Source organism: Podarcis vaucheri (assembly GCF_965113315.1).
Source record: "Podarcis vaucheri genome assembly, chromosome: 6".
NCBI lineage: Eukaryota > Metazoa > Chordata > Lepidosauria > Squamata > Lacertidae > Podarcis > Podarcis vaucheri.
In genome coordinates this window covers 106,265,197-106,405,115 of record NC_138764.1, presented here as the reverse complement: position 1 = coordinate 106,405,115, position 139,919 = coordinate 106,265,197, and the positions used below count along the sequence as shown (strand labels likewise).

At 49.5% G+C, this 139,919-nt stretch overlaps 6 protein-coding genes and 2 long non-coding RNA genes across 9 annotated transcripts; 6 read left to right on the top strand and 2 right to left on the bottom strand.

Annotated features, from left to right (window-relative positions):
• Positions 1–13,406: 13,406 nt before the first annotated feature.
• Positions 13,407–16,735, top strand: LOC309534819. The gene is made up of 3 exons (XR_014220869.1): positions 13,407–13,489; positions 15,709–15,855; positions 16,567–16,735. It is a non-coding gene; the product is annotated as an uncharacterized lncRNA (long non-coding RNA).
• Positions 16,736–17,404: 669 nt separating this feature from the next.
• LOC309534335 (auswaprin-a-like) lies at positions 17,405–23,313 on the bottom strand. Its single transcript, XM_082226602.1, has 4 exons — positions 23,115–23,313; positions 20,066–20,203; positions 18,879–19,019; positions 17,405–17,601 (listed from the first exon to the last, which is right to left on the bottom strand). The coding sequence occupies exons 1-3, from the start codon at positions 23,194–23,196 to the stop codon at positions 18,880–18,882; spliced, it is 360 nt and encodes a 119-aa protein (XP_082082728.1). The 5' UTR covers positions 23,197–23,313; the 3' UTR covers positions 17,405–17,601; position 18,879.
• Positions 23,314–47,746: 24,433 nt separating this feature from the next.
• LOC309534703 (ring finger protein-like) lies at positions 47,747–51,216 on the top strand (the record flags this gene model as incomplete). Its single annotated transcript, XM_082227010.1, has 2 exons — positions 47,747–47,754; positions 49,357–51,216. 2 exons carry the CDS (start codon positions 47,747–47,749, stop codon positions 50,843–50,845), a joined length of 1,497 nt encoding a protein of 498 aa, XP_082083136.1. The 3' UTR covers positions 50,846–51,216.
• A 109-nt stretch (positions 51,217–51,325) lies between these two features.
• LOC309534256 (BPTI/Kunitz domain-containing protein-like) lies at positions 51,326–66,393 on the top strand. 2 transcript variants are annotated; one of them, XM_082226455.1, is made up of 7 exons: positions 51,326–51,556; positions 60,637–60,777; positions 61,039–61,200; positions 62,797–62,934; positions 63,079–63,261; positions 65,017–65,184; positions 66,230–66,393. In XM_082226455.1, the coding sequence occupies exons 2-7, from the start codon at positions 60,762–60,764 to the stop codon at positions 66,250–66,252; spliced, it is 690 nt and encodes a 229-aa protein (XP_082082581.1). In that variant the 5' UTR covers positions 51,326–51,556; positions 60,637–60,761; the 3' UTR covers positions 66,253–66,393. The 2 variants fall into 2 exon arrangements, with proteins under 2 accessions (XP_082082581.1, XP_082082580.1); XM_082226454.1 differs by lacking the exon at positions 51,326–51,556 and adding an exon at positions 56,957–57,266.
• A 14,052-nt stretch (positions 66,394–80,445) lies between these two features.
• Positions 80,446–85,968, top strand: LOC309534258 (uncharacterized protein). The gene is made up of 7 exons (XM_082226457.1): positions 80,446–80,739; positions 82,474–82,614; positions 83,474–83,632; positions 83,952–84,089; positions 84,207–84,389; positions 85,167–85,334; positions 85,805–85,968. The coding sequence occupies exons 1-7, from the start codon at positions 80,655–80,657 to the stop codon at positions 85,825–85,827; spliced, it is 897 nt and encodes a 298-aa protein (XP_082082583.1). The 5' UTR covers positions 80,446–80,654; the 3' UTR covers positions 85,828–85,968.
• Positions 85,969–96,944: 10,976 nt separating this feature from the next.
• LOC309534318 (eppin-like) lies at positions 96,945–107,358 on the top strand. Its single transcript, XM_082226573.1, has 4 exons — positions 96,945–97,045; positions 103,663–103,800; positions 103,951–104,133; positions 107,161–107,358. Exons 1-4 carry the CDS (start codon positions 96,961–96,963, stop codon positions 107,244–107,246), a joined length of 492 nt encoding a protein of 163 aa, XP_082082699.1. The 5' UTR covers positions 96,945–96,960; the 3' UTR covers positions 107,247–107,358.
• A 5,399-nt stretch (positions 107,359–112,757) lies between these two features.
• On the bottom strand, positions 112,758–113,569 carry LOC309534635. Its single transcript, XR_014220819.1, has 2 exons — positions 113,405–113,569; positions 112,758–112,922 (listed from the first exon to the last, which is right to left on the bottom strand). It is a non-coding gene; the product is annotated as an uncharacterized lncRNA (long non-coding RNA).
• A 13,851-nt stretch (positions 113,570–127,420) lies between these two features.
• On the top strand, positions 127,421–135,931 carry LOC309534221 (actinia tenebrosa protease inhibitors-like). The gene is made up of 8 exons (XM_082226372.1): positions 127,421–127,526; positions 129,353–129,520; positions 130,723–130,875; positions 131,391–131,546; positions 133,582–133,719; positions 133,831–134,013; positions 135,402–135,578; positions 135,743–135,931. Exons 1-8 carry the CDS (start codon positions 127,439–127,441, stop codon positions 135,766–135,768), a joined length of 1,089 nt encoding a protein of 362 aa, XP_082082498.1. The 5' UTR covers positions 127,421–127,438; the 3' UTR covers positions 135,769–135,931.
• The last annotated feature ends 3,988 nt before the right edge of the window (positions 135,932–139,919 follow it).

Below are 139,919 nucleotides of genomic sequence, written 5' to 3'. Positions count from 1 at the left end.
TCCGGGTTTTCTGCTGTCCCGCGCGCCTGTACATTTGAACTTGGCGTGCGCGCCCAGCCGGCAACCTTCCTCCTGACCGTTACACTGCTCCTGTCACTGCTTCCCCCTTCGGGGAGGCTAGCTGGACTTGACCTCCCCTCCGTTCCCCCACTCTCCGATAGAGGCGTGGTCAGTCCCGACTCATCTTCTCTCCCTGCTGGAGGAGACGCTGGCCCTGACACCTGGGACTCCTCCCCCCACTACGCTCTGGTGGGGAAGCTGGCCCTGATCTCCAGCTGCTGCTTTGGGAGTCCCCGCTGGCCCCCCTTGCCCTGGCCATCGGCGCCTCCTTCTGGGAATCTTCTGATTCGCTGGAGGAGCTCATGGAATCTCTCGGGTCACTGCTATACCCCCCTACGCTGCCCTCCGATTCTTCCCCTTCGCTCTCCATCTCCTCTCTCCCCTGTGCCTCTGTCCCTGAGGCCCTGACAGGAACAATTGGATCTGATTTGTTTACAAGAAACACATATAACAAGGCTACACAGGAAACTATTGATTAATAAAAGACTTGGTCAGGAGTTTATCTCATCGGACAAGGTAAAAAAAAGAGGAGTTGTGATTTATGCAAAAGAGAGATCACAACCGAAATTTATCTTTAAAGATGACCAAGGAAGATTTGTGGCAGTTGAAATTCAAATACAGGAAGAAAAAATTTTGATAGTAGGTGTTTACGCACCAAATGAGGGGAAATCTGATTTTTTAAAAAAGTTGCATGAGATCCTGATGGACTATTTGGATTACAGTGTAATTTTGCTGGGAGACATGAATGGAGTGGTATCTACACATATGGACAAGGCACAAAGACAGGTAGTCACCAAGGATGGTAGGCTACCGAAAACTTTTTTGAGATGACAGACAACTTGGATTTAGATGATATTTGGAGAACAAAGAACCCCTTGGCTAAGGAGGGAACCTTCTTTTCTGAAGTCAAAATGACATGGACTAGAATTGACCAAATATGGATAACTAGAGCAGTGTTTCCCAACCTTTTTTGGGCAAAGGCACACTTGTTTCATGAAAAAAATCTTGAGGCACACCACCATGCCAGATGGGGAAAGGTCACTTTTTACTTATGTAAAAAAAAATAAAAAGTAGTAACAGCATAGAAGGTAATGGTTAGGCTAGCATCCCTCTTCCAAATATGCTAGGTTTTTATTTGCAGGGACTGTTCTACATGGGAAAGCATTCAGCACTGTCATTCTCCCATCTGCCATCTGAATTGGTACTATTCTGGGTCAACTTACTCTGCTGCATGTGTAGATGAAAATGGCACCAAGTGTGGGGGAGGGGGCAGAACAGGTTTCAGATACAGGATATTAAGCATACACGTACTTCAGATTGAACTGGTTGCTTGCTTTGCAAGTTTTCATTTCCCAAATGACTGCCTTGGCAAGCGCAATACCTACCAGGCTCAACGGTCTCGCGCTGCCGCTTCCCGCGCTCTCAAGGACCCGGGAGGAGGAAGGCATGAAGGGAATCCCGAAGGCGCGAAAACCTCGCGCATGCGCAGGCCTTCCGCCTGCGACAGCCCAGTAGGCCGGCCGAAGCGAGCGGCGATGGGATGTGGGAGGGAGCTCGCTCGCCGCCCCGCGTGTGCCTATGTGGGACACGTTACAGCCCCGTGACGTCAGCGCCACGCAGGCAGCCAGGCAGGCAGACGGCGAGAACCCCGCGCTGGGCGGCCTCTCCTCGCCGCCGCCGCCCCGCCTCTCGCCGCCCGACTCGCCCACCTCCCTCCCACGGCACACCAGGCAACGTCTTGCGGCACACTAGTGTGCCGCGGAACACCGGTTGGGAAACACTGAACTAGAGGAATGGCACCAAAGACTAGAAAAGTGGAAATCTGCCCAAAAACCTGCTCCGACCATAACACTGTCAAGATGGAAATGAAACTAATACCAACTGGTTCCTTCAGATGGAGGATGAATGACACCTTATTTAGAGATGAAGAAGTGTTAAAGAAGGCCCAAAAAACCTTGAGAGACTACTTTGAGATAAACATGAACACCAATGTGGAAAAAAGAGTAATCTGGGACGCTAGCAAGGCTGTTATGAGAGGGTTCTTGATACAACAGAACGTACTAAAAAAGAGAATTCAGAATGAGAAGAAAGATAAAATTTTGGAAAAAATAAAGGAAGGTGAAAAAAAAATGAGAGCAAAACCCAAGTCGCAGGAGATTTTGAGAGAAATAAAGTTATATCAAGTGCAATTTATGAAAATGATGAACCAAGAGATTGAATGGAAAATTAAACAAATGAGACAAAAGACATTTGAGTCGGCTAATAAATGTGGGAAACTGTTGGCTTGGCAAATGAAAAAAAAGACAAAAACTAAACACAATTACAAATTTAGAAGTGGAAGGAAGGAGCAAAAAGGGTTTTCTTGTGTGTGTGTGTGTTTCTTTGTGGCTGATTAGCTGTTTTCACTGTTGTCAGAGCTGCCACCAGGTCCCAGCTCACACAGGACCACGCTCGCCAACGTTCGTTTTATAAGAGTCTTTATTGAGTTACAAGTTTCATTTCCGAACTGCAGCGTGCAGCTCTACACCTTCCATCCTAGGTCGACGAAGTCTCGTCTGACTCCCCGCCCCCTGCGCACCAGCTTAATACCCTAGCCTTGCTCCACCTCCTACGCCTCTCCCTGCGTCTCTGGGTCCCACTGCTCCTCCTAGTCTCCTCCCTCCTAGACTCCTCTGACGCTGAAGACCCCCCACTTCCTTCCTCCTCCTTTCGGCGGGCTTTGGGACCCGGCTCCCTCTCCGGGCTGCTTGCTGCGCCAGCTTCCTCTGCATTTGAACTTGGCGCGCGCGCCCAACTCCCTGCCTTCCTCTTAACCGTTGCCTCGCTCTCTGAGGAGGGCGTGACCACCCCTGACTCGTGCCCTCCCTCCTGCTGACAGCCTCCGGAACCCGATGCCTGGCTACCTTCCGCCCTGCTGCTCTCAGTCTTGAGCGTGGGTCCCGACTTCCAGCTGCTGCCGCTCTCAGTTATGAGCGTGGGTCCCGACTTCCAGCTGCTACTCTCTGAGTCCCCTCTGTTCCCTTCCTCCTGGGGTGTCCCCCCGGATCCCCCCCTTGCTCTGCTCACTGGGGCTCCCTTTTGGGAGTCCTCTGACTCACTGCTTAGGCTTGGAGATCTCGGGTCGTCATCATCACTCATTTTCCCTTCGGATTCCTCCCCCTCGCTCTCTGCTTCCTCCCTTCTCTGCGTCTCTGCTCCTGAACCCCTGACAACTGTGTAAAGGTCAGAGGGGGCAGGGTTTCTGTTGAGGCAGGGGATTAGCTGTGGGAGGAGCTTATCAGAGTTTGCAGGGCAGCAGTTGAAGAAGGAGCAAAAAGGGTTTTCTTGTGTGTGTGTGTGTGTGTGTGTGTGTGTGTTTCTTTGTGGCTGATTAGCTGTTTTCCCTGTGTAAAGGTCAGAGGGGGCAGGGTTTCTGTTGAGGCAGGGGATTAGCTGTGGGAGGAGCTTATCAGAGTTTGCAGGGCAGCGGCGCGCACCTAGCGGCGTGCGCAATTACATCCATCTTTTAGATTTAGGGGAGCTAGTCTCAAACGTTTGTTGGGGGAGACCTAGGGTTCTTTTTTTTGTGGAGGAAGTTATTTGTCCTGTCTCCAAGCTTTTTACGATGGAGGACCTCTGTAGCCACCCCCAACGACACGATCTCAAGATGGAAGGGGAGGGAACAGCTGCAGTCACCTGCGATTCCTGCGCAATGTTTGCCATCTTGCCAAAGGTTGCAGGCAGCTTTACCTGCAGCAACTGGATGTTGATTGCCCTCTTAGAAGACAAAGTCCAGCAACTGGAGGAACTGGAGTAGCTACGATCCAAAGAATTAGAGAGCTGGAGCTCTTCTTGGAAGCAAGAGCACACCGTCCCCACCAAGGAGGAGACAGGGGACTCCCCTGAGAAGGAGTCTAGTTCACCAACACAGGAGCCAGATATTTGGAGAAACGTGACTCAAAGAAGTAGGAGGCCCAGGGTTCACTCTGATTGTTTAGAAATACACAATCGCTTTGAGGTCCTCTCCCCTAGCATGGAAGACGAAGAGCAGACTCCATTTGAGGATCTCTCCCTCATTACAGTCGATCAGGTAAATGAAGACGAGCAGCAAAGTCAGTCCTCAGGGAATGTGCAGGCGACCTTGGAACGGACAGTGCACGGAAGAACCCCGACCAAACCCAAGAGGAGGCGTGTAGTGGTGATAGGGGATTCCCTACTGAGGGGAACAGAAGCAGTGATCTGTGGGCCTGACAAGATGTCTCGGGAAGTGTGCTGTCTCCCCGGGGCTAAGATCCAAGATGTAACTGAACGACTGCAAGGAATCATAAAACCCACTGACAAATACCCCTTCCTCTTGGTTCATGTGGGAACCAATGACACTGCAAGCAATAGCCTCCAGAAGATCAAAAGAGACTACGAGGCTCTCGGCAGGAAATTGAAGCAACTAAATGCACAAATTGTCATGTCATCTGTCCTCCCAGTTGAACGACGTGGCCCAGGGAGAGAGGGGAAAATAATAGTGGAAGTGAACAGCTGGCTTCCCAAATGGTGTAAACAGGAACGGTTTGGATTCTTAGATCACGGACTGCAGTTTCTTGAAGATGGACTTCTGGCAAGTGATGGGCTGCACCTCACAACGGTTGGGAGAAATGTTTTTGCCAAAAATCTCAGAAACCTCATCAGGAGGGCTTTAAACTGACTAATGTGGGGGAGGGAGACAGTGCTCCTGAAGGTAGGAGTCTATCAATTAATGAAGATGATCATCCAAATGTCATAGACCAAATGGAGCAAACAGCACGCGGACCTAGTGGTGGGAGGAAAAAATCCTTAAATAAGAGACACGGGGGAATGATTAATGGACTTCAATGTCTGTACACTAATGCGCAAAGCATGGGAAATAAACAAGATGAGCTTGAGCTCTTAGTACAGCAAACTAAATATGACATAATAGGCATCACTGAAACCTGGTGGGATAAGTCCCACGATTGGAATGTAATAATGGGGGGATACAATCTATTTCAGAGAAACAGACCAGACAAGAAAGGAGGAGGAGTGGCGTTATATGTCAGGGATGTGTATACCTGTGAAGAGATCCAAGATTTAGATCCTCAAAGCCAAAGTGAGAGCATTTGGGTCAAAATTAAGGGAGAGAAGAATAACAGAGACCCAAACGGAGGACATAGATGATGCCTTCCTGGAACAGATGGCCAAGCATGCAAAAGGAAGGGAGATAGTAGTAATGGGGGACTTCAATTACCCGGATATTTGTTGGATGTCAAACTCAGCCAAGAGCATAAGGTCAAACAGATTCCTCACTGGCCTTGCAGACAACTTCATTGTCCAGAAAGTGGGAGAAGCAACAAGAGGAACAGCCATTTTAGATCTGGTCCTAACCAATGTTGATGACCTGGTTAGTGGGGTAGAAGTGGAAGGATCATTAGGTGCGAGTGATCATGCTCTTCTGAAGTTTACTATACAGCAGAAAGGAGCAGCCAAGCATACTAGGACTCAATTTCTTGACTTTAAGAAAGCCGACTTCATAAAACTTAGGGGAGTGCTGGGTGAGATCCCATGGACAGCAATACTAAAAGGAAAGGGAGTTCATGATGGCTGGGAGTTTGTTAAGAGGGAGATACTAAAAGCACAACGTCAGGCAATACCAATGAGACGGAAACATGGAAGGTGCCTAAAGAAGCCAGGGTGGCTATCTAAAGAACTTTTAACTGAATTAAGATTAAAAAAGGATGTGTACAAAAAATGGAAAAGGGGGGAAACCACCAAAGAGGAATTCAAACAAATAGCCAGCACGTGTAGACACAAAGTCAGAAAAGCTAAAGCACAGAATGAACTCAGGCTTGCTAGAGAGGTTAAAAGCAACAAAAAAGGCTTTTATGGGTATGTCCGTAGCAAAAGGAAGAACAAAGAAACAGTGGGGTCACTCAGAGGAGAAGATGGTGAAATGCAAACAGGGGACACAGAAAGGGCTGAACTCCTCAATGCCTTCTTTGCCTCAGTCTTCTCCGATAAAGAAAACAATGCCCGACCTGAAGAATTTGGAGCAAATGATTCAGCAAAGGAAACACAGCCCAGAATAACTAAGGAGATAGTACAAGAATATTTGGCTAGTTTAGATGTATTCAAGTCTTCAGGGCCAGATGAACTGCATCCAAGAGTATTAAAAGAACTGGCAGATGTGATCTCAGAACCACTGGCAGTCATCTTTGAGAATTCCTGGAGAACCGGCGAAGTCCCGGCAGACTGGAGGAGGGCAAATGTTGTCCCTATTTTCAAAAAGGGGAAAAGAGAGGACCCAAATAATTACCGCCCAGTCAGTCTGACATCAATACCAGGGAAGATTCTGGAGCAGATCATTAAGCAAACAGTCTGTGAGCACCTAGAAAGGAATGCTGTGATCACCAATAGTCAGCATGGATTTCTGAAAAATAAGTCATGTCAGACTAACCTGATCTCGTTTTTTGACAGAATTACAAGCCTGGTAGATGAAGGGAATGCAGTGGATGTAGCCTACCTTGATTTCAGCAAGGCATTTGACAAGGTGCCCCATGATATTCTTGTAAAGAAGCTGGTAAAATGCGGTCTTGACTATGCTACCACTCAGTGGATTTGTAACTGGCTGACTGACCAAACCCAAAGGGTGCTCATCAATGGTTCCTCTTCATCCTGGAGAAGAGTGACTAGTGGGGTGCCACAGGGTTCTGTCTTGGGCCCGGTCTTATTCAACATCTTTATCAACGACTTGGATGATGGACTCAAGGGCATCCTGATCAAATTTGCAAATGACACCAAACTGGGAGGGGTGGCTAACACCCCAGAGGACAGGATCACACTTCAAAACGACCTTGACAGATTAGAGAACTGGGCAAAAACAAACAAGATGAATTTTAACAGGGAGAAATGTAAAGTATTGCACTTGGGCAAAAAAAATGAGAGGCACAAATACAAGATGGGTGACACCTGGCTTGAGAGCAGTACATGTGAAAAGGATCTAGGAGTCTTGGTTGACCACAAACTTGACATGAGACAACAGTGTGACGTGGCAGCTAAAAAAGCCAATGCAATTCTGGGCTGCATCAATAGGAGTATAGCATCTAGATCAAGGGAAGTAATAGTGCCACTGTATTCTGCTCTGGTCAGACCACCCCTGGAGTACTGTGTCCAGTTCTGGGCACCACAATTCAAGAAGGACACTGACAAACTGGAACGTGTCCAGAGGAGGGCAACCAAAATGGTCAAAGGCCTGGAAACGATGCCTTATGAGGAACGGCTAAGGGAGCTGGGCATGTTTAGTCTGGAGAAGAGGAGGTTAAGGGGTGATATGATAGCCATGTTCAAATATAGAAAAGGATGTCACATAGAGGAGGGAGAAAGGTTGTTTTCTGCTGCTCCAGAGAAGCGGACACGGAGCAATGGATCCAAACTACAAGAAAGAAGATTCCACCTAAACATTAGGAAGAACTTCCTGACAGTAAGAGCTGTTCGACAGTGGAATTTGCTGCCAAGGAGTGTGGTGGAGTCTCCTACTTTGGAGGTCTTTAAGCAGAGGCTTGACAACCATATGTCAGGAGTGCTCTGATGGTGTTTCCTGCTTGGCAGGGGGTTGGACTCGATGGCCCTTGTGGTCTCTTCCAACTCTATGATTCTATGATTCTATGAACATACAGAACCCAGCTGAGATCAGAAACTGCTTCCAGAGGTACTTCAAACATACACAAGGGCCACAGAGAGAAATCGATGTAGACCGATTTTTGAAGAAAAATGGATTACAAAAAAATCTCTCAAGAAAATAAATCAATGTTGAGCTATAAAATAACTGAACAGGAGGTAGAAGGTGCCATTCAGAATATGCAATTGGGTAAATCTCCAGGACCGGATGGACTGACTTTTAGATACTACAGATCTTTAAAGGAATGGTTAGTACAACCTTTGAAAGAAGTCTGTAATGAAATAATGGAGGGGGAAAAGGCACCAGAGACGTGGAAAGAAGCATATATTACACTTGTACCGAAAATAGAGACTGAAAAGACGCAACTTAAGAACTATCGTCCCATATCACTGCTTAATGTGGATTACAAAATTTTTGCAGATATTTTGGCTAAAAGACTAAAAAGAGTGTTAGTGGAAGAGATACATAAAGACCAAGCAGGTTTTCTCCCAGGAAAACATCTATCTGACAATGTGAGAAACATAATTAATATTATAGAGAAACTACAAGTGAATATAAACACTAAGGCAGTTTTAATATTTGTGGATGCGGAGAAAGCTTTTGACAACATTTCTTGGACTTTTATGAAAAAGAACTTACAGGGTATGGGGGTAGGCCAAGGTTTTGAAAACGGTATAAGTGCAATATATTCAGAACAAAAAGCTAAATTAATTGTAAATAATGTAGTGACGGAAGAATTTAAAATAGAAAAAGGGACACGACAAGGTTGCCCAATTTCCCCATTGCTTTTTATATCGGTTCTGGAGAGATGGCACCAACTCCTATAGCTGGGTGACCGGGTGACCTTCTTACCCCAAGATAAGAGTACCGGAACAGGAACATCTGTATATGGTCAAGGAGGAACAGGAACATCTGTATATGGTCAAGGAGGAACAGGAACATCTATATATGGTCAAGGATGTTAACTTATGTGTACAAACTCATGAGGTTGGATTCCTGGGGAGGGGGCAAGGAGACCAGAAAAGGGATATAAGCTGAGTGTAACCGCTCTTTAAGTGCTCTCGCTGTGGCTGACCACGCAGTGCCTTTCTGCTGCTCCGGAGAGCAGGAATAAACTCTCTCTGAACCAACCTCAGTGTCCCTTGACTTCCTCCCTCCCTCCCGAGAGCAACGCAGACCTGACCAAGGGAAAGGTCTGAAAGGCTACAAGAGTCCAAAAAGTGGCAGCTTTATGTATCATTATGACGTTAGCCATAACATTGACGGAGAAACATCCCAGCCCCTTACTGAGTCAGAAGTGCCTGGCAGAGAGGAAGGTGAGCAAGACACTTTGAAAATGGAGTCAAACAGGGCTTCCAGGTGGAAAAATCGAAACTAGAGACAGAATTGTTAGAACCAAAGACTAAGTTATTATCAAGAATGTATAACTTGCTGCTTAAATGGAATACTCAGGATGAGACAGTTAAATCGGCCATGATAAAGTGGGCTCAAGATATTGGGTACAACATCATGTTTGAAGACTGGGAAAGGTTATGGACCACCGGTATGAAATTTACGGCATGTAATGCCCTGAAAGAAAACATTATGAAAATGATATACAGGTGGTACATGACCCCAGTCAAACTAGCAAAGATATATCATTTGACTGACAATAGATGTTGGAAGTGTAAAGAGGCCGAAGGGACATTCTTTCACCTGTGGTGGACGTGCCCTAAGGTGAAGGCCTTCTGGGAAATGATCTATAACGAGTTAAAAAAGGTGTTTAAGTACACCTTCCCTAAGAAACCAGAGGCCTTCCTATTGGGCATTGTCGGCCAAAAGGTGTTAAAGAAGGATAGAACGTTTTTTATGTATGCAACTACAGCAGCAAGGATTCTCATCGCAAAGCACTGGAAGACTCAAGATTTGCCCACACTGGAAGAGTGGCAAACGCAGCTGATGGACTATATGGAATTGGCCGAGATGACTGCCAGGATCCGAGACTTGGGGGAAGAAGCGATGGAGGAGGACTGGAAAAAATTTAAGGACTATTTGCAAAAGCTTTATAAATTATATGAACTATAAGAATTCGCACGATTTGGAAAGATTAGCACCAGCAAAGAGAGTGGAGGACATATGAAATTAAATAATAATTAATGAAAGAACCAAGGTTTAAATGTTGAAAATGATATTATATTTGTTTCTCTAGATTAAATTGAAAATAAGTAATTTAAACTAAAACGTAAGTTTTTGAAAGTATAAATGAAACGCATGAAACAAGGTTATAATTTGTTGATATCTTTATTGTTAATAATGCACTGTGAGGGAGATGTGGGGAAGTCCGATAGGAAACTGAAATAAGTTTTGAAATGATCTATATTTTCTTCTTTTCTTTTCTTTCTTTGTTGTTGATGTCTTTTTGTATAATGAACGTATATCTTTATCTGGAAAAAAGCAATAAAAATATTTTTTTTTTAAAAAAAGAAAATGGAGTCAAACAGGACACAGATTGAGCCCAAAGGCGAGGCTGCCTAGGAAGGAAGTCCTTGAGGGATACTCCATCTTTGTGAAGGACCCATCTACCAGCACATAGGTGTGCCAATGAACAAAAGTGAGCACCGCTGTAAAAGGAAAATGGCACAAGCAAACCACCTGACTGGTCTCCCCCTTGCCAGGATGGGGAAGTGAGATTATGGGCATCTGTTCAGACTAACATGATACCCTTTTGCTAATGAAAGTGCAGCTTTTAGCATAAGAATGTTCAGTCTGGAGGTCACTGCACACCACAGAAGGAATAGCACTCCAAGCAGTCTTGATAGAACTCCCGGAGTCTGCTGATTAACTGGTGTCAGTTCAGCCTTGTTTACTTTGAGGAATTAGCACATCTCACAATCAGTGGCGGTGGTAGGCAATGCATTCCTTAGAGGATGAATCTGCTCAATATTGTGTCTAATTCTAGGCACCACAATTTATGGAAGATATTGACAAGTTGGGGTGTGTGCAGAGGAGGCTGACCAAGACATTCCAGGGTCTGAAAATCAAGCCTTAAGAAGGATGATTGAGGGAGTTGGAGACGTTTACCTCGGGAAAGAGATTGACAGGAGATATGAGAGCCATCTTCAAATCTCTAAAGGGCTGTCACAAGCTTGGACAAAGTTTGTTTCCTCCTATTCTTGGGGGTAGATCTAATGGGTTCAAGTTACTTGCTCCTTCTGCTGCATGTTCAGTGCATACTGTGTGGGTCTGATGGGCCCAAATCCTGGGACTCATTCCAAAAGCTAGCCTTTAAGCCATTGTTTATCTTCTCAGAGTCCCTGTCTGCTTTCTTCTTGTCTCTTACATCCTGCTCACAGTTATAGCAACAATCTTTCTTTAATTCAGCATTAGAATTTTGAGGGAGCATTTATCATTTGCACGCCTCCAGACCCCACCTGCTAAGTGCTTGGGGGTGACTCTTTGTTGTTGTTTAGTCATTTAGTCGTGTCCGACTCTTTGTGACCCCCTGGACCAGAGCACGCCAGGCACTCCTGTCTTCCACTGCCTCCCGCAGTTTGGTCAGACTCATGTTTGTAGCTTCAAGAACACTGTCCAACCATCTCGTCCTCTGTCAACCCCTTCTCCTTGTGCCTTCCATCTTTCCCAACATCAGGGTCTTTTCCAGGGAGTCTTCCCTTCTCATGAGGTGGCCAAAGTCTTGGAGCCTCAGCTTGAGGATCTGTCCTTCCAGTGAGCACTCAGGGCTGATTTAGAATCATAGAATCATAGAATCATAGAATCATAGAGTTGGAAGAGACCACAAGGGCCATCGAGTCCAACCCCCTGCCAAGCAGGAAACGCCATCAGAGCACTCCTGACATATGGTTGTCAAGCCTCTGCTTAAAGACCTCCAAAGGAGGAGACTCCACCACACTCCTTGGCAGCAAATTCCACTGTCGAACAGCTCTTACTGTCAGGAAGTTCTTCCTAATGTTTAGGTGGAATCTTCTTTCTTGTAGTTTGGATCCATTGCTCTGTGTCCGCTTCTCCGGAGCAGCAGAAAACAACCTTTCTCCCTCCTCTATGTGACATCCTTTTCTATATTTGAACATGGCTATCATATCACCCCTTAACCTCCTCTTCTCCAGGCTAAACATGCCCAGCTCCAGAATGCTTCAGAATGGAGAGGTTGGATCTTCTTGCAGTCCGTAAGACTCTCAAGAGTCTCCTCCAGCCCCATAATTCAAAAGTATCAATTCTTCAAGCCTTCTTTATGGCCCATAAAGGTGAGTCTAAAGGGGTGACTCTATTTCTGCCTAAAAGGGGGTCTGAGGGAAGCCTTGTGGAGGCAGGAGGGAACTGGCCAGCCAGTTCCTCTTCTAGCTCAAAGCTCTGGTCTCCTCCTTGGCCAAGTGTTAGAGGAAAAGGGGAGTTGGTGCCTTGGACATATACAAAGCAAGCACAGCTGCCCTACCTCCCAAGGCCTTGTAGACACTGTGATAATTACCCTCCCTGTTCCTATTTCTTTTCATTTATCTATTGTGTATTCATTGCATTTATATCCCACCTTCTGCTCCAAGGAAATCAAGGGGGCATACAATGGTTCTCCCTTTCCTCATTTAAACCCCACAATGACCCTGTGAGATAAGTTAAATGGAGGTAGTGGACACTCATTTTCAAAAGCAGAATTGAATATATTTCCCCCCAGGTTCAGTGCTTGCAAGCATGTGAAAAAGGAGGGAAGGATGGAAGGAAAGAAGGGTTCACAGATTCATAGAAATGCAGAGTTGGCAGGCACCCCAGAGGCCATCTAGTCCAACCCACTGCAGTGCAGGAATCGCAGCTAAAGAATCCCTCGGTTCCTTATGATTAAGAGAGGAGGGGGTTCCTCCCCTGCCTCCGGGCTGGGCTAGCCTGCTGCACGTGTCACAACAATGAGAACCAGCAGGAAACATTCTCTCCTCGTGACATTATTGAGAGTGGAGAGATTAGAACAGATTATTTTCTGGATAGTACTTACAACAATGTAATCTGAAGCATGACCAATTTGTACACCATATTTCCCTGGACAAATTTACCCCTCCCGAAAAAAAAGCCTTCGTGCTCATTCTCTTAGACAATTTGGCATCGCCACTGTTTGCTTTCATAAGCTTTGTGGACACAGATGGACTTTAAAACTGATGAAAACCAAAACCAAAGCAATTTTCCCATGGGAAAGGAGAAAGCCTGTGCGGCACCTTAAACTCGCAAACCAACCAGGTACATAATTAATTTTGAGGCTGATCTTTTGAATGTCTGCTGTCAAAAAAGCCAGTAGAGAACTTTATAACTCAGCGCCTGGTGTTGGGGGTGTCACTGCCAACAGAGACATCAATCCTGGGGTGCGTGGGGTGGGTGGTCTATCCCCCAAGGTACAATGGTGGTCCCCACCTGACCACGGTTGTGACTTTTTGTGTAAACCAGTGGCTCTCAAAGTGGGTGGTAATAGTCCCTGGCAGGGTGGGATTCCCTAGGGAGGTGCAACAGAACCTGAAGTGCTCTCCTGGATCATGCCCTGCAGAGGGATCTTCCCCTTTACATTCTCCTTGCCGTTCTTTGCGCATTGCAAAGGTATTTGCCAACCCCTCCTCTTCCCATTGTTTCCATGTTTAGTCTGGGTGGGGCCCTTGGTGGGATGGGGCATTATAAAGCCACCTGGCTGGTGGCTGGAGGGCACCCCATCCGACCCGGCCATGAAGTCTGGTGGCCTCGTCTTCCTCCTTGTGGGGCTCCTTGCTTTCTGTGCCATGATGCCTCCTGCCTCCGGCAATTGTACGTGACGCCTTTTGGATCCTGACTCAAAGACGGACCCTTTTCTGCCTCTCTGGACAGGTCTATTCTCCTAGCGCTGGTGCTACTTTGTGGGCAGCTCTGAGTGGGACCCCCTTTGCCCCTCACCCCCAAGACCCTTCAGAGGAACACAGATATTTCTGTGCCACAGAAGGTTGTCAAGTGGTCTGCCTGGGAATGTTTTAGGGCGGTGGTTCCCAATTAGATAATTACTTAGGACCCTCTATTTTTCAAAAGCCAGGCCACGGACCCCCAATTCTGAGAATTTTGATGACTCTATGGTAATTACCTCTGCAAAGCATTTTTTAAAAAATGGGGAGTAGCCTCTAATAAGCAAAGGTATACTAAAAAAAAACAGACTAGGGCTAAGAAATATCTGGTTTTTAACAGCATGATATATCAACTAAGGGATGCGGGTGGTGCTGTGGGTTAAACCACAGAGCCTAGGGCTTGCTGATCAGAAGGTCAGTGGTCTGAATCCCCACGACGGGGTGAGCTCCCGTTTCTCGGTCCCTGCTCCTGCCCACCTAGCAGTTTGAAAGCACATCAAAGTGCAAGTAGATAAATAGGTACCACTCTGGCGGGAAGGTAAACGGTGTTTCTGTGCACTGCTCTGGTTCGCCAGAAGCGGCTTAGTCATGCTGGCCACATGACCCGGAAGCTGTACGCCGGCTCCCTCAGCCAATAAAGCGAGATGAGCGCCGCAACCCCAGAGTTGGACACAACTGGACTTAATGGTCAGGGGTCCCTTTATCTTTATATCAGCACCTAACCATCGCGATATATCAAAATGTCTGAAATTGGAGATTAGGTGTGGGGATGAGGGAAGGAGCAGCCATGGAGATGGGGCGGGTGGGGGAGGAAAGGAAGAGGAGTCACCCCCCACTGCATGGTTTGAGTGAGGGGAGATGGGGGTGGGGGGGTGCGTCAAGCGCTGTCAGCTGGGCAGCCAGCAGTGGCAGCCAGTGAAGAGGCACATCCACTGTGGCTGCTACTGTTTTTCTCTTGACTGAGAAAAGCTGCTCCATCTCAGTGCCAGGGGAAGGTAGTGCCAGGGTCCCTTGAAGGGAAGGCGATCAGCTCCCTTGTTCTCTCTCAGCGTGAAAGAAGACTGCTCAGGTCAGCAGTGTTTTTGGCTGAGATCATTGTGAGATATCAGCGATGCCTTGAAATTGGCTGCCCTGCTCTCCCTCATGCGAGGAGAGATATGTTGCTGTGTGTTGCCAGGTCAAAATCGCTATCGCGGTGTGATTTCAAAAGTGATTTGGGTCAATATATTGAAAAATCACAGACTTCTAAAACAGACCATAAAATTTGTGGTATTACCATGGAAAAATGACAACCAGGCAGAGGGCCTTCTTGGTAGTGGTGCCCGCCCTGTGGGGTGCCCTCCTGACAGATATCAAGGAAATAAACAACTATGTGACATTTAGAAGACATCTGAAGGCAGCCCTGTTTAGGGAAGCTTTTAATGTTTGATGCATTACTGTATTTTAAGATTTTGTTGGAAGCCGCCCAGAGTGGCGGGGGGGGCGGCCAGATGGGGGGTATATACAAATAAAAAAACAAACAAACAAATAAAATTTACTGTGGGGGGAGGCAAGGGATGGGGGACGTCCACTCCCAGGGTGTGTTCAATGGACCCCCAGAGGTCCCTGGACCCCCTAATTTGGACCCCCTAATTTGTTTTAGGGGGCTTCAAAGCGAATCCTTCACTTCTCTTGTTTGGGTTGCCATCTTCTGCAGCAAACCTGGGTGCTCAATTTGGATAGGAGGAAGGAAGAGAAGTGGGCTGATAGCTGGGGAGGGAGGGGGAGATGATGGAGACACCTCCCTAACACACACACACAACTGAAGCTGGTCCTTATAGCTTCAGCCCAAGAGCGGAGCAGGCTGAGAAAGGCCACACATCCCATAAATGAAAGAACATGGAGGGACATGAAGGGAAGAGGGTGGCAGCTGTGGGGGAAGTTGGCCAGCCCCGGCAAACACTGATCCAGCTCCAACGCAGATGTCCATCTCTCTGCCGGGATGGAGACAGGCAAAAACTAGGACCCTCTTCATCCAAGCTGTGTTCATCCTAGAAAGGCAAGCATTATTTGGGTTAGGGATATGCAAGGAGAGGCACAGCTCTGTTCTGCCCCAAAGTTGCCTTATTTTCAAAAGATGTCTCTAAGCGAGGACGTTTGTCTGTGTCACAGGGCCTTGGAGGTCGAGGGCTGGAATCTGCCCTTTCAACTTGAGAAGAGTGAAGAAACCTTGCCAGCAGAAATGTACGCTTGATCTTCACTGCCCTAGCCCCATGAAATGCTGTCCAAACATGTGCTCCATGGTCTGCGTATATCCAAGTAAGATGCTGATCCCTTTGTGGAAGAACACAGCACTATTATGTGGATGTGGATGATTTCTTCTTGTTTATTGGGTTATAATTTGAAACTGCAATATTAAAGCCAGTTAAGACAAATCAGTTTTATATAATTACAAATTATTTAATTTTATTATCTGTTTTTAGGCACCAGGCGAAAATCTTTCTCCTTAACCAGGCCTTTGGCTGATTAATATTCCACAGCCTTTTAAATGTCTCCATGGAAAGGGGTGGGGTATTGTTTTGCAGTTTTGTTTTTCATTATTTACTTATTTTTATTCTGTATTTTGTTCGGCAAACCACACTGAGTTTTTATGATGAAGGGTGGTATATAAATCTAATAAATAAATGATAGAATCAATAGCAAACAAGCAAGCAAGCAAATGTTCCTGGCTTTTACTGTATGACTATTTTTAATTACATTTTGAGAGGCCTGCTTGTATCTGAAGAGAGGTATGCAAATGTTTGCAATGGATAACTACAATTATTATCTCAAAAGATCCAAGATGCCAAAGCGTTTAGTTCTATGGAAATTCCTGAAACCCGTCGCCTGAATTTTGCTCCATTATGTGTGATAAGCAGATAATAGGATGGGAAATGCATAAAATGTTTGTCTGAGGGAAAGTGATGGTAAGTATTGTCAAAGACAAAATAATTAGGCACAAGTCTCAAGACTTCTCTCTTCTCTCATCAGGGCCATGACAGTGACCCCAAGCCTGAAATCCCAGCAGCTTCTGCAGTCTTGGTTTTGGAGATTTGAACTCAGGACCCAGCGTGCAAAGGGAACGATTGTTCCAGCTCCCTCCTGACCCTGGTGGGCTCATCCCAGCCCCCTCCCCTCCCTGCAATAAAATGACCCACATCACTGCACTCCAGAGTGTCTTGTTCTTGAGTCTCATTTGCTTTTATCGTCCGGAAATTGTTTTGGGAAGAAGGGAGAAAGAGCATGTTGCTGCCACAATAATGGCGTGTCAGTGTTGACTTTGTTCTGCTTTACTTTGTTCTGCCAGCGATGATTTAGCTGTGATTCCTGCATTGGACTAGATGAACAGCAAGAAAGGAGATTCCAACTAAACATCAGGAAGAACTTTCTAGCGGTAAGAGCTGTTTGAAAGAGGAAGGGGCTCCCTTGGAAGCTGGTGGGTTTTGAAGCAGAGGTTGGGTGGCCATCTGCCAGGGATACTTCAGCTGAGATTCCTGCATTGCAGGGGGCTGGACTAGATGACATTCAGGGTCCCTTCTAACTCTACAATTCTATGATTCTGCAATATTGTTTAATCAGGAAAAAAATGCATCCTGCTGCTGTCGGATTTGAGGCATCCACACAGAGAGAAAATTCCGAAGCCTCTGGCCTTTTTGGTAATTATTATTTTTCTGAAAAAGGTATCACCTGTGGAAGCCCAGGAAGGCTTCTTTCTGCTTCCCAACGAGGAATAATGTCATGGGAGTTCAGCAAGCAGAGTGCAGTCAGAAAAAGAGAGCCCTCTCCCTGCCAAACGCCCACCCACCAACTCAGACACATTTCTAGGATCCAGGTGCAAATATCCAGCTTTATTTATTGCAAATAGCAAAGGGGGACTTGAGTGAAATGGGCTCCAGGAGGAGGAAGAAGGAGCAGGGAGACAGCTGGCTCCAGGAGGAGGTCTTCAGTTCCCAGGGGCAGCTCAGAGACCCCTTTGGAGAAGTCAGGACTGGCTGCTGTCCTTGGTGCTAGACTTCTTTCAGGGCTCTGCTGAGGATAGAAAACAGAGTCAGACAAGAGGAGGAGGAGGAGGAGGAAGAACCCAAAGATAGGCTGAAGTTCCACTCTCAAGGACCCTCTTCAGAGCTGTAGCTCAGCGGCAGAACTCTGCCTTGCAGGCAGAAGGGCCCAAGTTCCCTGGCCTCTCTGGGTAGGACTGGGAAAGGAGACTTGCTGGAAATCCTGGGGTGCTTCTGCCAGCCAGTATAGGCATCAGCTGAGCTTGATGACCCTATGGTGCAACACAGTAAAAGGCATCTCCTTGACTTCTTCCTTCTTCCTCATAATTCTTTATCTGTATAGTATTCCTTGATTCATGTCCCCAATGCCTTGTGCAAAGCCTTCTCCCTTGCTTTAATGAGGCAAGGAAGACAAGCACCCCAGAGGGAGCCTCCACTGCTTTTTTGGGGTGATGACAGGCATCCATGCTGACACATTATCAGTAAGGCCAGTGTCGCATGCGCAAGAGTGCAGCCTGAGCACAAAGTGGTAAGAACCAGTTTAGGAGGAACTTAATACAGTGGTGCCCCACAAGACGAAATTAATTCGTTCCGCAAGTTTTGTCGTCTAGCGAATTTTTCGTCTTGCGAATCACGAAATCCCATAGGAATGCATTGAAATTCAATTAATGCGTTCCTATGGTCAAAAAAAGTCCAAACAAAGCCAAATTTGGTATAACAACAGTTTATTAACTGCTCTTTAAAGTCACACATACTGTAAAGAGCAGTTCAAAAATTGAAGGGAAAATAAATTAACTTTATAAACAAAACATGTCTTTGTTTTTAGACAAAGGAAACAAAGTCGCGAGACGTTTTCATTTTGCGAAGCAAGCCCATAGGTGAAATTCGTCTTGTGAGGCAAATCGAAAATGGAAAAACCTTTCGTCTAGCGAGTTTTTTGTCTTGCGAGGCATTCGTCTTGCAAGGTACCACTGTAATGACAATTAAAGTGAAGACCGACTCCATATAAGGTACAATGGGGGTTCTGCTGGTGAAAATGGGTTGAGTAAAGTTGCATTTTGAGGACTGTGGTTGGATGAAGCAATGGTGGGGCAGTGGGGTGGGGCAGTGGGGGTGTCATAAATTGTTGACCAGAGGATGAACAGCTAAGATGGTGTATATTTTTCCTATACAGAGGGAGTCATAATGGAAAGCTCTTGTTGACCAGCGGGGAGTTTGGTGTGACCCTCAGTAATGGAACTCCCAAGGGAAATTTATCTGACAGCTGCCTCCAGGGTAACCCAAGGATGATTTGGATTAACTCACCTTAGACGGGGTAGAAGCAGTCTGTCTTGCACCCATATTTGCAGCACTTCTTGGGCCAGGGGCATTCATAGTCATTCATACACCGTAATTCACAGGTTGTCACAGTACCTTGAGGTGGTATAGGGCATCTTCCAGACCTCTCTGCAACACAAAAGAACCCCAAGGCTCTCAGACCCTCCCCAAATGGTGGGCTGCAGCTCAAGCATATTCCCGCAGCCAGAGAACCAAAATATCCTTTGGAGGGTGGGGTGAGAATGTTTGGTGTGGAGACCTTTTATTCTAGTCCAGCATTCTGTTCTTACAGTGGCCAAACAGTTGCCAATGGGGAACAAGCAAGGATAATTCAAGCATGAGAGCAACCCTCCTCTTCTGCAGTTTCCAGCTACTGGTGTTCATAAGCACTGCTGCCTCTGACTGTGAAGGCAGAGTAGAGCCATCCTGGGTAGGAGCCCTCAATATAACCTGTTCCTTGGATTTTTCTTATCCTCTTTTAAAGCCATCCAGATTGGTGGCCCTCACTGCCTCCTGTATAAGACGTGCTTTTTTTAATTATAAAAGAATGTTAAGAATTGGGGGTCATCTTATACACAGATAGTGCAGAGGGGGGATGAGCGATTGGTTGCAGCCACAAGCAGGAGATTGCCAGAGGCGATTGGGTGGCTGATGGGTAGCTGTGGCAAGGCCTGCTGTTGATTGGCTGCTGCTGTGGCAAGTGGGCGGGTGATTGGTGGCTGCTGGCGGCAAGTGGGCAGATGGTTGTGGATTCAACGACGCCAACGCATCTTATACACAGGAGGGAGATTGCCCAGAGTTGTTGAGCTTTTTTCGGGGGGGGGGGTGCCATAAATCGCTCACCCGCCTGACTGACGCTGCCAATTGCCACAGCAGCAGCCGATCAACCAATCGGGTTCTCGCTGACTTCTCGCAGGATGGCACTGTTTGCCTCCATGGTTGGAGACAGCGATGCTTCTGAATGCCAGCTGGTGGGGAAAAACACGTCTTATACACAGAAAAGTATGGTAGTTTAACAGGCGGCAGTAAGGGCCACCACCCTAGATAGCTCTCCTCCTCCACGAATCTTCAGAGTTTAGAGATCCTGCAATTCTTCATAAGTCACAATGGCCTTGATTCACGAAGAAGAAGCGCTTCCTATCCCACCCCACCCTCCGCAGAATAAATAGTCTCACCTCTGACAGGATTAGCACAAGCTCGTGGGCAACTCCCACAGCACTTCTGAGCTCCAGAGCATGACCAGTCATCCTCACACTTCACCACGCAGGGTCCGACCATACCTGGCTGAGCCCCAGGACATTGCCCAGGCTTCTCTGCAACAGAGGAGAATTCCAAGGTTGAGAAATGTCTTTGGCCAGAGAGGCTGTCTCCATAGCTGTCAACTTTTCCCTTTTCTTGCGAGGAATCCTATTCAGAATAAGGGAATTTCCCTTTTAAAAAAGGGAAACGTTGACAGCTATGGCTCTTTCTCTTCATGTGGGATGGGGCTTCTTTGCATCCAGTAGCCAGAGGAGCCCAGGATTCCTAAGGTGGGCTCTGTTCTGCTCAGGGGTCTGAGGTGTCACACAAAACTTTGTTGTTGTTGTTGTTTAGTCATTTAGTCGTGTCTGACTCTTCATGACCCCCTGGACCAGAGCACACCAGGCACTCCTGTCTTCCACTGCCTCCCACAATTTGGTCAAACTCATGCTGGTAGCTTCAAGGACACTGTCCAACCACACACAAAACTAGACTTCCCAATAGCTCCCCACCCCTGCTGTAGGGTGGTCCCTGCACTCTCAGCAGCTCAGGAGCAGAACAAGTCCTGCCTTTTGGAGCAGCAGGAAACAAGATTGCTCCATCTTCCATGTGGTGGTCCTTCAAGTATTTGAAGATAGCTCTCCTACCTCCTCAAAGTCGTCTCTTCTCCAGGCTAAGCAGACCCAATTTCCTCTACCATTCCTCATAACGTTTTGTTTTCAGACCCTTTACCTCTTGGTCCTCCCTCCCCTGCAAGAGCCCTTTACTCTCAGGGGCTCTCAGGGGTGCCCTCCTTGGCTGACCAGCTGCCTCAGCCTTCAACATTTGCCTCCAACCCCCTTGAGGGCTGAGGATTCCTTCAGACTCACCACCCAGCAGCACCCCTACCTAAGGCAGGACCTCCTCTGCCTCAAGTAAGTCAGGAACACACGCCAAGGCTATCTCCCGTGGGAGGCCTAGTGAAGTGTCTCCATGGACACCAAATCTGTGATGTAACTAGGAGAAGGGCTCTGCCTGATCTCCCTGGGGCTCCTGTCTCACGAGGTATGAGGCACCGGGGCCAGGTCAAGTCTTATTAGGACTCCTGCACTGGATGCTCTCAGGTAGGGGGAATGCAGGTGTGTGGATGAAGGGGGAGCAGAAGAACAGCTGCCTTGAAGAAACCCACCTTTGTTGACTGGGGACTTTTTGCACTTGCCCCAGCAGGTCTTTCACTTGCCACACCCTGGTAGGGGTGTCAGATTACCTCCACAGGTGCCAGGTGCACAACATGCACATGTCCTGGTGGCTGAGTTGAAGAAGCACAGCTGCATTATTGTTTTGCAGGGGGTGGTCCCCTTGGGGAGTCTGCCTACTTGACCTCCAGCAGAGATCTGCAAAACCACCCTTTGCTGTGGTCACTGGCTCTTGCTTCCAAGGGACTTTGCAGCTTTGGGCAGAACAGACTTTGAATCCCTGCAGATATCTGCTCTGTGTACCACTGCAACAGTAATGGAATGGACAACTCTGTGTTTGTCAGTTGCTTTACCTAGATCTATCTGTTTTGGAGGTGGGTGTCAGCTCAATCCAGAGGGCAAGGAGCCCCACAAGAAGCACCAAACCACCAGACATCATGGTGGGGCAGACAAAGTGGGGAGTCCACCTCCCAGCCTGGCTTCTCTCTCTTTATATCTCCCAAAAGCATCAGGGGGATTACAGAACCTAAAGGAGTATACCTGAAGGAGCGTCTCCACCCCCATCGTTCTGCCTGGACACTGAGGTCCAGCGCCGAGGGCCTTCTGGCGGCTCCCTCACTCTGAGAAGCCAAGTTACGGGGAACCAGGCAGAGGGCCTTCTCGGTAGTGGCGCCCGCCCTGTGGAACGCCCTCTCACCAGACATCAAAGAGAAAAACAACTACCAGACTTTTAGAAGACATCTGAAGGCAGCCCTGTTTAGGGACGTTTTTAACGTGTGACATTTTAATGTGTTTTTAATCTTTGTTGGAAGCTGCCCAGAGTGGCTGGGGAAAACCAGCCAGATGGGTGGGGTACAAATAATAAATTATTATTATTACAGAACCACAACACGCCCAGGAAGGTGGTGAGCAGGACAGAATGGAACTTCTTTTCTCCCTCACCAGGTTTTGCAACAAACTGTCCCAACAGCTGAAAAGCTGTGGGCAGCCTTTCCACAGTGGTGTCAGAGTGAGGAGGGTGGTTTGAAAGAGGAGGATTTTGGGCTGATATTCTGCAAGCCCGGATGCCCTTCCATGCTATTCCCCGTTGCACTGACAGCAGAGAGGGAGGCAAGGGGATTTCTGCGTTGCAGTGGCTTGGACTGGATGACCCTCAAGGTCCCTTCTGCCTCTACAATTCTGTGATTCTAAGGTGGAGCTCCAGTGGGGGAGGTTCCTCTGCCCTCCCAAAGCCCCCTGAAGGGCTCAGCCTGGGTCCCTGAAGGCTGCCGGCACCATGGCAAAATTCAGGGGCAAACTGAAGATGTTCCTCCGCCCCAAAGGAGTGGGTGGTAGGAGCTTAGGGGTGACAGCCAAGGATCAGCTGGCTGCTCATCACTGCTATAATATTTTTAAAGCCCCAAGCAGTGTAAATGAGCATAAATAGCACAAAAAGGCATCATAAAAACATGTGGAAAGAGAACAATACAGCTTCACTGCTAAAAAGTGACCAGTAATATCTATATTTGACCAACAACTAATTTTAAATGGTTTCGCAGAACATAAAGTTCTTTTTGTAAATGATGAAAACATAACATAATTGACCCATGCCATTTTTTCCTCAAGGGGTGAGGGTGTTCCCTCTTCACCCAAGCAGGAGGGTCTGTAGTGGAGGCAGAGCTATAGAAGGGGAGATGGAGAGATGTTGGAGATGAGGACTCTTTCAGCTCATAGGCAGTTTGCTAATCTATGGCTGACCCAGAGAGTGTTTCTTCTGGGGGCTTAGCAATATGGAGGGGATGGAGAAAAGGGAATTCAATGGGTCACTCACCTGGACGTTTGTGACCAAAGACAGGTGCCAGCTCACCCCAGAAGGCAAGGAGCACGACAAGGTAGAGGTTGATGGAGTTCATGGCGAAGCAGGTTTGAGTCCCTAGCCTGCACCCAGGAGGCTTTATAGCACATCCAGAAGGAACTGACTGGACAGTTCTTGAGCTCCACCCAGATGAAACAAAAAGCAAAAATTGGCAGGGAAAGGCTGGAGGTCCTGGGTGCCTGGAAGTGAAGCATTTCCAAGACAACACCTTAGTAGGCAGAAGAGGAACCGGCTGAGTCTAGGCAGGGGTGTGCCTTTCTCGTGATCAAAATGCAAACAATTGCAGAAATGAGGAGCTGTCTTCAGGCACTTCCAGGCACCAGGAGAAGTGCAGCTGAAACCCAGAGGCTCAATGCCAGCCCTGAGTCTGGGTGGCCTCAAAAATTCTCTTGCGTATTCTCTTAAATTCTCTTCATATATCAATTTATTGGAGATACAACATTCAAAGAAAATGCCATATTAAGTGCTTGGTTGGCAGTTGCAGTTTTATTTAATCTGAATTCTCCTTCCTCACTTGTTCCTGTGCTGCACATGGCAGTATAACCCTCTGAGATGCAGTAATAATGCACACTCAGGGGGTGAAACAGCACAAAACGCAGGCTGAGAATGTGGGGTCCAGTGTGCAACCCCATGAAAATGCACCTGGACAAGTCACTTTTCAGCCTTCCATGGCACACTTGCAGTCCCCTAGCCTGAACAGCATAAAAAGCAGAGACATCGCCTTGCCAACAAAGGTCCGTATAGTTAAAGCTCTGGTTTTCCCAGTAGTGATGTATGGAAGTGAGAGCTGGACCATAAAGAAGAATGGATACTTTTGAATTATGGTGCTGGAGGAGACTCTTGAGAGTCCCATGGACTGCAAGTAGATCAAACCTCTCCATTCTGAAGGAAATCAGCCCTAAGTGCTCACTGGAAGGACAGATCGTGAAGCTGAGGCTCCAAGACTTTGGCCACCTCATGAGAAGAGAAAACTCCCTGGAAAAGACCCTGATGTTGGGAAAGATGGAGGGCACAAGGAGAAGGGGACGACAGAGGACCAGATGGTGGGACAGTGTTCTCGAAGCTACCAGCATGAGTTTGACCAAACTGCGGGAGGCAGTGGAAGACAGGAGTGCCTGGCGTGCTCTGGTCCAGCGGGTCACAAAGAGGCAGACATGACTAAATGACTAAACAGCAACAACAGCCTGAAAATCTGGAAGGTGGTAGAGCTCAGAAGGGGGCCCCACTAGGACCCCCACTCATGTGGAAAATGGATCCATCCAGTTAGCAGGGGCAGATTTAGGGCTGCGTGAGTGGTATGCATGCACTGGGTGCTGAGCTGAGGGTGCGCTGTCTCAAAGCCTGATAAGAGAGGTGCTGGACTTTTAGAAGGAGCCATGAGGCTCTGAGAGTCTTCTTGCTTCCTTCCCAAAACCTAGTTATCGCTTTCTCCCCTTGGAAAAGTGAGTGGGAAGGCTCTAGAACCCTCCCAGAGCACTCTTGTCTCCTTCCCAAATTGAGAAGGCTGGAGGGGCCCAGGGTATTTTGCTTCTCACAGGGCGCCATAGTACCCAAGTCACCCACTACATATGGTCTTGCCCATGGAGGAAAGCAATGCATTTCTGAGGCAGAAATACCTTCAGAAAGGTCACAAAAAGTGCCTTAGCTGTTTCATAATAGTTGGTTGCAAAATCACGTTAGAGAGAGAAGGATGTCCTCTCTGCCCTCATCGGGTCTGCCAGCTTCCTTAAACCTCCTGCTTCAGAAATTCCCTGTTAAACCTGTTTTCTGAGATATAAAAGAGGCACTGCCCTGGCTAAAGCTAAATTTAAACTTCTGCTGCCTTGCAGCTATACTCATTCATGAGAAAGGCTTTGGAAATAAACCCCAAGGAAAAGCCCATACCCGCTGCCTTGTGGGAGCTCTTTGGGAGAAGAAAAGACTAGGGAGTGAACCCTACACAAATCCAGAATGGAGTCCCTAAGATGTCTGGATGGCACCTTGTATTCCTCCCTCCAGCAACTCCTGCAGCCAAGCTGGTGCCAAATGCCTTCTTTTGCTTTCCTTTGAGACAAATCAGTGAGGCTGAGAGGAAGGTTTTCTTGTCTGGGAAGCCCAAGACCTCCATACTCACTGCCCAGGCATGTGTCCCAGGGAGGTCACCCAGCAAAAATGACATAGGAGACAGCAGTTGCAAGTTAGCAGTCTGCAGCCGTAGCAGGAGCTGTGATTCTCTGGCAGTTTGGCTTCTTACTCTGAGGCACACTCCACTGTCTCTCAAGACAGACAGATGCCAGCTATGCTGGGCAGTGGGCTCCTCAGCTTGTCCATTATGTGATCTAGTGGCCTTCTCCTCCTGGTGGGGCTCCTTGCTCTCTTGGCTCAGCTGTCACCTGCCTCCAGCCACCCTGCAGGCAAGCACTTTCTCCTTTGTTGGGGCAAAGAAATCTTAACTTCACATATATGCTAATGGGTTCTGCACTAGTGGTGATGGACTAAGGGTGAGACCTTGGGCTCATAGTAGAGAGCTTGATGAAAATGTTGAGTCATTGAGCTACCCACCATGACCCCAAGATCAGTCCATGCCAGTTCAGCCCATTGAGCATGCATATACACAATTAAGATGTGTGCCAATATGCATCACTTTTTTTTAGATTGAATTGCGCTTGACATTTTACTCCCTGTCCACTCAGTTTGCATATGTCCTTTTGGAACTCCTCAAAATCACAGCTTGTTTGAATGATCCTGAACAGTTTAGTGTCTTCAGCAAACTTGGCCACCTCACTGCTCAACCCTAACTCTGGATTGTGTTTGAACCAGCTAAAAAGCACAGACAGGTCCCCATAATGATCCTTGGGGGTCTCCACTTTCTTCACTGTGCCAGAAGGCAAAGATGGATGGAGCTCCCTCCCTCCCCTGCCTGATAGTGAGGAAGAAACAAGCCAGAGTGGTGAGAGAGAGCTGAGAGGAGGCTGGCAGAAGCTGGGAGAAAGCAATGCTTGGATTCTGCTAAGATTCTAGGGACATTGGCTTGTTCCAGCAAGATCTTCTTAGGTTCTTCAGCAGGCACATTTTATGTCAAAAACATGAGAAGAGACCTGCTGGTTCAGGCCTTTGGCCTGATAACCTGGGTATCATTACCTGGGTCCCAGGTGAATGTCATGACTTGAGACCCACTGGGGTCATCACAGCAGGCAGGCATTTCTGATCATACATCACTCTTATACATTGCTTACACAACACTAATATTTCTGCTTTGAGTCAGTTTCTATGGACAATAGCTTACAGTCTGCTAGCAGCAGCTCGAAGGAAACTGAAGAGAGCTTGGGCCCATTAGGAATGCAGAGAAGCTCCCAAGTTCCTTCAGGCTAGTTGGAAGAGGAACTATGCGCTGGTAGAAAGGCAGAGTATAGTATCCCTAGGCTGTGCTGCTGCTTACACAAAACATGTTTCGGATACCTGAGAGGTATAACTCAGGAGTACCATACCTGAGCGTTATGCCTGAGTGTTATACGATACCTGAGTTTTATAATTCAGAGGTGCCAAGGCTCTGCATCGATCACATCACGTACACAGCTGCCTTCAGCCTGCTAAGTGCTGTGTCTGCAGAAAAGTGTGTTCTGGCAGGTGAATTGGACATATGGATTCATTTTAATACGGTTGGAGATTTGCACCAGTGACTGGAGACTTTGAGAGGTTAATATCTGAATTTGGAAATAGGATAACAACAGGTGAAGAAGGCAGAAAAAACAATGTGTGAGAAGATTACTCCGGACATCCAGAACATGGGAAGCGCCCCCCCCCCATCTTTTTAATTTGGAATATAATTTGGAATGTAATGCATTGTGATTTCATTAATTGTGGTGTTTTTAATTGAAAATTAATTAAAATTATTTACAAAAGAGAGAGAGAGAGTGTGTGTGCATGATAAATGTTAGTGGATAACTGTCCTGAAGCCAGGTGGAAGAACCTGACTCAAGCATGCCTTGATCACGTGATTTCCTAGCCAATGGTGATGCTGGAGGTCATGTGTTGTGGGGTTTGTGCTACAGTTGTATAAAAGTTTTAGGCCTGGTACCTTTGGGTTCATCCAGACCGGGACTATGGGCTGCAGCCAGAATAAGCTTTCTTCTTACCTTTCCAACCACTGCCCCTTTGTTTTTATTGACCGGGAAGGACAACGATTTTGGACCTTTGCTCCGAGTCAACAGGCCCCTCTAGTCCAGCATCCTGTTCTCAGAGGGGTCAAACAGTTGCCTGTGGGAAACCCACAAGGAGATCCCGAGCACTAGAGCAACTCTCCCCTCCTGCAGTTTCCACCAGCTCGTATTCAGAAGTTTTGCTGCCTCTAACTGTGGAGGCAGAGCTGAATCATTGTGAGCTCTCTTCTCCATCTAGGATGGTGGCCATCACTGCCCTCTTTGGGAGTTCCATCACTTGACTATGTGCTGCATGTTCCATGGCTCATATGACTCACACCCCCTTGCATACTCACTTATTTTTGCCCCACTTATGGAGCACGAAAACAGCACGGAAAGGAGAGGTTGGGAAATGCTGGTGAGCCTGCCAGAAACCAAGTTTAGTAACTCAAGAACCCGTTGGAGTTCATAGTCTATGTGCAGCTTGGGCAAGTGAGCAATTAGTGTTTTGACTACAGGCTAGGGAGACAGAGCACGGGAGAAATTCTCCTGGAGATATGAGGACCTAGTAACAGGGTGATTGGCTGAGGTCTCTCACATAGGCAGTATGACCTATGACTTTGTTTGGCTAGTTAGGAGTATTCTGGTGTGCTTGGAGAGTGATGAAGTCCGTGTCTGTATATAGTAACTTGTATATAACTTGTGAGTTTACTGCCGTGTATAATAAACTACAAAATCAAGTTACTAGTCGTCAGCTTTGTTCCTGATCATTGCCCTGACTAAGCAGTCTTGATCATTGCCTAGGAAAAGCTGCACTGCTCTGCTAAGTTGTGCATCATCAAATAAGTTCAGAAGTGAAGAGACTGAATCCTAGTAGGATGCAAAAGGACTTCAGAAAGTGCTCACAGGCTTCGGAGTTTTAACAGAACCTGCCTCAGGAGGACAGAGGTGGTGGAGGAAGGTGTGGCCAATATGCACCACACTTCCAGATGCAGAAGAAGCAGAAGGGTCCAGGGGGTCAGGGACACACCTCTTTCCATGTGCTGGAGGAGAACAAGATTCACGGCAGGAACAAGCATCCTCCAGCCACTTCCAAGAAGCAAGGAAAAAGCCAAGGGCTTTGATACCATTGGGTTTAAAAACACACTCCGATGCATGTCTGCCCTTAAGTAGGCCCATGGACTTTATTGAGACTTGTTCCCAAGCAGGATCGCAGCTTAAATAGCCCCTGTTAAATGCCACCTAAACCTCCAAGTGCTGAGAGGCTCCAGGGGTTCCAACCAGCTTTGGTTTCCTTGAAATGGTCAGTGGAGAAACGTGGTGTCAAGCACTTCTCTGTGTTTCCAGCCTCCAGCCTGCTTCCAGTTTGGCTCACATAACTATTTCTGGCTCTTGTTCTTCTATCTAGCAGGTAGCTGAAGCCGGTGAAGGAGGTAGTTCTTGTAGCCTGGCTCATTATTTTGGGATGCTGATGAGGACACTTAGGTGGCCAGCTAAAGTCATCATCTTAGGAAGAAACTTGTATGACCAGATCAGCAACCTCCTCTATGAGATTCTATTTCAAGGGAGGGGGACCTGGAGGAGAGGCTTTTGCACCTCCAAAATCATCAGGGTCACTTAATAGGGCAGGAGGGACAGGAGTTAAGAGGGCACATGGTCAGATGTCAAGTGTCTTTGAGACAGTTTCTTTTTGGGTAAAGGGAACAATGAATGAAATAAATGAAAATAACAAGTAATGCTCTAACTTTGCCCCCCACCCATTGGGCTGGATGACTAAAGGAACAGAAGCAGCTGCCATTGGGTATATCCATCACAATATTATTTCCCAGTGATAATTTCAGGAAGTTGGACTAGATGACGCTTTGGATCCCTTCCAACTCTGCAAGTCTATGATTCTGTGAAATGAATGTGCTTTGTTTTCCCAAGGAGGAGGAAGACCATTGATGGGCAGAGAGTTCTTCTGAGAAAAGCCTCCTGCCAGGCACCTCCACTTCCCAGCTGGCAAGACCCATTTTGGGAAATGGCTCCCCAGGCAGAACAAGACAGGCAGGCCTGGGATCTGCTGACTGGTGGAATGAAGTCTGCTTCCACCAAATCCTTCTGCCACCCCGTCTGGCCTGCTCAGCTTTCCAGGACTCCCAGGGGGAGGCAACATAAGGCTGGGATGACAGGCCACTGGATCTCTCCCCATTCCCAAATGATTCCCCAAGGCAGTGCTGGGGGCTGTGTCAGGCCAAGTCTTGAAGAAACACTGACAGCTCCAAGGCAGCAGCTTCCTCCAGTGAGCCAAACTGAGCCTTCCAAAGTCTCTGCCCCCTGGCAACTTCTCCCAAGCTTTGCCCCCTAATAAAGGGCCACGCCTCTCACCTGGACCCTCCATGACATCCCACCTGCTGTACCCCCTGTGCTGTAGGACCAGTGAGGGACTGTGGGAAGCACTTGGTTCCTAAGGGGAAGGGGAAGACACCCATCCTGGCTGTGGCTTTGCCATGAGAAGTTGCTCCCTGGGATCCTGTCTGTCAGGATCTGGCTCAGTGATCTCCCAGCCTTCAGAGACCAGCTCAGAGCCCTGTGCCTCATTGAACTCCATAGCAGGATCCTCTGGAGACCCTGACTCAGATTCTGGGTCCTCACTGGGCTCTGGAATTCCTCTGCAAGGAGTTCTCTGGTGGGCCATCACTCAGCAGGATCACTTTCCCTTGCCATCAGCTGATTGGGGAAGGAGGATAATTCTGCTTAGTACTGGGCTTGGGTGTACAGAGATCTCTTGTGAATCCAGTGCTAAGCAGGATCACTCTCCCTTTGCATCAGTGCATCAGCTGATGGGAAGGGAGTGCAATTCTGCTTGGTGCTGTTCTCCACTTGGCAGTGTGTCAGTGGTTCTGGACAATGGTTGCCGGGTGATTTGGGAGCTCTCCAAAGTGGGCTCTGTATGGCCCCACCCTATTTCTCAAGGTAGCCAATATATGTATCACATCAGGTGTTGGACAGGTGGGTATGGCTTGCCCCAAATGGCATTGAGGACCAAACATGGAAGGCTGGTGGGGCAAGATTGGCAGCTGGGCTGAAGGTTCCTCAACCCTCCCCCATTGGGACAACAAAGTTGGGCACAACGCTGGAGAAGGAAGCAGGGAAAACACACACACACACACACACAGTCTAGCATGCAGATGAGTCAATGCCTTTATTGTGCAAAAGAAAAAGAGGATGTCGGATGGAGCAAACTTTGCTCAATGACCAGAAACCTGACAAGTTGGTAGAAAGCCAAGGTCTCAGATCGTGGTGCCTTGATGGTCACATTCGGAGAGGTCAGCAGGTCTTCCGATGATACAGGCTAAGCTCCGTTCCTTGTTTCTGGTCATCCGTTCCATCCAAGGTCTTATGCGGCAGAGAAACTGAAGGGAAGAAGACCAAGAGGGTCATGATGGACAGCTGCAGCTTCCACACACAAGCTCAATACTGAAGTCCTTTTGGCCATTGCAAGAGCCCTTCACTGTGTGAGATGTAACATAAGCAGTCAAGTACAACATTTCCTGTTTGCCTAGAAGGGACATGCAGGAGAATGTTGGTCCAGCCAGGAGGACTTCCTGTCACACCTGGTCTGGAGCATCCATCCTACCCCTGCTTGTGACCAGGTAGATGGGCATGACCCTGAGAGACCCCATAAAAAGGCTGGTCATGCAGCCATCTTTCTTGAAGCCATTCTTTCTCTTGATGGTCTTATCTTGATATATTTTGCTGTCTACAGGCTCTCAGCCAGCAGCACATGGGGTCATCCTCACAAAGGATGTAAGCCACACTTTTTTCTGTAACCAGACGCTAAAGCCTTCCTTCAGGGAACTCACTGTGAACTGAATGTAAGTTAACTTCTTATCGTTCCTTTTGAAAGAAGACTGTTATGTCTTTATTCTTTTTAAGAGGGATTAAAGGGGAATTTTCCAGGATCAAACCCAATCTGGACAAGCCAAATTGGATTGCTTAAGTAAAGAGATTCAAACGAATCTACCAACTAGCTTTCTGCTATATACCAGGGAATGTATTCTGCTACTGACTCAGTAGCATGATAATATTTAGTCAAGCTATCCTCTCCTACTATCCACAACATTCCCACACACTGCTAGGGTTGCCACCCATCCTGTATAATAAAGGATCCTTCCATATTTTGATGTTAAATGTTACATCATGTATTGATTCAATAGGACACAGTTTGTCCTGTATTTTTGCTTCTCTCTCTCTCTCTCTGCCAAGTTAGGGATCCTTTCCAAAGGTATGTGTTTGACAGGGTATGTGAAAGGTCATGCATTTAAGTTGTGGGTAGCAAAGTATAGACAGATTTACAAATTCAAGTCTGTGTGCATGTTTGTGTGACCAGTTCAGAAGGGTTTCCCCAGCCACTCTGGGCTGCTCCCAACAAAATATTAAAAATACAAGTCACTTCTGCATAAGATGGCAGGCAGAGGAGCCAGAGGAGCAAGGCAGCTGCTTCAGTCTGTTGCCAGGCCTCTCTGGGTTGCCCAACTGCCACATCTCAGCAACCTTCTGCAGTTTGCAACACCACCTGCCTGTGGACAAACTGCAGTGTGGCAACATTTCATCATTTTATATGCAATGGTACCTCAGGTTACAGACGCTTCAGGTTATAGACTCTGCTAACCCAGAAATATTACCTCTGGTTCAGAAATTTGCTTCAGGATGAGAACAGAAATTGCGCGGTGGCGGCACAGCAGCAGTGGGAGGCCCCATTAGCTAAAGTGGTACCTCAGGTTAAGAACAGTTTCAGGTTAAGAACGGACCTCCGGAACGAATTAAGTTCTTAACCCACTGTATTAGATGGATATTGGCAGTCATCCACAATGCAACTAAATACATACATTAAACAGAAGCATTAGTTCATTCAGTCCAGCAATTGAAGAAAGAAGGAAAGCCTAGCAGATACTTTGAGCTCTGAGGTTCCAAGATCTTCCACAAACTCCAGTCATTCTGGCTCCTGCATTAAAGAAAAACTCTGTCCCATTGCACCCCACCCTCCACCAAATTCAAAACCATCTCACCTTAGACAGGATTACGGCAATCTCGTGGGCATCCGCCGCAGCACTTCTGAATACCGGGGCAGGACCAGTCATCTCTACACTTTGCAATGCAGATTCCCACACCTCGATTCGGGGGGCATCGTCCAGGCTTCCCTGCAAAAGAGCAAAGCCCTCAGTGACTCTTGGGCTCCCTTTCCAACCTGAAAGTTCTAGTCAACTGATGGTCTAGGCAGCAGACAAAGCCTGTCCATCATGTGTTGTGGTGGCCTTCTCCTCCTTGTGGGGCTCCTTGCCTCACCTGACTCCTGCCTCCAGTCAGAATCCAGGTAGGCACTTCTGAGTATAGAGATTCTGCAATTCTTTGGTTCATGAAGAAGAAGAGCTTTCTATCCCACCCCTCCCTCCACAGAATAAATGATCTCACCTCTGACAGGATTGGCACAAGCTCGTGGGCAACTCCCGCAGCACTTCTTCGCTCCAGGGCATGACCAGTCATTCTTACACCAAACCACGCAGGGTCCAACCATACCTGGCTGACCCCCAGGACATTGCCCAGGCTTCCCTGCAAGAGAGCAGAATTCCAAGGTTGAGAGATGTCTTTGGCCAGAGAGGCTCTCTCTCTTCATGTGAGATGGGGCTGCTTTGCATCCAGTAGCCAGAGGAGCCCAGGATTCCTAAGGTGGGCTCTGTTTTGCTCAGGGGTCTGAGGTGTCACACAAAACTTGACTTCCCAGTGGCACCCCACCCCTGCCGTAGGGTGGTCCCTGCACTCTCAGCAGCTAAGGAGCAGAACAAGTCCTGCCTTTCGGAGCAGCAGGAGAGAAAATTGCTCCATCTTCCATGTGGTGGCCCTTCAAGTATTGGAAGATAGCTCTCCTACCTCCTCTCAGTTGTCCCTTCTCCAGGCTAAGCAGACCCAACTCCCTCCACCATTCCTCATAACGTTTTGTTTCCAGACCCTTTACTTCTTGGTCCTCCCTCCACTGCAAGAGCCCCTTTTAATTTTTTCTTTTTTGGGGGGGACAAGTAATAATCATAAATAAACATTGTGCCTCCAACCCCCGAGACCATTCCATTGTAACTATCCAATTTCCCAAGATTTCTTGCAGTGGTTTGACCCCTTTTCCGTTTTAACAGCACAAATTGTACAAGTACCCTCCATATCTCCTCAAAATAATTTCTCCTGCATATTCCCCATCTTACCTTAATGGCCCATGCTAATTTATCATTAATAGCTATACAGTGGTATCTCGGGTGATGAACTTAATTCATTCTGGAGGTCTGTTCTTAACCTGAAACTGTTCTTAACCTGAAGCTCCACTTTAGCTAATGGGGCCTGCTGCTGCTGCTGCGCCGCCACTGCACGATTTCTGTTCTCATCCTGAGGTAAAGTTCTTAACCCGAGGTACTATTTCTGGGTTAGTGGAGTCTGTAACCTGAAGTGTCTGTAACCCGAGGTATCACTGTATCCCACACCTCTTTATACCATTCTTCCATTTTATATTCTGTTTGCCCCTTCCACTTCCTAGCTATAATAATTTGTGCAGCTGTCAATACATTTGTGAGCAAGTCCTTCACAGCCTTATAAATTCAAGGTTTCTTATTCCCATTACAAAATTTATTCATCATGCTTTGCAACCCTTTATCTCTGTCTCTGATATCTTAACTGGTAACATTCTAAGTAACAAAATAGTCTAGACAAAATTTTCATTTTAATAATCTCTATTCTTCAAAACCATGAAAGCTTAATTTTCTTATATTCCTCTAGCTTTTCCTTAACTTCTTTCTTTAATTTGTTAAAATTCTCTTGTTCTAAATCAGGCATAGGCAAAGTCCGGCCCTCCAGATGTTTGGGACTACAATTCCCATCATCCCTAGCTAACAGGACCAGTGGTCAGGGGTGATGGGAATTGTAGTCCCAAACATCTAAAGGGCCGGAGTTTGCCTATGCCTGTTCTAAATATTTTAATTTCTTGTTATATTTATTCCCAAGTACTTGATTACATTTCTTACTTTTACATCTATTTTTATTTCCCTCAAAAAATTTCTTGTTTCATCTTCCTCATAGTTAAATGTCATCATTTCTGGTTTGGGCTAATTGGCTTCTCCAAACAATTCCTGGCCTTCTTAGTCCAGTCACCCATTCTGCTGCTTCCTTGACAAAGAACATGCCTGGCAGTTTTACCAGGGACCAGGAAGTGAGTTTTCTGCAGTCCCTCTGGCTCCACTAACCCTGTCTAGGCTCCCTCTTCACAACACATACCACCTGCCTTCACCCAATCTCTTACCTGCTGGCCTCTGACCAGAGGTGGGTGTCAGCTCAGTCCAGAGGGCAAGGAGACCCACAAGAAGCACCAAGCCACCAGACCTCATGGTGGGGCAGGCTAAGTGGGGAGTCCACTGCCCAGCCTGGCTTCTCTCTCTTTATATCTCCCAGAAGCATCAGGGGATTGCAGAACCACAACACGCCCAGGAAGGTGGTGAGCAGGACAGAGCGGATCTTCTTTCCTCCCTCACCAGGTTTTGAAACAAACGGTCCCAACGGCTGAAATGCTGTGGTCAGCCTTTCCACAGCGGTGCCAAAGTGAGGAGGGTGGTTTGAAACCACACCTGCCACCTCCCAAGGGAGAAGGGGATTTGGGGCTGATATTCTGCAAGCCAGGATGCCCTTCCATGCTATTCCGAGTTGCACTGGCAGCAGAGAGGGAGGCAAAGTGATCCCTGCATTGCAGTGGCTTGGACTAGATGACCCTCGAGGTCCCTTCCGCCTCTACCATTCTGTGATTCTGCAGTGGAGCTCTAGTGGGAGAGGTTCTTCTGCCCTCCCAAAGTCCCCTGAAGGGCTCAGCCTGGGTCCCTGAAAGCTGTCTGGACTGTTAAGTTGTGGGTGAACATATCAGACGACACAGCGATTCTTCCAAAACAGCTCTTTATTTGTAAGCTGGAACAGAACTGAACTGAAGAGCTCAGTCAGCCTGCTCCAGAACAACTTAACTGTAGCAACTTTCTAAAACTATCCAATCACTGAACGTCACTTTCGATCCTTCATTTGCATAACTATCTACAGTATCCCCCTGCTGGCCCAGGGTGAGAACTTCAGTACATAACATGCACCATGGCAAAACTCAGGGGCAAACTGAAGATGCTCCTCCACCCCAAAGCAAAAGAAGAAGCCACATATAAAATTCAAGTTATTAAACGGATAAAATTCAAAGAGGAGGATTTGGCCTTCCGAATCCCACACCTGGATTCGGGGGCATCGTCCAGGATTCTCTGCAAAAGAGCAAAGCCCTCAGTGACCCTTGGGCTCCCTTCCAACCTGACAGTTCTAGGGTTCTGTGGCTGAGAGACGCCTTTTGGCCAGAGAGACCCTCCCTGTGCAGTTGCAAAGGAGTTCTCTCGTGTCTGGAACCCAGAGGATCCCAGAAATCCTCGAGTGGGCACTGTTGTCTTCAGAAGTCTGCCTGGAACTCCCCCAAAACAAGACATCCCAATGACACAACCACCCACTTCTCCTTTGCTATTGTATTGAGAAGGAGAAGAGAAGGCATTTGTAGATGGGTAGACAATGCTGGAGATGTTGCTAGAAGCCGATGTTCATGCCAGCACCTTGGAGGAAGAACTGCCTTGGGAGGAAGAGAAGAAAGTTCTTACCTGGCTTCTGGCTGGAGGCAGGTGTCAGTTGACCCCAGAGAGCGAGGAGCCCCACAAGGAGGAGAAGGCCACCACAACGCATGATGGACAGGCTTTGTCTGCTGCCCAGACCACCAGCTGACTTCTTGATCTCTGGAAGCAAGTTATATAGGGAACTCCTGAAGCAGGAGGGACAGAGGAGGGGACTGTAAGTGGGGCAGAGTGGACATTCTTTTCTTTCCAGCAAAGAAGCTAAGGCTTTTTGTGACCTGCATGCATTACTGGACTCTGGGAAGGGCAGCAGGGGAGAAGTGAAAATTGTCCGTTGTTTAAGCACATTTTAAAATTGTTGTGACCTGCCCTTCATCATAAGGTCCCTGGCAGCATAACCACCACTGCCTCACTCACCTGTCAAAGTGACCTGCCAGGGATGGGGAGCCCAGGATCCCGCCTGTCAGCTGGGAAAGAATCCCATCCCTGATCTTTGGTATTTAATCAAGTATTAGCAGCTTTTGCCAAAATTGCAGAGAGATCCATGATCTCCTGGCTTAAAGAGAGAGTAAACAGGTAAATGAGGAAAGGGCTGCTGCTGCTGCTGCTGATGTAGTTGTTGTATTTGTAGCTGTTGTTGTTACCCTACCAGAGACCTTATTAGGCTGGTAGGATCCTAGAATGCAACAACAGATTGACCTGCACGAAAAGACCAATCAGGCTCCAGGAGGGAAGCAGAATCAGCCAATCAGTCAGGACGCATTGAGTAAATAATGTACATAAAAGCCTGAGTTTGGGGGGCAATTGAATCACTGTTTTACAAGCTGCAATAAAGAGCATGAAATCACTACAGGACTCCGAGTATATTTCAGAAAGCTAGTAATAAAATGCATAGACAGGTCTAATCTCCACGCGTACCACAAAGATTTTAAAAGGTCTGGGAGAACAGAAATGTCCTAAGACCCAAGAGTCTCAGTGATGGGTTGCTGTTGTTTTACCAGGGAGATGACAAGGGGAAATTTTCACTTCCTTCCTAGGGATCGGAAATCCCTGCAGCAAGGTCACAAGAAGTGCTATGGCTTACTCCTTGATCATTAGTTGTTAAACCTGGTTAAAAGAAAAGAATGTCCACTCTGTCCCACCTGCTGCCCTTACCTCTGTCCCTCCTTCCTTCACCTCCTGCTCAAGGAATTCCCCATAGAACCTGTTTTCTGTGATATAAGTGAGCCTGTGGTCTGCACAGCAGGCAAAGCCTGTTATTAAAATGTGCTTAAATAACAGTTCAAGGTCTCAGGATCTCGGACATACTATCTATCTAGAGCAACGGGATAACCTCTGGCGATAGGATATACGATTTACTGCCTGGCGATAGGATATACGATTTACTGCCTCATATACAATTAAAGAAAATTTTGTAAAGATGTTCTATAAGTGGTACTTAACGCTAGCTAAGTTGGCAAGGATATATAAATTGAAATGTAACCGCTGTTGAAGATGTGGTGGAGAAATAGGAACAACAATACATATGTGGTGGAGGGGTGAGGGAATTAAGAAATTTTGGGTAGTAGTACATGAAGAACTAAAGAAGATGTTGAAAATATCATTAACAAAGAAACCAGAGACATATCTCCTTGGATTGATAGATGAGGAGATACCACCGGGGGGCGGGGCGGGGATTTTTCTATATGCAAGTACAGCTGCTAGAATAGTGATTGCTGCTAGGTGGAAGTCACAAACTATACCCACAAAGGAGGAATGGATTTGTAAACTAAATGAATATTTAATTTGGCAAAATTAACTGCTATAATAAGAAATCAGTCAAGTCAAAAATTTAAAAAGGAGTGGAAATGTTTTGATGAATATATGGCAAAATATTGCTCAAAAAACAGATACGCTAATATGCCTAGATTAGAATGTGAAGTACTGGATGGAAGAAAAATTAGTAATGAAAGATAATAAGAATATATAGATGATTTGAGAGGATTGTAGAATTCAAGGATTATTATAAATTGTAAATTATTGTAAATTGTAAATTGTATAATGTAGAGGAAATCGAGTGGGGGCAGAGGGAAGTGGGAGGAAGGAGAAAAGAATAATATGACGAATTGAGGAAATATAAATGAAAATGTATGGGGGATGGGGAGGAAATGGCGTTGGCTTTGGTACATCTGTATTGTAATGTAATATGTGAAAACCAATAAATAAATAAATAAATAAAATAACAGTTCAAGAAAACTAGCACAGGAAAGCATAATACACAGCACAGAACTGAAAATGGAAAAGAAAGCTAGTAATTAAATGCATAGACAGGTATAACTGCCACCTGTAGCACAAAGGTCTTAAAAGGCCTGGGAGATCAGATATGTCCTAAGGCCAAAGAATCTCAATTATGGGGGATTTTTACCAGGGAGATGACAAAGGACAATTTGCACTTCCTGCTGCCCTTCCTAGAGTCCAATACTGGCTGCGGGTCACAAAATGGCTTTAGCTTCTTTACAACGGTTTGTTGCAAAAGCTTGTTGGAAAGAAAAGAATGTCGTCCCCCCCGTCCCACTTACAGTCCCCTCCTCTGTCCCTCCTGCTTCAGGAGTTCCCTATATAACCTGCTTCCTGAGATCAATAAGTCAGCTGGTGGTCTGGGCAGCAGACAAAGCCTGTCCATCATGCGTTGTGGTGGCCTTCTCCTCCTTGTGGGGCTCCTTGCTCTCTGGGGTCAACTGACACCTGCCTCCAGCCAGAAGCCAGGTAAGAACTTTCTTCTCTTCCTCCCAAGGCAGTTCTTCCTCCAAGGTGCTGGCATGAACATCGGCTTCTAGCAACATCTCCAGCATTGCCTACCCATCGACAAATGCCTTCCTTTCTCCTTCTCTAGATAACAGCAACGGAGAAGCGGGTGGTTGTGTCATTGGGGTGTCTTGTTTTTGGAGAGTTCCAGGCAGACCTCTGAAGATGACAGTGCCCACTCGAGGATTTCTGGGATCCTCTGGGTTCCAGACACGAGAGAACTCCTTCGCAATTGCACAGGGAAGGTCTCTCTGGCCAGAAGGCATCTCTCAGCCACAAAACCCTAGAACTGTCAGGTTGGGAGCCCAAGGGTCACCAGGAGTTTTGCTCTTTTGCAGGGAAGCCTGGACGATGCCCCCCGAATACAGGTGTGGGAATCTGCATTGTACGGTGTAAAGATGACTGGTCCTGCCCCGGTGTTCAGAAGTGCTGCGGCAGTTGCCCACGAGATTGCAGTAATCCTGTCTAAGGTGAGATGATTTTGAATTTGGTGGAGGGTGGGGTGCAGTGCCACAGACTTTTTCTTTAATGCAGGAGCCAAAATGGCTGGGGTTTGTGGAAGCTTTTGGAGTCTCAGAGCTCAAAATATCCGGTAGCCTTTCCTCTGTAAATCTGTCTATGCTTTGCTACCCAGAACTTAAATGCATGACCTTTCACATACCCTTTCAAACACATACATCTGGAGAGGATCCCCAGCCTGACTCAGAGCTCAGAATATGTGTTGGCCTTTCCTTCTTTCCCGAATTTCTTCTGTTTAATGTATATATTTGAAGGTGTTGTAGATGGCCCTCAATATCAATCTAATATATGAAATAGTGAAATGTTGCCACACTGCAGTGTGGCCACAGGAAGGTGGAGTTGCAAGCTTGATGCAGGCATGATGAGAGTTGGTGAATGAGCAGCCCACAAGGGCACACAGCAGACTGCAGCAGCTCCCCTGCTCCTCTGGCTTTTCTGCCTGCCAGGGCTGGTGCATCTGCCACCGGAATCCACACACCCTAAGTGGCTGACTCTGCTAGTGGCCACCTTAGAGAAGACGAGGGGATGATTCTCCCTGCCCACTCATCATGTGCAGTGGAGAGCACTTGCAATGGCTCAAAGGACTTTAGTACTGAGCTTGTGTGTGGAAGCTGCAGCTGTCCATTGTCTTCTTGGTCTTCTTGGTCTTCTTCCCTTCAGCCAGGGTGGTGTAGTGGTTAAGAGCGGTAGTCTTGTAATCTGGGGAACCGGGTTCGCGTCTCTGCTCCTCCACATGCAGCTGCTGGGTGACCTTGGGCCAGTCACACTTCTCTGAAGTCTCTCAGCCCCACTCACCTCACAGAGTGTTTGTTGTTGGGGAGGAAGGGAAAGGAGATGGTTAGCCGCTTTGAGACTCCTTCGAGTAGTGATAAAGCGGGGTATCACATCCAAACTCTTCTCTTCTTCTTCTGCAGCGGACCTTGCCTGGAGCGGATGCCCAGAAACATTGAGTGGAGCTTAGACTGTATTATCTGAAGACCTGCTGACCTCTCCAAATATGGCAATCAAGGCACCATGATCAGAGACCTTGGCTTTCCACCAGCTTGTCAGGTTTCTGGTGGTTGAGCAAAGTTTGCTCCATCCGGCACCCTCTTTTCTCTTTTGCACAATAAAGGCATTGACTCACTTGCATGCTAGACTCTGTGTGTCTGTGTTCCCTGCTTCCTTCTCCAGTGTTGTCCCCAACTTTATTGTCCCAATGGAGCAGGGCTGAGGAACCTTCAACCCACCTGCCAATCTTGCCCCACCAGCCTTCCATGTTTGGCCCTCAAGGTCATTTGGGGCAAGCCATACGCCCCTTTCCCTGGACGTGATGTGATACAGGTATGGGCGGCCTTGAGAAATAGGGTGCAGCTTGTGCAAAGCCCACTTTGGATGGCTCCCAAATCACCCAGCAACCAGCACAGGGGGTTGCAATGGGTCGGAGGCCATGGAGGGTCCACCTTCAGGCGAGAGGGTTGGCCCTTTCAAGGCAGCAGAGCTTAGAAGGAGTTGCCTGGGGGCGGAGACTTCAGAAGGCTCAGTTTGGCTCACTGGAACAAGCTGCTGAGTTGCAGCTGTCCGTGTTTCTACAAGACCTGACTGTAGACATGCAGAGGGCCGCAAGGCCAGCTGGCTAGCCCCAGCTTGGCTGTCTTCTTCCAGCCACCCCGCTGTGAAGACCCATCGGCCTCTGCTCCGACGTAAATCAGCAACCTGGGCTTCAGAGCCAGGGCACACTATCAGCAGAGTGAACTGCACACACAAAATAGGCATGAGGCTTGTGAAAGCATACTACAACTACGGACAAAGAAACATGTCGTCTTTCTCTTTTCGTCTTCTCAGAGAGACAGGGAAAAGCAAAAGCTATACACACAATGGAAGTTCCCAGCAGGCTGTGCTGGAATGTAAACAGACATGTGACACGCAACAGTTCCACACGTCTGCTCCTTAAGGTGGAATGGAAATCTCAACACTGACCTGAGGCAGCCCCCAGCATTGGCTTGGAGAATCATTTGGGAATGGGGAGAGATCCAGTGACCTGTCATCCCAGCCTTATGTTGCCTCCCCCTGGGAGTCCCGGAAAGATGAGAAGGCCAGACGGGATGGCGGAAGGATTTGGTGGAAGCAGACTTCATTCCACCAGTCAGCAGATCCCAGGCCTGCCTGTCTTGTTCTGCCTGGGGAGCCATTTCCCAAAATGGGTCTTGCCAGCTGGGAAGTGGAGGTGCCTGGCAGGAGGCTTTTCTCAGAAGAACTCTCTGCCCATCAATGGTCTTCCTCCTCCTTGGGAAAACAAAGCACATTCATTTCACAGAATCATAGACTTGCAGAGTTGCTAAGTTGTGTATATGTGTAAATAAATATATCATAAAGACACCATAGTTTCCACTGTCCCTGAATCCAAGGAAACCACTGCCTGGGTAAGTGACTGGTAGCCCTGGATTCTTGCACTGCTTGGAGGTTGGGGTGGCATGCAACCTGATTAATTGCCATTTTCAGTGGCAATGGGTGCTACCATGATTTTCAGAAGCCACTTTGAGGGATGTGGAAGGCTTGATCAAACCTCCGGTGTTTAGGGATGTTTTTAATGTTTGATGTTTTATCATGCTTTTAATATTTAGTTGGGAGCCACTCAGAGTAGCTGGGGATAGATGGGCGGGGTATAGATAATAAATGATGATGATGATGTTTGATGAATCATATGTGTGCACGATTGCAGCCTTAACTGCAGGATGCCAAAAGGACACCCTGACTTCATTGAGTAATTTCCTCTTGAAAGTGGCCCCCGCTCTCAGCCCCTTCCCTCTCCACTTGGGAGCAGCAATATGGCAAAAGGCAGGAGCTGGTTTCAGAAGAGAAGGGGAAAACCCTCAAGAAGGAGGCTAAGTGGGATGGGATGACTATTCTTTATTGGAATGAGAGAAGAGAAGAGCCTCTTTGATTTTGTGTTTATGGCATTGTGATTTGAAGATGTGCCTTAGCCTCTAGAGCATTAGACACCATGCAGGATGGGACAATGATCCTGGGTCTCCACCTGGGTTCTGCTGTAGATGAGAGAGAGATAGTTAAAGCTGGTGGAGAGGTTCTGCCCTTGTAGGAAAAGTCATACCTGTAATTGTTTAATCAATTCATTGAATATCTCCCCCACCCCCTCAAAACCACCTTCCAGAGTCTTCCACAAGTACAATTGGGGGATATGTTAGTGCCGGGTCTAATTAGGCAAAGTTCTGAGAAGCAGTTGAAAATTTCCTGCCCCGATAAAGCTCACAGAAGCCAACTGCTGCCACAGTTATGCAGAGTACGGGTAAGTTCAATTTGATTCTGCAGAAGGAATGCTGTGAATTTTCAGAGGCATCCACTAGATGGCTCTGTGCAATGCCTATTCCTTAGTTACGAAATGTGACGGCAAGTGCTTTCAGTGCTTAGAGTGACTGTAAGTACTTAAGCAGGGTTAAGAATATTTTTTGGGTGACTGAATCCAGTTGGAGGCTGAACAAAGTGAAGAGGAAGTGGCTTCAGTTCAGCTCTTTGTTCATGTTCATCATTCTCCCTGAAATATACTCAGAGTCGCAAAGTGATTTCATGCTCTTTATTCAGCTCATAGTGGTGAGGAGGAATGAATGGAAGTCCCCTCCCAGTATCTGCCTTATATACATTATTTACACAATGGGCTGCACATGATTGGCTAATTCCAGAATTCTACTGTAAGCCAATCAGGTTGTGGATTCACTTCAATCTGGAGCAGGATTGGGTGGTTCCTGCCAACCAATCATGCTGCTGCATTGTTCCAGGGCCAATCAGACTGCTGCATTCTGAATCCTATTGTTCTAGGACTAATCAGACTGCTGCAATTTGGATCCTATTGTTCTCAGTACATAACACCCCTCCCCTCTAAGTTCCAGTCCTGCCCGGGAGGTCGCATTCATAGTCCTCAAGGTATGCCGGTGGCCTACGTGTGCGTTGCGGCCTGTGGTGTTCCCTGGTCTGGGGTTCAGGTTCTGGCTCATGTTCCAAGGGTGCTGGCTGTGATGGGGTTGTTTGGTCTGGTGCAACCGGCTCGCTCAGTCGTGGTTCTGGTTCTGGTGTCCTTTCTGCCTCACGGGTCCTCTCTGTATTTACTGATTCTGCCTCTCCTGCTGGCCCCTCTTGCTCTATGGGCCTCACTGCCCCGCTGTTCCCTTGGGACTCCTCTGACCTGTCCTCCTCCTGGGTTTCTCCCGGGAATCGTCGCCGTATCTGGTCGCAGTGGCGGCGCCAGCATTGCCCCCCATCCGTTAGCACCTCGTACGACACTGGGCCAGTGACCCTGGTGACTGTGGCGGGTACCCATGCTGGGCCTGCCCCAAAATTCTTTGCGTACACTGGGTCCTGGGCCTCGAAGGTCCGGGGGTTCCTGCCTTCCCCCACCACTACCTCATCCTGAGCTCTATCGGGGTGAAGGCGGTCCAATCTGATTGCAAGGCGCCGACCCATTAGTAGTTCAGCGGGGCTCCGGCCAGTCGTTGAGCTGGGGGTGCTGTGCTGTGCTAGAAGGAATGTGGCAAGGCGGTACTCCCAGTCCCCTTGCGTCATGCGGCGAAGGGTGTCCTTGGTGGTCCGCACCATGCGTTCTGCTTGGCCATTGGTGGCAGGGTGGAACGGCGCTGAACGGATGTGGCGGATGGCGTTCTGTGCTGTGAAGGTTTGGAATTCTCCTGACGTAAATGCAGTCCCGTTGTCTGAGACGAGAGTGTCAGGGAGCCCGTGGGTTGCAAACAGCCTGCGTAGTACCCGGATGGCTGCGGACGTGGAAGTGGACGGTACCAGTGCGACTTCCAGCCATTTGGTGTAGGAGTCCACCACTATGAAGAATGTTTTCCCCTGAAAGGGGCCAGCGAAATCCACGTGCAGGCGTGACCATGGTGCTCGGGCGGACTCCCAGGATTGGACTGGGGCCCTTGGGGGATCTGGGCGGGATTCTTGGCAGGCCTGGCAGTGTTTGACCCAGGCCTCTATCTCTCCATCAATCCCTGGCCACCACACATAACTCCTGGCAAGGGCCTTCATTCTTACTACCCCTGGATGTGTCTCGTGTAGGGCTGTGAGGACCCTTTTGCGTAGGGGCTGGGGAACAACGACTCTGCTTCCCCATAACAGGCACCCCTTGTGGGCCGACAGTTCATGTTTGCGGGTTGTGTAGCCGGCGAATTCTGGCCCAGGGCTGCTGCTGGGCCATCCCCTCCACACCCAGTCCAGGACCCGGGAGATGACCCTATCTTTCTTGGAATGGTGTGCAACTTCTTGTGCCTGAATGGGGCGGTCGGGAAGCAGCTCCAGGCTCATGACCTCTTGTGCAGGTGCTGGGTCAGGGCCTGTTTCCGGTAGTGGTAGCCTGCTGAGGGCGTCCGCATGGCCCATCGCCTTCCCAGGTCGGTGAATCAGTGCATACTGGTAGCTGGCAAGGAAAATTGACCACCTGAGGACGCGAGGAGACAGCACTTGGGGGGTCTGCTTTTCGGGGGCAAACAAGCCAAGCAACGGCTTGTGGTCAGTCACCACGGTGAAGGGCCGCCCGTACAAGAAATCATGGAATTTTTTTACTCCCTTCACAATTGCCAGACCCTCCTTGTCAATTTGCGAGTAGTTCCGCTCGGTTGCGTTGAGTGTCTGGGAAAAGTACGCCACCGGTACCTCTCTTCCATCCGGGAGTTGGTGCCCCAGGACAGCGCCAATGCCATAGGGTGAGGCGTCGCATGCTAGCACCACCGGCAGCCTCTCGTCGAAGTGTGCCAAGACAGAGTTTGAGACAAGCAAGTCCTTGACTGCCTGGAATGCGGCCTCCTGGCGCTGGCCCCACACCCAAGGGGCCCGCTTGTCCAGGAGTCTGTGTAGGGGCTCCGCTACCGCCGCCTTGTGGGGAAGGAAGGAATGGTAAAAGTTCAATAATCCCAAGAAGGCCTGAAGTTCAGTCTTGCTCTTGGGCGCGGGGGCATCACAAATGGCCCGTACCTTGTCCCCAGTCGGGTGGACCCCTTCTGCGTCCACCATAAATCCCAGAAAGTCCACCTGAGGCACTCCTAGTAGACATTTTTCCCGCTTCACCTTGAGACCCGCCGTCTGGAAACGGTGCAGAACGGTGCGGAGGCGGTCCTCAAACTCCTCTGGTGTGGGCCCGGCAATCAACACATCATCGAAGAAGGGGGTGACACCAGGAATCCCTTTAAGGAGAGAGTCCATTAGATTCTGGAATATGCCTGGTGCCACGCTGACCCCGAATTGCAGCCGCTTTACTCTGAACGCTCCTCTGTGCGTCACAATCGTCTGTGCCTCTGCTGTGGCCTCATCTACTGGCAGCTGTTGATATGCTTGGGCCAAGTCCAGCTTGCCAAAAATTTTCGACCCAGCCAGGGTGGCAAGGACATGGCTGACCACTGGCACTGGGTATGCGTGGGCCGTGAGGGCCTTGTTTATGGTACACTTGTAGTCTGCGCAGATGCGGACCGAACCATTAGGCTTGACGGGTGTGACGATTGGAGTTTCCCAGGGGGCATTAGGCACTGGCTCCAGCACTCCTTGCTCCACGAGTCGGTCCAATTCCTCGTCTATACGGGGTTTCAAGGCGAACGGGACCCGGCGGGCCTTGAGCCTGACCGGTCGTACTGCGGGGTCAAGCTGTAGCGCAATGGGGGGGCCCGTATACTGTCCCAATTTCCCGTCGAAAACCCCTGGAAATTCCTTGCATATGGCGTCCACGTCCACTTGTAAGGTAATGTGGTTCACCCCGGTGACAGCTAGCCCCAGTGGTCCAAACCATGCCAATCCCAGTAAGCTAATGTAGGGGCCCTTGACCACAAGCAAGTCCAGTTGCCGTGTCCGCCCTCGGTATTGCACCCTGAAGGTCCCCACCCCCATTGTGGGGACCTTACGTTTCTGGAAGTCCCGTAGGGTGAATGGGGCCGGCCTGAGTTTGGGACCCCCAGTAGGACACAGTTTCCTTAAGGTCTTTGCCGAGATTATGGATAGAGTTGAACCCGTGTCAAGCTCCATGCGGCATGGGGCCCCCTCTATCTGTACCTCTACATAAATTTTCTCTACGTTGGGGTGGGGCAACTGGTATACCTGGCAGTCCGTGAGCTCCGTCGAGTTGCCTTGGTGCGTTGGGCCCCGGGACCTGGGGCTCTTGGGTTGGTCATCTGATGCCTGGTGTCGGGTGGGCCGAGCCCGACACACCCGGGCGATGTGTCCCGATTTTCTGCACTGCCTGCACTCTGCGTTGCGGAAACGGCAGGTCCTCCTCTCGTGACTCTCCCCGCAGCTTGCGCAGTTTCCTCCTTCTCGTCGAGGCAGCTGTGGTCTGTGCGCTGCTTGAGTGCGCTGCTGTACTCGGTGCACCTCCTCCCTGTCGGATCCTGAGTCGTCGGTGAGGTCTTCGTGGTGGACCCTTGGTTGGGATGGCAGGCTCGGCCGTGCCTCTTGCGTCGACCTCTCGGCAGCTTCCGTTGCCAGGGCCTCCTCCAGAGCGACCTGGAACGTTAGGTCCTTCTTAGCGTAGAGGCGTCGTTGCAGCTTCTCATCCTTCAGGCCACCGACGAGGCGGTCACGAAGCATGTTCTCCAGCTCTGAGAAGTTGCAGAACCGGGCGGCTTGGCAGAGAGAGGTCACAAACCCAGTTATGGTTTCCCCAGGGGCTTGTCGCTTTGCGTAGAAGGCATTTCGACGAGCCACCACTGAGGGCTGTGGCGAAAAGTGCCCCTTCAGCTGTTCCATTATTGTTTTGTATGGAACAGTAGCGACGTCTTCAGGCGCAAGGAGAGCCCGGGCGATTTCAAACGTCTCCTCTCCGCAGACGCTGAAGAATATTGCCCTCTTCTTGGCGTCTTCTTCGTCGGTGACCCCTTTGGCTTCCAGGAGGAAGGTGAAACGGGAGGCGTACGCTTCCCAGTCTCCAGATGCTGGGTTGAATGGCGAGAAGCTGCTGTTGGTTGCCATTCTGAGTTCCTTGTGTCTCGGAGCTGAAGCCTGGATACACGGTGCGAGGCAGCGGTGCGGCAGGTGGCGGTGCTGCGGTGCTGTGTGTGGCAGTCAGCTCAGCGGGATCCCACCTTCGTCGCCAGTGAAATATACTCAGAGTCGCAAAGTGATTTCATGCTCTTTATTCAGCTCATAGTGGTGAGGAGGAATGAATGGAAGTCCCCTCCCAGTATCTGCCTTATATACATTATTTACACAATGGGCTGCACATGATTGGCTAATTCCAGAATTCTACTGTAAGCCAATCAGGTTGTGGATTCACTTCAATCTGGAGCAGGATTGGGTGGTTCCTGCCAACCAATCATGCTGCTGCATTGTTCCAGGGCCAATCAGACTGCTGCATTCTGAATCCTATTGTTCTAGGACTAATCAGACTGCTGCAATTTGGATCCTATTGTTCTCAGTACATAACACTCCCCATGGATCTTCACAACAACCCTGTGTGGAAGGTCACATGTAGTGTTAGTAGCTGTGGAAATGTATCTCCACAGAGAGTAGGAATAAATGGACAGTTCCCGCAATGGAGGGGTGAAGAAAGTGGATTCCCCCAAGGATCACTTTTGGAACATGTGCTTCCCCCCCCTCCCCGTTCATAAGCAATCTAGCGTTCAATCCTAACTCTATACTGCTTATGAACGGTGAAGTGGCCACCCCAAATTTATCAACCATCTGTCTGTTTTCTCCTCACTACTGGTTGCAGTGAGATTCATGTGTTCTGGTTTGGTTGTTTACTCTCAGAAGATTTCCCTGCTTTGGGGCTCTACAAAACTGCCCCATGTCCTTCCTTGTTGCAATTAAAGCAAATGACTTTTCTGGGTTGAGCCTTGCCCCACCTTCTTTCAATTGGGACACATAGCTTGAGTTACAATGTCTTGAACTCCTTATTGGAGATTGCTATTCTCTCTCTACACATTATATTAAATGTCCAATAAGATCATCAAGTGTTAAGTCTGTAAAGGGATCCATCTGTGCAATAAACAATTCAAACTTACATCCTAGTGACCCCAGAATAATAGAATTGTAATTCTAAGATAGTGACAGCAGTCACAAAATTAAAGGACGCCTGCTTCTTGGAAGAAAAGCAATGACAAACCTAGACAGCATCTTAAAAAGCAGAGACATCACCTTGCCAACAAAGGTCCAGATGGTTCAAGCTAATCCCAGTAATGATGTATGGAAGTGAGAGCTGGACCATAATAAAGGCTGATTGCCGAAGAATTGGTGCTTTTGAATTCTGGTGCTGGAGGAGACTCTGGAGAGTCCCATGGACTGCAAGAAGATCAAACCAATCCATTCTGAAGGAAATCAGCCCTGAGTGCTCACTGGAAGGACAGATCCTGAAGCTGAGGCTCCAAGACTTTGGCCACCTCATGAGAAGAGAAGACTCCCTGGAAAAGACCCTGATGTTGGGAAAGATGGAGGGCACAAGGAGAAGGGGACGACAGAGGACGAGATGGTTGGATAGTGTTCTCGAAGCTACCAGCATGAGTTTGACCAAACTGCGGGAGGCAGTGGATGACAGGAGTATCTGGCGTGCTCTTGTCCAGGGGGTCACAAAGAGTCGGACACGACTAAACAACAAAACAACAAAACAATAACAACATTATTATTATTTCACCTTGCCTGAAAGTGTCACAATGCTGCTCCAGAGAAGCGGACATGAAGCAATGGATCCAAACTACAAGAAAGAAGAATCCACCTAAACATTAGGAAGAACTTCCTGACAGTAAGAGCTGTTCGACAGTGGAATTTGCTGCCAAGGAGTGTGGTGGAGTCTCCTACTTTGGAGGTCTTTAAGCAGAGGCTTGACAACCATATGTCAGGAGTGCTCTGATGGTGTTTCCTGCTTGGCAGGGGGTTGGACTCGATGGCCCTTGTGGTCTCTTCCAACTCTATGATTCTATGATTCTATGACTAAGGGTGTCTGGCTGTTAAGCAGAAGGTTGGTGGTTTGAGCCAACCGAGGAACTCCTATGGGCAGGGGGGTTGGACTAGATGACCCTTGGGAGCTCCTTCCAACTCTTCCCTTCTGTGTTTTTATCTCTCTGATTCTTGCCCCACTGGGGGTTTTGGCTAGATGACTTTCGGGGTCCCATTCTATTGTACCACTCTATGCTTTTATATCTGAAGGATCCTTTCCCACTCTCCTCTCCTCCCCTTCTACGATTTAGGACATTTCTCCTCGAACCATGAAGTGGCTTGGGGGGCAGAGAGAACCACATTTTCATCCTCGGGACTCCGTCCTCGGATCGACCTCTTCTTCCTTCCGTCAAAAACAAGCCAACAGCCCAAGGGCGCCAGGTCGTTCCGTCGAAAGATTCGTGGGTGGCTTCGGCTGAGCAGCCGCCCACCTGGAAGGCCTCTTCTGTGGAGCAGGTCGCGCCTGTCTCCAGATACGGAAACAGCCGCCTTGCGAGTCGCCAAACCGGTCCGTCGAGAATCTGTCCTCGTATTATTTGGCAGCCGAACGCGCTCACCGCTCTACGGGCAAAAAGACGCCGGCGAACTCCGAGACGCTCAGCCGCACCCACCGGTGGGGTGCGCGGACCCCCGAACCGGCCTCCGAGGATCGCCAGGGGCCGCCTGGCGCAGCTCTCTGACCTCGAACCCGGAGCCTCGACGCCGCCAAACGGAGCGAAGCCTGGCCTGGAGCGGCGGAGTCGCGGGCCCCAGGCCTGGTTCGCCCGCGGAGATTTCGAGCACCAGCCCCAGCGGTTCGGAGGGGTTCGCCGCGCCGGAGGAAGGAGAGGGCGGCCCGCGGGGCACCGGCACCCTTTGCCAGGCCCAGGAGGGAGCGCTGGGGGAAGATGAAGCCTCTGTCGCCTCGACAACAGGGCAGGGAGACCGGGTGGTGCCCGAAGACGCGGCGACGAGTGGCGACGAGGAGGATGGCGCGTCCAGAAAGTCCCCAGGGCTCCTCGGGGACGCGCTTGAGCCCGAGCGGGCGGCGTCTGTGTCTGAAGGGGAGTTCGACTGCATTCTCCCTGCGCCCGGTGGACCGGAGGATGCGAAGGGCGCGGCGGGAACGGGCGAGAACGAGCCTCCTTCGGCGCAGCCCCGCGCGTCCCCCGACGGAGAGGAGGATGCGGAGTGCCCGATTTGCACAGAGTTTTACGACGGCGACGTCCGCCGCCCGTCGCGCCTGAACTGCGGCCACGAGCTGTGCGCGCGCTGCCTGGGCGCTGTCCTGGAGGCGACGGGCGCCGCCGAAATCGGCCGCGCGCGCTGCCCGCTGTGCCGCCAGAAGACGCCGGTGATGGAGTGGGAGATCCGGAAGCTGCAGGAAGAGATGCTCTTGCTCGAGTCGCCACAAGAATCGGCGGCCGGGCGCGCGGAATACGAGCCCTTGCCCGAACGCCGGCCCGGCGCCTGGGGCCGCCTGGAGCACCGCTTCCAGATGCGCTTCCGCGCCAGCCGCCCGGAGCACGGCGCCCTGCCCTGCCTGCGCTACCCGCTCGGGATGGTGCAGGGGCTGGAGCGGCTGGAGCGGCGCAGCCGCTGGCTCTACCGGTTGGTCCTGCTGGGGCTGCTGGCCGCCGAGACGCTCAGCCTATTGGTCTTCTTCCTGCCGCTGCTGGTGGTCTTTCTGCTCTTCGCCATCCTGGAGAGGTGGCGGTGAGTTCCGTCGGAGAGGAGAGGAGTGGCTCTCCATCTTCGCGGGAGGGGCGCGCGGCGGCCTTTCTAAGGGCTGCAGGATTCGGAGGCAAGGAAGCGCTTTACACAGGGCAAGCAGGATTGGAACGTGAGAGCGGGAGGCTCTTTGCGCATTGGAAGCAGGATTCGAACTCAAGAGCAGCCTTCGGATGAGCAGGAAGCGCTTTGCAGAGCCCGAAAAGGATTCGAATTCGAGAGTGGCGCCCCTCGCCCCTCCTGCTGTCGCCGGCCAAGCAGCTGCGAAAGCGCTTGAGGGCTTGGGCAGTGGAGACGAGAGTGGCCTCATTCTGGGAGCCGAGAGTGGTGGGGAAGGGGCAAAGGGACCCGAGGGCCATCCAGCCCCAGTGGCGTAGCGTGGGGGGTGCAGGGGGGCCGGCCGCACCGGGCGCAACATCTGGGGGTTAGGGTTAGGGGGCGCAAATTACTTGCCTTGCCCCGGGTGCTGACAACCCACGCTACGCCACTGTCCAGCCCAACCGCCTGCGATACAGGTATCTCCACCTGAGCCTCCAGGACAGATGGCCACGTAACCTCTGCTTGGAAACCTCCAATGGGATATTCCAGAAACAGAGCTACAATGGCTGAGAGTCGTCCTCACCTCTTTTCTCCTCCGTTAATTTATCGACCTCTCCTTTAAAGCCGTCCAAGTTGGTGGCCAAAACTACCTCCTGCAGCTGTGAATTCCAGGGTTTAGCTATGGGCCAAGTAAAGGAGGATTTTCTTTCTCCCTTTTGCGGAATGGAGTCAGCTGCTGTAGCCCTTTGGGGTTCCTCCCTCCCCCACCCCCACCCCTGCTAGGGGGTCGGGGAGACCATCCTTTTATTGGAGATGCTTGCCTTGCTGCGGTTTGGGCTCCATGACCCGTGGCATCCCATCCTATTGTACCACCCCATGTTCTTATAACTGTGATTCTTGCCTTGTGTACACTTGAAAACGTTGGCAGCATTAAGATAAATTCAACAGTGTAAACAGGTTTTGATGGATGTAATAATGGATTACTGAATGGTTTAGTTTATGTAAAATATGAAGGAATTTATGATATGCTAAATGAACCATGGAAAGAGAGCAAGGGAAGTCATTGACATTTTCAGGTTGTTTAAATGAATATTCTAAATTGTAAAACAGAAAATTTAATAAAAATTATACACAAAAAGAAAAGAAAAGGCCCGTTCTCGTGTTGCCACCCTCTGGGCCGCTGAAGGAGGAGCACACAATGAAGGGTCTCGGAAGATGATCTAAGGTTCCGGGTAGGTTCATATGGAAATAGGCAGTCCTTGAGGTATTGCGGTCCTAAGCTGTTTAAAGCTTTATAGGTCAAAATTGGACTTTTAATTGGGCCTGAAAACTAATTGGCAGCCAGAGCAGTGGGACCAGGATCGGTGTAATAGGCTCAAACTGTCTTGCCCTGGTGAGCAACCTAGCCGCTGAATTCTGCACTCGCTGAAGTTTCCAAACTTGTCTTCAGAGGCAGCCCTACGCAGAACACATTGCAGTTATCTAACCTTGAGGTTACCAGAGCATAGACAACAGGAGTTAGACTGTCTCTGTCCAGATAGGGGCGTAGCTGGGCCACCAGCCAAAGCTGATAGAAGGCACTCCTGGCCACCGAGGCCATTTGAGCCTCGAGCGACAGCAAAGGATCCAGGAGGACCCCTAGACTATGAACCTGCTCCTTCAGGGGAAGCGTAACCCCACCAAGAGCACGCAACCTCCCAGTCATCTGTTCTAGGGAACCACTCACTAACAGGGCCTCTGTCTTATCTGGGTTGAGCTTCAGTTTGTTGGCTCCATTATTGAGGCAAGACACTGATCCAGAACTTCCACTGCCTCACCTGCAGATGCAAAGGAGAAACAGAGCTGAGTGTCATCAGCATATTGCTCACAGCAGACTCCAAACCTCCAGATAATCCCACTTAGAGGTTTCACATAGATGTTAAGCATCTGTGTTGTTGTTGTTGTTGTTGTTGTTGTCATCGTTGTCGTTATTATTATTATTATTGTTGTTGTTGTTGTTGTTGTTGTTGTTGTTATTGTTATTAATGTGGGGGGACAGGATTGAGCCCTGCGGAACCCCACATTGAAGGTTCCACTGGGCTGAAAGGCATTCCCTAAGCAACACCCTATGAACTAGATGACCCTCAGGGTCCTTTCCCTGTCAGTTATTCTAGGATTTAATAGCTATGATTCCTGCCTTGCAGAGGGATGAGCTAGATGACCTCTGGGGAGTCCCTTCCACCTTTCGCAGCTGGCACCTATAGGAATCAAACCCACCTCCTTGGCGTCACCCTTTCTCCTCCTGCCGTTTACTCAGTTTGGTTTGCTCTGCGGTCACCTTGGGAAATACCCTTCCTCCAGGGGAGTTGCTTTCCAAAGAGGACTTTGATTTTTTATCTTTTTCTGCACACACATACACTGCCGATTAGAAATCAAGGCAGCCTTGACCTTGGTGAGACCTCCAGTGCAAGAGGCAATCTATCTAGATTCCATCATCATCATGACTATTATTATTTAGAAGACATATTTATTATTATTATTATTATTATTATTATTATTATTATTATTATTAGCCTGGAAAGGTGCCTTCTGCTGTACCTGAGGAACCAAGTGCTCCCCACAGTCCCTGGTCCAAGAGCCCAGAGGAGGCAGCAGGTGGGAGGCCATGGAGGGTCCGCCTTCAGACCTTGGGCAAAGTTGCCTGAGGGCAGAGACTCAAGAAGGCTCAGTCTGGCTGCTGGAGCAAGCGGCTGCCTTGAAGCTGCTATAAGTGAGTACAGTATCCAGTAAATCACCAAGCTAGACTGGCAATGGCGGCACTCGCCCTTCTTCTGATAGGAAGTATTTTGTGAGGGGATGAGGGGTCAAGGAGGGTCAGTTGTGGTGGAGTGAGAAACGTCCCTATTTTCATCTGAGGAATGTTGGAGGGTATGAGATGGTGCATTGGCCTGATCCAGCATACTCTTCTTATGTTCTTTTTTTTTATAATAATTTTTATTAACCGACCAATCAAATCAAATCAAATCACATCACATAAATTCCAAATTACAAAGCCGAATTTTAAATTTTGTTGAGGGGACCCATATTTCAAGATCCGAAGGGGGATTCCGATCATCTTCTTGCTACTGCGTTAATGTTCAAATCAGTCCAAACATAGTTCATAATTCTATCCAGTCTTATCTTGCTGTTTCCACATCTCATCTTGTTCGTATATTTTCTCTTTTTTCTTTACAATCTCTTCTGATAATCTCCTTAAGCCGATAAACACCAATAATAATCCTGTGTGAATTTTTCCGTTCGTCCAATCCTCAAATCGAGATGGTTTCCATATATCATCGCATTCATAGATAATATCGCTCTTTCCATCATTAATCACAGAACTGTCGTTCTTAAGTCCCTCTGAGGAGTTTCACCCACAATATAAAAACAGCTCTATTTCTCTATTTCTCCTCCCAGACTTAAGTCCTCCGACAGAACTTCCCAATATGGCGACGGTATTTTTAACTGTGTCATTCCAAAGCCCTTATACATTCCAGGCTCTTCTTAAAGCATGCTTTGGTTAGAAAGTTTATCTCCACACAGACATAAATCCACAGCTTAAGTCCTTCAAACGACATTTCTGACTTGGGGGGGGGGATTCTTGTTTAATCACATAGAGGAAAGAAAGGAAAGTCCCCCCCCCTCTCCCATCCAGTCCTTTTGCCATACCGAGTCTTGGTGTATCTTCATCTGGTTAATTATTGTTCCTCCGACTCGTCTTGTTTATCAGAGATCTCTTCTGTTAGCAGTCTTTACTCCCCCTCCTTCCTTGAAATATGTGCATTCGCTTCCTCCTAATTGTTTCTTTTGAAGTTCTTGCAGCTAGTGGCGCGGATCAGAGACAGCGCCCAGGAACGCCGAGATCCCACAGGAGGGCATTCTGCCTAGTGCCCCCATCCCCACAAATTCGGGGGTGGTATAGGGCACAGCAGGCAAGGGCAGCCCCCCCCCACAATCCTGGGGGGGTAGGGAGGCTATTTACTCCCATCACAGCCTCCTAATTACCTCGTGTGGGTCGGAGAGATGTTATTGTCAGCCATCTTCTGATGCGCCCCAGTGGCCCCTCGACTCTTCTTATGTTCTTAGGGGTGTGAGGCTTGTCAGCCCCAGACACTGTTCAGCTCTGTTCCCACCTCACCTGGAAGCTCATTTTGTGTTTTTATATTGTGACTTTATCCTGTGAACTGTCCTGAGACGTGAGGTACAGGGTGGCTTGCAAAGGAGGAGGAGGAGGAGGAGGAGGAGAATTGCTATTTTTCTAGAAAAAGAGGTGTCAGAACTCACCATGAACACCTCCCTCATTCTCTCAGAATGGCAATGGCACCTACCTGAGAGGAACTCACTGAGTTCCAGCTGAAAAGAAGCCCTGATAATAATTCACCCAAACCATTTCAGAATGGTGCTATTGGTCAGACATAGATATTACGGGTCACATTGTAGCTGTGTGGTTGTATTTTTATGCTGCTTTTACATATTTTTACAATGTGTTTATTCATTCCCCCCCCCCTTTGTACACTGCTTGGGTTTTTCAAACTATATTAAAGTTGTGGTCCTGTTAAACCATGACTCCTGCATTGGACCAGATGACCCTTTGCGTCCCTTCCAACTCTTGTTGTTGTTTAGTCGTTTAGTCGTGTCCGACTCTTCGTGACCCCCTGGACCAGAGCACACCAGGCACTCCTGTCTTCCACTGCCTCCTGCAGTTTGGTCAAACGCATGCTGGTAGCTTCGAGAACACTGTCCAACCATCTCGTCCTCTGTCGTCCCCTTCTCCTTGTGCCCTCCATCTTTCCCAACTTCAGGGTCTTTTCCAGGGAGTCTTCTCTTCTCATGAGGTGGCCAAAGTATTGGCGCCTCAGCTTCAGGATCTGTCCTTCCAGTGAGCACTCAGGGCTGATTTCCTTCAGAATGGAGAGGTTTGATCTTCTTGCAGTCTACCCTCCGATAATTCTGTGATCATTAGCTAATGTTTCTGCCTGGTCTTTCCCTCTCTCCCCTTGGAATGGGACTGAAGCTCAGTGGGCAAAATACCTCCCCTGCCAGCCAGTGCCGACAATATTGGGCAAGGTGTAGCAATGATCTGACACTTCCTATATTTAAGAGCCTTGCTGTCTATGATGTGTTCACAGAAACCTTCTTGTTGCTTGACTCACTCCTCCTCCTGCTCTGCTTTCATTTTATTGCCTCTGCCAGGTCAGATAACATCTTCTGTTCCTCCCTCTCCTGGGGGGAGCCATCGCTCACTCCCTGTTCTTGGCTGAAGGAGTCCTGGCAGGCAGGCGTAGGATCTGGCCCTGGGACTTTCCTCCATGCGTGACACATCAGTCTGGATGTGCATGCTAGAGAGAGGCATCCCCACCAACCACAGGCTGACTCAACACTCAGTATCCCTCTGCTCCTGTGACACACGTGGTGGGAAGCTGAGAGAAGAAGGGAAAACCCCACATGGTGTGTCCATGCCCCTGTGGCAAGCAGAAATCGCTGTCTGCTTCCTGAGACAGGTGGACACCTACGTAGATTGGCAGTTACCTTGCTTGGTTTGTCCCTTTTTATTGAAGCTGTCCAGACCTCTGTCCCTTATTCCTTCACCACCTTCTTTGGGAATCCCCCATTGAACCTGCTTTCTGAGATATAAGTGAGTTGTGGGCTGGGCAGTAGACTTACCGTAGCTTGTTCATCCTGTGGTGGGGTGGCCTTCTCCTCCTTGTGGGGCTTCTTGCTCTCTGGGGTCAACTGACACCTGCCTCCAGCCGGTATCCAGGTAAGCACTTTGTCCTCCTTCTCCCAGTTCAGCTCTGTTCCCACCTCACCTGGAACCTCTTCTTCTCATGAAAACAGCCCAGGTGGGCAATGACATCCACTCTGGAGAGGGGAATACACCTGCCTCCTACAGCCAAGGGGCCCTTTCCCCTTTGGCACAGCTGATGCCCTCTTTCTGAATGCCCCAAACACAAGGCCACCCAGACTCAAGGTCTCCTTTGGTGCTTGGAAGCACCTGGAGGCAGCTCCTCATTTCTGCTATCTTTTGTATTTTGATAACAGAAGGGCCACGCCTAGGACAGAGTCATCGCCTGCCTACGAATGGGGTGCTGGCTTGGAAAGGTTCATCTCCGGTCACTCAGATACGCCAACCTTTCCCAACCAATCCATTCCTTTCTGCTTTCTGTTTGTTCTGGGTGGAGCTGAGAGATTTCCAAATGTGCTGTCAGTTCCTTCTGCATGGGATATAAAGCCTTCTGGGAGCAGGCAGGGGACTCAGACCTGCTTCGCCATGAAGTCCATCGGCCTCTGCCTGGTTGCGCTCCTTGCCTTCTGGGGCGAGCTGGGACCTGTGTCTGGTCAGATGCCTCTAGGTGAGTGTCTCCTTGGACTCCCCTGTCCCAATCTCCATCTTTCTAAGCCCCCGTGGGAAACACTCTCTAAGGCAACCTCCCTCTGAATTGGCCACAGTTCTCGTGAGCCTCTGCGTCTTCTGGCTGTGCTGGCTTGGGGCTCCTGTACGAAACCCTGAATGGGTAGTTGAAAAAGTCCTCATTGCCAGGAAACCACTGTCTCCTGTTCCATAGCTTCCCCTTCCCTATAGATCCTGCTGTCAGGGGCAAGACGGATCAGACTTGAGGTGGGTGAAATGATCTTATGGGCCGATGATCTTATGTTCGCAAGAGCAGGCCTTTTCTGCAGTGGCTCCCTGTTTGTGGAATGCTTTCCCCAGGGAGATTTGCCTGGTACCTTCATTATAAACCATTAGGCACCAGGCAAAAACATTCCTCACTAACCAGGCCTTTAGCCGATTGTCCTCCCAATGCCCTTTTAAAACGCCTTGGGGGTGGTTTATTGGGTTGGCGTTTATGGGGGGGCTGTTTGATTGTGTATTTTGTGTTTTTATATTGTGACTTTATCCTGTGAAGTGCCCTGAGACTTGAGGTATAGGGTGGTTTGCAAAGAAGAAGAAGAAGAATTGCTATTTTTCTAGAAAAAGAGGTGTCAGAACTCACCATGAACACCTCCCTCATTCTCTCAGAATGGCAATGGCACCTACCTGAGAGGAACTCACTGAGTTCTGGCTGAAAAGAAGCCCTGATAACAATAATTCACCCAAACCATTTCAGAATAGTGCTATTGGTCAGACATAGATATTATGGGTCACTTAGTAGCTGTGCTGCTTTTACATATGGTTATGATGTGTTTATTCATCCCCCCCCCCTGTGTACACTGTTTGGGTTTTTCAAACTGCATTAAAGTTGTGGTGTCCTGTTTAGCCATGACTCTTGCCTTGGACCAGATGACCCTCTTCATCCCTTCCAACTCTACCCTCTGATAATTCTGTGATCAGAAGCTAATAGTTTCCGCCTGGTCTTTCCCTCTCTCCCCCTTTGGGATGGGGCTGAAGCTCAGTGGGCAGAATACCTCCCCTGAAGTCTACTGCCAGCCACTGCCGACAATATTGGGCAAGGTGTAGCAATGATCTGACACTTCCTCTATTTAAGAGCCCCACTGTCTATGATGTGTTCACAGAAACCTTCTTGTTGTTTGACTCACGCCTCCTCCTGTTCTGCTTTTATTTTATTGCTGTTTTCCCGCTGCCTCTCTCCTAACGGTGAAGCTAGCATGAGCCTTCGTAGGATCATAGAAACACAGAATGGGAGAGTTGGGAGAGACCACGAGGGCCCCTTGCAATGCAGGAATATTTAGGAGTCTCACACTCTTCCACCTGAGCTACGTTGCCTCTGCCAGGTCAGATAACATCTTCTGTTCCTCCCTCTCCTGGGAGGAGCCATCGCTCACTCCCTGTTCTTGGCTGAAGGAGTCCTGGCAGGCAGGCGTAGGATCTGGCCCTGGGGCTTTCCTCCATGCGTGACACATCAGTTTGGATCTGCTTGCTAGAGAGAGGCATCCCCACCAACCACAGGCTGACTCCGCACCCAGCCTCCCTCCTGTGACACACGTGGTGGGAAGCGGAGAGAAGAAGGGAAGACCCCACACGGTGTGTCCATGCCCCTGTGGCAAGCTGGGCTCCCTTTCTGCTTCCTGGGACAGGGGGACACCTACGTAGATTGGCAGGATTTATTGATTCGGCTACCTGGCTTTGGTTGTCCCTTTTTATTGATGCCGCTGCATTTTGACCTATTTCTTTGAATCTGAATTTGTACTGCTTGTTTGTTGAATAGAACATTTCACAGTGGTTTACAGCAATATAAAGACATAAAACCAGGCAATAAAATAATTATCCTCTGAAAAAACAATCTCTCAAAGGACCTGTTGATGGCATTTTACCATTGCACTGTGGAGAGCGTACTAGCTTATGGTCTCTGTGTGTGGTTTGGGAGCTGCACGGTCAGGTGAAAAACAAGGCTGTCCAGGGTTGTAAAGGCTGTGGAGAGAAGAATTGGGCGCACTCTTCCCACCTTGGATCAAATCTATGCTTCCAGGTGCCATAAAAAAGCGGCAGAGATAGCGCAGGATAGTGCGCACCCCGGAAATGATCCCTTTCAGCTTCTGCCTTCTGGAAGAAGGGCCAGGGTTATAAAGACTAGGATTAGCTGCCTGAGAAACAGTTTCTGTCCAAATGCGATTTTCGTTTTAAACGCAGTGTAAGGTAGTCTCTGTGGGAGTATATTGTATTTTATTATGGGGTATCAGAGTTCTTAGGGGGTTAACCAGGTTGGGATAGCTGGGAAATCAGGCTTGTTGGTTTTTGAATGTCTACACATTCAATTTTGTTGATTTGTATGGGACAATGACAATAAAGATTATCGTATCGTATCAAAAAAACAAAAAAATAAAAACAAAAACCAAATTAGAAACAAACACCAGCAGACCATTGTGGGGGATATATTCTCAATTTCCTGTACAGGCCTGGAAGAATAGAAAAGTTTTCAGCAGGTGTTTAGATGTTGGCACAGAAGGTTCCTGCTGAGTCTCCAGTGGCAGGGAGTTCCACAGGAGTGGGCCAATGACAACTTGGTTGTTGTCAAAGAAGCCTCAGCAACCCAAGGAATGACCAAAGATGCTCCTGCTGATGATCTCAGTGATTGAGCTGGAATATCAGGGTTCAGGTGATCCCCGGGCTCTCCTGGACCCAAGTTGTTCAGGGCTTTGTAAATCAATGCCAGGACCTGAAACCTGACTCAGTAGCAGACGACACCTCCATGGTGTAGCTTCGGAAGGAGGTCGAAGAAGCATCTCTTTCCCCTGGCTTTCGATGCTTCAGGCGTATGCTTTGCAGAACCACCTGAATTTTAAGATTATCAATGGTTAGTAATTCATTTTAGTCCACCCATTAGTGATTTTGAATTCTGGTGCTGGAGGAGACTCTTGAGAGTCCCATGGACTGCAAGAAGATCCAACCGATCCATTCTGAAGGAAATCAGCCCTGAGTGCTCACTGGAAGGACAGAGCCTGAAGCTGAGGCTCCAAGGCTTTGGCCACCTCATGAGAAGAGAAGACTCCCTGGAAAAGACCCTGGGAAAGGTGGAGGGCACAAGGAGAAGGGGACGACAGAGGATGAGATGGTGGGACAGTGTTCTCAAAGCTACCAGCATGAGTTTGACCAAAGTGCGGGAGGCAGTGGAAGACAGGAGAGCCTGGCGTGCTCTGGTCACGAAGAGTCGGAAACGACTAAACAACAACAACAATCCATTTTAGTAATGGCTTAGTAATCCATTTCTCTCTCTCTCTCTCTCTCTCTCTCTCTCTCTCTCTCTCTCTCTCTCTCCATCACAGGGAAGCCTGGCACCTGTCCTACTCTGATCCAAAACAATAACACCCAGTGTGGCCAGTTCTGCTCCACAGATGACAGCTGTCCAGGGAGTGAGCGCTGCTGCCAGACTGCCTGTGGGCATCAGTGCATGCTCCCACTTGAGGGTAAGCAGCAGCCCCTCTTTCTGGGGGGAGAAATGAAGTCAGGAACCTCCCATCTGCCTCACCTTCTGACCCAGATGTGCTCTTGACCCCCCATCCATACACACAAGGGGGTTTGGTGTCTATTTGGGTGGAAAACTCAGGCAGGCATCCCCTTTGGGCGACCTGGATGGCCACTGCAAGAAGAGGGTGCTGGACTAGGTGGGCCATTGGCCTGATCCAGCACGCCCTTCTTAGCTTCTTACATTCCAGTTTCATCCCCAGACCAGCCCGGCTCCTGCCCCAGGCCGAGCCCCCAACCAGACCAGGCTGTGAACTGCTCCACGACTTGCAACAAGGACCAGGACTGTGGCTCAGGACTCTCCTTGCCAATCCAGAAGTGCTGCAGCAACGGGTGTGGACAGACTTGCCAGGTGGCTGAAGAAGGTATTTCTTGGGTGGGGAAAGAGATGGGGACCTGATTGTGGGGGGAGCAGTTGAGTGCTTGTGGGTGGGAGAACCAGTATTAAGTTCTGCCCAGGAAGAGATGTTGGGGCTCCAGCCCACTTGGCTGCCGCTCACGCAGTCTCCACTCCCTAATGCCAAGCTATATGGTGTTCCAGGAGTGAGTCCTGGCATACCAAACACAATTCCAGGGCTTTTCTTGGTGGCATGGGTCACCTAGCGCATTTCAGAAATATCCAGAGATATGCATATGAAGCTGTAAACACAGGAGTTCATTAGGAGAAAGGAGGTCTTCACACAGCAGCACATAGTTGAGCTATGGAACTCACTCCCACAGGAGGCGATGGCGGCCACCAACCTGGGACTCAGCTCTACAGCCGCAAATAAAACATTTTCAGTGTGTTGTAAAGTGCATTATACAAATGTAACACTAGGTGGTGATGGTGAGCTATGGCAAATTCCATATATTTTTCAAAACTGTTTTTCAAAAAGCACTTTCACAACCTTTCTTATACGTGTATAGATTCCACACTAGATGGCTTTAGAATGCAGATTCATGGAGGAGGAGAGGGTTCTCAGTGACCTTTGGCAGGATGGCTCTGTTTGCCTCCACGGTTGGAGGCAGTGATGCTTCGGAAGGCCAGCTGCTGGAAACCCCAGGAGGGCAGAGGGCTCGTGCTTGGGTCCTTCTTGTGGGCTTCCCATTGAAGCTTCCAGTTGGCCCCTGGAGAAAATGGGCCATTGGCCTGATCCAGAAGGCTCTTCTTGTGTTTTTATGGAGTGGGTGAGCAGGGAAAGTCAGAGAACCTGGACTTAAGGGGGGTGATGTTGCACAGCCCAGCATGGAGGGACTTAGTAGGGCCACCCATGGGCTTTCCTGTCCGGAGGTAAAGCTGGACACATGCCTCTGTCAAGTAGGAAGGGCTACAAAGGGTCATCTAGTTATCTCCCGCTTGGACTACTGCAACACGCTCTACGTGGGGCTACCTTTGAAGGTGACCCGGAAACTGCAACTAATCCAGAATGCGGCACCTAGACTGGTGACTGGGAGCAGCTGCCGAGACCACATAACACCAATCTTGAAAGACCTACACTGGCTCCCAGGACGTTTCCGAGTACAATTAAAGGTGTTGGTCCTGACCTTTAAAGACCTAAACGGCCTCGGTCCTCTATACCTGAAGGAGCGTCTCCACCCCCGTCATCCAGCCCGGACACTGAGGTCCAGCCCTGAGGGCCTTCTTGCGGTTCCCTCCCTGTGAGAAGCCAGGTTACAGGTAACCAGGCAGAGGGCCTTCTCGGTGGCGGCACCTGCCCTGTGGAACACCCTCCCTTCAGATGTCAAGGAAATAAGCAGTTATCTTATCTTTAAAAGACATCTGAAGGCAGCCCTGTTTAGGGAAGTTTTTAATATTTAATGCTGTATTGTTTTTAACACTCGATTGGGAGTCGCCCAGAGTGGCTGGGGAAACTCAGCCAGATGGGCGGGGTATAAATTAATTATTATTATTATTATTATTATTATTATTATTATTATTATTATTAGTCCCACCCCCAATCTCCCCATCTCTTTTTTTCCAGAGCACCCTGGCATGTGCCCAAAAGTGGAACTGGTGCGCACCTTTGCCCCCTGCAATGACACCTGCAGAGACGACCGAGACTGCCCCCTCACCCAGAAGTGCTGCTTCACCGGGTGCAGCCGGGGCTGCATGGACTCAGGTACTGGCAAAGCCCCTGACCCCTTCTCCCCCCACCCTCTCTTCTCTGGGCAACTGGTGGAGGCAGCAGCCGCAGTGCCAACTTAAGTGCCCTGGAGCCTGAGAAGCTCCCCTCATGGACCTTCATTCATTCTGCCTCCAACAGTTCGCAGTGACAGATGCCAGTTGCCGCCTGAAGATGGAATATGCAGCGCACACTTGATACGTTACTACTACAACCCGTCACAGAAGAAGTGCAACCAGTTCATCTACGGTGGCTGCTCGGGCAACCGCAACATGTTTGAGACAAAGGAGGCCTGCGAGGAAGCCTGCGGGAAAATCAGCCCAGGTACTGAGAGTGGGACCCACCAGAAATTCATTTTATTGGCTTCGTTGATTGTGTTTATCGCCCACCTTCATTTCCATGGAGCTCACGGCTGCATGCCTCGTTCTCTCCCTTCCTCCTTTAATCCCCACAACAACAACACTGTGAGGGAGGCTAAGAGAGGAAGCCACTGGCCCAAGTCACCCAATGAGCTTCGTCATGTTTTGAAATTGAGGTTTTTCGGGATTGGTGTGTTTTTGCAGACCTCGGAAGGAGAGCTTTGGGCGGGAGCTTTGGCAAAGGGTTGAGAGGCAAGAGGGCTCCAGAGATCTGAACCAGCTGCCACAAGCAGGTCCCTCAAAGTCAGTCCCTGAGCTGGACTCGCCCAAATAGCCCAAGGCACAATTCCGCTCTGCCTGGAAAGAGAAGGCTCCATGACTCCTTCCCCCTTTATGTTTTTTTTTAAAAAAAATAATTTTTATTAACAGGCCAATCACATCACATTATTCAAATCACATTAGTTCCAAATTATACAGCCAAATTTTAAATTTTGTTGAGGGTACCCATACGTCAAGCTCCACACGAGTCCAAAATTCCGGATAACTCCAGGCATCACTTATTTTACTGCTTTAATTAGACAGTTCTATCCAGTTCGATCCGGATAGTCCTTTATTACTTTCTTTCTCTTCTTGTTGTTATCATATATTCCTTTCTCTGCAATCTCTGATGATTTTCACAAGCAGGTTGAAAACTGGTGTCTCTGTGTGGGTTTTATACTCTTCAAAGACCATATCGCTCAGGGACAGCCTCTGTTCAACGCTTCCATAAACAAAATTAATCTTCGGTCTGTCCTTTATTTTTTCTCAGGCTAGCCAAATAAATCAAATAAATCAGGGGGCTCTGTCAGGTCAAACTTGCATTCCAACATTCCTGCTCTTTTGAACGATCCTGATTCTCCTTCCCCTGTTCTTCTTTCTCCGGCAAGCCTGTCTTGGCGAGACGCCATTTTTTAACTGCGTCATAAAAATTTTCCTCTTTCTCACCGTTCACCAATCTTTTCTCCAGTTGTAATCCATCCCACACAGTTCTTAAAATCCTGCTTATGATTAATAAAAACGCAATGATCTTATTTCTTTCTGGGGTGAAGGGTTATTAATATCACATCGTGCAAAGAAGAAAAGTTTTTTCCTCCACCCCCCCCCTTCGTTCCAAACATACAGTCTCCTTGTGGTGATTCATCAGAAGATTTACTTATCCATCCGTCACTTCCGGTCACAGAGATCCATTAATCAGCAGTCTTATCTGTCGAGCTTTACTTGATGTATGTGCTTAAGCTTCATTTCCAATCGTATGTTTCCAATTATAATTCCGAGCTGAAGCAACCAGCACGCGCTAATTGGAATCGGCGTCAGGAAGATCTGACTTCACCGAGGGCTCGTGCCAAGTGTTCGGCACCCCCATCTCTCGGATCAGGGGGTGCATTGTGAACACCGCTGGCAAGGCAGTGCCCCCCACCTCCTGGGGGGGTGGGAAGGCTGCATACTTCCCATAGCAGCCCCTTAATTACCTCGTATGGGTCAGAGAGATGTTATTGTCGGCCATCTTCCAACGCGCCACCTGGTGGCTGCCGACTCCTTCCCCCTTTATGGAGGGGCTTTGCATTATTCCTATGGAGGAATGCATGCAGGGAACATGAAGTTGGAATTAAAAACGCTTGACACCTTCCTGCCCTAAGAAAAACCTCTCTGCTTCCTCTTTCTCCCCCTTCTGTGGCCTCAGAGGTCTGCAAGCTGCCAAAGGACTCTGGCCCATGTGAGGCTTTTTCACAATTTTACCACTACAACTCAACCACCAGGAAGTGCGAGATATTCGTTTATGGGCTCTGCGGGGGGAATGGCAATCGGTTTCGTACCATGCTGGAGTGCATGATGGTCTGTGGAAACTTAGGTAAGATTCATTCTCTCTCTCTCTCTCTGTGGTGGGCAGGGGGCAGACTGTGGAGCTCCACAGGCGTCTATCTCAGCTGGGCTGCTGGCACCATCCTGTCCTATGCACGGACGAACTTAAGGATGGTGGATCTCCCCCTTATCACAATGGAGGAAGGGGCTTGAGGAGCTTCAAGAGGAGCCAGATCTGAAGCACATGGGATGGGGGACATCTGGCTTGACCGCAGTACATGTGAAAAGGAAACCGGGGCCCTAATAGACCACAAGCTCAACATGAGTCAAAAGAGTGATGCAACAGCAAAGAAAGCTCATGCAATCCTAGGCTGCCTCACCAGAAGTCTATTGTCCAGATCAAGGGAAGTCATAGTATTGCTCTAGGCTCACCTGGAGTTGTGTGTCGAGTTCTGGGCACCTCAGTTTCAGAAGGATAGTGACAAGCTGGGAGGTGTGCAGAGGAAGGCGGCCAAGATGATCGAGGGTCTGCAAACCAAGCCTCATGAGAAACAGTTGGGGGAGTTGGGAATGTTTAGCCTGGGAAAAAGGAGACTGAGAGGAAATATGATAGACATCTTCAAAAACCTAAAGGGTTGTCAAATGGGGGATGGAGCAAGCCTGTTTTCTCCTGCTCTTGAGGGTGGGACTCATAGCTGTCAATGTTTCCCTTTTTAAAGGGAAATTCCCTTATTCCGAATAGGATTCCTTGCAAGAAAAGGGAGAAGTTGACAGCTATGGTAGGATTCCAACCAATGTCTGCAACTTACAGGAAAGGAAATTACAGCTAAACATCAGGAAGAACCTTCTGAAAGTAAGAGTCATTCAACAGTGGAAGATGGCGAACTTTCCTTCCTTGGATGTTTATAAGCAGAGGTTGGATGACCATCTGTCATGGATGCTTTAAATGAGATTCCTTCTTGCAGGGGGTTGGACTAGATGACCCTTGCGGTCCATTTCAACTCTACAATTCTATAATTCTATCATTGCTGCTGCCTGTCCTAAGGGGCACATGCCCAATTACTTGGCTGACTCTTTTTCTTTTCTTCCCCCAGAAAACCCCACTAAGGAGGATTGAGTCCCTCAACCTGATCACCTTGTCTGAGAAGACCCCAACCCCAGAGCAGACATCAGTGTGTTCCCATGCCCCCCTCCTTCCATCTCTGGGGAGGCTGCTGTGGGATCATCTATCCCCAAATAAAACCTGAGCGTTCTGGCATGTGCTGAGTCTGGTTCTTGCATTGCATGACATGAGGCCTCAAGGGCAGCCCCACATCCGCTGCTGCCCCACTGGGGGGAAAGCATCTCTCAAAGCCTCTCAGCTGCTGGGCTGGTGAGATTTGGCCCTGGAAGGGAAGAGGATATCTCCCCAGCGTTTTGTGGCCACTGCCCCCTTGGTTCCATAAACTCATCCCCAGTGAGTTTACCCTGTGAAAAGGAGCATTCAGAGTAGTGGTTTGAACCAACCCCATAAAGAAAATAATAACACTGTGAGATTCACATTACAAAGCCAGAGCCAGGAGGGTCCTTCTACTGAACCTGGGAACCAAGTGCTTCCCACAGCCCCTCACTGGCCAAATGCCCAGAGGGGGCAGCAGGTGGGAAGGCATGGAGGGCCCACCTTCAGGTGAGAGGGTTGGACTGTTCAAGGGGGCAGAACTCGGAAGAAGCTGCTGGGGGGCAGAGACTCAAGAATGCTCAGTTTGGCTGCTGGAGCAAGTGGCTGCCTTGGAGCTGCCAGAGTTTCTACAAGACCCAACCTGAGGCAGCCCCCAGCACTGCCCAGGAGCCGCACTTGGGTTGGGGAGAAGATCCAGTGGCCAGTCATTCCAGCCCTACACTGCCTGCCCTTGTGGTCCTCCGTTCTGCACTTGGGAATCCTGGAATGCTGAGCAGGCCAGGTGGGGTGGAGGAAGGATTTGGTGGGAGCAGACGTCATTCCACCAGTCAGCAGATCCCAGGCCTGCCTGCCTTGTTCTGCCTGTGGAGCCGTTCCCCGAAATGGGTCTTGCCAGCTGGGAAGTGGAGGTGCCTTTTCTCAGAAGAACGCTGTCAGGGGTTCAGGAGCAGAGGCGAGGGCAAGGGAGGAAACAGAGAGCGAGGGGGAGGAGGCAGAAGAAAAGATGAGTGATGACGACGACCCGAGATCTCCGAGTCTTTCCAGTGAATCAGAAGATTCACAAAAAGGAGCACCAGTGGCCAGGGCAAGGGGGGAGACTAGGGGGACACCCCAGGAAGATAGAGCCAGAGGGGACTCAGAGGGGAGCAGTTGGAAATCGGGACCAGCGTCACCGCCAGAGAACAGGGATGAGGAAGGGCGCCAGGGATCAAGAGCTGGCAGCTCACAACAGGAGGGAGGGCACGAGTCAGGAGTGGCCACACCTACATCGGGGAGCGAAGAGACGGTTAGACGGAAAGTGGAAGGTTGGGCGCGCGCGCCAAGTTCAAATGCACAGGAAGGTGGCGCAGTAGGCAGCCCGGAAAGGGAGCCAGGGCCTAAAGCCCGGCGCAAGGAGACAGAAGGGTCCGGGGGGTCAGCGTCAGAAGAATCCCGGAAGGAAGAGACCCCGGGGGGCAGAGGGACCCAGAGGAGAACTGTCAGGCGGAAAAGGTGGAGCAGGGCTAGGATATTAAGTTGGTGCACAAGGGGCGGAGACTCAGACGGAGCTTCGCCGATCTAAGCATAAGACGTAGAGTTGCGCGCAGCAGCTTGAGAATGGAGACTGTAACTCAATAAAGACTTTTATTTAATGATCGCTGGCTGGCGTGATCCTCTGTGAGCTAGGATCTGGAAGCAACCCTGACAGTAAGCTCCGTCTCAACAAATTGTGGGCATCCACGGCCTCGCGGAGAGGAGAGAAAGCGGGTGCCTACTAGCGAGCTCACGAACGGCAGACAATATGACGGCCGAACAGCAAATAGCGGAACTGAGAGAAGCAGTGTCACGACTGAATGCCGAGGCGCTGGCATCCAGGAAGAGAGAGGAGGACGCAGCTGCCGCCTACAGGGATCTCCAGGTCAGGTTGGAAGTGCTTACGAAGCAAGGGCAACAGACACCCAAACCAGAGGGGATTGGGTTGGGGAGACGCACAGGCGGTCTGGTCTCTCACTTCGATGGGAATTTGCAACAGTACCCCAACTTTAGAGCAGACGTAATGTGTGCACTGCAACTACTGCACAAAGACTTTAGAGATGAACAAGAGAAAGTGGGGTTCATCATGTCCCATTTGCATGGAGACGCAAAAGCATGGCTGCGCAATTTGTAGAGAGATAAGGATCCTGCGCTCCAAAATGCGGACGCCTTTATTAAAGCGATGGATGGGTGTTTTTTATCAAGCATTGACGTGGATCTTGCCCGGAAGGAGGTGCATGGACTAAGGCAAGGGAGGGCCAGCGTAAGGCAGTACCATGCCCGCTTTTTCGCTTTGGTCAGTGCCCTGGAATGGGACAGAGATTCGGCTCCTGTCAGAGACCTTTTTTGGGAGGGCTTGCACAGCTCGGTGAAAGATGAGATTGCGAGGGGGGAGAGACCCCGGACCACGCAGGAGATCGTTCAGAGGGCGCTGGCGGTGGGGGTGCGGCTGGAAGAACGTCCGTGGAGCAGGGAAGAAGGGCGCAGCGGGCGCGAAACAGCCAGGGGCTCCTCCTTCCTTCCCAGAGAAGCAGCGCGTGCGCAATCCACGCCTCCAACAGGGGGAGGGGTGGAACCGATGGAGGTTGGGAGTGCAAGGGCTCAGTCAGCAGCCAGAGCCCTAGCACCGGCAGCAGTGAAAGCGAAGCCTCCTAGAGGGAACAGGAAGTGTTATATCTGCGAGGATCCAGGGCATATGGCGAAAGAGTGTCCCCGGAGGCTCCACAAGCACACTGCAGCTTCGGCAATGGTGACTGCAGCAACGCAGCAAGGAGAACCACAGCAGGGAAACGACGATGTCTGGCTGGAGGAAGAGGCACTGGGGCCCAGCCAGACGTGTCAGTGAAGCAGTCCCCAGGGAATTTACTGCCCATGGACCCCCTCCCGCCCAAGCCAGTAGTGAGGCTCACCGCATCGCTCCAGCTACCCAATGGAATCACCATGGACGTGCCAATCACCGTCGACTCGGGAAGCAATGCAGACTTCATAGGGCAGGACTTTGTCGACCGGCACGCTATACAGTTGCTGCCTGCCACGCTGCCCCTGCAGGTTGTCACGGTGGATGGCAGGGAGCTGCTAGGGGGGCAAGTGGTGAAGCAGACGCCACCTATGGTGCTGCGGCTTGGAAATCACAAGGAAATCATCAGCTTCAACGTCACTCAACTGTCGGACACGCCTATTGTATTGGGCATGAGTTGGCTGGACAAGCACAGCCCGACGCTGGCTTGGTACCAGAGGCAGCTGACCTTCGGCTCTTCCTTTTGCGCTGAACACTGCATCGTGCCCCAGCAGGAAGGGGAGCAAGAGGAGTCACAGCTGCTGCTAGGCACGCTGCAAGCGATTCCCCACAAGTACGCAGAATTTTTGGAGGTTTTCTGCGAGAAGGAGGCAGACAGGCTACCCCCCCACAGACCATATGACTGCAAGATTGACCTGCTGCCGGGGGTGGCGCTGCCCAAAGGGAAGCTGTATTCTATGTCTGAGGACGAACTGCAGGAACTCAAAGAGTTCATAGATCATAATTTGGAGCGCGGTTTCATCCGAGAGTCCAGGGCAGCGGGGGGCAGTCCGGTATTCTTTGTTAAGAAGCGAGACACGCCCCAAAAAAGACTCGTGGTGGACTACCGCATTTTGAACAGTGTGACCAAGCCATCGGACTTCCCCATGCCCCGAATCGACGACCTACTCGCAAAAGTACGCAAGGGCAGCGTGTTCACCAAGTTGGACCTGCGAGGGGCGTACAACCTCATTCGCATGCGGGAAGGAGATGAGTGGAAGACAGCCATGTTCACGCCCCTGGGCACCTACGAATATAGAGTTATGCCTTTTGGATTGCAAAATGGCTCCCACGTTTTTCAAGCTTTCATGCATCACGTGTTGGCGGGGCTCCTCTACAAAACGTGCGTCTGTTTCTTGGATGACATCCTGATCTTTTCGGAATCGCAGCAGGAGCATGACAGACACGTCAGGGAAGTGCTGAGCAGGCTACAGCAACATAGGCTCTACGCCAAGCTGGAGAAGTGCCAATTCGACGTAACGGAGGTGGATTTCCTGGGCTACAAGTTGTCTGACAAGGGGCTCGCCATGGACAGCGCCAAGGTTCGAGCGGTGTTGGATTGGAAAAGCCCACGCAACCGGAAGGAGGTCCAACGATTTGTCGGCTTCGCGAATTTCTATCGCAAGTTCATCAAAGGCTTCGCTATGCAGACAGCGGCCATCACGGACACGCTTAGCTCCAAGAAAAAGAAGTTCATCTGGACGGAGCAGGCGGAGCGGTCCTTTCAGGCACTCAAACGTCTCTTCGCGTCGGAAGAGCAGCTGCTGCATGTCGACCCCAGCAGGCCGATGAGGGTCGAGACAGACGCCTCGGACAGAGCCGTGGGAGCAGTCCTGCTGCAGAGAGACCCGCAGGGGGTTTGGCGGCCGGGGGCGTTTTACTCCAGGAAGCTCAGCAAGTCCGAACAGAACTACACTATCTGGGACAGGGAGTTGCTGGCCATTCATGCAGCATTCAAAGCGTGGAGGCACTTCCTGATCGGCGCCAAGCACACGGTGCAGGTCTGCACGGACCACAAGAATCTGGAGCACTGGCGCACGGCACAGTTCCTGAACCAGAGGCAGATACGTTGGGCTGAGTTCTTTGCGAACTTCGACTTCCGAATAGAGTATGTCCCGGGGGACACCAACATCATGGCGGACGCGCTCTCCCGTAAGCCACAGTATCTGGAGGACGCCACGCCAGCGGCCGCCATGCACATCTTCGCACCAACAGTGTGGGCGTGCGCTGCGGCGACAGTTGACCTGGAGGCGGTGCGACGAGCGTTGCAGAATGACTCCTTCGCGCAAGCAAAGATGGCAGAGATGCAAAGGGGCATGGCGGCGACCGATGGGTTCCAACTGAGAGATGGATTGCTCATCCGTAAAGGGGCCATCTACGTGCCGGGAGACGAACTTCGCGCCAAGGTACTGCATCAGCTGCACGACGCGCCCACTGCCGGGCACTTTGGCAAGGAGAAGACGGTGGAATTAGTCGCCAGGGATTTCTGGTGGCCCGGAATGAGAGGGGAGGTCGCGGACTACGTGGCGAGGTGCGACACCTGCCAGAGGGCCAAACCAGTGCACAGACCACCGGCCGGACTGTTGGAACCGCTGCAAACTCCGGTCGAGCCATGGGAGAGAGTCGCCCTGGACTTCGTCACGGATCTGCCCAGCTCGAGGGGCAAGACCGCCGTGCTGGTGGTGGTGGACTTGTTCTCCAAGATGGCACATTTCATCCCGTGTGCGAAGGTGGCCACGGCGGAACAAACCGCCAAACTGTTCATAGACCACGTGTTCAAGGTTCACGGTCTGCCACGGTCTATTCTGTCCGACCGCGGGCGGCAGTTCATCTCGAATTTCTGGCAGAAGCTGATGGGCTTCCTAAACGTCAAGATCAACCTGGCGTCGGCGAGACACCCGCAGACCAACGGGCAAGCGGAGCGGGTCAATGCCATCATGCAGCAGTACCTGAGATGCTATGCGAATCAACAGCCTGCGACGTGGGTGGATTACCTGCCGCTCGCCGAGTTCGCCTACAACAACACGAAGCACGTGTCCACGGGGGTCACGCCGTTCTTCGCCAACAACGGGAGGCACCCCAGAACCTTCCCGGGACTGGAAAGAATGGTGGAGGGGGAGCCGCAGACAGCAGATGCGTTCGCGTCGGAGTTGCAGGAGGTCCACGATCAGCTGCGGCGGCACCTGGAGCTGGCCAAACACGCATACAAGGTGCAGGCAGACAAACACAGAAGGGTTGGCGAAGAGATCCAGGTGGGAGACTGGGTCTGGTTAGCAGCCCACGCAGTGCCGGCCAGGTCGTTGGCCAAGAAGAAACTAGGGCATAAGCAACTGGGGCCCTACCAAGTCGAAGAGCAGGTCAACCCGGTGGCTTTCAGGCTGGCGCTTCCGGAGGGTTCCAGGATGCATCCGGTGTTCCACAGATCGGTGCTCACTCCCTACAAGGCACCGCACAGGTTTCAGGAACCAGGAACGGCGCCGAGTCCGCTCCGAGAGGGAACCGGGCAACGGGGAGTGGCACAGGAGGTGCGCATCAACGAAATCACAGAGATTTTGGACTCTAGATGGGGGGAGGAGGGGGTAGAATACCTTCTCGCCAAGGAGGGCACCCCGGCCAGTGCCAACAGCTGGGTGCCGGGCTACGCTTTAGACGAACCTCTGCTCAAGGAAGAGTTTCATGCCCTCTTCCCACATAGGCCAATGCCAGCGGACTTTTTCGACGACTGGCTTTTCACGCCCACGCTTTCAGCCAGCACGTTCCGGGGGTTCGACTCGGATGAGGAACCGACACGAGACGCCAGTTCCCCGGAGGGGTCGCCCTCGGGATCTGCTTCAGAACCCTCGTATTGGTGGGATGATCGACCAGAGGAGCAGTGGCGCAGAAAGTGGCTGGAGGGTCCAGAACGAGCAACGCCTCCAGAAGGAAGCGAGGGAGAGACGGACATGGATGTTTTCGGGGATGACCAGGGTTTCGAGCACGGCGGCACAGAGATGGAAGCAGAGGTGACCGTCGTCGACGAGAGCAGGGAGGAAGAACCGGAAGACTTCAGATGGAGGCCCGCCACGGGAAGCGAACTGTACCCGACATTCGTCCCCTTGACACTGCAGCACCCAGCTCCCGCACCGGAAGGCGGGGAGGGGGGAAGAGGGGGCTTCGAGGGGGGGATGGATGTCAGGGGTTCAGGAGCAGAGGCGAGGGCAAGGGAGGAAACAGAGAGCGAGGGGGAGGAGGCAGAAGAAAAGATGAGTGATGACGACGACCCGAGATCTCCGAGTCTTTCCAGTGAATCAGAAGATTCACAAAAAGGAGCACCAGTGGCCAGGGCAAGGGGGGAGACTAGGGGGACACCCCAGGAAGATAGAGCCAGAGGGGACTCAGAGGGGAGCAGTTGGAAATCGGGACCAGCGTCACCGCCAGAGAGCAGGGATGAGGAAGGGCGCCAGGGATCAAGAGCTGGCAGCTCACAACAGGAGGGAGGGCACGAGTCAGGAGTGGCCACACCTACATCGGGGAGCGAAGAGACGGTTAGACGGAAAGTGGAAGGTTGGGCGCGCGCGCCAAGTTCAAATGCACAGGAAGGTGGCGCAGTAGGCAGCCCGGAAAGGGAGCCAGGGCCTAAAGCCCGGCGCAAGGAGACAGAAGGGTCCGGGGGGTCAGCGTCAGAAGAATCCCGGAAGGAAGAGACCCCGGGGGGCAGAGGGACCCAGAGGAGAACTGTCAGGCGGAAAAGGTGGAGCAGGGCTAGGATATTAAGTTGGTGCACAAGGGGCGGAGACTCAGACGGAGCTTTGCCGATCTAAGCATAAGACGTAGAGTTGCGCGCAGCAGCTTGAGAATGGAGACTGTAACTCAATAAAGACTTTTATTTAATGATCGCTGGCTGGCGTGATCCTCTGTGAGCTAGGATCTGGAAGCAACCCTGACAAACGCTCTTCCCATCAATGGTCTTCCTCCTCCTTGGGAAAACAAAGCACATTCGTTTCACAGAATCATAGACTTGCTGAGTTGGAAGGGATCCAATGCGTTATCTTGTCCAACCCCTTGAAATTATTATTAATTGTGGCAGGAATGGCCCAGAGCCAGCTGCTTCTGTCCCTTTAGTCATCCACCCCCATGGATTGGGACCATGAAGTCAGAGGAATGGAGGACACAACACCATACTGTATATGGTTGGGACAATATCGGGGGGGGGGTTACCACACGCAGGAAAGAACAATGATTACAGACTGAGTACCTCACTTGAAACTTTATGTTGCTTAACATATTAACATGAATTGAAACCATAAGAATGTAGCTGTTATACGAGGGATTGCTATCTTGAAGGGATTAAGATTTTGGAACCCAGAAAATAAAATAAAAAACAAAGAGGAACCCATCAAAACTAGCATGTGAGGAGGCCAGTTTAACTAAATTGTGTGTGTATATATATATACACACACATATATACACACAATTGGTTTTAATAATTGTATTAATTGGATAAAATTGACATTGTTATAATGAGGCTGCTATTGGAACGATATTGGAAAATAAATAAAAAATATTTATTACTTCAGATGTAGCCAAAGAAACCTTTTTTATTATTTTTAACCACTGAGCCTGAGCTTATTCTGAATTTTAGCCCACCTGACCTTCAACCTACAACTGTTGGCTACTTGTGTCTACTCCTCCTTTGTGATTTCCCCTTTCTTCCATTTCTTACACATTCCCTTCTTAACTCTCAGCTCATCTGTAAGTTCCTTATGCAGCCACACCGATTTCCTTAGATGCCTCCCACTTTCCTTTCTTGTTGGTGTTGTCTGCGTTTGGGCCTTCAATATTTCTCCTTTTAGAAACTCCCATCCTTCTTGGACTCCCTTCTCACTGAGTATTTCTGACCATGGGATCACAACCAGCAGCTCCTTCAGTTTTTTGAAATTGGCCTTCTTAAAGTCCAGGGTGCAAGTCCTTCATGGAGAAGTTCCCAGAGAAGGCTGTGCTAGTGGCAGCTGCAAGCATTCTTGAATGATGCTGAATAGTTGGACCCATCCCAACCTGGGCTCAGGCCTGATGGATGACCTCTGCAGAGAGCAGGACAGGGGGAATCATAAAAAGTAGGGTTGGAAAGGACCCTGAGGGTCATCTATTCCAACCCCCTGTAATGCAGAAATGCTGCTTTGCTCCTGCTTCTAGATCTCTCTTTGGCTTTTGTTTCCATTGACCACGTGGAACAGTTCTAGGGGTCTTAATAGCTCACAAACTTAACATGAGTCAACACTGTGATGCAGGAAGGGGAAAAGGCTAATGCTGTTCTAAGCTGCATCAGCAGAAGTGCACCATCCAAAGAGTTTTGGGAAATGCTTCTTTGTTGCACAAGATAAGAATGGAAAAGCGCCAGGAGGGCTCTAACTACAGAGCTTCCTGGCACACCTGAGCACAGGTAGAGCCAGCTGATAAGAGCTGCCACGGCCTCTGTTTGAGCCAGACTTGCTGCCTCCATCCTTGAGGTGCCTTGAATCACCCTTAGGGACCATTCTTCCCTCGGGTAAGGCTGGAGGCTGAGGAAGGCGTGAAGGTGTGACCCCGTCTGGGGATCTGGGTGGGAGGGGCTCTTGCAGGCTCACAGGTGTATCATAAGGAAACCTGGGGGAGCAGAGGAGGAACTGCTCTCCAGACAGCTCTCTAGGGGGAGAGTAATAGAAAGCAGAGTTCCCCGAGAACCGGCTTTGAGACTTGTGCTTTTCAACTTTTTCACAAACAATCCAAAGATGGGATGAGGAGTGAGGTGGCCAAGATTGCCGAGGATACTAAATAGTTCAGGTTGCTTTAGCTGCTTTGTGATCATTTGTTGCAAAACCTTCTTAGAAAGAAAAGAATGTCCTCTCTGTCCCACTTACTGTCCTGACCTCTGTTTCTTCTTCCTTCTTCTCCTTCTTTGGGAATTCCCCAGAGAACCTGTTTTCTGAGATATAAGTGAGTCATGGGCTGGCCAGTAGACTTAGCTTGTTCACCATGTGGTGGAGTGGCCTTCTCCTCCTTGTGGGGCTCCTTGCTCTTTGGGGTCAACTAACACCTGCCTCCAGCCACCCTCTAGGTAAGCACTTTCTCCTCCTTCTCCCAGTTCCACAGAACCCTTTCCCTTTCACAGAAAGATTGCTGACCCATCTATGCATGCCTCCCCATTCGGAAAACTGCCCATTTATTTAGCTTCCTACAACTTAACCCTTTCAAGATCCACAAGAGGACCTCTCCTCTTACTCCTTGACTGCTCGACTTACTCAGGAATCTTTGAAGTAGAACCATAGGATCATAGAGTTGGAAGGGATCCCAACGGTCTACAGTTGTGTAATTCTATTGTTGTAGATGAGGGCCCTGACTTGGCATGTGTTACGAAGACCTGGGTAGATGATCTGGGAAGGGGATTGCTCTCACTCAGCTCTGTCCACCTGGGTGTCCAATAAAGCACCAAGTTAGGCTGGAGCACTGAAGAAGGAGAGAGTTAGGTCTATTGGTCCTGTGCTGGACCCGGGGGGGGTTACAGAGAGGCGTGGTCAGAGTCCTGTCCTGGGTCGAGGGTCTGGAGACTGTCCACCAAGGTCGAAGCGGGGTCCAAAGCAAGAAGCCGGGCATGGTCGGGAACTCCGGAAGAACAGGTCTGGGTGCTGGTAGAAACAGGTTTCCAACAACATTGCTCCCACAACCTGGGACTGGGCTGACTGGCCTTTATCTCCTCTGAGGACAGGGGCGGTCCCGGCCCACAGGTGACCCGCCTCTCCTGGCCTTAAGGCGAGCACTCCTCCTGAGAGAACCTAGTTCCCTCTGCCTCTCTGCCCTGAGCTTCTGCAGCTCAGGAGAGGCTGGAGGGTTACTGGACCCAGGGGCAGCTTCCCCTTCCCCTTCCCCTTCCCCTTTTACCCCCTTCACACCCAATCTCTGGTATGGCAGCTTTGGTGAGCTCCTCAAGGGGTGCCCAAGTTGGGGAAAGGACACTTTCCCCTCAAATTCCTTTCTCAAGCCTCTACCTTCTCCTCCACCAGTGGCTTTACAATCCCACAGCTGGGCTTGCTTTTGTAGGGAACTCTTCCACTATATTGTGCAGGGAACTCTTCCAAAATTTATCATTGAAATTGGAGGCTTTTAAGCAGAAGACATCTTTCAGGGATTCGTTAGTTCTGATTTCTGCACTGGAGGCAGTTGGACTAGATGTCCCTTGGGGGTCCCTTCCAACTCTACTGTGCTGGTCCCGTGGGTTACCCGAGAGGCAAGGTCCAAGTCCGGTCCGTGGTCAAAGGTGCAACGTGGAGGCAGTCCGTAGTAGCTGAAGCTGAGTGCAGGGCAGGGAGTCAGGTGAAGTCAGGAACAGGCTTGCAAGCAGGGAGCCAGGGTGGGTCAGGAGCTCAGAGAGGAAAGCAGGACAGGGTTCAGGCAGGAAGTAGCAACCAACAATGTTGCTCCTGCAACTTGGGACTGGGGCTGGCTGGCTTTTAACTGCCCTGAGGCATAGGGCGGCCCCGATCCTCAGGTGACTCGCCTCTCCTGGCCTGGAGGCAAGCACTCCTCCTGAGAGAACTTAGTTGCCTCCGCCTCTCTGCCCTGAGCCTCTGCAGCTCAGGAGAGGCTGGAGGGTTACTGGACCCAGGGGCAGCTTCCCCTTCCCCTGACAGGGCTGGGAGAGGCGCACCTGCAGGCAATGGGTCCTCAGTCACCTCCGGAGCCAGAGTGGATACATCTGGTGTCTGCTCCTGAGGAACCGGCACAGGTGCAGGCCCTTCAGATTCAAGCCCCTGCCCCATCTCAGCCGGCCCTGGAGGCCTTGGACTCCTGTGCAGGCTGGGACTCCTCAGGTTCAGCTTCTGAATCAGATTCCCAGGCCATCACAGGTCCACAGATTTACTATTTTGCTCTCCAGGAAGCCTTTCCAAGTTGGGATGATCTTTGAAGGCCTGACCCAGTGTTTGGCCAAAGGGACTGATGAGGGCTGGAGTTGACCAACCTGGTAAAGGCAGCCTGGCACATGGTGTTGATTGCGCAGGACTTCAATGTTCCTTTAGTGGAGGACACTCTGTGAAGTCCAGCTCCACACATTTGTTTTTGCCTGAGACTGTGAAAAAGGTGGTCTGAAAACTGGGGTTCATGTGTCATACTAGCCCCATTGTTGTGGTCTGATCATTTCCTGACGAAGTTTGGTCTCACTGTCATGACCCTGAAGGGGTGGGAGACCCATTCAGTGTTCCAGAGACTTATGAAATCCGATGGATTCCTGGATTCTCTGGGGAAGGTTCTAGTGGCTCGCCAGAAGCGGCTTGGTCCTGCTGGCCACATGACCCGGAAGCTGTACGCCAGCTCCCTCGGCCAATAAAGTGAGATGAACCCCAGAGTCGGCCAGGACTGGACCTAATGGTCAGGGGTCCCTTTACCTTTACCTTATGCTGCATTAAATGCGCCATTGGCCTGATCCAGCGGACTCTTCTTATGTTAGCCTTATCAGCCCCAGCAGTAACTCAGCTCTGTTCCCACCTCACCTGGAACCTCTTCTTCTCATGAAAGCAGCCCAGGTGGGCAATGACATCCACTCTGGAGAGGGGAATACACCTGCCTCCTGCAGCCAAGGGGCCCTTTCCCCTTTGGCACGGCTGATGCCCTCTTTCTGAATGCCCCAAGCACAAGGCCACCCAGACTCAAGGTCTCCCTTGGTGCTTGGAAGCACCTGGAGGCAGCTCCTCATTTCTGCGATCTTTTGTATTTTGATAACAGAAGGGCCACGCCCAGGACAGAGTCATCGCCTGCCTACGAATGGGGTGCTGGCTTGGAAAGGTTCATCTCCGGTCACTCAGATACGCCAGCCTTTCCCAACCAATCCATTCCTTTCTGCTTTCTGTTTGTTCTGGGTGGAGCTGAGAGATTTCCAAATGTGCTGTCAGTTCCTTCTGCATGGGATATAAAGCCTTTTGGGTGCAGGCAGGGGACTCAGACCTGCTTCACCATGAAGTCCATCGGCCTCTGCCTGGTTGCGCTCCTTGCCTTCTGGGGCGAGCTGGGTCCTGTGTCTGCTCAGATGCCTCTAGGTGAGTGTCTCCTTGGACTCCCTTGCCCCAATCTCCATCTTTCTAAGCCCCCGTGGGAAACACTCTCTAAGGCAGCCTCCCTCTGAATTGGCCACAGTTCTCATGAGCCTCTGCATCTTCTGGCTGCACTGGCTTGGGGCTGATGGGAGGTGGAGTCTGGTGGGCACCAAGTTGAGACACCCCTCATGGGTAGCTGAAAGAGTCCTGATTTCCAGCACCCACCAGCTGAGCTGGCATTGTATCCTCCTTTCACAACGTCCTCATGAGGGATCCTTCGGCCAGGTTTCTCCCACTCCTTTCTAGCTGGTCAGATAACAGCTTCTGTTCCTCCCTCTCCTGGGAGGAAACATCGCTCAATCCCTGCTCTTGGCTGAAGGAGTCCTGGCAGGCAGGCATCAGATCTGGCCCTGGGATGTCATGGTTGAAGTTTGGATCTGCTTGCTAGAGAGAGGCGTCCCCACCAACCACAGGCTGACTCAGCACCCAGCCTCCCTCTGCTCCTGTGAGACACATGGTGCGAAGCTGAGCAAGGAGGGAAGACCCCACATGGTGTGTCCATGCCCCTGTGGCAAGCTGGGCTCCCTTTCTGCTTCCTGGGACAGGTGGACACCTACGTAGATTGGCAGTTACCTGGCTTGGGTTGTCCCATTTTATTGATGCTGTTGCATTTTGATCTGTTTCTTTGGATCTGAATCTGTACAGTTTGTTTGTTTGTTTGGTTGGTTGGTTGGTTGGTTGGTTGATAGATTGATTGATAAAACATTTCACAGTGGTTTACATCAATATAAAGACATAAAACCAGGCAATATAATAATTAAAAGTTGAAAAGCAAAAAAACAAATTAGAAAAAAACACCAGCAGACCATTGTGGGGGATATATTCTCAATTTCCTGTACAGGCCTGGAAGAATAGAAAAGTTTTCAGCTGGTGTTTAGATGTTGGCACAGAAGGCTCCTGCTGAGTCTCCAGTGGCAGGGAGTTCCACAGGAGTGGGCCAATGACGACTTGGTTGTTGTCAAAGAAGCCTCAGTAACCCAAGGAATGACCAAAGATGCTCCTGCAGATGATCTCAGTGATTGAGCTGGAATATCAGGGTTCAGGTGATCTCTGAGGGATCCTGGACCCAAGCTGTTCAGGGCTTTGCCAGTAATACGAGGAACTTGAACCTGGTTCCACAGCAGATGGCATCTTCATGGCTCAGCTTCCAGAGCTGGTTGAAGAAGCAACTCTTTTACCTGGCTTTTTGAGACTTGAGATGTGTGTTTTTAGGACCCACCTTGTTTTTATAATTGCAAGTTGTTTTAGACTGTTTATAAGACTGTGCTTTAATTTTGAACCTGTAATTAATCAAGAGGTCATTAACAAACAATAACTATAATTATACCTCTTCTGTGATGGCAAAGTCAGGCTCCTCTGAGATCCAATAAATTACGTTAGAGGTGCAAGGGTGGAAAGGTTAGCTCTGTGCAAAGAACTGGAGAGAGCAAGTTTTGGGGGGGTGTAGGATCCTCGGCTTGTCATTTCTTAGCCGTCCTCCTCACTCAGGCACCTCTGTGGAAAGGTTGCCCACAACCTTTCAGCCGTTGGGACCGTTTGTTACCAAACCTGCTGGGGGAGGAATGAGTTTCCTCTCTGTGCTGCTGACCACTTCCACCATCCTCCTGAGCTTGCTGTGATTCTGCAATCCTGGGCAATATAAGGGAGCAGACCAGGTTGGGCAGTGGACTCTCTACTTAGCCTCACCGACCATGAAGTCTGGTGCTCTTGTGATCCTTGTGGGGCTCCTCGCCCTCTGGGCTGAGCTGACACCTGCCTCTGCTCAGAGGCTTCCAGGTAAGGGATCCTGTCTCCTCTCTCCTTACAGGCACATGTCTCAAAAGCATTTCTCAGGGAATTGTTGAGAGAAGTGCAGTCATGAAAATTCCTTCAGGAAGCTGGGGAAGCTCAGGGGAACAGCAATTGAGTTGCATGCAGAAGGTGTGTGGTTTCATTCCCCACTGGGAATGCTGAAATTCAGTGAGAGGGGGCCATTCTGTCACTCTGCTGTGCCATTGGACACCCCCCACCAGCCAAGGTGCCTCTGGATTCCCCCTCTTGCCAAGGTGTTCCTTATATAATTTGCTCCCTTTCCCAGCAATGAGACTTTGCCAGGGCTTCTGTGAATAAATGGGTTGAGTGTGTGTGTGTGTGTGTGTGTGTGTGTGTGTGTGTGTGTGCCAGCCAGACTGGGTCTTTGGCCCGGGTGACAGAAAGCCTAGCTTTGGCCCTTTCTTGTGGAGTGTTCCTTCAGCCTCCTCTCCTCTCCCCCCTCATTGGGAGTCCTCCGGACAGCCGCTGCCACTGCCCAGTCTCTGAGCTGCCACTCCTGCCCCAGAGAGAGGTGCCTCCCTCCCCACACTGCCCCACAACGGCCTGGGAAGAGCATATACCCAGCCTTAGTGGCCCAGCGGAGACTGGTCGAAGGTGAACGTGAGGCCAGCACCTTACCTTGGCAGGCAGCAGCAACAGCAGCAGCAGTGGGCACTCATCTCCCAGGCAGGTCTTGACCACAGCAAGCACAAGAAAGACCAAAGCAGTGATGGCCAGTCGGCCGGCCAGCCTGCCACTCGTCTGTCCATTCCCAACAGCAAGGGCTGGTGGACTGCCTAGCTGGGCTCCCTCACCCACCTGCTTACTCTGAGGCCGTCTCAGTTCCTGGCAACCAGCATCCCCCGGCCAGCCCCAGACGCGCCATTTGCCTGTGGAGCTTATAGCCAGGGCTGCTGCAATAAACAGCTGTGCAAGCCTTTGGGAGGCAGAGACACAAGAGGGAGGGAAGGAGAGACCGAGGCCAGTACTGCCCATCATTCAAGGCACCCCAGGGTGCCACAACACACTGCTTGAAATCCACTGCCCTAAGCCAACGATTCAGCTCTCCTGTTCAGATTTTCAAAGAACAGGGAATCAGAATCTCCTTATTTTTGTGGATGTAACTTGCTTCAAACTGCTTTTAATCTTTTGTTTTAAGGTTGTAATGTTTCCTGGGACCTTAGGTTGAAGAGCAGGTAACTAATGAAAAGGGATTCCCAATCCACATTAAGATGAGGCGAGGATGTCCATTAATACATTGCCTCTGAAATGCCAGTCCTTTTCTGACACCCTCCCTCCCCCCCCCCCGCTGTGGCCAAATGGAGCACCCCTTGGGAGCAGCAGACTTGAGGGGTGCAGATTTGGTGCCACCTGCTGGGCTTCTGAGGCAGGTCAGCAGGAACACTTGCCTTTGCAGCCCAGACCCACTTTCAGGTAAGCTGCAGGAGAGACTTGCACCTAGAAGCAAGCCCCACCCATCTCCCAGGAAATGATGAAGATATGAACAGGATGCTGGCATAGAGGGGACAATCGCCTGATCCTGCAAGCTGCTCTTACATTCTTTCTTTAAGCGGCAGAAGCTTTCGATTTTCACAGTGGAGTTGAAATGCCTTCGTTTCCAGCACCGATGAAGGGCTTGGTAATCTCTCTCTCTCTCTCTCTCTCTCCCTCTCTCTCTCTCTCTCTCTCTCTACCTCTTTCTCTCTTTCTCCATCACAGGGAAGCCTGGCACTTGTCCAACTCTGATCCAAAACAATGACACACAGTGTGGCCAGTTCTGCTCCTGGGACAACAGCTGCCCAGGGAGTGAGCGCTGCTGCCAGACCGGCTGTGGGCAACAGTGCATGCTCCCACGTGAGGGTAAGCAGAGGGGCAGCAGCCCCTCTTTCTGGGGGGAGAAATGAAGTCGGGAACCTCCCATCTGCCTCACCTTCTGACCCAGATGTGCTCTCAACCACCCATCCATACACACAAGGGGGTTTGGTGCATATCCTGCCTGGATCCATGTAGTTCATAGTCAGGCAAGAGGCACTGCAGTGCAGAATCCCACCCGCCACGGTGTGGCTTGCCCAAACATGGCAGCTGACCAGGCGCACTGCCAGTGGGTCCAACCAACAGGTGGGAGGCAGGCTGTGCACAGCCCCAGTCCAGAGACTCACCTGCTCTCAGGTGTGCAAGCAGGTCAGATCAGGGGGACCCCATTCATTCCAGGCAAAGAGGAACTGGCTCCTTTCCCTGCAAGTATTAATGTGGGTTTTTTAAAAAAAATGAAAACAGACCTATTCATTTATTAAATGTCTATACAGCCCTTCATCCGAAGATCACAGTGCGGTTCAGAAAGACTGACAAAGAACCAAAAACATGCATAAATTCAAAGCTGAATTACCTCAGTTGTGTAAAGATTGAAGTAAACACTTAATTCCATGATTTGCAAATTAAATAATTAGTTCGTCTTCTTACTTAATTTGTGCAGCCAGATAGTTGTGGGTCCTAGACAAGATTTCAGCTGAAGAAAATGTGCCTCATATCAGAAAATGTTGGGAATGCACTCAGTGTTGGCTTACAGCCCATACATGCTTCTGAATACCAGTCATGGCAAAGACAGAGGGGAGTAAGTGTTCTTCATCTGCCTGGCCACTGTGAGAACAGGATTCTGGACCCGGTGGGGCACTGGCCTGATCCAGCAGATGCTCTTCTTAGGTTCTCCTTTCATCCCCAGTCTACCCTGGATACTGCCCCAGGCTGAGCCCCCAGCCAGACCAGCCTGCGAACTGCTTAGCGACTTGCAACAATGACCAGGACTGTGGCTCAGTCTACTTGCCACGCAAGAAGTGCTGCAGCAATGGGTGCGGGAAGACTTGCCTAGCGGTTGAAAAAGGTATCTCTTGGGTGTGGGAGATGTGGGGACCTGGTGGGGAGGGCAGTTGTGTGTACATGAGCGTGGCTGGCAGAGGATTCTGCCAAGGAAGAGGTGCTGGGGCTCACTCAAAGAGTCTCCTCTCCCTCATGCCAAGCAGTGTGGTGGTGGCAGCTGCCAGTGGTAGGATCATAGGAGGGGAAATGAACTCTGCACATGCTCAGGAGTTTGTTTCCTCTCGATGATATCCTCACACGTTCCAGAGTGAGTCCTGGCATTCAAAACAAAATTCCATCTCACTACTGACTGCTGTCCTCTTCTCTCCATCTCCTTCTTCCAGAGCACCCTGGCGTGTGCCCCAAAAGGGAACTGGTGAATACCCTTGTCCGTTGCAATGACACCTGCAGAGACGACCGAGACTGCCCCCTCACCCAGAAGTGCTGCTTCACTATGTGCAGCCGGGGCTGCCTGGACTCAGGTACTGGCAAAGGCCCTGACCCCTTCCACCCTCCCTACATTTCTTCCCTGGGCACCTTAGTGCCCTGGGGACTGAGAACGTCTCCCCATGGACCTCCATCCGTTCTGCCTCCAACAGTTCGCAGTGACAGGTGCCAGTTGCCGCCCAAAACTGGACGATGTTTAGCAGCCTTCCGCCGTTACTACTACAACCCATCGGAGAAGAAGTGCGTCTTGTTCACCTATGGTGGCTGTGAGGGTAACAGCAACAACTTTGAGACAAAAGAGGCATGTGAGGCAGCCTGCGGGAAGATCAGCCCAGGTACCACCCAGTGAGCTTCATGGCTGAGTGGGGATTTGAACCCGCATCTCTCTCGGGTCCTAGTTCAACACTCTGACCCCCAGGCAGGGCAGTAGTTCCCCTCTGGGAAGGTGGGCAACCCCATCCAAGAAGCTGGCCAGAAGGGGCCCAAAGTTCTGGGAGGACTGGGTGCACTGCTCTGTTCTGGACTTTATGTTTCATATAATGGAGGGGATGGAGCGGTTGGGATTCCTTAGCTGGACAGAGGCTGGATATGGGTGTTGGAAGCCACAGGAAGGGAGAGGGCTGGAGCAGATGGGCGATTGGCCTGATCCAGAACCTTATGTTCTTCTTAATATTATTACTTTGTGCCATAATCTTTATATGGACATTTGTGATTGGGGCAATTTGAAATTTCAAGATAAGAGATGGTGTCTGAAATAGGACACCAAAACTTTGGATTCAAAATCCAACGGTGGGGAGCCTTGTAAGAATGAAGGAGGGGTTGGGGTTGGAGCATTTGGCAAAGGGTTGAGAGGAGAGAGGACTGCAGAGATTTGACCCAGCAGCCACAAGGAGGTCCCCAAATTCAGTCCCTGAGCTGGCCCGGCCCAAAGAGCCCAGGCGCAATTCCTCTCTGCCTGGAAGGAGAAGGGTCTGTGATTCTTTCCCTCTAGCGGGGGGGGGGGCTTCTTATGGAGGAATGCATGCAGGGAACATGAAGTTGGAACTCTTGACACCTTCCTGCCCTAAGAAAAACCTCTCTGCTTCCTCTTTCACTCCCTTCTGTGGCCTCAGAGGTTTGCAAGCTGCCAAAGGACCCTGGTCCATGTGAGGCTTTTTCACAATTTTACTACTACAACTCAGCCACCAGGAAGTGCGAGATATTCGCCTATGGGGGCTGCAAGGGGAATGGCAATCGGTTTCACACCAAACTGGAGTGCATGATGGTCTGTGGGCAAACAGGTAAGATTCTTGTCTTTCTGTGTATCTGTGCTTCTCTGTCTCTCTATCTATCTCTGTCTCTAAATATTTATAAGTGTGCATGTGGAGGGCAGGGGGCAGACTGTGGAGGTCCACAGGGTTCTCTCTCGGCTGCCCTGCTGGCCTCATCCTGCCCTGCCCATGGGTGAGTTTACCAACGGCTTCAAGTTACAAGAAAGGAGATTCCGACTTCTGGCAGTGAGAGCTTTTCGACAGCGGAACGGTCTCCCTTGGGAGGTGGTGAAATCTCCTTCTTTAGAGGTTTATAAGCAGAGTTTGGCTGTTTGTGAGGAATGTGGTTCCTTCTTTAAGGTGGTTGGGCTAGGTGACCCTTGGGCGTCCCTTTCAACTCTACAATTGTATGATTCTGTCATTGCTGCTGCCTGCCCTAAGGGCCAGTGCTCAATTACTTGGCTGCCTCCCCCTTTACTCTTTTTCTTTTCTTCCCCCAGAAAACTCCACTGAGGAGGACTGAGTCCCTCAGCCTGATCACCTTGTCTGAGAAGACCCCAACCCCAGAGCAGACATCAGTGTGTTCCCATGCCCCCCTCCTTCCATCTCTGGGGAGGCTGCTGTGGGATCATCTATCCTCAAATAAAACCTGAGCTTTCTGGCATGGGCTGAGTCTGGTTCTTGCATCGCATGACATGAGGCCTCAAGAGGAGCCCCACATCCACTGCTGCCCCAGTGGGGGGAGAGCATCTCTCAAAGCCCCTCAGCTGCTGGGCTGGGGAGATTTGGGCCTGGGGCCTGGAAGGGAAGAGGATAATCAGTGTTTCTCAAACCTTTTTGGGTCACTGTCCCCTTGGTTCCATAAATTCACCCCCAGTTCCCCCTTACCGCACCATATAAAAAACAATATTCAGAGTAGTCGTTTGAGCCAGTCCACTAAGGGAGATAATAGCACTGAAATTCAAACAGTAACCAGTGTAGCAGGGAGTTCCCAAGGCTCGAGTTGGATCATCAGAGAAAAGGCTTCGGCCAAGATATTGAAAGAAAACAGCAGCCAGGAGGCCTGATCTTTATTGTTGCACCCAAACCTCAAACTACAATGTAAAGGAAGCAGAGAGAAACCCCCCAATATGGGTGCTCCCACTTTAAGAGGTTTCTCAAAGTTACCCACAACACCTTGTTGCAAACGTCACACATATATCATAAAGATGTCATGGAACAGGAGTGATGTCTGCAGAAACCTGATGCCCTGTCACTCTAAATACCCTGCATTCTTGTTCCGAAGTAAAACAAAAGGAAGTGTAAATATCAGTCTGAAGCCGGTTTCGATTGCTTGCTCACACTTTTCACTGACACCTGCAGGACCCGCATAGCCTGTTAGGGTTAGCTATGGTGCTTCTGATTGGGCGAGTAACCAGATGGCTGAGCAAATAACAGCTCCTGATTGGTCAGCTATTTTATGAATGGGGAAAAGAATGGGAAGACAAAAGATAATAACGAAAGGAAGGGATAGTGGCAGTTTTCAGGTTGCACATGTAATTGTGCTTTTGTTCAAACTATATAGGTTAATTAAATCAGCCAAATGGATGAACCTGATCCGAGGATGCCAGCTTTTCAAGGTTTGATAGTCATTTGCACCTCCAGCGTCCCCTGCCACCCCCAGTTAATTCCCCACGAGGGTGCGCTGCCATGCACTAATAATAATAATAATAATAATAATAATAATAATAATAATAATTTATACCCTGCCCATCTGGCTGGGTTTGCCCAGCCAATCTTGGCGGCTCCAACAGAATATTCAAAACACAATAAAACATCAGACATTAAAAACTACCCTGAACAGGTCTGCCTTCAGATGTCTTTAGATAGTTGTTTATTTCCTTGACATCTGGTGGGAGGGTGTTCCACATGGCAGGTGCCACCACTGAGAAGGCCCTCTGCCTGGTTCCCTGTAGCTTTGCTTCTCGCAGGAGGCTCTCGGCACTGGACCTAAGTGTTGAGGCTGAACAATGGAGGTGGAGACGCTCCTTCAGGTATGCTTTGGGAACCACTGCTGTCGAAAGACGTATTGGCCACTTTTCTTATCCCCAAAGGAGCTCAGAATGAAAGAGTTATTTATTATTATTTCTCCAGCCCTTGTGCTCTCTTCCTCCTGCATTCCTAAATACTAAATACAAAAATCAGTCCCGAATTTGGAGCACACACAGCATGCTCCCCATCCAGCTTCATATTGTTTTTCAACAATCCACCACCAGGGGGGAACCTGCTATAGCAACCCCAAGAACATGCCCCGAGAGACATACAAATCATGTGAAAGCTCAGAATATAAGGCTAAGAATATATGCAAGGAAATTGCATTTTGCTGCTTCAGAAGATAGGACCGGATTCCAACTAAACACTGGAAAAACTTTCTACTGGTAAGAGCTGCATGAACTTTCTCCAGATTCATTTCATTCTCTCTCTCTCTCTCTCTCTCTCTCTCTCTCACACACACACACACACACACACAATACACAAACAACACACTGGGACCTTAGAGTTAAGAGAATGTAATTAATAAACAACAACAACAATTCTATCTCTTCTGATAAAGCAAAGTTTGACTTTCCTGCGATCAAATAAATCATGTTACAGATGGACCTAGGAGCCAAATATTTGAATGCCCCTACGCAGTCGATGGGCATTGGCATTCAGATGGTGTGCATGCCCCGTGCCACGGGATGGATTATGCAGGGCAGAGCTCATTCCACTTGGCACCCCTGCACATGCCAGGGTAGAAAGGCTGCCTCTGGGCAAAGCACTGGAGAGGGCCAGGTCGGGGGTGGGCAGGATCCTTGGCTCTCTTGGCCCACTTCTTTGGAATGGCCACTTCCACTGGCAAGTACAACATGCCTTGGTCCAGCCAGGTCTGAGTCTCACAAACCCCAGAGAGGGAGACCCAGAAAGGGGTTTGTGGGGGAAGGAGGGTCTCTCCAACCAGAGCGCCACCATCCCTTTCTCTCTGCTAATGGTACAGCTGGGAACCTCAGGGAAAGGCATCCTGGCTTGCAGAACCTAAGCCAAGAAGCCCCTTTTTCCTTGGGGAGGGGGCATCATTTCAAGCAACTGCCATTTGCCCTGGTCCAGCCAGTTCAGAGGGACATAGGCTGAGCACTTCAGTGAGTGAGGAAGACACCAAAAAGGGGCTTTGGAGAGGAAGTAGGGTCTCTCCCAACAGAGCTCCACCATGGGTGTAGCCATGCAAAATAACCAACTCAAGTTCTACAAACACCTAACATAAATCCTGGCTATGCCCATGGCCTCCACCATCCCTTTCTCTCTGCTGATAGTACAGCTGGGAACCCAATGGAAGGGCATCCTACTTTGCCCAATCTAAGCCAAGAAGCCCCTTCTTCCTTGGGGAGGGCGGTGTCATTTCAAGCAACCCATCTTCTGTGGAAATGTTATCTACATCTTTGCAGCTGTTGGGATGGTTTGTTACAAAACCTTGTGGGCCGCAGGGTGTGGGGAGAGGCTGCCCAGCGCTTTCGCCATCTTCCTGAGCCAGCTGTGATTCAGCAATCCTGGACTATGCAAGGCAGCAGACTGGCTGGACAGTGAACACTCCGCTTAGCCTGACCCACCATGAAGTCTGGGGCCATTGTGCTCCTTCTGGGGCCCCTCGCCCTCTGGGCTGAGCTGACACCCACCTCTGTTCGGAATCAGAAGACAAGGAAGATCTGTCCTGATTTGACTGTGGGGTGTTTGCACATACTCCCATTTCCCTTCACCCATCACACACTATTCAATGCCTTTCCCTGTTACTTCTCAAACTGTAAAAATCTGATTCTCTTTTAAAGTGGAGTCCTTGTGCTAAGATCACAGAGCCAATTAATCCAGTTTAAGCGTCCAAACCTAAAGTTCAGGTATGTGGTTGTTGTTGTTGTCATCGTCGTTATTTTATGGTTTATTCAATTTATATATCACCCTTTATCAAAAGATCCCAGGGCATTGTTCAGTATTAAAAACCCATTACAAAACATCAATGAGAAAAACATAATAAAAATGTACTAAAAAGCATACTGACAGACAATCCAATAATAAAATAATCATCAACATAACAGTCCTTTGGTGGAATCCCTCCTGCAAATTCTGACAGCCTGGAGTCACCTGGGCGGAAAAATCGTCTGGCTTAGTATTAGGCAACTTTCTATGTTTCTTTTTTTTATAATTGTTGTTAAATTTTCTGTTTTACAATTTAAAATATTCATTTTAACATACTTAAAATATCAATGACTTCCCTTCTTTTCGTTCCATGGTTCATTTTGCATATTAAAAATACCCGCATATTTTACAAAAACTAAACCATCCAGTATTCCATTATTGCATCCAATAAGATTTATCTTAATGCTGTCAATGTTTTCAGGTGCACACTATTATTTCCTATATATTGCATTATTGCATCCATTAAGATTTATCTTAATGCTGTCAATGTTTTCAGGTGCACACTATTATTTCCTATATATTCAATAAACGTTTTCCAATCTTCTTTAAATGTATGTTCTTAACATATTGAATAAGAAAATTGTTAAGTCTGTAAGTTGTGCATATTCTGTCAATTTAAGTTGCCATTCTTCTTTGTTTGGAACCTCGCTCGTTTTCCTTTTTTGGGCTAACCAAACCTGGGCTGCAGTTGTAGCATACATAAATAACCTTTTCTGACACCTGGGAATTTCAGTCTGAATTATCCCCAACAGAAAGGACTCTGGGTTTGGGGGGAAAGTACTTTTCCAGCTCGTCCTGGTTCCCCCAGGCATCCCGTTAGTCATTGTGGGCAGAGGAGCCATTGGCCTGGTCCAGGAGATGTTCTCTTTTTGCTCTTACGTTCTCTGCGAACCTCTGCCCTACACACACACACCCCGTTGTCCAGATCTGGTAAGATTTGCTGGTGCCAATCGCAAGAAGTGTGGCTCAGGCCGACAAGTCCCCATGTGAACAACAAGTTGCTGGTCCTGGTGCTTCTCTAGAACAGAGAGAGAATGTGCTTGAGCCATCCAACTAGGACTTGTCGTTGGAGAGTCAGATAGGTCTTTGTGTGTGTGCTTTTTCTATGGCATCTACTTTCACAAGTATTTTTATTTTATTTTTTATTTAATATCTTTATTGTCATTGCCCCCCTTCGGGGACAACGAAATTACTTGACTGCTCCATAAAAACACTAATTAAACAATACAGTATAATACAGCAAGGGAGATTAAATGACTTTCAAAGTCCGGGCTTCCCATTCAGGGCCGAGATCGCTCTGGAGAAGAAGCTGTTCTTAAGACGGCTCGTTCTTGTCTTCATTGTCCTGTATCTCCGTCCCGACAGCAAGAGCTCGAAGAGACAGTGACCAGGATGCGATGGATCTTTTACTATGTCCAGTGCCTTCCTATGGCACCTTGTGGCATAAATCTGCTCTAAGGTGGAGAGCGGGCAGCCAACAATGCTCTCTGCTGCCTTAACAACCCTGCCCAACCCCATCCTGTCCTGGGTAGTGCAGCTTCCGTACCACACACATAAGCCATAAGTGAGCACGCTCTCAATGGCACAGTGATAGAAGGCAAGCAGCAGTTTCTGCGGAAGATGGTTTTTCCTTAGTATTCTCAAAAAGTACAGTCTCTGCTGCGCCTTCTTCACAAGCCCCCTTGTGTTGACACTCCAGGACAGATCCTCTTGTAATTCAATGCCCAAAAATCTGAACGTTGTTACCCTCTTCACACAGACCCCATCAATCAAAAGTGGCTGGACGTTGCTCTTCTGTCTCCTGAAGTTCACCACAAGCTCCTTTGTCTTCCTTGTATTTATGAGCAAGTTGTTAGCTCTGCACCACTCTGTCAGCCGCTCCACCTCATCTCTATCAGTACTATCAGTCCCAGAGTTCTTTGTGCAGATGCAAAAAACAAACAAACATAGAACGGATGGGCAATTAGGGGTATGGATCACAATGATGCCTGTAAGATTTACAGATCAGAATATATGCAAGTAAATGGAGCCAGCTTGCTTTCTGCTGCTCCAGGGGATAATGACAAGAAGGGAGATTCTTGTCTTGTCTTAAACATTAAGATACAATTTCTGCCAGTAAGAGGCATTCAACGGTTGGGTGGTCATTGTGATTCTGGCATTCCAAGGGGTTGGGCTAGATCAGGCTTCCTCAACCTCGGTCCTCTAGATGTTTTGAGACTACAATTCCCATAATCCCTGACCACTGGTTCTGCTAGCTAGGGATCATGGGAGTTGTAGGCCAAAAACATCTGGAGGGCCAAGGTTGCAGAAGCTTGATGCTTGGGTTCCCTTCCAATGCAAGAATTCTATGATCCTGTGAGATAATATCTCATACTGTACTCAAGTATTCTACAAACTCACTAAATAGTTCCATGTGAAATACTGTATCTCAAAGAAAAACATTTTTTGGAAAACATTACAAACTTTCTCCAGAACCATTTCATTCTCTTTATCTCTTCCACACACAGGGCAGGTAATTAATAAACAACAATATTTATTCTCCCCCCCCCCCCGAGAAAGTAAAGTCTAGTTCCTCTGGGATCAAATGAACTACGACAGAGATGCAAGGATGGAAATGTTGCCTCTTTGCAAAGCACTGGAGAGGACCAGGTCCGGGGTGGGCAGGATTCTTGGCTGGCAGAATTTAAGCCAAGAAGCCCCTTCTTCTTTGGGGGTGTCATTTCAAGCAGTCCTCCTCACTAAGGCACCTCTGTGGAAATCATGTTACCCACATCTTTGCAGCTGTTGGGATGGTTTGTTACAAAACCTTGTGGGCCGCAGGGTGTGGGGAGAGGGGCCAACTCTGTCCTGCCCACCACTTTTGCCATCTTCCTGAGCCTGCTGTGATTCAGCAATCCTGGACAATGCAAGACAGCAGACTGGCTGGGCAGGGGACTCCACACAGCGTAGAATCATAGAATCATAGAATTTTAGAGTTGGATGGTACCGAAGGGTCATCTAGTCCAACCCCCTACAATGCAGAAATCATAGCTGAAGAATCCTTGACAGATGGCCATCCAAGCTCTACTTGAAACCTCCTAAGAAGGAGAGTCCTTCTTCTCTTTGGTGATCACTCGTAGCCGAGTAATAATAATATAATAATAATAATAATTTATTATTTATACCCCGCCCATCTGGCTGGGTTTCCCCAGCCACTCTGGGCGGCTTCCACAGAAACCAAAAAACACTAAAATATCATACATTAAAAGCTTCCCTGAATAGGGCCGCCTTAAGATGTCTTCTGAATGTCTGGTAGTTGTCCAACACCTTGACATCCAATGGGAGGGCATTCCACAGGGCGGGCGCCACCACCGAAAAGGCCCTCTGCCTGGTTCCCTGTAGCTTCGCTTCTCGCAATGAGGGAACCGCCAGAAGGCCCTCGGCGCTGGACCTCAGTGTCCGGGCAGAATGATGGGGGTGGAGACGCTCCTTCAGGTATACTGGGCCGAAGCCGTTTAGGGCTTTAAAGGTCAACACCAGCACTTTGAATTGTGCTCGGAAACGTACTGGGAGCCAATGTAGGTCTTTCAAGACCGGTGTTATGTGGTCTCGGCGGCCGCCCCCAGTCACCAGTCTAGCTGCCGCATTCTGGATTAGCTGTAGTTTCCGAGTCACCTTCAAAGGTAGCCCCACGTAGAGCGCATTGCAGTAGTCCAAGCGGGAGATAACTAGAGCATGCACCACTCTGGCCAGACAGTCAGCGGGCAGGTAGGGTCTCAGCCTGCGTACCAGGTGGAGTTGGTAGACAGCTGCCCTGGATACAGAATTGACCTGCGCCTCCATGGACAGCTGTGAGTCCAAAATGACTCCCAGGCTACGCACCTGGTCCTTCAGGGGCACAGTTACCCTATTCAGGACCAGGGAGTCCTCCACACCAGCCCGCCCCCTGTCCCCCAAAAACAGTACTTCTGTCTTGTCAGGATTCAACTTCAATCCATTAGCCACCATCCATCCTCCAACCGCCTCCAGGCACTCACACAGGACCTTCACCGCCTTCACTGGTTCTGATTTGAAAGAAAGGTAGAGCTGGGTATCATCTGCATATTGATGGACACCCAGTCCAAACCCCCTGATGATCTCTCCCAGCGGCTTCATATAGATGTTAAAAAGCATGGGGGAGAGGACGGAACCCTGAGGCACCCCACAAGTGAGGGGCCAAGGGTCTGAACACTCATCCCCCACCACCACTTTCTGAACACGGCCCAGGAGAAAGGAGCGAAACCACTGTATAACAGTGCCCCCAGCTCCCAACCCCTCTAGACGGTCCAGAAGGATGTTATGGTCGATTGTATCAAAGGCCGCTGAGAGATCCAGCAGAACTAGGAAACAACTCTCACCTTTGTCCCTAGCTCGCCGGAGATCATCAACCAGTGCGACCAAGGCAGTTTCAGTCCCATGATGAGGCCTGAACCCTGATTGGAAGGGATCCAAATGGTCCGCATCCTCCAGGCGTGCCTGGAGTTGTTCAGCAACCACACGCTCAATCACCTTGCCCAAGAATGGAAGATTTGAGACTGGGCGATAGTTGGCCATACTGGCCGGGTCTAAAGATGGTTTTTTAAGAAGCGGTTTAATGACCGCCTCTTTCAGCGGATCTGGGAATGTTCCCTCACAGAGGGAAGCATTCACCACCCCGCAGAGCCCATCGCCCAGCCCTTCCCGGCTTGCTTTTATTAGCCAGGATGGGCAAGGATCAAGGAGACAGGTGGTTGGTTTCACGCGTCCAAGCAGCCTGTCCACATCCTCGGGGGTAACGGATTGAAATTGATTCCATGCAACTTGACCAGACAGGGCTCTAGCACTCTCCCGCCCCAGCCCTGCTCCCACGGTGGTGTCTAGCTCCTTCCGAATATGAGTGATTTTATCTGCAAAGAACTTTGCAAAATTGTTGCAGGAGATCTTGGGGTCTTTACAAGGCCCCGGTGGTAAAGGTGGTTCCGTTAAATTGCGGACCACCTGAAAGAGTCTCCTGCTACTATTTTCTGCAGATGCAATAGAGGCGGTGAAGAAAGTCTTCTTCGCCGTCGCTATCGCCACTTGGTAGGCTCGACGTTGAGCTCTAACCTGTGTCCGATCAGATTCGGAGTGAGTTTTCTGCCACCGACGCTCTAGCCGTCTCAGCGATTGTTTCATCGCCCTCAGCTCCGAAGAGAACCACGGGGCTGTCCGGGCTCCATGCAATCGGAGAGGGCGCTTCGGAGCCAGACAGTCAATAGCCCTGGTTAACTCCGCATTCCAGCGGGCCACCAGGGAATCAGCTGAAAGGCCATCAACATGGAATAAAGCATCCCCTACCACTCTCTGGAAACCATTTGGATCCATTAAGTGGCGGGGGCGGACCATCCGAATTGGTCCCACCTCCCTGCAGAGGGGAAGGGTCGCGGAGTAAGATTGTCTTCCATAAATGCTATTTTAACAATGAGTCCGTAAGTGACTGTGGACGCCAGTTCTGGATCCCCAAGCCCTTCCACAGTGGGGACATTGGTTTCCGGGTGGGAGTTGATCATGGTGTGGATTTGCCAAGCGTGCCTTCCTCTTAGTACGTTTCTCCCTTGCATCCTGAGTTCGAGTGTCTTCAAAGCCCAGGACACCTTTGGTCAAGGCTGTTCTCCAACTGGAGCGCTCACAGGCTAGTGTTTCCCAATTGTTGGTGTTTATACTACATTTTTTAAGATTTGCCTTGAGATAGTTTTTAAACCTCTTTTGTTGACCACCAGCATTATGCTTTCCATTTTTAAGTTTGGAATAAAATAGTTGCTTTGGAAGATGATCATCAGGCATCCACACAACATGACCAGTCCAACGAAGTTCATGTTGAAGAATCATTCCTTCCACACTGGTGATCTTTGCTTCTTCCAGTACACTGATATTAGTTTGCCTGTCTTCCCAAGTGATGTGTAAAACTTTTCGGAGACACCGTTGAGGGAATCTTTCAAGGAGTTGGAGATGGCATTTATAAGTAGTCCGTGTTTCACAAGCAAGTAAGGAACTGCCTCGTTCCTTGAGTCTGAATCTGTATCCACCGCCCATGTGCCTGTTCATGACTTATTTGTTATTGTTCTAGGACCTTTCATGGTATTGATGTCAACTCACCAGTTAGTAGTTCCCTGAGTCTTCTTTTTTTGCCTTTTTGAGGATGGGGAGAACATTTGCCTGCCTCCAGTCTGTAGGGACCTCATCTGTTCTCCAAGAATTCTCAGAGACGATAGACAAAGGCTCTGAGATTACACTCAAAAGCTCCTTTAGTACCCTTGAATGCAGCTCATCAGGCCCTGGAGTTTTGAATTCATTTAAAGTAGCTAGGTCTTCCCTCACCACCTCTTTTCCTATCCTGGGCTGCAGCTCCCTCCTTACATCATTTATTTGGTTCTCACCAGGTTGAACATCACCTTCCTTTTGGGTAAAAACAGAGGTAAAGTAAATGTTGAGCTGTTCCGCTTTCTGCCTGTCACCCAATAGCATTTCTCCATCTTCTCCACACAGAGGACCTACTGTTCTTCCTCTCGCTTCAGAAGTAGCTGAAGTAACCTTTTTTATTACTTGACCAACCATGAAGTGTCTCTCTCTCTCTTACACACACACACACACACACACACACACACACACGGACCTTAGCGTTAATGGAAGGTAATTAATAAATACTTTGGCCACCTCATGAGAAGAGAGGACTCCCTGGAAAAGACCCTGATGCTGGGAAAGATGGAGGGAAAAGGAGAAGGGGATGACAGAGGAAGAGATGGTTGGACAGTGTTCTCGAATTACCAGCATGAGTTTGACCAAACTGTGGGAGGCAGTGGAAGACAGGAGGGCCTCGTGTGTTCTGGTCCATGGGGTCACAAAGAGGCGGACACGACTAAACAAAAACAACAACAATAAACAACAAAAATAATTCTATCGCTTCTGAGAAAGCAAAGTCTGGCTCCTCTGGAATCCAATAAATTATGTTACAGGTGCAAAGGTGGGAATCTTATCTCTGTGCAAAGCAGGGGAGAGAGTCAGGTCAGGGGTGTGCAGGACCCTTGGCTGTCACCACCTGGCTCACTACTTTGGGATGGAGGAACATCTTCCATTTGCAACTTGAGCCAGTTCAGAGAGGAACAGCACTTCAATGAGAGAGGAAGACACCCAAAGGGATTTTGGAGAGGAAGGAGGGTCTCTGCCACCAGAGCTCCACCATGGGTGTAGCCAAGGGTGCGCAGGTGGGCAGTTGCCCCCCACAAATAAATACAAATCAATGCAAAATAACCAACTGAAGTTCTACAAACACCTAACATAAATCCTGGCTATGCCCATGGGCTCCACCATCCCTTTCCCTCTGCTGATAGTACAGCTGGGAACCCAATAGAAGGACATCCTACTTTGCCCAATCTAAGCCAAGAAGCCCCTTCTTCCTTGGGGAGGGCGGTGTCATTTCAAGCAACCCATCTTCTGTGGAAATGTTATCTACATCTTTGCAGCTGTTGGGATGGTTTGTTACAAAACCTTGTGGGCCGCAGGGTGTGGGGAGAGGTGCCAACTCTGTCCTGCCCAGCACTTTCGCCATCTTCCTGGGCCGGCTGTGATTCAGCAATCCTGGACAATATAAGGGAGCAGGCTGGCTGGGCAGGGGACACCCCACTTAGCCTGACCCACCATGAAGTCTGCTGCCCTCGTGCTCCTTGTGGGGCTGCTCGCCCTCTGGACTGAGCCGACATCCACCTCTGATGAGCAACGTCTAGGTAAGAAATTGCTTCTCCTCTCCCCTGCCAGATCCATGCGTGAAAACATTTCTCTGGATATCATTTTTTTGTTGTTCAGAAAAGTGCAGGCAACCAAATGCTACAGGAAGCTGGGAAAGCTCAGGGGAACAGCGCATGAATTTCATGCAGAAGATGCCCAGTTAATCCCCACTGGCATTTCCAGGTCAGGCTGGGAGAGAAAGTTCCCAAAGAGCCTCTGCCAGTCAGTTTGCAGAACTGAGTTGGAGATGCCTTCTGATGACTTTATTGAGTTTTCATCCTGATTACTTGCAGGTAGCTAGGGCAGCTTCTGGAAACTGCAGGAGAGGAAAGGGCTCATGTGCCTAGATCCTGATTGTGGGAATCTCATTGAGGCCACTGTAATAATAATAATAATAATAATAATAATAATAATAATAATAATAATAATTTATTATTTATATCCCGCCCAGCCACTGGTTTCCCCAGCCACTCTGGGCGGCTTCCAACACAATATTAAAATACAGTAATGCATCAAACATTAAAAGCTTCCCTAAACAGGGCTGCCTTCAGATGTCTTCTAAAAGTCAGGTAGTTGTTTTTCTCTTTGACATCTGGTGGGAGGGCGTTCCACAGGGAGGGCGCCACTACCGAGAAGGCCCTCTGCCTGCTTCCCTGTAACTTGGCTTCTCTTAGACAGGGAACCACCAGAAGGCCCTTGGAACTGGACCTCAATGTCCAGGCTGAATGATGGGGGTGGAGACGCTCCTTCAGGTATACTGGGCTGAGGCTGTTTAGGGCTTTAAAGGTCAGCACCAACACTTTGAATTGTGCTTGGAAACGTACTGGGAGCCTGTTATGTACTGAGAACAATAGGATCCAAATTGCAGCAGTCTGATTAGTCCTAGAACAATAGGATTCAGAATGCAGCAGTCTGATTGGTCCTAGAACAATGCAGCAGTATGATTGGTTGGCAGGAACCACCCAATCCTGCTCCAGATTGAAGTGAATCCACAACTTGATTGGCTTACAGTAGAATTCCGGAATTAGCCAATCATGTGCAGCCCATTGTGTAAATAATGTATATAAAGCAGATACTGTGAGGGGACTTTCATTCATTCCTCCTCACCACTATGAGCTGAATAAAGAGCATGAAATCACTCTGCGACTCTGAGTATATTTCACTGGCGACGAAGGTGGGATCCCGCTGAGCTGACTGCCACACACAGCACCGCAGCACCGCCACCTGCCGCACCGCTGCCTCGCACCGTGTATCCAGGCTTCAGCTCCGGGACACAAGGAACTCAGAATGGCAGCCAACAGCAGCTTCTCGCCATTCAACCCAGCATCTGGAGACTGGGAAGCATACGCCTCCCGTTTCACCTTCCTGCTAGAAGCCAAAGGGGTCACCGACGAAGAAGATGCCAAGAAGAGGGCGATATTCTTCAGCGTCTGCGGAGAGGAGACGTTTGAAATCGCCCGGGCTCTCCTTGCACCTGAAGACGTCGCTACTGTTCCATACAAAACAATAATGGAACAGCTGAAGGGGCACTTTTCGCCGCAGCCCTCAGTGGTGGCTCGTCGAAATGCCTTCTACGCAAAGCGACAAGCCCCTGGGGAAACCATAACTGGGTTTGTGACCTCTCTCCGCCAAGCCGCCCGGTTCTGCAACTTCTCAGAGCTGGAGAACATGCTTCGTGACCGCCTCGTCGGTGGCCTGAAGGATGAGAAGCTGCAACGACACCTCTACGCTAAGAAGGACCTAACGTTCCAGGTCACTCTGGAGGAGGCCCTGGCAACGGAAGCTGCCGAGAGGTCGACGCAAGAGGCACGGCCGAGCCTGCCATCCCAACCGAGGGTCCACCACGAAGACCTCACCGACGACTCAGGATCCGACAGGGAGGAGGTGCACCGAGTACAGCAGCGCACTCAAGCAGCGCACAGACCACAGCTGCCTCGACGAGAAGGAGGAAACTGCGCAAGCTGCGGGGAGAGTCACGAGAGGAGGACCTGCCGTTTCCGCAACGCAGAGTGCAGGCAGTGCAGAAAATCGGGACACATCGCCCGGGTGTGTCGGGCTCGGCCCACCCGACACCAGGCATCAGATGACCAACCCAAGAGCCCCAGGTCCCGGGGCCCAACGCACCAAGGCAACTCGACGGAGCTCACGGACTGCCAGGTATACCAGTTGCCCCACCCCAATGTAGAGAAAATTTATGTAGAGGTACAGATAGAGGGGGCCCCATGCCGCATGGAGCTTGACACGGGTTCAACTCTATCCATAATCTCGGCAAAGACTTTAAGGAAACTGTGTCCTACTGGGGGTCCCAAACTCAGGCCGGCCCCATTCACCCTCCGGGACTTCCAGAAACGTAAGGTCCCCACAATGGGGGTGGGGACCTTCAGGGTGCAATACCGAGGGCGGACGCGGCAACTGGACTTGCTTGTGGTCAAGGGCCCCTACATTAGCTTACTGGGATTGGCATGGTTTGGACCACTGGGGCTAGCTGTCACCGGGGTGAACCACACTAGCTTACAAGTGGACGTGGACGCCATATGCAAGGAATTTCCAGGGGTTTTCGACGGGAAATTGGGACAGTATACGGGCCCCCCCATTGCACTACAGCTTGACCCCGCAGTACGACCGGTCAGGCTCAAGGCCCGCCGGGTCCCGTTCTCCTTGAAACCCCGTATAGACGAGGAATTGGACCGACTCTTGGAGCAAGGAGTGCTGGAGCCGGTGCCTAATGCCCCCTGGGAAACTCCAATCGTCACACCCGTCAAGCCTAATGGTTCGGTCCGCATCTGCGCAGACTACAAATGTACCATAAACAAGGCCCTCACGGCCCACGCATACCCAGTGCCAGTGGTCAGCCATGTCCTTGCCACCCTGGCTGGGTCGAAAATTTTTGGCAAGCTGGACTTGGCCCAAGCATATCAACAGCTGCCAGTAGATGAGGCCACAGCAGAGGCACAGACGATTGTGACACACAGAGGAGCGTTCAGGGTAAAGCGGCTGCAATTCGGGGTCAGCGTGGCACCAGGCATATTCCAGAATTTAATGGACTCTCTCCTTAAAGGGATTCCTGGTGTCACCCCCTTCTTCGATGATGTGTTGATTGCCGGGCCCACACCAGAGGAGTTTGAGGACCGCCTCCGCACCGTTCTGCACCGTTTCCAGACGGCGGGTCTCAAGGTGAAGCGGGAAAAATGTCTACTAGGAGTGCCTCAGGTGGACTTTCTGGGATTTATGGTGGACGCAGAAGGGGTCCACCCGACTGGGGACAAGGTACGGGCTATTTGTGATGCCCCAGCGCCCAAGAGCAAGACTGAACTTCAGGCCTTCTTGGGACTATTGAACTTTTACCATTCCTTCCTTCCCCACAAGGCGGCGGTAGCGGAGCCCCTACACAGACTCCTGGACAAGCGGGCCACTTGGGTGTGGGGCCAGCGCCAGGAGGCCGCATTCCAGGCAGTCAAGGACTTGCTTGTCTCAAACTCTGTCTTGGCACACTTCGACGAGAGGCTGCCGGTGGTGCTAGCATGCGACGCCTCACCCTATGGCATTGGCGCTGTCCTGGGGCACCAACTCCCGGATGGAAGAGAGGTACCAGTGGTGTACTTTTCCCAGACACTCAACGCAACCGAGCGGAACTACTCGCAAATCGACAAGGAGGGTCTGGCAATCTTGAAGGGAGTAAAAAAATTCCATGATTTCTTGTACGGGCGGCCCTTCACCGTGGTGACTGACCACAAGCCGTTGCTTGGCTTGTTTGCCCCCGAAAGGCTGACCCCCCAAGTGCTGTCTCCTCGCGTCCTCAGGTGGTCAATTTTCCTTGCCAGCTACCAGTATGCACTGATTCACCGACCTGGGAAGGCGATGGGCCATGCGGACGCCCTCAGCAGGCTACCACTACCGGAAACAGGCCCTGACCCAGCACCTGCACAAGAGGTTATGAGCCTGGAGCTGCTTCCCGACCGCCCCATTCAGGCACAAGAAGTTGCACACCATTCCAAGAAAGATAGGGTCATCTCCCGGGTCCTGGACTGGGTGTGGAGGGGATGGCCCAGCAGCAGCCCCGGGCCAGAATTCGCCGGCTACACAACCCGCAAACATGAACTGTCGGCCCACAAGGGGTGCCTGTTATGGGGAAGCAGGGTCGTTGTTCCCCAGCCCCTCCGCAAAAGGGTCCTCACAGCCCTACACGAGACACATCCAGGGGTAGTAAGAATGAAGGCCCTTGCCAGGAGTTATGTGTGGTGGCCGGGGATTGATGGAGAGATAGAGGCCTGGGTCAAACACTGCCAGGCCTGCCAAGAATCCCGCCCAGATCCCCCAAGGGCCCCAGTCCAGTCCTGGGAGTCCGCCCGAGCACCATGGTCACGCCTGCATGTGGATTTCGCTGGCCCCTTTCAGGGGAAAACATTCTTCATAGTGGTGGACTCCTACACCAAATGGCTGGAAGTCGCACTGGTACCGTCCACTTCCACGTCCGCAGCCATCCGGGTACTACGCAGGCTGTTTGCAACCCACGGGCTCCCTGACACTCTCGTCTCAGACAACGGGACTGCATTTACGTCAGGAGAATTCCAAACCTTCACAGCACAGAACGCCATCCGCCACATCCGTTCGGCGCCGTTCCACCCTGCCACCAATGGCCAAGCAGAACGCATGGTGCGGACCACCAAGGACACCCTTCGCCGCATGACGCAAGGGGACTGGGAGTACCGCCTTGCCACATTCCTTCTAGCACAGCACAGCACCCCCAGCTCAACGACTGGCCGGAGCCCTGCTGAACTACTAATGGGTCGGCGCCTTGCAATCAGATTGGACCGCCTTCTCCCCGATAGAGCTCAGGATGAGGTAGTGGTGGGGGAAGGCAGGAACCCCCGGACCTTCGAGGCCCAGGACCCAGTGTACGCAAAGAATTTTGGGGCAGGCCCAGCATGGGTACCCGCCACAGTCACCAGGGTCACTGGCCCCGTGTCGTACGAGGTGCTAACGGATGGGGGGCAATGCTGGCGCCGCCACTGCGACCAGATACGGCGACGATTCCCGGGAGAAACCCAGGAGGAGGACAGGTCAGAGGAGTCCCAAGGGAACAGCGGGGCAGTGAGACCCATAGAGCAGGAGGGGCCAGCAGGAGAGGCAGAATCAGTAAATACAGAGAGGACCCGTGAGGCCGAAAGGACACCAGAACCAGAACCACGACTGAGCGAGCCGGTTGCACCAGACCAAACAACCCCATCACAGCCAGCATCCTTGGAACACGAGCCAGAACCTGGAGCCCGGACCAGGGAACACCCCAGGCCGCAACGCACACGTAGGCCGCCGGCATACCTTGAGGACTATGAATGCGACCTCCCGGGTAGGACTGGAACTTAGAGGGGAGGGGTGTTATGTACTGAGAACAATAGGATCCAAACTGCAGCAGTCTGATTAGTCCTAGAACAATAGGATTCAGAATGCAGCAGTCTGATTGGTCCTAGAACAATAAGATCCAAACTGCAGCAGTCTGATTGGTCCTAGAACAATAGGATCCAAAATGCAGCAGTCTGATTGGTCCTAGAACAATGCAGCAGTATGATTGGTTGGCAGGAACCACCCAATCCTGCTCCAGATAGAAGTGAATCCACAACCTGATTGGCTTACAGTAGAATTCCGGAATTAGCCAATCATGTGCAGCCCATTGTGTAAATAATGTATATAAAGCAGATACTGTGAGGGGACTTTCATTCATTCCTCCTCACCACTATGAGCTGAATAAAGAGCATGAAATCACTCTGCGACTCTGAGTATATTTCAGAGCCAATGAAGATCTTTCAAGACCAGTGTTATGTGGTCTCAGTGGCTGCTCCCAGTCACCAGTCTAGCTGCCAAATTCTGGATTAGTTGTAGTTTCTGGGTCACCTTCAAAGGTAGCCCCACATAGAGCGCATTGCAGTAGTCCAAGCGGGAGATAACCAGAGTATGCACCACTCTGGCCAGACAGTCCATGGGCAGGGAGGGTCTTAGCCTGCATACTAGATGGAGCTGGTAAACAGCTGCCCTGGACGCAGAATTGACCTGTGCCTCCATGGACAGCTGTGAGTCCAGAATGACTCCCAGGCTACGCACCTGGTCCTTCAGGGGCACAGTGACCCCATTCAGGACCAGGGAGTCCCCCACACCAGCCCGCCCCCTGTCCCCCAAGAACAGTACTTCTGTCTTGTCAGGATTCAACCTCAATCCATTAGCCGCCATCCATCCTCCAACCGCCTCCAGACACTCACGCAGGACCTTCACCGCCTTCACTGGTTCCGATTTGAGAGAGAGGTAGAAGAGGATGTTGGACCAGGTTGTCCATTGGCCTGATCGAGCAGGTTCTTCTGATGTTCTTATGGGGTGGGTGGGTGATCAGGAAAAGCCAGAGGTCCTGGTCTTGAGAAGGGTGAGGGAGCAGAGCCCATTATGGAGGGACTTAGCAGGTCCACCCATTGGCTTTCCTGGGCAAAGGTAAAGCTGGACACTTGCCTCTGCAGGTAGGGCAGAAGGAAAAGACCTCACAGAATACTATCATTGCTGAATTGGAAGAGTGCCCAAAGGCTCATGTAGTCCAACCCTCAATCTCCCCCTTACCATCTCTTTTTTTTTCCAGTGCACCCTGGTGATTGCCCCCCTGTGCTACAGGTATCAGTCTTTGCCCGCTGCAAGGACACCTGCCAAGATGATCAAGACTGTTTCTTCACCCAGAAGTGCTGCTCCATTGGGTGCGGCATGCGCTGCGTAGACTCAGGTACTGCCAAAATCCCTGACCCCTTTGTTCCCCTCTCACACACCTCTCCTCTCTGGGCAACAGATGGGGCAGCAGCCGCAATGCCAACCTAAGTGCTCTGGAGACTGAGAACATCCCCTCATGGACACCCATCTGTTCTGCCTCCAACAGCTCTGAACTACAAGTGCTTCTTCCCGTCCGAATATGGAGCATGCAATGAATCCATCTCCCATTACTACTACAACCCATTGGAGGACCAGTGCCTCCAATTCAACTACAGTGGCTGTGGGGGCAACGAAAACAACTTCGAGACAACAGAGGCCTGCGAGGAAGCCTGCAGGAAAACCATCTCAGGTACCAAGTGTGGGACCCACCAGGCAGTCATTTTTCTGGCTTCATTGATTCTGCTTATATCCTACCTTTTCCTCTGTGGAGCTCAAGGTTGCATATGTGGTTCTTCCCCTTTCTCATTTAATCTCCACAACAACCCTGAGAGGGAGGCTAGGCTGAGAGGAAGCCACTGGCCCAAGGTCATCCAGTGAGCCTCATGGCCAAGTCGGGATTTGAACCCAGGTCTCTCCCAGGTCTTAGTTCAACACTCTGGTTTTTTTTCAAAAAAATTTATTAGTTTTACAAAAAAATTATAAACACAAACAAATAAACAAACACACAAACAAACATGTATAATTTCATGTCTTTTTTTCCCTTAAACCTTACTTCGTCGACTTCCCCATACCTCCCCTTTCTGCATCCCAATTTCCAAATTTATTTCAGCAAATCCTAACCCTTAATTTTATCGAATTTTTCCTTATTCTTTTCTTTTACTTAATCTTTTACAGCTGTAGTATATGTGCTGCCGAAGCGAGCACTAATCTTTTACAGCTGTAACCCCCATTTTTTCCTAAAACCTTGACATTTTAACCTTCATTAATTTTGCAATATTTCTTAAGATAAATTTTAAATTTCTTCCAATCTTCTTCCGCCGTCTCTTTCCCCTGGTCACGGATTCTGCCGGTCATTTCAGCCAGTCCCATATAGTCTATCACCTTCATCTGCCATTCTTCCAGAGTGGGTAGATCTTGAGTCTTCCAGTGCTTTGTGATGAGTACTCTTGCTGCTGTGGTGGCGTACATAAAGAAAATTCTATCCTTCTTTGGCACCAATTGGCTGACAATGTCCAAGAGAAAGGCCTCTGGTTTCTTAGGGAAAGTGCATTTGAGTACCTTTTTCATTTCATTGTATATCATTTCCCAGAAAGCCTTAATCTTTGGGCACGTCCACCAAAGGGGATAAAAGGTACCTTCAGTTTCTTTACATTTCCAACACTTATTATCAGGCAAATGGTAGATTTTTGCTAGCTTGACTGCTTAGTTCAACACTCTGACCACCAGGCAATGCACGAGAGCCCCTCTGGAAAGTCCAGCCCCACCACGGCAATAGGGCAAGTGGAAGAAGCTGGCCAGAAGGGGTCCAGGATGAGGTATTCTGCTCTTTTCTTGACCATCTGTGCGTCTTTGCTAAAGGCTTTATATGACATATGATGGAGGAGATGGAGCAACTCCACGAGGAGAAAAGGTTTGGGACCTTCATGGCCAGGGGCTGGATATACTCCGGAATACCAGTTGCTCCACTGGTCACAGGAGAGGCCTGCTCTTGTGCGCAGATCCTGGCCTGATCCAGCAGCCTTCTCTTCTGTTCTTCTTAATATTATTACTTTGTGCCATATTCTTTGTACGGATGTTTGTGAATGTAGTGTTTTGGAATCACAGGATAAGAGATGGTATCCCAAATAGGATGCTAAATCTTTGGGTTCAAAATCCAATGGTGGGGAGCCTTGTAAGAATGCAGGTTGCCTTAGAAATTCTGACACCCCGATTCCAAATTTATTCTCAGAATAGGACATGACAGTTTGGCAGCTGCAGTGTATTTGACACATTGCCTTGCAAATCCCCAGAATAAGGAGGATCTGTACATTACCTTCACATTTAGTAATAAGAAAAACAGCCTTTGCAATAGGCTGACTCCTATCCTGTACCCAAAACGGTGTCAGTGTATATATCCATTTCCTGATCTGCATCATTCTGTTTTGAAGATGAGGTTTAGGGCAATTGGTGTGTTTTTGCTGACCTCGGAAGAAGGGTTTGGAGTCAGAGCCTTTGGGAAAGGGCTGAGAGGCAAGAGGGCTGCAAAGATTTGAACCAGCAGCCACAAGCATGTCCCCAAGTTCAGTTCCTGAGCTGGACTGGACCAAATAGCACAGAATTCCTCTCTGCCTGGAAGGAGAAGGGTCTGTGATTCCTTCCCCCTTTATGAAGGGCTCTGCATTATTCCTATGAATGCAAGAACATGAAGTTGGAATTAAAAACTCTAGCGCCTTTCCTGCCGTAAAAATGTTGCAGATATTAAATATTGCACAGTTTGAAGAGACTGAAAGCATTAGAAGAAATTCCTTCAGAAATGAAGCATTGTCTAGGCCCATAGAAATATTATTCAAACTTTACTTGCAGAACTTTCTTTGAAACAGAATCATATCTGCACAATGTCTTGCACAGGTTAAGCATCTTACAAAACTAAGCCTTACAAGGAGCGGATTAAGGAGCTGGGTATGTTTAGCCTGGAAAAGAGGAGACTGAGAGAAGATAGGATAAAATTTTATTATTACAGACTCGAACCAAAGTCTTTAAGTTACATTGAAATATACTTGGAGCCACGTAGTGATTTCATGCTCTTTATTGCAGGCCAAAAACAGTGAATGAATTTCCCCCAAACCTCAGGCTTTATATACATTATTTACACAATGTGTCCCATCTGATTGGTTGATTATGTTTCTCTCCTGGAGCCTGATTGGACTGCTGCTGCTGCTGCTGCAGGCCAATCAGTTTTTGTATCCTAGTATCTTACCAGCCTAATAGGCTGATTAACTTCCTCCTGGGGTCTGATTGGGCGGCTCCTGCAGGCCAATGAGGTTGTTGCATTCTAGGATCCTACCTGCCTATTGCTCTAGGATCCAGGCTTAGTACATAACATACCAGAAAGGGATTTCCAACTAAGAAACAGGAAGAACTTTCTGACATTAAGAGCTGTTTGTCAGTGGAGCCGTCTCCCTTGGGAGGTTGTGGACTTTCCTTCCTTGGAGGTTTAAAAGCAGAGTTTGGCTGTCTGTCTGTGAGGAATGTGATTCCTGGATTGCAGGGGGTTGAGCTAGATGACCCCTGAGGGTCCCTTTCAACTCTACAATTGTATGATTCTGTCAGTACTTCTGCCTGCCCTAAGGGCCAAATGCTCAGTCACTTGGCTGCCTCCCTTTCCCCCTTGTGACTCTTTCTCTTTTCTTGTTTTGCTGCTATATTCTTGGCTGGTGTCTTTGTTTGACAATCCAAGTGATCCCAGAAGATCCTCCTGCAGCACTTCCCACTGAAAACCCCATTGAGGAGGACCCAGTTCCTGAACCTGATTACCATGACTGAGAAACTCCCAGCCTCAGGAACAGACATCAGTATGTGGCCATGCTCCCTCCTTCCATCTCTGGAGAAGCTGCTGGAATCCTCTACCCTCAAATAAAACATGAGTTTACTTGCATCTGCTGAGTCTGGCTTTTGTGTTGCATGAGATCAGGTGTCAAGAGGAGCCCCACATCCACTGCTGCCCCAGAGGGGGGGAACATCTCTCAAAGCCCCTGAGCTGCTGCGCTGCTGAGATTTGAGCCTGGGGCGTGGAAGGGAATTATTATTATTATTATTATTATTATTATTATTATTATTATTATATTTATATCCCGCCCTCCCCAGCCGAAGCAGGGCTCAGAGCGGCTAACAACAATAAAAGTAACACAACATTCTAAAATCATTTTAAAATCATTTCAAAATCAAATTAATGGCAACCATTGGGCTAGAGTTCTGTGAGGATTACCAAAGGAGAGGGTCAGACTGTGCCTTGGCCAAGGCCTGGTGGAAAAGCTCCGTCTTGCAGTCCCTGCGGAAAGATGTCAAGTCCCACAGGGCCCTGGTCTCTGGTGACAGAGATCTCCAAGATGTTTTTGTTTGTCCTCTGCAGGACATACCAGGAGAGGCGATCCCGTAGGTACGAGGGTCCTAGGCCGTATAGGGCTTTAAAGGTTAAAACGAGCACCTTAAACCTGATCCTGTACTCCACCAGTGTAGCTGGTAAAGCACTGGATAAATGTGATTCCACGGCAAGGACCCCATAAGGAGCCTCGCCATGGAATTCTGCATCCACTGGAGTTTCTGGGTCAGTCCCAAGGGTACAACCACATACCTGAACTTTAGGTTTGCACTCTTAAACTGGATTAATTGGCTCTGTGTCCTTAGCACAAGGACTCCACTTTAAAATAGAATCAGATTTTTGCAGTTTGAGAAGTAACAGGGAAAGGCATTGAATAATGATGGATGGGTGAAGGAAAATGGGAGTATGTGCAAACACCCCACAGTCAAATCAGGACATCTCTTCGTTGTCTTCTGATTCCGACCAGAGGTGGGTGTCAGCTCAGCCCAGAGGGCGAGGGGCCCCAGAAGGAGCACAAGGGCACCAGACTTCATGGTGGGTCAGGCTAAGCAGTGAGTCCACTGTCCAGCCAGTCTGCTGCCTTGCATAGTCCAGGATTGCTGAATCACAGCTGGCTCAGGAAGATGGCGAAAGCGCTGGGCAGCCTCTCCCCACACCCTGCGGCCCACAAGGTTTTGTAACAAACCATCCCAACAGCTGCAAAGATGTAGATAACATTTCCACAGAAGATGGGTTGCTTGAAATGACACTGCCCTCCCCAAGGAAGAAGGGTCTTCTTGGCTTAGATTGGGCAAAGTAGGATGCCCTTCCATTGGGTTCCCAGCTGTACTATCAGCAGAGAGAAAGGGATGGTGGAGCCCATGGGCGGAGCCAGGATTTATGTTAGGTGTTTGTAGAACTTGAGTTGGTTATTTTGCATTGATTTGTATTTATTTGTGGAGGGCAACTGCCCACCTGCGCACCCTTGGCTACACCCATGGTGGAGCTCTGGTGGCAGAGACCCTACTTCCTCTCCAAAGCCCCTTTTTGGTGTCTTCCTCACTCACTGAAGTGCACAGCCTATGTCCCTCTGAACTGGCTGGACCAGGGCAAATGGCAGTTGCTTGAAATGATGCCCCCTCCCCAAGGAAAAGGGGGCTTCTTGGCTTAGATTCTGCAAGCCAGGATGCCTTTTCCTGAGGTTCCCAGCTGTACCATCAGCAGAGAGAAAGGGGTGGTGGCGCTCTGGTTGGAGAGACCCTCCTTCCTCCACAAACCCCTTTCTGGGTCTCCCTCTCTGGGGTCTGTGAGACTCAGACCTGGCTGGACCAAGGCATGTTGTACTTGCCAGTGGAAGTGGCCATTCCAAAGAAGTGGGCCAAGGGAGCCAAGGATCCTGCCCACCCCCCGACCTGGCCCTCTCCAGTGCTTTGCCCAGAGGCAGCCTTTCCACCCTGGCATCTGCAGGGGTGCCAAGTGGAATGAGCTCTGCCCTGCATAATCCATCATGTGGCACGGGGCATGCACACCATCTGAATGCCAATGCCCATCGACTGCAGAGGGGGGGCATTCAAATATTTGGCTCCTAGGTCCATCTGTAACATGATTTATTTGATCGCAGGGAAGTCAGACTTTCCTTTATCAATTACATTCTCTTAACTCTAAGGTCCCAGTGTGTTGTGGTGTGTGTGTGTGTGTGTGTGTGAGAGAGAGAGAGAGAGAGAGAGAGAGAGAGAGAGAGAGAGAGAATCATAGAATCATAGAATCATAGAATCATAGAATCATAGAGTTGGAAGAGACCACAAGGGCCATCGAGTCCAACCCCCTGCCAAGCAGGAAACACCATCAGAGCACTCCTGACATATGGTTGTCAAGCCTCTGCTTAAAGACCTCCAAAGTAGGAGACTCCACCACACTCTTTGGCAGCAAATTCCACTGTCGAACAGCTCTTACTGTCAGGAAGTTCTTCCTAATGTTTAGGTGGAATCTTCTTTCTTGTAGTTTGGATCCATTGCTCCGTGTCCGCTTCTCTGGAGCAGTAGAAAACAACCTTTCTCCCTCCTCTATGTGACATCCTTTTATATATTTGAACATGGCTATCATATCACCCCTTAACCTCCTCTTCTCCAGGCTAAACATACCCAGCTCCCTTAGCCGTTCCTCATAAGGCATCGTTTCCAGGCCTTTGACCATTTTGGTTGCCCTCTTCTGGACACGTTCCAGTTTGTCAGTGTCCTTCTTGAACTGTGGTGCCCAGAACTGGACACAGTACTCCAGGTGTGGTCTGACCAGAGCAGAATACAGTGGCACTATTACTTCCCTTGATCTAGATGCTATACTCCTATTGATGCAGCCCAGAATTGCATTGGCTTTTTTAGCTGCCACGTCACACTGTTGGCTCATGTCAAGTTTGTGGTCAACCAAGACTCCTAGATCCTTTTCACATGTACTGCTCTCAAGCCAGGTGTCACCCATCTTGTATTTGTGCCTCTCATTTTTTTTGCCCAAGTGCAATACTTTACATTTCTCCCTGTTAAAATTCATCTTGTTTATTTTTGCCCAGTTCTCTAATCTGTCAAGGTCGTTTTGAAGTGTGATCCTGTCCTCTGGGGTGTTAGCCACCCCTCCCAGTTTGGTGTCATCTGCAAATTTGATCAGGATGCCCTTGAGTCCATCATCCAAGTCGTTGATAAAGATGTTGAATAAGACCGGGCCCAAGACAGAACCCTGTGGCACCCCACTAGTCACTCTTCTCCAGGATGAAGAGGAACCATTGATGAGCACCCTTTGGGTTCGGTCAGTCAGCCAGTTACAAATCCACTGAGTGGTAGCATAGTCAAGACCGCATTTTACCAGCTTCTTTACAAGAATATCATGGGGCACCTTGTCAAATGCTTTGCTGAAATCAAGGTAGGCTACATCCACTGCGTTCCCTTCATCTACCAGGCTTGTAATTCTGTCAAAAAACGAGATCAGGTTAGTCTGACATGACTTATTTTTCAGAAATCCATGCTGACTATTGGTGATCACAGCATTCCTTTCTAGGTGCTCACAGACTGTTTGCTTAATGATCTGCTCCAGAATCTTCCCTGCTATTGATGTCAGACTGACTGGGCGGTAATTATTTGGGTCCTCTCTTTTCCCCTTTTTGAAAATAGGGACAACATTTGCCCTCCTCCAGTCTGCCGGGACTTCACCTGTTCTCCAGGAATTCTCAAAGATGACTGCCAGTGGTTCTGAGATCACATCTGCCAGTTGAGAGAGAGAGAGAGAGAGAGAGAGAGAGAGAATGAAATGAATCTGGAGAAAGTTCATGCAGCTCTTACCAGTAGAAAGTTTTTCCAGTGTTTAGTTGGAATCCGGTCCTATCTTCTGAAGCAGCAAAATGCAATTTCCTTGCATATATTCTTAGCCTTATATTCTGAGCTTTCACATGATTTGTATGTCTCTCGGGGCATGTTCTTGGGGTTGCTATAGCAGGTTCCCCCCTGGTGGTGGATTGTTGAAAAACAATATGAAGCTGGATGGGGAGCATGCTGTGTGTGCTCCAAATTCGGGACTGATTTTTGTATTTAGTATTTAGGAATGCAGGAGGAAGAGAGCACAAGGGCTGGAGAAATAATAATAAATAACTCTTTCATTCTGAGCTCCTTTGGGGATAAGAAAAGTGGCCAATACGTCTTTCGACAGCAGTGGTTCCCAAAGCATACCTGAAGGAGCGTCTCCACCTCCATTGTTCAGCCTCAACACTTAGGTCCAGTGCCGAGAGCCTCCTGCGAGAAGCAAAGCTACAGGGAACCAGGCAGAGGGCCTTCTCAGTGGTGGCACCTGCCATGTGGAACACCCTCCCACCAGATGTCAAGGAAATAAACAACTATCTAAAGACATCTGAAGGCAGACCTGTTCAGGGTAGTTTTTAATGTCTGATGTTTTATTGTGTTTTGAATATTCTGTTGGAGCCGCCAAGATTGGCTGGGCAAACCCAGCCAGATGGGCAGGGTATAAATTATTATTATTATTATTATTATTATTATTATTATTATTATTATTAGTGCATGGCAGCGCACCCTCGTGGGGAATTAACTGGGGGTGGCAGGGGTGCAAATGACTATCAAACCTTGAAAAGCTGGCATCCTTGGATCAGGTTCATCCATTTGGCTGATTTAATTAACCTATATAGTTTGAACAAAAGCACAATTACATGTGCAACCTGAAAATTGCCACTATCCCTTCCTTTCGTTATTATCTTTTGTCTTCCCATTCTTTTCCCCATTCATAAAATAGCTGACCAATCAGGAGCCGTTATTTGCTCAGCCATCTGGTTACTCACCCAATCAGAAGCACCATAGCTAACCCTAACAGGCTATGCGGGTACTGCAGGTGTCAGTGAAAAGTGAGCAAGCAATCGAAACCGGCTTCAGACTGATATTTACACTTCCTTTTGTTTTACTTCGGAACAAGAATGCAGGGTATTTAGAGTGACAGGGCATCAGGTTTCTGCAGACATCACTCCTGTTCCATGACATCTTTATGATATATGTGTGACGTTTGCAACAAGGTGTTGTGGGTAACTTTGAGAAACCTCTTAAAGTGGGAGCACCCATATTGGGGGGTTTCTCTCTGCTTCCTTTACATTGTAGTTTGAGGTTTGGGTGCAACAATAAAGATCAGGCCTCCTGGCTGCTGTTTTCTTTCAATATCTTGGCCGAAGCCTTTTGTCTGATGATCCAACTCGAGCCTGCTCTGAATACTCTAAGGGGGAACTGGGGATGAGTTTATGGAACCAAGGGGGCAGTGACCCAAAAAGGTTTGAGAACCACAGATTATCCTCTTCCCTTCCAGGCCCCAGGCCCAAATCTCCCCAGCCCAGCAGCTGAGGGGCTTTGAGAGATGCTCTCCCCCCACTGGGGCAGCAGTGGATGTGGGGCTCCTCTGGAGGCTTCATGTCATGCGATGCAAGAACCAGACTCAGCCCATGCCAGAAAGCTCAGGTTTTATTTGGGGATAGATGATCCCACAGCAGCCTCCCTAGAGATAGAAGGAGGGGGGGCATGGGAACACACTGATGTCTGCTCTGGGGTTGGGGTCTTCTCAGACAAAGTGATCAGGCTGAGGGACTCAGTCCTCCGTAATGGAGTTTCCTGTGGGTGGAAAAGAGAAAGAGTCACAGGGGCAAAGGGAGGCAGCCAAGTCATTGAACACCTTTCCCTTAGGGCAGGCAGCAGCTCCGACAGAATCATACAATTGTAGAGATGAAAGGGACCCCCAAGTGTCCTCTAGCCAAACCCCAGCAATGCAGGAATCACATTCCTGATGGACAGCCAGCCAAACTCTGCTTATAAACCTCTAAAGAAGGAGATTTCACCACCTCCCAAGGGAGACCGTTCCGCTGTCGAAAAGCTCTCACTGCCAGAAGTCGGAATCTCCTTTCTTGTAACTTGAAGCCGTTGGTAAACTCACCCATGGGCAGGGCAGGATGAGGCCAGCAGGGCAGCCGAGAGAGAACCCTGTGGACCTCCACAGTCTGCCCCCTGCCCTCCACATGCACACTTATAAATATTTAGAGACAGAGGTAGATAGAGAGACAGAGAAGCACAGACACACATGGAGACAAGAATCTTACCTCTTTGCCCACAGACCATCATGCACTCCCGTTTGGTGCGAAACCGATTGCCATTCCCCCCGCAGCCCCCATAGACAAATATCTCGCACTTCCTGGTGGCTGAGTTGTAGTAGTAAAATTGTAAATAAGCCTCACATGGACCACTGTCCTTTGGCAGCTTGCAAACCTCTGAGGCCACAGAAGGGAGTGAAAGAGAAAGCAGAGAGGTTTTTCTTAGGGCAGGAAGGTGTCAAGAGTTCCAACTTCATGTTCCCTGCATGCATTCCTCCATAAGAAGCCCCCCCCCCCCGCTAGAGGGAAGGAACCACAGACCCTTCTCCTTCCAGGCAGAGAGGAATTGCGCCTGGGCTCTTTGGGCCAGCCCAGCTCAGGGACTGAATTTGGGGACCTCGTAGCTGCTGGCTCAAATCTCTGCAGTCCTCTCGCCTCTCAACCCTTTGCCAAATGCTCCAACCCCAACCCCTCCTTCCAAGAGCTGCAAAAACATATGATTTTGGGCACAGACTAGGAGTCACAGACTAGGAGTCACCCTATGGCAAAGGCTGCTTATCACCAAACATGGAGCTAATACATGACTTCTCCTTATTCTGGGGATTTGCAAGGAGTGTCGTGCTCTCTTAATGAATCCTGAGGGCAACGCGTCAAATACACCGCAGCTGCCAAACTGTCATTTCCACCTCCCAGAGAAGGACTTTGAAATTGGGGTGTCAGAGTTTCTAAGGCCACCTTCATTCTTACAAGGCTCCCCACCGTTGGATTTTGAATCCAAAGTTTTGGTGCCCTATTTCAGACACCATCTCTTATCTTGAAATTTCAAATTGCCCCAATCACAAATGTCCATATAAAGATTATGGCACAAAGTAATAATATTAAGAAGAACATAAGGTTCTGGATCAGGCCAATGGCCCATCTGGTCCACCCCTCTCCCTTCCTGTGGCTTCCAACACCCATATCCAGCCTCTGTCCAGCTAAGAAATCCCAACCGCTCCATCCCCTCAATTATATGAAACATAAAGTCCAGAACAGAGCAGTGTACACAGTCCTCCCAGAACTCTGGACCCCTTCTGGCCAGCTTCTTGGATGGGGGTGCCCACCTTCCCAGAGGGGAACTACTGCCCTGCCTGGGGGTCAGAGTGTTGAACTAGGACCTGAGAGAGAAGCGGGTTCAAATCCCCACTCAGCCATGAAGCTCACTGGGTGACCTTGGGCCAGTGGCTTCCTCTGAGCTTAGCCTACATCACGGGGTTATTGTTGGGGTTAAATGGAGAAGGGGAAGTTCAGCTCCTTGGAGGACAAGGGGATATATAAACGCAATCAATGAAGTCATGAATATGAATTTCTGGTGGGTCCTCTGGGCTAACACCCCAGAGGACAGGATCAGAGAACTGGGCAAAAACAAACAAGATGAATTTTAACAGGGAGAAATGTAAAGTATTGCACTTGAGCAAAAAAAATGAGAGGCACAAATACAAGATGGGTGACACCTGGCTTGAGAGCAGTACATGTGAAAAGGAACTAGGAGTCTTGGTTGACCACAAACTTGACATGAGCCAACAGTGTGATGCGGCAGCTAAAAAAGCCAATGCAATTCTGGGCTGCATCCATAGGAGTATAGCATCTAGATCAAGGGAAGTAATAGTGCCACTGTATTCTGCTCTGGTCAGACCACACCTGGAGTACTGTGTCCAGTTCTGGGCACCACAATTCAAGAAGGACACTGAAAAACTGGAACATGTCCAGAGGAGGGCAACCAAAATGGTCAAAGGCCTGGAAACGATGCCTTATGAGGAACGGCTAAGGGAGCTGGGCATGTTTAGCCTGGAGAAGAGGAGGTTAAGGGGTGATATGATAGCCATGTTCAAATATGGGAAAGGATGTCACCTAGAGGATGGAGAAAGGTTGTTTTCTGCTGCTCCAGAGAAGCGGACACGGAGCAATGGATCCAAACTACAAGAAAGAAGATTCCACCTAAACATTAGGAAGAACTTCCTGACAGTAAGAGCTGTTTGACAGTGGAATTTGCTGCCAAGGAGTGTGGTGGAGTCTCCTACTTTGGAGGTCTTTAAGCAGAGGCTTGACAACCATATGTCAGGAGTGCTCTGATGGTGTTTCCTGCTTGGCAGGGGGTTGGAGTCGATGGCCCTTGTGGTCTCTTCCAACTCTAGGATTCTATGATTCTATGATTCTATGAAAGGAGAACCTCAGAAGGGCATCTGCTGGATCAGGCCAGTGCCCCACCTGGTCCAGAATCCTGTTCTCACAGTGGCCAGGCAGACGAAGAACACTTACTCCCCTCTGTCTTTGCCATGACTGGTATTCAGAAGCATGTATGGGGCCGCAAGCCAACACTGAGTGCATTCCCAACATTTTCTGATATTAGGCATATTTTCTTCAGCTGAAATCTTGTCTAGGACCGACAACTATCTGGCTGCACAAATTAAGTCAGAAGATGAACTAATTATTTAATTTGCAAATCATGGAATTAAGTGTTTACTTCAATCTTTACACAACTGAGGTAGTTCAGCTTTGAATTTATGCACGTTTTTGGTTCTTTGTCAGTCCTTCTGAACCGCACTGTGATCTTCGGATGAAGGGCTGTATAGACATTTAATAAATGAATAGGTCTGTTTTCATCTTTTAAAAAACCGCACATTAATACTTGCAGGGAAAGGAGCCAGTTCCTCTTTGCCTGGAATGAATGGGGTCCCCCTGATCTGACCTGCTTGCACACCTGAGAGCAGGTGAGTCTCTGGACTGAGGCTGTGCACAGCCTGCCTCCCACCTGTTGGTTGGACCCACTGGCAGTGCGCCTGGTCAGCTGCCATGTTTGGGCAAGCCACACCGTGGCGGGTGGGATTCTGCACTGCAATGCCTCTTGCCTGACTATGAACCACAGTGTTAAAGCCTACATGGATCCAGGCAGGATATGCACCAAACCGCCTTGTGTTTATGGATTGGTGGTTGAGAGCATATCTGGGTCAGAAGGTGAGGCAGATGGGATGTTCCCGACTTCATTTCTCCCCCCAGAAAGAGGGGCTGCTGCTTACCCTCACGTGGGAGCGTGCACTGTTGCCCACAGTCGGTCTGGCAGCAGCGCTCGTTCCCTGGGCAGCTGTCATCTGTGGAGCAGAACTGGCCACACTGGGTGTCATTGTTTTGGATCAGAGTAGGACAGGTGCCAGGCTTCCCTGTAATGAAGAAAGAGAGAAAGAGGGAGGGAGAGGTAGAGAGAGAGGTAGAGGGAGAGAGAGAGAGAGAGAGAGAGATGGATTACCAAGCCCTTCATCAGTGCTGGAAATGAAGGCATTTCAACTCCTCTCCACTGTGAAAATCGAAAGCTTCTGCCGCTTAAAGAAAGAATGTAAGAGCAGCTTGCAGGATCAGGCTATTGTCCCCTCTATGCCAGCATCCTGTTCATATCTTGATCATTTCCTGGGAGATGGGTGGGGCTTGCTTCCAGGTACAAGGTGTGTCCTTAAGTCCCTCCTGCCCCTTACCTGAAAGTGGGTCTGGGCTGCAAAGGCAAGTGTTCCTGCTGCCCTGCCTCAGAAGCCCAGCAGGGGGCACCAAATCTGCACCCCTCAAGTCCGCTGCTCCCAAGGGGTGCTCCTCTTGGCCACAGAGGGGGGGGGGTGTCAGAAAAGGACTGGCATTTCAGAGGCAATGTATTAATGGACATCCTCGCCTCATCTTAATGTGGATTGGGAATCCCTTTTCATTAGTTACCTGCTCTTCAACCTAAGGTCCCAGGAAACATTACAACCTTAAAACAAAACATTAAAAGCAGTTTGAAGCAAGTTACAACCACAAAAATAAGGAGATTCTGATTCCCTGTACTTTGAAAATCTGAACAGGAGAGCTGTATCATTGGCTTAGGGCAGTGGATTTCAAGCAGTGTGTTGTGGGGTGCCTTGAATGATGGGCAGCACTGGCCTCGGTCTCTCCTTCCCTCCCTCTTGTGTCTCTGCCTCCCAAAGGCTTGCACAGCTGTTTATTGCAGCAGCCCTGGCTATAAGCTCCACAGGCAAAAGGTGCGTCTGGGGCTGGCCGGGGGATGCTGGTTGCCAGGAACTGAGACGGCCTCAGAGTAAGCAGGTGGGTGAGGGAGCCCAGCTAGGCAGTCCACCAGCCCTTGCTGTTGGGAATGGACAGACGAGTGGCAGGCCGGCCGGCCAGCTGGCCGTCACTGCTTTGGTCTTTGTTGTGCTTGCTGTGGTCAAGACCTGCCTGGGAGCTGAGTGCCCACTGCTGCTGTTGCTGCTGCCTGCCAAGGTAAGGTGCTGGACTCATGTACACCTTCGACCAGTCTCCGTTGGGCCACTAAGGCTGGGTGTATCCTCTTCCCAGGCTGTTGTGGGGCAGTGTGGGGAGGGAGGCACCTCTCTTGGGGGCAGGATGGGCAGCTTAGAGACTGGGCAGTGGCAGCGGCTGTCCGGAGGACTCCGAATGAGGGGGGAGAGGAGAGGAGGCTGAAGGAACAAAGTCTCATTGCTGGGAAGGGGAGCAACATATATAAGGAAGACCTTGGGAAGAGGGGGAATCCAGAGGCACCTTGGCTGGTGGGAGGTGTCCAGTGGCACAGCAGAGTGGCAGAATGCCCCCCTCTCACTGAATTTCAGCATTCCCAGTGGGGAATGAAACCACACATCTTCTGCATGCAACTCAATTGCTGTTCCCCTGAGCTTCCCCAGCTTCCTGAAAGAATTTTCATGACTGCACTTCTCTCAACAATTCCCAGAGAAATGCTTTTGAGACATGTGCCTGGAAGGAGAGAGGAGACAGGATCCCTTACCTGGAAGCCTCTGAGCAGAGGCAGGTGTCAGCTCAGCCCAGAGGGCGAGGAGCCCCACAAGGATCACAAGAGCACTGGACTTCATGGTGGGTGAGGCTAAGTAGAGAGTCCACTGCCCTTCCCAGGATTGCAGAATCACATCAAGCTCAGGAGGATGGTAAAAGTGGTGAGCAGGACAGAGAGGAAACTCTTTCCTCTCCGACCAGGTTTTGTAACAAAAGGTCCCAACGGCTGGAAGGTTGTGGGCAACCTTTCCACAGAGGTGCCTGAGTGAGGAGGAGAGCTAGAAATGACAAGCCGAGGATCCTACACACCCCCAAACTTGCTCTCTCCAGTTCTTTGCACAGAGCTAACCTTTCCACCCTTGCACCTCTAACGTAATTTATTGGATCTCAGAGGAGCTGAACTTTGCCATCACAAAAGAGGTATAATTATAGTTATTGTTTGTTAGTGACCTCTTGATTAATTACAGGTTGAAAAAATAAAGCACAGTCTTATAAACAGTCTAAAACAACTTGCAATTATAAAAACAAGGTGGGTCCTAAAACACACACATCTCAAGTCTCAAAAAGCCAGGTAAAAGAGTTGCTTCTTCAACCAGCTCTGGAAGCTGAGCCATGAAGATGCCATCTGCTGTGGAACCAGGTTCAAGTTCCTTGTATTACTGGCAAAGCCCTGAACAGCTTGGGTCCAGGATCCCTCAGAGATCACCTGAACCCTGAAATTCCAGCTTGATCACTGAGATCATCTGCAGGAGCATCTTTGGTCATTCCTTGGGTTACTGAGGCTTCTTTGACAACAACCAAGTTGTCATTGGCCCACTCCTGTGGAACTCCCTGCCACTGGAGACTCAGCAGGAGCCTTCTGTGCCAACATCTAAACACCTGCTGAAAACTTTTCTATTCTTCCAGGCCTGTACAGGAAATTGAGAATATTTCCCCCCATAATGGTCTGCTGGTGTTTGTTTCTAATTTGTTTTTTTGCTTTCAACTTTTCAACTATTAATTATTATATTGCCTGGTTTTATGTCTTTATATTGATGTAAACCACTGTGAAATGTTTTATCAATCAATCTATCAACCAAACAAACAACCAACCAACCAAACAAACAAACAAACAAACAGTACAGATTCAGATACAAAGAAATAGATCAAAATGCAACAGCATCAATAAAAAGGGACAACCCAAGCCAGGTAACTGCCAATCTACGTAGGTGTCCACCTGTCCCAGGAAGCAGAAAGGGAGCCCAGCTTGCCACAGGGGCATGGACACACCATGTGGGGTCTTCCCTCCTTGCTCAGCTTCGCACCATGTGTCTCACAGGAGCAGAGGGAGGCTGGGTGCTGAGTCAGCCTGTGGTTGGTGGGGACGCCTCTCTCTAGCAAGCAGATCCAAACTTCAACCATGACGTCCCAGGGCCAGAGCTGATGCCTGCCTGCCAGGACTCCTTCAGCCAAGAGCAGGGATTGAGCGATGTTTCCTCCCAGGAGAGGGAGGAACAGAAGCTGTTATCTGACCTGCTAGAAAGGAGTGGGAGAAACCTGGCCGAAGGATCCCTCATGAGGACGTTGTGAAAGGAGGATACAAGGCCAGCTCAGCTGGTGGATGCTGGAAATCATGCCTCTTTCAGCTACCCATGAGGGGTGTCTCAACTTGGTGCCCACCAGACTCCACCTCCCATCAGCCCCAAGTCAGAACAGCCAAAAGATGCAGAGGCTCATGAGAATTGTGGCCAATTCAGAGGGAGGCTGCCTTAGAGAGTGTTTCCCACGGGGGCTTAGAAAGATGGAGATTGGGACAAGGGAGTCCAAGGAGACACTCACCTAGAGGCATCTGACCAGACACAGGTCCCAGCTCACCCCAGAAGGCAAGGAGCGCAACCAGGCAGAGGCCGATGGACTTCATGGTGAAGCAGGTCTGAGTCCCCTGCCTGCTCCCAGAAGGCTTTATATCCCGTGCAGAAGGAACTGACAGCACATTTTGAAATCTCTCAGTTCCACCCAGAACAAACAGAAAGCAGAAAGGAATGGATTGGTTGGGAAAGGTTGGCGTATCTGAGTGACTGGAGAGGAACCTTTCCAAGCCAGCACCCCATTCGTAGGCAGGCGATGACTCTGTCCTGGGCGTGGCCCTTCTGTTATCAAAATGCAAAGGATCACAGAAATGAGGAGCTGCCTCCAGGCGCTTCCAAGCACCAAGGGAGACCTTGAGTCTGGGTGGCCTTGTGTTTGGGGCATTCAGAAAGAGGGCATCAGCCTTGCCAAAGGGGAAAGGGCCCCTTGGCTGCAGGAGGCAGGTGTATTCCCCTCTCCAGAGTGGATGTCATTGCCCACCTGGGCTGCTTTCATGAGAAGAAGAGGTTCCAGGTGAGGTGGGAACAGAGCTGAGTTACTGCTGGGGCTGATAAGGCTAACATAAGAAGAGTCCGCTGGATCAGGCCAATGGCGCATTTAATGCAGCATAAGGTAAAGGTAAAGGGACCCCTGACCATGAGGTCCAGTCGTGGCCGATTCTGGGGTTGCGGCGCTCATCTCGCTTTATTGGCCGAGGGAGCCGGCGTACAGCTTCCGGGTCATGTGGCCAGCATGACCAAGCCGCTTCTGGCAAACCAGAGCAGCGCACGGAAACGCCGTTGACCTTCCCGCCAGAGTGGTACCTATTTATCTATTTGCACTTTGACGTGCTTTCGAATTCGTGAGCACCCAGGCACAAGAGCCCTCTCCTCTCCTGCAGTTTCCAGCAACTGGTATTCAGACGTATTGCTGCCTCCAGCTGTGGCAGCAGAGCAGAGCCATCCTGGCCAGGACCCATCAACAGACCTCCCCTCCTCTCCTCCCATGAATTTGTCCAATCCTCTTTTTTAAAGACACCCAGGTTGGTGGTATCACTGTCTCCTGTGGGAGGGAGTTCCAGTGTTTTACTCTGTGCTGCATAAAGAACTCCTTTCTTTTCGATGCCCTGAATCATCCAGCATTCAGCTTCACCCCTACCAGACTTCTACCACAGAATAATAAATAATAATAATAATAATAATAATTTATTATTTATACTCCACCCATCTGGCTGGGTTTTCCCAGCCACTCTGAGCAGCTTCCAACTAAAGATTTAAAATACATTAAAAGCATAGGAGAAGGGGACGACAGAGGACGAGATGGTGGGACAGTGTTCTCGAAGCTACCAGCATGAGTTTGGCCAAACTGCGGGAGGCAGTGGAAGACAGGAGTGCCTGGCATGCTCAGGTCCGGGGGGTCACAAAGAGTCGGACACGACTAAACAACTAAATAACAATAACAAAAGCACAGGAGAGGGCGCTCAGGACTGATGGCTCAATGCATCTCCACTGCACAGACTGGGCCTTCACAGGATTCCCAGCTCTCACCACTAGAACCTTCCCCAGAGAATCCAGGAATCCATCAGATTTCATTAGTCTCTGGAACACTGAATGGGTCTCCCACCCCTTCGGGGGGGGGGGGATCATGACAGTGAGACCAAACTTCATCAGGAAATGATCCGGCCACAACAATGGGGCTAGTATGACACATGAACCCCAGTTTTCAGACCACCTTTTTCACACTCTCAGGCAAAAAACAAACCAAGATGCCCCACTTTGTGTTTTGGGTCTGTGACATGTGGAAACAGCCCTGTGTGGAGCTGGACTTCACAGAGTGTCCTCCACTAAAGGAACATTGAAGTCCTGCACAATCAACACCATGTGCCAGGCTGCCTTTACCAGGTTGGTCAACTCCAGCCCTCATCAGTCTCTTTGGCCAAACACTGGGTCCGGCCCTCAAAGATCATCCCAACTTGGAAAGGCTTCCTGGAGAGCAAGATGGTAAATCTGAGGACCAATACACCCAACTCTCTCCTTCTTCAGTGCTCCAGCCTTTATTGGACACCCAGGTGGACAGAGCTGAGTGAGAGCAATCCCCTTCCAAGCTCATCTACCCAGGTCTTCGTAACACATGCCAAGTCAGTGCCCTCATCTACAATAATAGAATCACACAACTGTAGACCGTTGGAATCCCTTCCAGGTCTATGATCCTATGGTTCTACTGCACCAAAGATTCTGAAAGTTTTCCTTATGGGGAGGCATGCATAGATGGGTCAGCAATCTTTCTGTGAAAGGGAAAGGGTTCTGTGGCACTGGGAGAAGGGGGAGAAAGTGCTTACCTAGAGGGTGGCTGGAGGCAGGTGTCAGTTGACCCCAGAGAGCAAGGAGCCCCACAAGGAGGAGAAGGCCACTCCACCACATGGTGGACAAGCTAAGTCTACTGCCCAGCCCACGACTCACTTATATCTCAGAAAACAGGTTCTCTATTTAGTATCCTCGGCAATCTTGGCCACCTCACTGCTCATCTCATCTTTGGATTGTATGTGAAAAAGTTGAAAATCACAAGTCTCAGTACCGGTTCTCGGGGAACTCTGCTTTCTATTACTCTCCCCCTAGAGAGCTGTCTGGAGAGCAGTTCCTCCTCTGCTCCCCCTGCTCCCCCAGGTTTCCTTATGATACACCTGTGAGCCTGCAAGAGCCCCTCCCACCCAGATGGGATCACACCTTCACGCCTTCCTCAGCCTCCAGCCTTACCTGAGGGAAGAATGGTCCCTAAGGGTGATTCAAGGCACCTCAAGGATGGAGGCAGCAAGTCTGGCTCAAACAGAGGATGTGGCAGCTCTTTTCACCTGGTCCTACCTGTGATCAGGTGCTCAGGTGTGCCAGGAAGCTCTATAGTTAAAGCTCTCCTGGCGCTTTTCCATTCTTATCTTGTGAAACAAAGAAGCATTTCCCAAAACTCTTTAGACAGTGCACTTTTGTTGATGCAGCTTAGAATAGCATTAGCCAAAATTGTAGCAAATAGTTTATAGTTCAATAATGGAATTGTTGTTGTTGTTTAGTCGTGTCCAACTCTTCGTGACCTCATGGACCAGAGCACGCCAGGGGCCCTCCTGTCTTCCACTGCCTCCCACAGAATAGGTCTGTAATTTTTTGTCTTTGCTAAGTTACAGGCTTGTTTAGGAATCAACGTAATAAAACGCCCTTCCAAGAGGCTGGAACCACCCCAGTCACCAAAATATTGTTCATAGTATCCTTTAGTGGTTCTGTAAGTGCATCCTGAAATTTATTGTAATAAATTGTGGTAAGTCCATCTGGCCCCAATGTCTTGCCCATCTTATTTATTGCCATCTGCAATTCTGATATTGACATTGGGTTGTTCAAAATTTGCTGATATATTGAGGAATTATGAAAAATGGTAAGTACTACCTTACCTTACCTGTCCTTGCCCTTCAGAAGCCCTCCATGTCCTCTAGAGGCACCCAAAGGTTCTGCTGGGACTAGAGGTGGCAGAAGGGGTGGTGGATGGGCAACAGAGGTGGTCACTCGCTTATTGCTTCCCCTTCTTGGTTGGCATGTCCCAGGGAGTGACTGCGACCCCATCGTTATCCTTGTGCTGCCCTTCCCGCATGGCGGAGCAGCCCCATGGTGGGCCCTTCACCAGAGAACAGCTTCCAGTGGTTTGCCAAGAGTCAGCCAAGCCCAGGGAAGTGGCCAAGGTGGCCTGGGAGAATTACCGCATTCCATATGACAATTACACAGTGAAAGTTTTTGGACCAATTGTTGGACTTGGGGCGGGGGGACAAATGGGGTGCAGCGATTATGGAGTGAATTATGATAATTCCCCAACAGGGTGTGCTACTACCCACTTTGGGTGTAGAGTGAGCCACCTTTCTTGCTCTAAAAAGAGTCTTGAAGCAATAAAAAACTTAAAATTCATCAGTGGAAAATACAGAACACTTGGAGCTGCCCTTTGTATCAGATTGGCTTTTGTAAGGCCACCAACTCTTGGATGGGGTCCTGGGCTTCATAGCTCTTCTCATGTTTTTTATTAATATTCAAGGAGGAGGAGGAGGAGGAAAAAGAGGCTGCCCTTCCCCCAGTGGCGCTATTCTCCCTCCACTGCCAGAGGCACCAGGTCCCTTAATGCCAGTGCTGGGAATCCCATGTGGGGAGAGTCACTGCTGCGTCTGTTTTCACTTTAGAAAAATAATTTATTGTTACTATTATTTTAAAACGTATGCGAAATTGTGCAAAATGCAGCGTTATTAAACAGGATTCAATGACATAGTCCACATACAATTAGAGATCACTGTTATACAAATACAGACATATCTACCCAGACACTGAGGTCCAGTGCCAAGTGCCTTCTGGCAGTTCCCTCCGTGCGAGAGGCCAAGTTACAGGGAACCAGGCAGAGGGCCTTCTCGGTAGTGGCACCTGCCCTGTGGAATGCCCTCCCACCAGATGTCAAAGAGAAAAACAACTACCACACTTTTAGAAGACATCTGAAGGCAGCCCTGTTTAGGGAAGCTTTTAATATTTGATGCATTACTGTATTTTAATATTTTGTTGGAAGCCACCCAGAGTGGCTGTGGAAGCCCAGCCAGATGGGTGGGGTATAAATAATAATAAATTATATTAATATTAATATTAATATTAATATTCTCAAAGCAAAATAGATAAACCACAGTTATGTGAGTGCATGGAAAGTAGCAACTAAAACTATATTTGCCATACAAATAATGGTTAGGGAATACGAGGTTACTAAACAAGGGGCCTTTTATACCAAAGGAGAGCATGCACCCAAAGTCATTGTAGCTCCCCGCTAGGCAATCCCATTGCCCCCAGGGGGAAGCAACATGAGAATTCCTGGACATCCCATGAAGCTGAATGCTGGAAGACTAAGGACAGATGAAAGGAAGTCCTTCTTCATGAAGCACATTGGACTTAAGCCTGTGGTGTAGTGGTTAAGAGCGGTAGTCACGTAATCTGGGAAACCGGGTTCGTGTCTCCGCTCCTCCACATGCAGCTGCTGGGTGACCTTGGGCCAGTCACACTTCTGTGAAGTCTCTCAGCCCCACTCACCCCACAGAGTGTTTGTTGTGGGGGAGGAAGGGAAAGGAGAATGTTAGCCGCTTTGAGACTCCTGAAGGGGAGTGAAAGGAGGGATATCAAATCCAAACTCTTCTTCTTCTTCTTCTTCTTTCCCCAGGGAGAACTTGCTTTTTAGCTGTGAATCAGAACAAACGTCAACCAGGTTGTCCTGGTGCTTCTCTAGAACAGAGAGAGAATGTGCTTGAGCCATCGAACTAGGACTTGTCGTTTGAGAATCAGAGAGGTCTTTGTGCGTGTGCTTTTTCTGTGTGATCTGCCATTTCAAGAACTACTAGTCCCAGAGTTCTTTGTGCAGCTGCAGATGCAGGGGAAAAAAACACATAGAACTGATGGCGAGGCAAGCCCAGCAAAGGGTATTGTTCTCAGCGATGATTATAGGATTTACAACACAGAATATAGGAGAGTTCATGGAGCCAGCTAGTTTTCTGCTGCTTCTATGATCCTGAGAATACTCTCTACTTCACAAGTATCCTGAAGAACTTACTGAAATATTTCCTTAAGAAATATTGCATCTCAAACAACAAGCACCCCAAAACAATGTTTGGAAAAGATTATGAACTTTCTCCTGGTCCATTTCATTCTCTCTCTCTCTCTCTCTCTCTCTCTCACACACACACACACACACAAAACAACAACAACACTGGCCATTTGGAACAGAAGCATACAGTTCATTGCATCAAGATTTCATTTTTCTTTCAATGCACATCTCATTTGGTCTAAGATGGCAGCAAACATTGCATGTTCATGGCCAATCAGGGATGAAGTACGATAATGCCAGGAAGCCAATTCAAAGTGAGACGAATGCCTCTGCCGTCACCCTCAGCGAGTGCTTGACAAATGGCTCCAGAGTATTACGGCAGAGACATGTTCCACTCATGCTCATGCATCTCATCTTTAGTGCCCTTGGAGATTGCATGCAATATTTCTTCTGCACTGCATCACAGTTCAAACGTGCCACAATGGACACACACACTTCTGACTGCCAGCTCTGCATCAGGGAGACAAAGTGTTCCATCGGCATGATAAGATCCCTATCAGTTGCACGTAACATCCTAGTGCCTTTGTGATTTTATCCATAAAACAATGCAAGTTCAAGAACAATGGGGGACACCTCAGGCCCTAGATATCTGCACTTGGAGCAGAAATGCTGCAGGCCTGTGGATTCTGGGTGGATTATTTTAATGGCCATTTTCGGCTCTCTTTTTTAATCCAGCTCATGCAGAATTCTGCTCTGGAACCTCTGCACTACGCCACTTTTAGAGTCAGTCATCGCAGGCTCCCTAAAACCTGCTATTTGGAATTGACACAAAATTCAACCTGCTGAAATATCACAGTTTCATTTCCTTATTTCTGCCATAAACATGCATACACATTTAGACATGCATAGATGTGTATAGATACCAAGCAGAGAAATTAGAATTATAGAATTGTAGAGTTCGAAGGGACCCCAAGGGTACTCTAATTTGGAATCACGGCTGAAGAATCCCTGACAGGTGACCATCCAACCTCTGCTTTGAAAATCTCCAGAGGAAGAGGACTTCTATGTACCAGACACCAGATAAAGAAAGAAAAGTGTGGATCTCTCTAGTGACAGAGGTCACAGAACTTTGCCCTCTGAGGGGGTCTTTTCTGGCTTGCTCCAGCTAAAATGAGCTTGAGACATCCTCATCATAGGGCCCTTTGAGACAAACAACATGAGACTCTCCCAGTATGTGGTCAAGGGCGTGAGGTCCAGGCAATTCTTGAGAATTATTGAGCACATTGGTTGATTCTCCTTCATGGAGGTTTTTAAGTAGAGGTTGGATGGCCATCTGTCATGGATGCTTTGGTTGAGATTCCTGCATTGCAGGGGGTTGGACTAGATGACCCCGGTGGGTCCCTTCCAACCCTATGATCTCTCAGCCAATCTCACTTTAGAGATGCCCCAGAACTGGATTTCCACTACGCAGCCACCCCAAGGCTTTGTGGAGAAAGAAGTCATTCCACAGAGCCTTTTGCCAGTTCCTGGCTCTGCCCCTGCCTGGGAACTGAGGAGACCATAAATCTGCCAAACACCCTCCTCCATCCCCATCAGACCAAACTTTTCCCTGGGCAGCAGCTGCTGCCAAATCCCTGCCCTGTCCTTCTCCCTCTCTGGAACATTTCAGCCTCTCTCCCGATCCCCTCCCTGAAGCTCCATTGTTCAGGGCTGGGCTGGGCTTCTTGCATGAAGCCACCTGCCGTCCTGGTGAGGTCAGAGTATAATAAGGTGCTTCTGCCTGAGCTGTGGAGAGAACTCACTCCTGGGTCCACCATGCACCATCCTTCCAGCCTCTTCCTCCTGGCGGGGACCCTTCTGCTCTTGCACCAGCTCCCTCTTGCACCTGCCAAGCTCATTGTGGGTGAGTGGCACCTCCCCTTTCCCTTCAGCGCTCTATTCTCTTTAAACCAGCCCTTCCAAGTGTCCCCCAATGCTCAGGGGTGATCCTGTTAACCTGCCTTGTCTCTCCTCATTATTAGCCTGGCCTTTTCTCCCAACACGTTTTTGATTTTATCAACCAACTATGTTGATAAGTCCATTTTTATCCTTTGTTGCAGGGCCCCTAAAAGGCATGGGGCTCATAGGTCAGTGCCTACTCTGCCTATTTGGTCATCTGGCACAGCTTTCCTTGGATTGTGGCCACCAGCCTTCCTTCCCCTTTTGCAGCAGGGGAAAAAAGAATATGCTAGCTATGCTAGTCTGCATCAACAGAGGTCTGGTGTCCAGATGAAGAGCAGGAAAAGTACCACCCTTTTCTTCCTTTGTTGGACCCCCACCTACAGCACTGTGTCCAGTTCTGGGTGCCACAATTTAAGAAGGAAGTGGACAAGCTGGAACATGTGCAACTGAGATGATCAAGGGTCCTCAAACCAAGCCTTATGATTAGCCTGGAGAAGAGGAGACTGACAGGTGACCCCAGAGCAACCTTCAAATATCTGAAGGGATGCCAGATGGATGATGGAGGGGTAGGATCTGAACCAATGGTGACAAGAAAGGAGATTCCTAAACATTAAGGAGAACTTTCTGAGAGTAAGAGATGTTTGACAGTGGGATGGACAAGGTGGTGGGCTTCAACTTTTGCCTGGTCAAAAATGAGCCACACAAATAACTCTGGGTGTTCATTGGCCTTAGGAACACAGGAAGCTGCTCTGCCTGTCAGTCCATGGAATCATAGAATTGTAGAGTTGGAAGGGACCTTAGTTTTATCAGCTAAAACATCCATGACAGTTGGCCATCCAACCTCTGCTTAAAAACCTTCTCCCAAGGGAGACCATACCACTGTCAAACAGCTCTTACCCTCAGCAAGTTCTTCTTCATCGGAATCTCCTTTCTACACCACCCTGAGTGGCCAGTGCCTTTCTAGGGTGTCAGGCAGCTAATTGTCCAGTATTTCATTGAGACATATTGTTGCACAGTGAAATATCCAGAAGTCTTTGGCGACAGCAGACCAACTGAATTTCTGGTGGCATTTGAGTCTGTTGAGGTGGCCAAGTGAAAAGAGATGCAGGATCTATTCCTTCACCTCCAACCCTGATGGAGAAAGGGGGGCTTCAGCGGGCGACACCAGGCTGCACAACTCTATAAGACGCAACTTACAGTACGCTTCTGACTTCCTCTAAGAACCTCATACATGTGTCTCCCTGCAGCTCTGCAGCTTCATCAGGGGGCTTGATCCTCACTGGGACAGAATGCCACCAAAGCCTGTTTCGAATGGCAGATAGGGTGGTGCTACCTGCTGGGCTTTTGTGGTAAGACAGGAGAAATACTTTCAGCCCAATCTGAGAATCATAGAATTGTAGAGTTGGAAGGAATCCCAAGGGGTTTCCAGTCCATCTCCCTGCAGTGCAAGAATCACAGCTAAATAATTCCTGACCAGTGACCATCCAACCCCTTTTAAAAAACCTCCCCCCAAAGAAAGCCTTCTTAGAAAGTCCAGTCCACTGTTCAACAGTTCTTACTGTCAGAGCTTTTTTCCTAATGTTTAGCCAGACCCTCCTTCCTTGTCTTCTGAATCCATTGATTCACGTCCTCTCCTCTGCAGCAGCAGAAAGCAAGCTGTGCTTGTGGGGCTGCCTTCAGAGGACTTTGCAAGTCTATTGCTAGCGTTGCTCCTCCAACATCAGAAGTTCTGGGCTCTAAACTCTGTATATTGTTTTCGATTCTGTTGCGTCTCTTCTTGTCCCGCAGATATCTGCAGACTTCCTCCTCAGAGAGGCAACTGTCTGGCCCTGTTCGTTCGCTGGTACTACAACCCGAGGGTCGGGAGGTGCCTGGTTTTTGTCTATGGGGGCTGCTTAGGGAATGCCAACAACTTCCACAGTCGCAGTGCCTGTGAACGCCGGTGCATGCGCCCAGGTAAGACCCCGAGACAAACGGTCAGGTGGAGGCGGAGGGAGGAGCCAAAGATTTTCAGCCAAAATCATTGGAATAAGTGGAGCTGTGAGAATAAGAGGGTTGGACCAAGAAGAGGGGTCCTCGTGCTGATCAGGAACAGGTAAAGAAACATGAAGCAGAGAGCAGGAATATTTGGAGGGATGTAGAAAGTGGGGTCCCCAAGGATTGGCGTTGGGATCTGAACTTGTTGACATGTTCATAAGTGGCCTAGAATTAGGGGGGAGCAGTGAGTTTGCTGATGGTAGTTTCAGAATTAAGAAGCGATTGTGAAGAGCTCCAGAAGGACCTCTCCAAACTGAGTGAATGGGAGGTAAAATGGCAAATGCAATTCAGTGTAAACAAGAGTCAAGTGATTCACATTTAAGACCACTCCAAAACTGCAATTGCACATAGATGTTCATGGGGTCTGGACAGGTGGTGACTGACCAGGAGTAAGACCTAGAGGACATATCAAATAATTCAGTTAAGGTCTTGACTCATTGGGCAGCAGCTACAAAAATGGCAGATTCCATCCTAGGGATCACTAGGAAATGAATTGGAAATAACATTTTAAATATCATGATGCTGTTCATTGTGGCTCCTGTCCAACGACAGAGGTGTTTACTTGCAAGTAAAGAAAGTAAGCTTTTAGCACAGCAGTCCAACGATACAAACTCAGCAGCTAGGAAAGAGCAGAGGAAATGCAACAATAAACCCAACAGGTTTCTCCTCCTCCCCACCAATCTTTAAGCAGAGGTGGAGAAGGCTCAGCTACTCACAGAAATCCCGGTCCCTGTGAGCCTTCCTGACCTGGAGGCAAGCTGTTTCCCAAGGTGGAGGGGGGAGTCTCCTTCCTATTCTCTATGTGTTCACCTCTCCCTGATAGGAAGCCCTTCTTACGTTTTGGAAATTAAAGACTCAGGAACGCCAGGAGGGTCAACAGGAAGGTCTCTCAATGCTGGCTGCAAAAGTCTCTGGCCCAGAGAGAGAGAGAATGGCCACACACTGCATGGGGTGGAAAGAAAATGATGGCAGGGAAAGTCACTGGAGCCAACAAGTGTTCTGAGACGTTTTGGGTTACTTATCATAAATCAGCCCACATAGTTTGCTTGTTAGGAAGGGCTTGTAGTTTCCCAGGGGGTCATACCAGCGAAGGAGTCAGCCTGCCCCATGTTCTCTTCCAGCAACAACTCTTCCAGTCAAGCCTGGCACATGTCCTGCTCGGGTGGAAGGTGAGGTGATGTGTGGCCAGTTCTGCTCCACGGATGCCAGCTGCCCAGGGAACGAGCGCTGCTGCCGGACCATCTGTGGGCGACAGTGCCGGCTCCCTTCCGAAGGTAAGGGCAAAGGGAGGTTGCCATTCTGGTTTCAGGGACCCTCGGACAGGAGATGCCAGGAGAGAAGAAGGCCAGCACCCAAATAAGGCGCCCTTGGCCACCCATCTCCATGGACCCTCTCATCTTGTGCCAGGGATGGGGAAAGTGTGGCCTTTGGGACGCTGCTGGACTCTAGCTCCTGTCATCCTCTGCAGCCAGCATGGCCAATGGTCAGGGATGGGGGAAGTGGAGTCTAAAAACATCTGGAGGGTTAGAGTTGTCCTCCGCGGCTGGAGGCAGAAATAGTTCTGAATCCCAGTTGCTAGAAACCACAAGAGGGGAGAGGGCTGTTGTGCAGGCTGGCATCTTGTTGGCCACTGTGAAAGCAGAATGCTGCTCTGATCCAGCAGCTTCCTCTTGTATGTTCTTAGTGTCATCATGGCACATCAGTCTCATACGATCTGCCCAAAGGTTCTCCGTGGCCTCTGCAGAATCTCCTTCTGCCTTTCCACCTGTTGCTCCCTCTTCCTCCCCAGCCATGCCCGGATACTGCCCAAGGACGCAACGCCGGCTGGACCGCCACTGCTTGACCAGCTGCACAACCGACTTGGACTGTGGCTTTGGTCTCCACATCCCAAGGAGGAAGTGCTGCAGATACGGATGCCACCAGCTGTGTGTAAAGGCTGAGGAAGGTACGGCTTTTCCAGCAAGGACAAAGAACAGCTGGGCAATGCGTGGGAACCCAATCAGAATGAAAGGGGAAAGTGGTTGGGAGCCACTCCCTGACTCTCCACTCCCATGGGTGCCAATGATGGGGGGGGGTATAATTCAGTTTGCATTTAAAGGCAAAACAACCTAATTCACACTTGCTGAACTAGGAAGCCAACCAAAATGCTGTTGAAGTTCACAATTGTCTGGATTTTGTGATGCAACTCTGAAACAGAAAATTCCTTACTGAAAGGAGAAGGGTGCAAAACAGTACAGTGGTACCTCTAGTTGAGGATGCGATCCGTTCCAGGGTGCTATTTGCACCCCAAAAACTCCACAACTAGAGTGGCACTTCTGTGCACGTGTGGAGCGCGATAGAGTGGTTTTGCTCATGTGCGAAGCATGCAGAATGCTTCTGAGCATGCACAAAGCGTACAGAATGCTTCTGCGTGTGCGGTGTGGCAAAGCCCATTAGTATACACTTCCGGGTTTGCTGCGTTCGCAACGTGAAAATTCACAACGTGAAGCAAACGCAAGAAGAGGTATGACTGTAGTAGAAATAATGTACAAAACTGCACTGTATCAGAGGGAATTTCATGCAAACATTGGCAGCATTGCATACCCCAGTTTTCATGAACTGTTGTGCAAAGTGATAGGGAAATAGAGAGAATGTTCAGGGTAAAGGAGAAATAAGTTTGGAAAAGAGAAAGCCCACCCTGACAGATTGCTCCATCCTTCAGTATCAAGATGTGTTATGGTTAAGGGCAGGGAAGAAACGAGATTCAGCTCACACTTAAAATCAAGCCTCTTTTCTTCATGCTTTCCAACACAATATGCAAACTGAAACACAGCCATCCTACAAAATTCACACATCTCCGAATTTTGCAATACAGTTCCCCAACCAAGGAATGTCAACAAAAATGCATTTGACAGGGTAAAGTGTGCATTAAAAAGGCATAAGTTTGTGAAAACAACAGACATAAATGTGTTGTATTAAGGAAAATTTTATTTGCAAAAGCATGTATTTTAAGCATTCCAGGCCTGAGATGTGTGTGAGAGAGGGGGGACTACATTTCCACCATCCTGATTTCAGAACCCTTATTCTTGCAAAAATACTAGGTCTTGTGTTTGCAGCTCTGAAAGCCCATTGAGATCATCAGGAGGGAGAGAGCCTGTCCTGGCAGCTGCTGGGAGGAGGGAGCAGAGCCTGTTATGGAGAGACTCAGACTCTCCATCAGGCTTCCTCAGCAAAAGTATGGCTGGTTGTAGAGCCTCCTTGGTCAGGGGCAGTGTGCGTCTGCACACCAGCTTCTGGAAACAGGGCTGTTGCCCTCAGGCCCTGCTTGTGGGCTTCTCCAGTGAGGCATCTGGTTGGGCACCATGAGAACAGGAAGCTGGACTAGATGAGCTCTTGGCCTGATCCTACCACAGAGTTCCTCCTATGTTCTTGACTAGGCTCATGTCTCACTGGGCACCAACAAAGCTTCTCCTTGTAGCATCATGCAACTGTAGAGTTGGACAGCCATCTAGTCCACCCCCCACCCCCACCCCCACCCCCGTGATTCAGGAAGCACAGCTAAGCTACCGTATTTTTCGTTCCATAATACACACCTTTTTCCTCCTCAAAAGTAAGGAGAAATGTCTGTGCGTCTTTTGGAGCGAATGTGTGGTCAATCGCTGGCTCCCTTTCCGGCTCCTTGCCCAGGCCTCTATTGTTGAATGTTCTGCAGACGGAGACTGTTTGTTCCCCCAGCGACATGTGACTGGCTGATTAGATTATCTGTCTGGAAACTGTAGAAACGGCTCCCTTTTCTTTCCTAAAGAAGCTGCAGAATTGAGTTGAACCCCATAAAAACAGGATTTTTTCTCTTTGCAAAGTAAGCTCAACGACTTAGAGCTGATCCTCAAAAAACAGGGCTTTCCCCCTTTCCTCCTCTAAAAGCTAGGCACGTCTTATGTCAGGTGCGTCTTGTGGAGCGAAAAATACAGTAGTTGTCTTCTCCAACTCTTTTCTTCCAGAGCACCCTGGCGTGTGTCCCAAAAGGGAACTGGTGTACACCTTTGCGCCCTGCAATGACACCTGTAAAGATGACCGAGACTGCCCCCTCAAACAGAAGTGCTGCTTCAATGGGTGCAGCCTGGGCTGCCTGGACTCAGGTACTGGCAAAGCCACACCCCTTTCCTCACACCTTTTCCTCTTGGGGTACCCGGGCAGTAGCACAGAGCTAGTCAGGCCACACCCCAAACCTTCCCTTCTTCTTCCTACAGTCCGTAGGGACCGGTGCCAGTTGCCTCCTGATGGTGGACTGTGCTACGGCTACATGCCACGATACTACTACAGCCCGTCACAGAAGAGGTGCCTGCGGTTCATCTACGGGGGCTGCGGGGGCAACAGCAACAGGTTCAAAACCAAGAAGGCATGCGAGAAGGCCTGCGGGAAAATCAGCCCAGGTACAGCGCACGCCTTTCATGCACTGCCAAAACCTCCTTGAAAGGGAGTCACAGCCCACATGTCAGAGGGACACAATTGTGCTCAAAGAGGGCAGGTCCACACGATGCATTCAAGGCATCTCTTCAATGCACATTTAAAGCACGTGACTCCCCCCACAGAATCCTGGGAAATGTAGTTTGTTAAGAGAACTGGAAAAGATAGCTCTGTGGAGGAAAGCTGAAGTTCCCAGGATGCTCTGGGGGGAAGTCATGTGCATTGAGTTTGCTTTTAGGAATATTATTTATTTGTTTAGCCAAAGCCACTGCAAAACAAAATACATAAAACAGAATGAAATACATTAAACAGAACCGTGTAAACACTGCACAGCTAAAATGTTTATTAAAATCAGGCGTTCTGTCAGATAAGGGTCTGCTCCCCTGAATAATTTACCTTACCATTCCCACAAATTTTTGTCCTTAAAATTGCAGATCTAAGGGCAAAACGAGCCTCTTTTTCAGAGGTATTGGGGGGCCTGTCCTCCAATAAAATCCGATACCCAATCAATGGCTCAACTATAAGATTTAAACCTTTGAACAAGGTTGCTCTTCAGTCTTCATCGATTGAGCAAACCAGGAAGTTGTAGGGTAAATCTTCAGCCACATGACCAAACTCTCCATTCAGAAGGAATCTGGCGATATTGTCCTTCAATTACGGCAGTGTGCGTGGGGCTGGAAGTGTGGGGCTGTAAAGGCTTTCTCCATTTGACAATTTAGCCTGCATGACTTTCTCCCACCCTTCTGTTCAGGTCCAGTTCCTGTTCTTGCGTGCGTACTTACTCTTTATTACTGCTGTTATTTATTACATTTTTATACTGCCCTGTATCCACAATTTCAAGGCAGCTCATAACATAAAACCACAATATAAAACCACAAAATAGATAATAAAAATAAAAGCAAGAACAACCCGACTCCCCAACACATTGTAAAAGGTCATAGGATGTCAATCAACCAAAGGCCTGGTTAAAGAGGAATGTTTTTGCCGGGTCCCTAAAGGTGTATAATGAAGGCGCCAGGCAAACTTCCCTGGGGGTAGCATTCCATAGATGGGGAGCCATTGCAGAGAAGGCCCCGTTCTCGCGTTGCCACCCTATGGACCTCTTGAGAAGGAGGCACACGAAGGAGGCCCTCAGAAGATGATCTCAGGGTCTGAGTAGGTTCACATGGGGAGAGGCAGCCTTTTGCCTCCCATTGATGTATGAGTTCTTTCTATATGGTGCTAATGCTCTTGCTCTCTTGGTTTTTTATGGGCGGTGAGGTGTGTATTATGTTGACTTTATATTCTGCATTCATTTGCTATACAATTGTGTGTGCGTGTGTATCCACCACCACTTTTTCTACTTCCACCCCAGAGGTTTGTGAGCTGCCCAGTGAGACTGGCCCATGTCGCGCTTACTCAGAATTCTTCTACTACAATTCAACTCTTTCCTCCTGCAAGAAGTTTGTTTATGGCGGTTGCAAAGGGAATGACAATCGGTTTTACACGAGACTGGAGTGCAAAATGGTCTGCGGAACTTCAAGTAAACCAGGTGAAAAACAAAGAGGATCTGTCCTTCAGGAATGGGACTGGCTTGGGAAACAGACAGGAGGCAGGGTCTCCAACATCTGCATTGCTGGCCACGGACTCTTGTGTGCTAGTTCAAGGCAAGAGTCTCCTTCCTGCCCTTTAACTGCCTCTCTTTCCTTTCCACAGCAAACTCCACCACAACATCTGATTGAGTAATTCACTGACATATTCCCTTGCCTGCACGATTCTCCAGACTGACCCCTCAAAGTCCGAGGAAGAGACACCAACCTGGGGCCCTCGACTCCCTCCCACCTCCACCTTCAGGGAGGCTGGTGGCGTCAACTCTGCTCTCCAAAAATAAAGACATGAGATGTTCGGCTGCATCCTCTGAATCTGGTTCTTGAGTTAACATAAAAGTCTGGCCGCTGGATCAGACCAAAGGCTTACATAAGAACATAACATAAGAGCATAAGGTGAATTGGCTGGATCAGGCCAATGGGGGCCCCTCTAGTCCAGCACCCTGTTCCCACAGTGGCCAACCAGATGCCCTAATGGGAAACCAGTAAGCAGGATTCAAGCACAAGAGGAAGGAGGGGAGAGAATTCAGATTCAGAAGTATCCCTGCCTCTGATTATGGAAAGCATAGCTATTGGGGCTAGCAGCCATCAATAGCCTTCTCCTCCTCCAGGAATTTATATAATAATAATAATAATAATAATAATAATAATAATAATAATAATAATTGTAAAGGGAATTGGGGGTTGCTTGTGCGTAGAGGATGCGGATGCTCTAGGCAACGTTCCCTGGCTAAACCTTTCCCTGGCTGGACAGCCTTTACTCCGTGGCTGTGTCAGTCGCTGGCAGAATCCGTCAGTGGGCGTTTCCTAAACTTCTTCCAACATAAAAACTCCTTGACACCAAGTCTCCGCCTAGACTCCCTGCGCGGAACTCTTCTGCGCAGAGTGGGCGTGGCCAGCGGAGGTCCTGGACTCTCCCCGCTGGTCTCTGTGGAAGAGTCCTGGAGCCCTCTCTCCGAAGTCCTTCCCTGCTCCCCTTCCTCCCAGGTGTCACGCTGATTTCCTTCCCCAGAGGAAGTGTTCTCTCTCCCTCTGCTGGTCCCTTCTCCCGCATCGTCGGGGAGCCTTACCTCCACTCTTGCCTCCGATGGCAGTTCCCTGACAATAATAATAATAATTTATTTATACCCCGCCCTCCCCAGGCAAGACTGGGCTCAGGGCGGCTAACGCCAGATATAAAACAATTAAAATACAACTTAAAAACAAGATTAAAAGACAACATTAAAATGCAGCCTCATTTCAATGGAAACTCAAATCAAAATCTTTCTGGGGATGAAAACGTGAAGTCTACACCAAGGCTAACTATCCAGACTGGTCCTACGTGGGCCAGAAAAAAGCCAGGGAAGTCCCCAAATAGGAGTTCCATCATAGGATAAAGGAAAGAGGGGCAGGGGATCAAGTTGATTCCAAGCCAAAGGCCAGGCGGAACAACTCTGCCTTACAGGCCCCGCGGAAATGCCATCCAAGTTGGTCACCATCGCTGCTTCCTGGGGGAGCAAGTTGCAGCTCTGTGCATTGATACTTCACTAGTTTGCTCTGCATTTCACACTTCTCATATCCCTGCGAAACTGAAAGAGTTTTTTCCATATCAAAATTACAAAATTTGAGGGTGTGTCATTTTCGGCAGCCATCCATTTCAGATTTTTGGTAGGTTTTCCTACTAGAAAGGTCCCAAACACCTTTTTCGCCCCTACCTGGTGCTGTCTTGATGCTTGGAACTGCAACTCCCATCAGCCGCCAGTCAGTGCTGTTGGAGGGGAGGAGCTGGTGGAAGTTGTGGTCCAAAGAACCAGGGGGGAACTAGGCAGGGCCAGCTGGAGACATTTTGGCGTCTGAGGCAAACCACAAAACAGCACATAGCCAGATAGGCAGAATTAGTTAGCTCAGTTAATCTGGTTTATACATTGTTCCACACAACCAAAGGCATTTCCCAAAGTGATTTACAAAAACAATAAAATACAAAATACGATATGCATTAAAACAGGAGTGTTCATTTTTTAAAACAGCAGCAACAACAAATAACCATCCAAAACATTATTAGAATTATCTGTTATTTTACAGTGGTACCTCGGGTTAAGTATTTAATTCGTTCTGGAGGTCTGTTCTTAACCTGAAACTGTTCTTAACCTGAGGTACCACTTTAGCTAATGGGGCCTCCCGCTGCCGCTGTGCCACCGTCGTGCGATTTCTGTTCTCATCCTGAAGCAAAGTTCTTAACCCGAGGTAATATTTCTGGGTTAGCGGAGTCTGCAACCTGAAGCGTATGTAACCTGAAGCAGCTGTAACTCGAGGTACCACTGTATTTATAAAATTTGCATGCCGCTGTTCAATCAAAGATCAAAGGGCGGTTCACAACATAAAAAATACAAAATGAGAAGACAAAATACACAATAAAATAAAAGCAAACCAACAACCCCCCTCCCACAAGCACATTTAAAAGGCCAGGATGTTAATCAGCCCAAGGCCAGGCTGAAGAAGAACATGTTTGCCTGATGCCTAAAGATATATAATGAAGATGTCCATGAAGTGGGAAGCCACCACAGAAAAAGCCTGTTCCGTGTTGCCGCCCTCCGAACATCTTGCAGAGAAGGCACATGGAGAAGGGCCTCCAGTGGCAATCGCAGGGTTAATATGGGGAGAGGTCTTGCGGTCCTGAGGCACTTAGGCTTTATAGGTCAAAAGCAGAAACTAATTGGCAGCCGGTGCAGTCAGGCCAGGATCAGTGCAATACTGACGTACCTCGGAAGTCAAATGAAATCCATTCTGGAAGTCCATTTGACTTCCAAAAAGTTCAGAAACCAAGGCGTGGCATCCGATTGGTTTCTGATTACGCAGGTTTGCCAGAAACAACAGCGGAAGCCACGCCGGACGCGCGGCTTCCCAAAAAACTTTGAAAACCAAAACACTCACTTCCGGTTTTCGGTTGTGTGGGAGCTGGCACATTTGACTCCCAAGGCATTGAGGAGTCAGGCAAGACTGTATGCTCAAACCGTCTTGCCCAGTGCGCAACCTTGCCACCAAATTTTGCACCAGCTGAAGCTTCCGAACCATATTGAGGCAGCTGAGTAAGACAAACTCCACCATCCTCAGCCCCCCACGTTCCAGTGATGCAGACCAGCTCAACCTCCTCATCTGCATGGATCATGGATGAGGGAGGCCTTACTCTGAGCCAATTTAGCACTCAGCATTCAGCAGCTGCTTGGGACGCAGGTGGTGTTGTGGGTTAAACCACAGAGCCTAGGACTTGCCGATCAGAAGGTTGGCAGTTCGAATCCCCACGACGGGGTGAGCTCCCGTTGCTTGGTCCCGGCTCCTGCCCACCTAGCAGTTCGAAAGCCCGTCAAAGTACAAGTAGATACATAGGTACCACTCTGGCGGGAAGGTAAACGGCATTTCCGTGCGCTGCTCTGGTTCACCAGAAATGGCTTAGTGATGCTGGCCACATTATCCGGAAGCTGTACGCCGGCTCCCTTGGCCAATAAAGCGAGATGAGCACCACAACCCCAGAGCTGGCCACGACTGGACCTAATGGTCAGGGGTCCCTTTACCTTTACCTTTATTCAACAGCCACAGACCTGAGGGTTCGTTGATAGGACAACTGCAATTCCCCATGTTGAGGTGAGCATGTTCCAGAGGTCAAGCTTTTTCTCAGCCTAGATCCCAGGATGTACTAGCTGCTGGGGGCAGCTCTGCAGGTCAGATGCTCAGCACCTGGGCTGCAAAGGAAATCCACCCTTGGGACTTTGCCGCTGGTTGCGCAGGTTCATTGTGTGGAAACTCAGTCTCTAGTTATCACTGCTTGGCAACAACTGCCCTCCCTCCATCTTTGGGGAGGTTGCTCTGATCATCTTCACTCTCCAGGATAAACACCAGCACCCCCTGAGTCCAGTTCTTGGCGTTGCCTGCCTCTGCAGCCTGTCCAAAGCCCACCTTTTCCTGCTGCCCCTCCCCACATCAGAAAAGCAAGCACCCCACCCCTCACCCCGCATAGCAGGGCAGTGTAAAGGGGTCCTTGGGCCTGGTATGAATTGTGAGGGAAGAGGCAAGTGCTCTTTATTTCCAAGGTGGCACCTAATGCAGTCCAGCAGCAGGGCAACTTCCAGTCTGGAGTGGTGCCAGCATCACAGTGCCCTCTTCTCTGACCCTTGGCCATGCTGGCAAGGGCGGGTGGGTGATGGAGCCCAACAACCACTGGAAGGCACCATGCTTGTTCGTTTATAAATATATATATATATAGATCACTGCATCATTAAAAACATGCATCACAGCAGTTTACAAGAATAAAA

What these genes read in the sequence shown, in the direction of transcription:
- LOC309534258 (XM_082226457.1), top strand. Translation starts at nt 80,655, where the DNA reads ATGAAGTCTGGTGCTCTTGTGATCCTTGTGGGGCTCCTCGCCCTCTGG. An exon ending in CTCTGCTCAGAGGCTTCCAG is followed by an intron (nt 80,740 to 82,473) that starts GTAAGGGATCCT and finishes TCTCCATCACAG; the next exon opens with GGAAGCCTGGCACTTGTCCA. An exon ending in TTGCCTAGCGGTTGAAAAAG is followed by an intron (nt 83,633 to 83,951) that starts GTATCTCTTGGG and finishes TCCTTCTTCCAG; the next exon opens with AGCACCCTGGCGTGTGCCCC.
- LOC309534335 (XM_082226602.1), bottom strand. Translation starts at nt 23,196, where the DNA reads ATGAACTCCATCAACCTCTACCTTGTCGTGCTCCTTGCCTTCTGGGGT. An exon ending in CTTTGGTCACAAACGTCCAG is followed by an intron (nt 20,204 to 23,114) that starts GTGAGTGACCCA and finishes CCTCTGTTGCAG; the next exon opens with AGAAGCCTGGGCAATGTCCT. An exon ending in TTGTGCTAATCCTGTCAGAG is followed by an intron (nt 19,020 to 20,065) that starts GTGAGACTATTT and finishes TTTGTGTTGCAG; the next exon opens with AGAGGTCTGGAAGATGCCCT.
- LOC309534221 (XM_082226372.1), top strand. Translation starts at nt 127,439, where the DNA reads ATGCACCATCCTTCCAGCCTCTTCCTCCTGGCGGGGACCCTTCTGCTC. An exon ending in ACGCCGGTGCATGCGCCCAG is followed by an intron (nt 129,521 to 130,722) that starts GTAAGACCCCGA and finishes GTTCTCTTCCAG; the next exon opens with CAACAACTCTTCCAGTCAAG. An exon ending in GTGTGTAAAGGCTGAGGAAG is followed by an intron (nt 131,547 to 133,581) that starts GTACGGCTTTTC and finishes CTTTTCTTCCAG; the next exon opens with AGCACCCTGGCGTGTGTCCC.
- LOC309534256 (XM_082226454.1), top strand. Translation starts at nt 57,185, where the DNA reads ATGAAGTCCATCGGCCTCTGCCTGGTTGCGCTCCTTGCCTTCTGGGGC. An exon ending in GTGCATGCTCCCACTTGAGG is followed by an intron (nt 60,778 to 61,038) that starts GTAAGCAGCAGC and finishes TTTCATCCCCAG; the next exon opens with ACCAGCCCGGCTCCTGCCCC. An exon ending in TTGCCAGGTGGCTGAAGAAG is followed by an intron (nt 61,201 to 62,796) that starts GTATTTCTTGGG and finishes CTTTTTTTCCAG; the next exon opens with AGCACCCTGGCATGTGCCCA.
- LOC309534318 (XM_082226573.1), top strand. Translation starts at nt 96,961, where the DNA reads ATGAAGTCTGCTGCCCTCGTGCTCCTTGTGGGGCTGCTCGCCCTCTGG. An exon ending in CATGCGCTGCGTAGACTCAG is followed by an intron (nt 103,801 to 103,950) that starts GTACTGCCAAAA and finishes TGCCTCCAACAG; the next exon opens with CTCTGAACTACAAGTGCTTC. An exon ending in CTGCAGGAAAACCATCTCAG is followed by an intron (nt 104,134 to 107,160) that starts GTACCAAGTGTG and finishes TGACAATCCAAG; the next exon opens with TGATCCCAGAAGATCCTCCT.